Source organism: Centropristis striata, chromosome 1, assembly GCF_030273125.1.
Source record: "Centropristis striata isolate RG_2023a ecotype Rhode Island chromosome 1, C.striata_1.0, whole genome shotgun sequence".
In the NCBI taxonomy this organism is placed as follows: domain Eukaryota; kingdom Metazoa; phylum Chordata; class Actinopteri; order Perciformes; family Serranidae; genus Centropristis; species Centropristis striata.
Genome location: NC_081517.1, coordinates 5,505,958 through 5,650,136, shown reverse-complemented (window position 1 = coordinate 5,650,136; position 144,179 = coordinate 5,505,958). Strand labels below are relative to the sequence as shown.

The following is a 144,179-nucleotide window of genomic DNA, read 5'->3' as shown; positions in this document are numbered from 1 at the left end:
TACAATAGGGCGCTGGTTGTGAGACTTTAAAGACTAAATATAGTTAGTGGGGCAAGACACTGTAGAATGTATCTGTTTTTATGATAATTTAAGAAATCATTACAATTAATGTCTGTAGAGATAAGAAACAATCGAATTATTATCATTATTTTTTTTGAGTACCTTTTTTTAAAAAAAAATTAAAGCTCCATAAAGTGCACATTTAAATTAAAAAAAATATCTTAAATAAAAATATTTGATGAAATAAAATAGGCCAATCTTTTTCTGAAATAAATATATGAAAAAAGAATAACGAACATTACAAAAGAACTAAATATGACAACCCCTAGTAAGGGCAGCATTTATATGTAAAGAAAGAAGAAAAATTGAACTATATCGATATATGCGATATAGCAATAAGAGAGGCCGTTTTCTGACAAGTGGCAGAGTCTGTCATTCAGCTGGGTCTCCTCTCTGTGCAGCCGGTTTCATTACACAGTCCAGACACATGCAGCTCTGGTGATTGTGTGATTTTAAATTGGCCATAAGTGTGAATGTGTGTGTGATAGACTAGCCACCTGTCCTGGTGGTGTCCTACCTCTCACCCAGTGTGTGCTGGGAACTCTTCCAGCCTCCCGTGACCCTGAACAAGATAATCTCTTCAGAAGATGGATGGATGGATGGATGGCTCCTGTTGCCTCTACAGCCACATACAAACTGTCTGCATGATGGGACAGAGTGGGATAGGTCGAGGCTAGGGCTGGGCGATATGGACCAAAAGTCATATCCAGATATATTTAGGCAGAATATCGATATACGATATATATCCCCATATTTTTATCACAAAGTGAGAGCAAAGAAAAAATATGACATGTCACAAGTAGTTTTATTGAAACTGTTTATTTAAGTGACCATAAATACTGTATAACAGGAGTACCTTTTTTTTTTTTTAAATCAAAGATACATAAAGTGCACATTTAAATAATAAAAAAAATATGTTAAATAAAAATAGCTTATGAAATAAAATAGGCCAATCTTTTTCTGAAATAAATATATTTATATGAAAAAAGAAGAACGACCGTTACGAAATAACTAAATATGACAAACCCTAGTAAGAGCAGCATTTATATATATATAAAGACGATGCGATATGGTCTAATTCTATATCACATTTAAAAATATATCAATATATCTTTTATATCGATATATCGCCCATCCCTAGTAGATGGTAAAAACTGAAATAGGCATATAAAAATAAGAGGTGGTGGGGGGGGGAAATCGATGCAGCATAGTATTGTGATATTTTGCGTGGCAATATTATATTGATTCTTGGCCACCAAATATCGATATTTAGTGTTCCAGAGGCCTTATCAGGCTCACTTTTAAGAATATACTGGTATCATATGAAACTAGAATATATAAGGAATCTATAGGCATCATGCGCATCAGGATATCGTGTTGGGAAGTTGTTGAAATAATGCTGCACAGTTAGCCTTTTTTTTATGTTTCATTCAAAAAAATTCAGAACAGTGAAGCTTAAAGTTGAAGAAAGTTAGATAAAATGCTGCAGTTGTTGTCGTCCAACATGTTTGATATCAGTTCAGTTTGACTGAATACTTTGTTAGTCAGTCTGTGGGTTTGACTCTCATTGTGGAGAAATAAAAAGACTGAAGTGAGATGAATAGACTGAGAATTTTCTCTTATTTGACAAAACAAGTCTTGACTGAATTTAATTTTGTGGACACAAAATGCAGTTAAACAGTTAAATCTCAATATATTGTATTGCAATACTCACCATATCGCAAAATGCTTAAAATCACAATAATATTGTATCGTGACTTAAGTATCAGGATAAAATCGTACCGTGGGCCTCTGCTGATTCACACCTCTAATAAAAATATACTTTATTTGGATGAAGTTCCTCTCTTTTTCACAGAGCAATATTCTTTCTACTATTTAAATAAGTTTTTGCAAAGATGACCTATGCATGTTTTCAATGGTTTTCATCATTAATACACAGAAAAAAGATTCTTGTCTATTGTCTTTCATGCCAATCAGCTCATTTTGTATGTTTGACACAGCTTACCATGGATATTTCCTGATGATGCTTTAAGGTTATAAAAAACGTCATTGCCACTGTATGCTCACACTGTATTTTGGATGTAGTATTATTATTCTGTTCGTTAAGGTTAGTTGATAGTTAAATGGATGGTATGATTGCCCATAATGTAGATTCTTAATATCAACCTGAACTCTTTTCTGGCTCCAGGTACCAGCAGTGGAGACTTCAACCATTTCCCTGATGATCCAGAGTTTGCAGATATTATTCAAAGGGCAGAACAAGCTATCGAGAACGGCGTCTTTCCAGAGAGGATTTCCCAGGGTTCCAGTGGGAGCTACTTCGTCAAAGACCCAAAAGGGGTGAGAAGGAGATATTATTATATTCAGATCTCTTACTTCAGTAAAAGTACTAATACCACACTGTGAAATTACTCCACTACAACTAAAAGTCCTGCATTTAAAACTTACTGGAGTAAAAGTACAAAAGTATCAGCATCAAAGTGTACTTTAAGTATCAAAAGTAAAAGTACTCATTATGCAGAGTGGACCCACTCAGATTGTTATATATGTTGTAAATATATTATTAGATTATTATTTTTGATGCATTTATGTAAGAAGTGTTTTCCTGTTGTCAATGTTGGGCTCATTTTAACTACTTAATATACATTTATGTGGTTTAATTGATAAACATGCATAATCACTTTAAATTGATCATGTTTTTCATGTTAAATCTCGGCCTGAAAAGTAACTAAAGCTCTCAGCTAAATTTAGTGTAGTAAAAAGTACAATATTTACCTTAAAATGTAGAAGTATAAAGTTACAAATGTGGAAATACTCAAATAGAGTACAAGTACCTCAAAACTGTACTTAACTACAGTACTGTCTCTTGGCCAATGAAATGCATCAGAATACATGTGGGAGTGTCGCAATGCAACATGGGACTTTTCCAGAACTTTGAAATCATCACCAAAAAAAAGACACAAAATGACCAAAAAATGACACAAAAAGACACAAAAAGACACAAAATGACACAAAAAACACAAAATGACTAAATAAAGACACAAAATGACACAAAAAAACACAAAATGACTAAAAAAAGACACAAAATGACTGAAAAAGACACAAAATTACCAAAAAAGACACAAAATGACCAAAAAAGACACAAAAAGACACAAAATGACTAAAAAAAGACAAAAAATGACCAAAAAGACAAAATGACAAAAAAAAAAAAAGACATAAAATGACTAAAAAATGACCAAAAAAGACAAAATGACTAAAAAAAGACACAAAATGAGAATACATGTGGGAGTGTCACAAGGCATCATGGGACTTTTCCAGAACTGAAATCATGGCAGAAGACGACTATAGCGGAGGGAGCTCAGATATAACTGCTATAAGCTCTCAAATCCTTTTTGAATTTCATTTCTATCTGCTACAGAGGCTGAAAAATCTATTATTTAGTAGAAGTGTTGACACTTCTGTTAAATTTCCAGAAAAACTTCAGGTTTTAGGGGTTATTTTAAAATCACCCAGAGGTTTTACAGGCATTTTTTTTACAGCCGTTTTAGGCCTAAATGGGTAAAGGAAGCATTAAATATTCACGTTCCACATTCAAATCTATCTCAATAGTGTAGAAGTTCAAGCTGGTGATTAAATGTGCAAGCTTTTTGACATTTAGCTCATGTAACGTCTCTAATAGGTGGTTCTACATTGCTTGAACGGGAGGCCAGTTGTATAGATCACAGGAGCAGGAATCCACAGCAGAGACTTGCTGAATAATGCAGCTAGCGAAGCTCGCATCAATAACAGATGCATGGTTAGCATCACATTTACAGCTTTAATGTACACTACAGGGACAATATATTGATCTGGAACTTGTTAGCAGCACCTCTGTCACTTTCCATTTGTTGCTCATAACTTTACAGGTCTTTCCTTTAGGGGTCTATATGGGTGATTCTCATGAAGCCAGTCTAAGTTATGTCTGTGAAGATTATAAGGACATACTTAATTAAACTAAATATATTTCACTTTTATATGAATGAACAATATAGCCATAAAGAGATACAATTCATTGTTTTGTGTTAAAAATAATGTTTTCTATATTTTTGAACATATTTTTGATTCACAAATGAATTACCGTAATGCGTCCAGATAAAAATGTCATGTTTTCCTCACACTTATATACAATAAATGTTTAATAAACTTTATAAAAAAATAAATACACATTTGTTTAAAAATGTATAATTTAACAGAATATAATCAAATATAATGGTTTTTAACAATGTATAAAGAACAAAATCTGAATGAAAATGAATGAGAAAAAAAGGTTAAATGTTACGGTAATGATAGAATCGTTTGCATTAATATATGTGTATATTTTAATAAAATACATTTTGGTGATACCAGCTACTCTTGAGCATATTTAAGTGCTTGCCAAAGAAAAACTTTCGTTGTTTTTTTTATTTAAAAATGTGTTAAGGTAAAGAATTTTGCTCACAGTGTCTCTAAAAATGTCAGAAAATACCTTAAAATGTTTTAAATAGATTATAAATTCATATTAAACAGTGACTTTAGATTGTATGTTATAAAGGGTCAAAGGAAATATGTATTCAATGCTCTTGATTTTTGCAAAGAGCTGCACCATGTTCATGAGAATCACCCATAAGCTCGTTCTTTCAAGGTCTCTTAACATTTAAAACAGCTCGTACTAGTTATGTCCCTGTGTGCTGTCTGCTCCTGTTGTGCTGCCATGTGCTAAATATAAGTCAAAATGCATGTTTAATGTAATACTCTATTATTCTCTCTTTCTTCTACAGAAAGTCATTGGTGTTTTCAAACCAAAGTCAGAGGAGCCTTATGGTCACCTGAACCCCAAATGGACCAAATATTTTCATAAGGTACATACACGATGTCATAACGGTGTTATGTGTATGTGTGTGAAAACAATATACAGGTGCATCTCAATAAATTAGAATATGAAAAAAAAGTTTATGTCAGTAATTAAATTCAAAAAGTGGAAATAACACATTATATAGATCCATTAGACACAGAATGAAACATTTCACATCTTAATTTATATTGTGGGTTCTAGGCATTTAGAAAATGTGTTCTTTATATTCCCTAGTTTATAAAACATTTGCAAAGTCATTTTAAAATGTATATACATATATTTTTTTATGTTGATTTCCTGCTATATTTAGACTATAATCAGGAGGAAATTGCTGACTGATACATCAAAGTAAAATCTAAAAATGAATACTAATAATTGATTATTAAAATTCAGATATACACTTTGCTAACTGCTCCAAACACAGGTGCATCTCAATAAATTAGAATATGATAGAAAAGTTTATTTATGTCAGTAATTCAATTCAAAAAACACATTATATAGATCCATTACACACAGAATGAAACATTTAATGTCTTAATTTATTTAATTTCCTCTAATTATAATGAGTATGGCTTACATTTAATGAAGACCTAAAAATTCACTGTCTCAAAAGATTTGAATATTACAAAAAACAATTTTAAAAAGTATGTTTAATATGGAAATCTTGGCCTCGGAAAAGTATGTCCATCTATATGACTCAATTCTTGGTTGGGGCTGTTTGACTTGAACTACTGGAAATGAACTTTTCCATCATATTCTAATTTATTTAAATTCATATCACAGTACTCTTATCTAGGATTTTATTTTGAAAGACTTTTCTCAAAGTCTCAAAGCCTGTCCTCTCCCTCTCCAGCTGTGCTGTCCGTGTTGTTTCGGTCGAGGCTGCTTGCTGCCTAACCAGGGTTACCTCTCAGAGGCTGCTGCCTCACTGGTTGATACCAAGCTGGGACTGGGAGTGGTGCCCAAAACCAAGGTGGGGGCTCTGGCTGCATGCATGTTATTGCATTTGAACATTTTTTAAATTTGCAACATGCTGTTACAGTTTGACTGAAATCACAGTGAACTCCTGTGAATGTTTTTAAGCAGAATATTCAGCAGTGGACCGGTATTAGGGCTGGGCGATATATCAATATAAAAAATATAATAAAAAAAAAAGAACACCATTGCACTTAATATTGATTGAGATGGTTAGCAATGGAGTTAATAATGAGATATAAACTATGTTTATTGGGATTTTTTAGTTTCTGGCACTTTTGGATAATAAAACATGCCCTGTGTCAAATTGACCCACAAACATTATTGCTGTTCCTGAGAAACGAACATAACAGGAGGGTTAACTACTTATAACTACTTACAAAAAATAAATAAATGATTAAATAAATAAAAATGTTTTTTAATGTGATATGGAATTAGACCATATCGCACATATCTATATAGTTCAATTTTTTTCTTTCTCTATATATAAATGCTGCCCTTACTAGGGTTTGTCATATTTAATTCTTTTGTAATGTTCGTTATTCTTTTCTCAAAAAGATTGGCCTATTTTATTTCATATGCTATTTTTATTCAAGATATTTTTTTTATTTAAATGTGTACTTTATGGAGCTTTAATTTGAAAAAAGGCTCTCCTGTTATACAGTATTTATCTTCACTTAAATAAACAATTTCATTTAAACTACTTGTGACGTGTCATATTTAGCTTTGACTGAACATTTGCTCTCACTTTGCAATAAAAATATCAGGATATATATCATATATCGATAGTCAGTCTAAATATGTCGGGAAATGGCTTTTGGTCCATATCGCCCATCCCTAACTGGGATATAGACGTGATATTTTTTCTATCTGTCGGAGCAGTGGTTACTAGTAAAGCAGTGGTAACTGAGCGTTTGATCCTTTTATCAGGTGGTGTATCTGGCTAGTGAGACGTTCCACTACAGCGCCATCGACAGAGCCAAATCCAGGGGGAAGAAGTACGCCTTAGAGAAAGTCCCTAAGGTGGGACGACGCTTCCACAGAGTGGGCCTCCCACCAAAGGTAACACAGTGTGTTTATTCCCTGTCATGGACTAATGTTTTGTACGGGCATGGTTGGAAACTCGTCTCCTGTTCATTTTTGTGTGGTGTTCACCTATTGTTTTTACACTCTGTGTTGTTAAAAACACCTTCTAGCTGAAGGTACTCAAAACAAATACTAATATACAGTCATGGAAAAAATTATTGGACCATTGTTTTCTTCAATTTCTTGTTCATTTTAATGCCTGGTACAACTAAAGGTACATTTGTTTGGACAAATATAAGGATGACAACAAAAATAGCTCATAAGAGTTTAATTTAAAAGCTGATATCTAGACATTTTCCATGGTTTTCTTGATGATAACAAAAATCATGACCAAGAAAACATCTGTATTTTATTATATAAGCTGAGGTTGAACAAAAATATATCCAATGTCACAGCCAAAATGATTGAAAAATTCAAAAGCCAAAATCGCCATAGTAACACACTTGGGTTAAACAGTTTATTTAAATATCATGTTGTTGTTTTTTAACATCTACATCAGGGGTCTCGAATACTCAAATTCCTGGGGGCCGCTGAAGGCATTATCAAAAGGTAGAAGGGAGAATATCAAGGTGGGGGCCACAAAATATCGTCACGAGGGCCGCAATTGGCCCGCGGGTCGCGAGTTTGAGACCCATGGTCTACACGGTCTACTTCTCATGGTAATGAAATGAAAGGGTTGTGGTCTCAGCGAGCGGAGGGCTCAGAATAGCCCTGGCAGAGGACAGTAAAAGGAATCATGTCACACACTCTGTTCCCTGAAAAGACAGGTTTATTCAAGAAATAGGTCAGAGGAAGCATAAATGTCATCTCTGCCTCAATATGTGCTCTTTTTTCAGGGCCTTTCAAGCACCGATTGTGTATTTTGATCTAATTTGTTAGTGTGCTGTTCTAGCATCCAACGCCAGTTTTAGCATTTCATCAGAATCCAGTAGAACAACACAACATGCAGCTCGCTGTCTCTTATCTGAGACTTCCTTCTTGATGATCTGTAGCTTTGGAGATGGTGAAGCTAACCTACGTGTTCAGGAAGTAGTACGAGGAAGTTTCATCTTTTATATGCACTGCTGACATTTCAGCCTGTTGACATCAGAAATTCACGTTACATCATTGCACCCCACCACACCATTACCATAGAAACAAGCTGCCTGCTATTTCCACAACACTGTTTTTATGTGTACTAGTGCAGTGCCATAGGTAGCAATTTGTATAGTGGGAGATGAAGTAGATTTTTCAATTATGGCCAAATGAGGTTGTGTGTTAAAGTGGGATGTACAATGAGATGTAATACTCTTTTTTTTTTTTTTTTAAGAAAAAGAAACTAAATCATTCAACATGGTTAGACATATTTACAGACACAGATATAGGAGGGAATAAGTTTACATGCAGCACAAACAGATGGATGTGAATAACAGAATTTGCACATTACATGCATAAAACACTTTTCATAAGGTACCACACCATCCAGCACATACACATTGAACATTGATATTAGCTGGAAACTATTTGAATATTACTGGAAAATCAAACCTTGTAGCTCACTTTAAAACTCCTACAGATAGGTAGGCTAAATAGACTTCCAGATGAGATGAGTCAGGGTGGAAATCCAGAGTGAATTGTGTTACTGACCAGGTGTAGGACTATCACACAATGGGGCGGAGCTCCCCTAAAAGGGGGCGGAGCTCCCCTAAAAGGCGTCCGATCGGAAACAGTGCAATGCTGCAACATGTCCTACGTAAATAATGATATTTTGAAAAATGTATTCAAAAATTTTCTAAATCGAGGATTCACACCTTCGTGCCATGTGCAAGACACAATATGAAATCTGAGGTCAGTCTGACTAACGGACAGAGAGATATGAACTAGACAAGGGGTCTCAAACTCAAATTTCCGCTGGAGGCAATATCAAAATTACTAAAAAACGACACAAAATGACCAAAAAAAGACACAAAATGACCAAAAAAAAGACACAAAATTACTTAAAAAAGACACAAAATGACATGAAAAAGACACACAATAACCAAAAAAAGACACAAAATTCAGAGAAAAAGACACAAAAATGACCAAAAAAAGGCACAAAATGACAAAAAAGACCAAAAAAGACACAAAATAACCAAAAAAAGACACTAAATTACTAGAAAAGGCCACAAGTTTGAGACCCCTGCCCTAGACACGCATCCACACACACAGACGCTTCCTGCTTTTATAGATAGATGAGATGTGATGTGGTGTGTGTTTTGCTTCCAGGTTGGCTCCTTCCAGCTCTTCGTGGAGGGCTACCGTGAGGCGGACTACTGGCTGCGGCGCTTTGAGGCTGAGCCGCTGCCAGAGAACATCAGGAAGCAGCTGCAGTCCCAGTTTGAGCGGCTGGTGGTGTTGGATTACGTTATTAGAAACACAGGTGAGGGTGTGTCTGCGTTGACATTCAAACAGTGTTTACACGCCATCACTCGCCAGCGTTGTCGCCCTATTTGCAGATTCTCTTGTGTTGCATCTAATTTTCACTCATCATTATAGTTCATAACTTTGATAGCTTTCTGATTGTGCTCTCTAATAAATATATATATATATATATATATATATATATATATATATATATCGACTTATCGTTAAAATGGACCCGATAGTTTTTTTCTGGACTCAATATGTTGTTGTTTACATGTATGACTTTTTGTGCTTATTTGTGTTGTGTTTAAAGTAATTCTCCAAATGATTGACAGGCAATACGAATAGCTATAGTATAGAATATATAGTTTATATGTTATTTTAATAATAAAATAATACATAATGATTATTTCAGTGTAATTAATTGTTAACTGTTAACTGTTAACTTTTTAAAATCTGGCACCCAACAAATATCCCATTACAAAAAAAACTAAAACAAAGCATTTTCCAGAAAATAAAAACTAATTAAAACTAGCAAACTCAGTCTAAAAACTCATTAAAATGAACTGAATTTGAAAACAAAACATCACAACAAAATTAAAACTAAAACTGATTAAAAATCCCAAACTATTATAACCTTCATTGTTACTCAGCACTTTTCTCTGCTTCCTCCTCAGATCGAGGGAACGACAACTGGTTGATCAAGTATGAAAAACCAGGAGGAGGAGGAGGAGGAGGAGGAGGAGAAGGAGAGAAGGTGAGGTTAAATCAACACATACTAGGGTGTGTTCACACTAATTATACAACCATTTTAATCCTGTGTCTTATAATTTGATGGCTGGATTCCAAATATGTTTTCATCATGAAATACCACTCATGCTATAAACAACAGAGCTGTAGCCTACCTAATGAAATGAGTTCACATTGAAACTTCTGTTGAGGTTTTTGAATAAAGCTTTGAATGTCTGCCGTCATATTTTATGACGTCATCCCTTGAAGAAAATCCACAAGATGGCACATTGGATCAATAGTTTATTTATAGTGCAGTTAGATTGCTGCTAGACCGCAGTTTTAATACAAGTTAATGCCTCTCCCTCTCTCTGGCAGGAAAAATGTTTTTGAAAAGCTGAAAACCATTTCATTTTTCATTTTATGAATTCTTCTTTGTGAACCAAAAAAATAAACAACAAGATAAACTATAACAGCGTAGGCTAGATGCATATACATATACATACACATTCTCACATAGGCACCATTAAACAGATGTACATAAACATTTACACACATGCAGTATATGTAACCCTATACATATACACACATACAGTATATATAACCTTATACATATACACACATACAGTATATATAACCCGATACATATACACACATACAGTATATATAACCCTATACATATACACACATACAGTATATATAACCCTATACATATACACATATACAATATATATAACCCTATACATATACACATACAGTATATATAACCCTATACATATACACACATACAGTATATATAACCCTTTACATATACACACACAGTATATATATATAACCCTATACATATACACACATACAGTATATATAACCTTATACATATACACACATACAGTATATATAACCCTATACATATACACACATACAGTATATATAACCCTATACATATACACACATACAGTATATATAACCCTATACATATACACACATACAGTATATATAACCCTATACATATACACACATACAGTATATATAACCTTATACATATACACACATACTGTATATATAACCCGATACATATACACACATACAGTATATATAACCCTATACATATACACAAATACAGTATATATAACTCTATACATATACACACATACAGTATATATAACCCTATACATATACACACATACAGTATATATAACCCTATACATATACACACATACAGTATATATAACCCTATACATATACACACATACAGTATATATAACCCTATACATATACACACATACAGTATATATAACCTTATACATATACACACATACTGTATATATAACCCTATACATATACACACACATACAGTATATATAACCCTATACATATACACAAATACAGTATATATAACTCTATACATATACACACATACAGTATATATAACCCTGTACATATACACACATACAGTATATATAACCCTGTACATATACACACATACAGTATATATAACCCTATACATATACACACATACTGTATATATAACCCTATACATATACACACATACAGTATATATAACCCTATACATATACACACATACAGTATATATAACCTTATACATATACACACATACTGTATATATAACCCTATACATATACACACACATACAGTATATATAACCCTATACATATACACAAATACAGTATATATAACTCTATACATATACACACATACAGTATATATAACCATATACATATACACACATGTGCTGCCCGGCTGTGAAAAATGTTATGTGAGGTGTTTGCTCACATTTAGCTCTCAAAGTGCACAAGATTGATGCATTTAACTAAAAATGGTGCAAATTTTTTGTCCCGGGAGGACATGCTGTTAAAGAAATTATTATGGATAATACATGGATTCAAAACCTGATAATATATATAAACTTGTTTTATATATATATATATATATATATATATATATAAACCTGAGAATATATATATGTAACCTGAGGATATATATTAAAAGTCTAAGAATTTATATAGAAAGTCTGAAAAAATATTAAAACCTGAAAATATAAATTGAAACTTTTAATAGATGGTTATTTTTTATTACTTGCTAATACTCAAGAGTAATTTTTTTTTTGTATTTGGCAACTGTTGAGAGTTGCACTTTACACGACATTTTTAGATTTTTATTTGGTTGTATGATTTTTATTTATAAAGACAAAAAAAAATCATATTTTCTATATATTTTTCAGTATTTTGTAATATCGTCAAGAATATCGTTATCGCAAAAAAGACTCTGAAATATCGTGATATTCTTTTAGGGCCATATTGCCCACCCCTAATTCAAATGTCAATGTTATGCATGAACTGTCCGAACTGTTCTGTTGAAGCAGCGGTAAACACTCACACATAAATGCTCAAACACACACACACACACACACACACACACACACACACACACACACACACACACACACACACACTTGTGTATTATTTGACCGAGCCACTCATTGACATGCAGGACACACAGGGGCCCACGCTGACAGACAATAGCTGGAGTAGTGCAGGTCTGGAACAAACCCGAGCCCTGGTGACTTTGTTGGTTCCACCAACCAGAACACTGTCTGACTCCCAATCATCAATCATTATTTGCTGTGCACTGATAAATGAGCAAAAGGTTGTCATCTATAATTAATCAGGCCTTTGGACAGTGATCAATGAGCAGTCTGGCCATCGATCATTAATCTCCCAGTCAGTTGTTGGTCGTGACTCCTTTCATCCTCTTTTCCTCTGGCTGTAGGATGCAGAGTGGCCAGAGAGCAGCTCCGACTCCTGCAGCAAGATCGCAGCAATAGACAACGGCCTGGCCTTCCCCTTTAAACACCCGGACGAGTGGAGAGCCTGTACGTACCTCTGTCCTGCCTCACCTCTCTTTATTCTCCATCTGTCTTCTACTTCTGGCTCTTTCTCTCAACACCTGGTCACCACTAATAGAGGGCAAAAAAACACTTTCATCCTGGATTATTGCCTTTTTTTTCTCATTTAGTCTATGAAATGGGGGGAAAAAATCTGACAGATCCATTTCAAGATAACAAAGCAGAGTGTTATGAAATTATTTATTTAAATTACAATGATAAAAGCATTTATAGTAATAGGTTTTTTAATAATATATATATATATATATATATATATATATATATACACACACATAGAGCAAACAAAAAAAGCAGTTATCAGTCTAATTCAACATTGTTACTTTATTGTAACAGACATACCATTATTGCTTTTGGACGTTTCCAATGTGATGGGAGGAGGAGAACATCCATTGGCTCAGGGCAGCTTTGTTTCCAACATGGTCTCACAGGAATCCATGGAATAGCCACGGAATCACATAAATTTCCGTGAAACTGACACGGATTTCGCTACAATACAAGTTCATGACAGTCATATCCCGTGGCTATTCCAACATACAAAGTGATTATGTACATTCACTGAGTGAATATTTAGAAAATAAAACATATATTTCTCGCTAGAAATGCGATCAAAATCAATTTTTATGCAGAAACTAAGTCAAAATATTGATTTTTTTTTTTTCACTAAAAATGAGAGAACTGTCCGCCATGTTTTTTGTTCTGACAGCCGGAACCTTGAAAGTCACGTGACTTGGAACAAACCAATAGGAAAAAATATCCATGGAATAGCCACGGGGTATGACTGTCATTAACTTGCATTGTAGCGAAATCCGTGTCAGTTTCACGGAAATTTGAGTGATTCCGTGGCTATTCCACGGATTTTGAGTTAAGCGAATCCGTGGCTATTTCACGGATTCCTGTGAGACCAGGTTCTCTGTTTGACATATTCTGCAGGAATAGAGCCTTATAACTAAGAAGTATGTTCATGGTCACTATTGTGACCAGTAGGATTAAATGGGTTAATTGATTTTTTTTTTGCCATAATGGTCTCCTTTTCTATCCCTTTTTAAGGTTTAGAAGTAAAACAGTAAAGCCCAGCTTGACATGTGGACTCTGCAGATAGTGAAAGGAGAAGGCTGACTGTTGTTTACGTCACACATCATGTTGTAAGAACTCATGACAAAGTCTTCTGTTGTTCCACCATCAGACCCGTTCCACTGGGCATGGCTCCCCCAGGCTAAGGTGGCCTTCTCCCAGGAGACCAGAGAACTGGTGCTGTCCCGCCTCTCCGACATGAACTTTGTCCAGGACCTCTGTGAGGACCTCTATGAGATGTTCAAGGTACGAGACAGCTCACAACACTCCTCTTCTCCCCTCTTTTCTCTCTTTACATGTACAGATTACAATGAACGGTTCGTACGGGTGCTTGAAATCCTTGAAAATGCTTAAATTTTAATGTTGTATTTTCAAGGTTTGAAAAGTGCTTTGATTTTGGATAAAGTGCTTGAAAATGCTTGACATTCTTCCTGTATTTCTCTTGCAATCTGACTATAGATAATCACATGTTCAATGAAAAAAATAATAAATTCAATATTGAGATTTACAAACTGTACTTTTGGTTGTTAACCCTCTGGAGTCCATCTATTTATTGAAAATACACATGTTTTATTTACAGTAATAACTTTATTTATATATGATATGTAGATAAGCTGAGAAAGCCAGTTGAAAGTGCAATCATAGGAGCTTTCACAGTGTGACATTTATGTTTCTAGACCATTTTTAAATTGTGAATTTTCTTTCTACAATGAAAACTATTACTATTTTTTTGTGTATAAATGGTAAAAAAAAAATGGTACATTTCCATAGACACATGTGTCTTTTGTTTGTATTTTGGGTTCCTGGCAGCTTTATACTTTGTTAATTAAAATAAAATGAAAAATCTGACTGATAGCCAAGTTTGTGTGGAGAAAAAGGAGCCATGCATGTGACGTGTCTGTCGGTATGGTTGAGTGAAATTACCTTTTTTTAGCTTGAAAGTCCTCATCTAAAACATTCAACTTAAAACCTTTGTAAGGTCCTGGAAAAGCTAGAAAGTCCTTGAAAAGTGCTTGAATTTGACCACTCAAAAAGTGAATGAACCTTGAATGAAGGAAACAAAGTCACATGGGCACTTTTGAACGTACTGATGTCTGTTTTTTTCTTCTCTTAAGACGGATAAAGGCTTTGACAAAACCATGTTTGAGAGACAGATGTCTGTTATGAGAGGACAGGTGAGTTTTCTTTTTTTAAACTGCACATGTTTTTACTTTTCCTATCAGCCTCTCTGACGTTTTTTGTGTCCTCTATTTTGTTCTTTCCTTTTATATCCCACCTTGCTCTCCTTTCTCTCTCCAGTGGCCTACTTTCACTCACTTTTGTTGTTTGCTTTGCAACCTCGTCACCACCCATCTTAACCTAATTTCTCAACATCCACCCAGCTACAGCCCTGCCTCACCTTTCCTGTTTGTCTGTTTTGCTCTACTGGCTTTCCTTTACCTCTGTGACCACTGAGTGTGTCACAGCGTGATGATTGAATTAGTCAAAGACAGCAGCATGCAGTTCATTTAATTAAGGAAGTCCATCTTTTTATGCAATTCTCCTAATAGTGTTGTCGTTTTCTGTTCAGGCTACATAATGCTCTTTTATAACCATTCCCCCCACCATTAATCGAGGCAACGGAAAATTCATTTAAAGCCTTTTTTTATTAGTTTCGTCTGGCATAACACTGTTGCTTTAGATTTCATAGCTGTTTAACCCTTTGGAGTTTGGGGCTGTTTTGTTGGTTTTTGACTCTTTTTCATTCTGCCTGTATATGCAACTTAAATAATGATTACCACGCCATGCTGGTATCATCTTTTTCAGCTCAACCTCACCTGATTATTATTATTATTATTATTATTATGTCATTATGACTTACTGGATCAACATTTTGAAACACAAAAAAACACACAAAAAATACAAAAAACACACACAAAAAAATATTTAAAAAACCCACATAAAAACCCACAGACCACACACATAAAAACACAAAAAACCCACAAAAATTACAAAAAACACAAAAAACACATGAACTGAAAACATAAAAATAAAAAACAGATAAAAACACAAAAAACACACAAAATCACACAAAAAACAGTGAACACAAAAGATTGCATTAAAAATGTTGAAACACACACTGCAAAATTTGTTAAGTCTACAATACACAAGTCTTTGAATAGAGTTGTTAAACACTTTTAAATACACTTATAACACAATTATTTGAGAATGTTTATTCACTGAAAACAAAATATAAAAGCTGAAAGAAGACAACAACATTGTTGTTACTGCTCTCTGTTTGTGCATTACTATTAGAACCTTTTACAGCAAAACCAGAGTGCAGTAACCACATTTTTGGGGTCAAAGGTCAAATAAATCATCATGATTTTGAGCATAATAATGACATCATCAATTCATGTAGAAATAAGTGTCGTATCACTTACCTACCTATAAACCATTTGGCTTGCCAGTTAAAAAACATTTAAAACCTTTTAAAGCAGTTTTTCTCAGTTGTACCCTTTGCATAGTTACTGCAGTTAGACTCTGTAGGACACATTAGAAGATAGCAGTCAGTTGGGAGTAGAAAGCAGAAGTATCAACTACATAAATAAATCAATATCAGTCTAACTGTATGCTATGTTTAGAATATTTTCAGCACTTAACCGTGCTGCCAGACAGCCCTTTTTCAAAGGGGAACTGAAGCTGTTATAACCATTATGTATGTACTCTCTTCAAAGCAACCAACTGTTTTATAAGAACAGTCATTTTATTCCACAGAGCACAGGAGGAGCTGGTCTACTGCTGCCTCCATCAGTTTGTTTGTGATATTGTGGGACTTATGCTGGACTTACACCAAAAGATTTCCACAGTCCCAGACTAAAAACTGAAAGTCTTTAGTAAATCTAGGAGTTTTACTGGAGTCACGGCACTCCATCATCTCCATGGTTAAGTTTAAGGTAGTAATCTGCTCTGTTTCATATCAGTCTTTTCCTAGTCTTGGTTTGGATCATATCAAACTGTTTGATATTATCTCAAGTCTCAGTGACGTAACACAATCACCAACCAATAGATGACGGTTCCAGATCAGCCAGTAAAACCACTTCCACATCACAATAATGCTAGTAAGTTCAGTCCTGAATAAAAATATAGTGATTTCACATATTTAGATGTTTCTTAGTAAAGAGAAGAGTAAGGAGACCCAGTTAAAATGTATAAATAAATGTATACATAAATAAGTAATAAATAATCAATGATTAATGGATGATTAACTAAATGAAAGTTGATAGAGGTGATAGATATAATTATTCAATTAAACACACTTTTAATTAAATAGGACATAAATGTATATCATGAATTCATTTCTAGACTTTCCTTTATTCTTCCTTATATCTATTTTTACTGTAAAATAGTCAACTTTTCATGTCAGAAAAACAGAAACCCTTTTTCAGCTTTGGAGGGGGCATTTTGTGGCGTCTTATCCTCTTCTTCTTTTTGTAGTTTATTAATAGTTACCGCACAAGATTCACAGTCTGTCTAAAATCTCAGTGTGAGACTTGGCTGGGACTGAAAACTCTGAACACTTGTCTTTAGATGTGAGCAGGTGTGACACGATAGTTTTCCGGGAGTCTTTTCCAAATCTTTTCAAAGTCTTCTGATGTTTAGGTAGCATTAAGTGAATCAGACTATGAACAACTACATCATACAAAAAATCTGAGTCATCCCTTTAGACCAGGGATGGTCTAATGGGAAATAGGAAATCTTAAATGGGAAATCTTAAAAGTGCAGTGTAAAAATGCACAAAATTACTTCTTGCAATTAATGTTGGTCTGCTGTTCTTGCACTGAAATAAAAAGAAATCACAGTAAGTGGTTATTTTTTATTTGCTTCAAACCTTTTGTATTCCTATTTATACTGTTATACATGCATTTGAGCATGAAATATGTTAAGTTACTGCACTGTAAACATATTTAAAATTGCAGTTTCATCATATCTGGTTAAGTGCACGCTCCTATATGTGGCCCTGTGGTAGCGTCCATGAAAAATTGTGGCCCCCTCCAGCATTTAAGTTGCCCATCCCTGCTTTAGACTCACAGAGACTGTCAAATGCAACCAGTACTCAAAATGAAAATGTTTTGTGTATGCCGTGCATCATGACTTCTCTTTATCTGCAGGTGTTGAACCTGACCCAGGCGCTGAAAGACGGGAAGAGCCCCATCCAGCTGGTGCAGATGCCCCGGGTGGTGGTGGAGCGCAGCCGCTCCGGCGGCCAGGGACGCGTGGTCACGCTGGGCAACGCCTTCACACAAACCTTCCACTGCAAGCGCCCCTTTTTCTCCTCCTGGTAGTCAGAGACGTGTGAAGGGGGGGGGGCAGCCGAGGAGAGATCTGCAACAGCTCTTTTTCTGTCCTGAAGTCAGGAAGACGTGAATATCACACTGCTCATATTTCTTTGGCGAGAGGAGAAATGAAGACGAAGACACGGTGGGTAGAAAAGTAAAAGATGAAACTTGGCTTCTGCCCATCGTTCAGTTAGTGAAGAGAAGCTGCAGAGATTGGCATACCAGTGTCTCCTAGAGACCTTGGGGCTGTTTCTGGTTGCTATGGTGACTTGATTGGATAATCGGCTTTTCCACAGAGGTGGGCTTTGTTTATTGTTAGGAGGCAGAAAAGATTTTTTTTTTTTTTTTTTTTTACCCACCCAAAGTACCTACTGAAGTCTCTTGCAAGGTCTCTTAGTGGGGCTAATGGCCAAAGAAGAAGAAGAAGTACTTAGAAACCACAAACTACCAGATCTGTGGTTCACTATGTTTGGGAATCTTAAGAACTCTTCAGAAAGCTTTTCTTTTTTTTTTTTTTCTTCCCAAAATCTGGGACAGCGCAGTTCCTAGTGAGGGATAAAATCCCGAGCTAATTGCTTTGCCTTGTAGGAGTACTTATTAAATGCACTTGCACTGCTGGAAGTGTCTGACTGGTTCTGCAGAACTGGGTCGAACCGCTTTTTACCCAGTGTTAGTTTAAAAACCACATCTGTTGAACAAACACAACCAGTGTCTTCAACTCTCACTACTGCCAAAATCTGTGTGTTGAAGGATTATTTAAAAGCCTCAAGGAGAGAATATTGTTAAAACTTGAATATGAATTTGGGGAAGGAGGACTAGTAATAAACACATTGCTTGAATGTAATCTGTTTACGGTTTCTATAGAGATTCTTGCTCCTAAACATTTCAATACGAGTGAATGCTGTCAAAAATAGACTTTTTTTCGTAACAATGAATGTATTTGTTGGTTGACATGTATTTAATTGCTGGCAAGCAGCTTTCTCTTGAGCCTCGTGGCATGAGGGACGCCACCTCATCCCTTTACGATACATTATGTGAAGAGGAAATACAAAACAGAGGACAATATTTCTCACTTGCTCGATGCTGTTGTGTTTTCTTATGTATGCATCTTGAAATTTTTATTCCAACTCAATGATTGTATGAAAAAAGTTGTATATTTAACAGATGAAAATTAAAATTTGGGAATATGAATCTTTGTTTTGGTCACAGTTTCGTAGAAAAAGTATCTGTGGTGATGAGGAATGAGATAAAAATGAAGTGCTACCAATCCTGCTGAGGAAAATAACATCATACATAGAATTACACCTTTTTTTTTTTTTTTTTTTTTTTTTTTACATTAACTCTATGGAGTCTTGGGCTATTTAGTCAATTTTTGAATCCCTTTCATGTCTTTTCGTGTCCGTTGTTTCTTTTTTAGTTATTTTGTGTCTTTGTGTGTGTTTTTATTAGTATTTTTGTGGGGTTTTTTTTCTTTTTGTGTCTTTTTTAGTCATTTTTTTGTAATTTTGTGTCTTTTTTTTGTCTTTTTTTCTAATTTTTTCTCTTTTTTTTAGTCATTTTGTGTATGTTGTTGTGACTTTTTTTAGTTTTGTGTCTTTTTGGTCATTTTGTGTCTGTTTTTAGTCATTTTGTGTCTTTTTTAGTCATTTTGTGTCTTTTTTAGTCATTTTTTGGTCACTTTGTGCCTTTTTTTAGTCTTTTTTTTTTTTGTCATTTTGTGTCTTTTTTTTGTCATTTTGTGTCTTTTTTTGCAGGGTTGTATGAGGTACTTACCCACAGTCGATGTATTACTGCAGTAGATGATGGTCTGCATGTTCCCAGTTTGGAGAACAGACTGCAGGCCGGGCCTGTCACAAAAGTATTTTAACCACCTAAACAACGGCCCATACAGAAGCCCTGAAAGGCAAGGTGAAATTATTATTTTTTTCGGACATTGTTGGCCAAAACCAAAAAAAAGTTTATCTTGTACATACGAGATACTACAGGTGCATCTCAATAAATTAGAATATCATTAAAAGGTTATTTATGTCAGTAATTCAATTCAAAAAGTGGAAATAACACATTATATAGATCCATTACACACAGAATGAAACATTTCATATCTTAATGTATTTAATTTATTCTCCGTAATGTATTCTCTTTATTCCGTATGCTGATAACATGTAGTTTAAGACAAAAAAACTTGTTATATTTCTTATGCATTCAAATGTGTAATGTAAGCCTACTGTGGCAAGGGATTTGTTGTGTTAAATTGTTTCAGGATTTAGTTTACATTGAACTTAACTTACAGTGTACATGTCATGGAAAAAAAATTTGACCACCCTTTTTTTCTTCAATTTCTTGTTCATTTGAATGCCTGGTACAACTAAAGGTACATTGGTTTGGACAAATATAATGATAACAATAAAAATAGCTGATAAGAGTTTAATTTAAGAGCTGATATCTAGACATTTTCCATGGTTTTCTTGATAAAGATTTTGGTTATTATCAAGAAAACGGTGGAAAATTGCTAGATATTGGTGCTTTCCATGATTGTGTGCTACACGCTTTGTAAAGCTGCACATCCTTCCAGTTCATACTGCAGTGCAGGTTAGACTGATAATAATTTTAACACAATCTTTGATGAGCAGATGTTGTCATGTGGACAAACACGTGCATAATTTAACCGCCCTCATTAAAACATCTCTACATGCATGTGCAAATGAAACACGTGCACCGACACACGCCCACATACTTCCTCACCCAGCGCTCCATGTCTAACCATGACACCGTCAGGAGTGAAGGAGTTCAACAGTGTCACTGCACACACTCCGTTTAGACAGAGGTTACACCCACACACACACACACACACACACACACACACACACTGACTGAGGCGCAGCACTCAGCACATCTGGAGAGAAAATAGAATTGTGAAAACATGTTGCAATGTGATCAGTGTCTGCAGAAAGACACGAGGGGACCCAGCTTAGCATTGCCACCATGTGGAAAATATTTCCTGGGCTGAACTCAAACTCAATATGCAGTTTTTGGTGTCTGGTATTACTCTCATTGACTGACAGGTCTTCTAACACAATGACTAATATTAAATAACAGCCTAAAAGTTAAAGTGACAATGGGTAACTTCTCTGCTTTGTTTATTATTATTAACCCTTCGATGCACAACATGGGTCTAAAGTGACCCGATATGTATGAGTTTTTATGTTTTATAGCTTTGCAATGAATTATTTTCATCATTCAGTATTGCAGGTTTTCCTCAATTTGTTTGTTTTTTGATCATCATGCATCCTAATTTTATGTTTTCCTTTATTCATTTTTTTTACAAAATTCCTTTTTGTGTCACTACTCTTCTAATGCACAACATGGGAAGAAATTACCTATATCCATTTTTAGCTAAGTAGCTTGCTAAGCTAACTACTTAGCTAACTTCTTGGCTAAGTAGCTTGCTAAGCTAACTACTTAGCTAACTTCTTGGCTAAGCAGCTTGCTAAGCTAACTACTTAGCTAACTTCTTAACTAAGTAGCTTGCTAAGCTAACTACTTAGCTAACTTCTTGGCTAAGCAGCTAAGCTAACTACTTAGCTAACTTCTTGACTAAGTAGCTTGCTAAGCTAACTACTTAGCTAACTTCTTAACTAAGTAGCTTGCTAAGCTAACTACTTAGCTAACTTCTTGACTAAGTAGCTTGCTAAGCTAACTACTTAGCTAACTTCTTAACTAAGCTTAGCTCCAGAACGCGGCAGCGCGCCTGGTCTACAACCAGCCAAAAAGGTCACATGTCACTCCGCTGCTCATTGAGCTCCACTGGCTACCTGTTGCAGCCCAAAGCATCAAATTCAAATCTCTAATGCTGCCTATAAAGTTGTCTCCATTACTGCTCCTACCTACCTGAACGCCCTGATTCAGACATATGCTACCTCACGACCGTTGCGCTCTTCCAATGAATGGCGCCTGGCTCTGCCCCCCGTTGGTCCAAGGCAATCCGGACTCTTTGCATTTCTTGTTCCCCGCTGGTGGAACACACTACCAGTTCCTACCAGAGCAGCTACCTTTAAAAACCTCCTGAAGACCTTCAGAGAGCATCTTCTCTCCTAGCACCACATGATAATTCTACTCCTTAAAGAATTGTCACTAGCACTTATTGATGCACTAATAGCTCTTATTGCACTGTACCTTCATTGTTTGTTTTTATTCTTCCTGTAAGACGCTTTGGATAAAAGCGTCTGCTAAATGTAAATGTAAAGTAGTTAGCTATGTCATAATACAAAACCTTGTTTTCTTCATAAAGTATGAGAAGCAAAATGGAAATAATGATCTGTTGTTATCAAAAACAAGTTATTTAAAGCATACTTGGAATATTCAATCATAAAATAAGTTGATATCAAAAGACAGCACAAAAAAACACAGCCAGCATGAAATAACATGGGGAATGAATGTGGGTCATTTTTGACCCATGTTGTGCATCAAAGGGTTAAAAAGGCTGATTGAACAATTTGATGGCTATAGAAAAATGACACTATCAGATCGCTCCCCCATTAAGCCTCTTTCAGTATATACAAATATTGTCTGCTGCTAGATCGGATTGAATGATAAAAGAAAGGCTCAATTTATGGCACTAAACAGGAAGTGCCACTACCCTGGTAATTTGGCTGGAACGGCAGGCCATGAAACAACCGGAGGAATGGTGGAAGCTTTACCCAGCAACAGAAAAAAGATCCCCGTTGACACAAGGAGCCAAGAAAGACTCAAAGAGAGGATTAAAAACCAACGTTAAGTTGACATTCTTCATACTCGATCAGTAAGTAACAAAACTTTCCTACTTATTAAGACTACCAGCTATTTTACACTGCCTTTATCATAATATTTAGATTGGGGATCTAGTTCAGAATGGGTTGTGAGCGATAAGGACGCGAGGAACAGCCATAAACAAATGTTAACTGGAGCAAAAGAATCAAACATTTGGGTGATCTGGCAACTTTCAGCTGAATGGGTCTGTGATTGCTGTAGTTATGACAGCTTTTGGAAACAGTTGGAAAGCAGTTGCCCTTTTCTTTTCAACCCTCTATGATACACATTATGATGCCAGTTAGGAAAATAATATTTTGAGTGTTTTTTTTGGTCTTAAAATAGACTAAATAAACACAATTTGAAGAAATATGGTGCACAAGTGAAAAAGAAAGTTTTTAAAAGTAATTTTGACATAATTTATTCAATAAACATGTAAAAGATTCAGTAGCTTCAACAGGGTACAATACATAACATTTAAAGTTTAAAAACATTATAAAAGGAACTTTTTTAACCGGTTTCTTGCCTGAATGGTGCCTGTAGGAAACATTGTACCATTGAACCAACGACCCATTGAAATGAATGTCTTGAACAGTCTAAGAGTATAAAACTATCAAAAAATGAAGCTTTACTCACCAATCAGTAGGAATATATTTTTCCAGATGGAAAAGGGCCAGGAAATTATATTTTGTGAGCTTTTTTGTGGCGCAAAATGCCAAAGCTGTTTCATTTGGAAAAGACTGCAAAATACTATTTGTATTCGTCCTAGACCAGAAATACTGGGGCCCGATACATGTTTTGGTCATGTAATATTCTAATTAGCATATTTGCATGATAGACAAGTGATAACACATACAAATATATATTAAAGCAATTGGTTACAAGCATATTTATGCAAAAAAAAGCACAATTTCCCTTAAGTAATTGCATATTTCTCCTTTCTCATATCACTTTGCCTAGTGTTGGTGACTTCCTGCCCATCTTGGACGCCATCTTGAAAATTACACCTTTACTAGTTGTCAGATTTTGTCCAACTTTTGGTATGTTCAATAGGACATCTAATACTACAAAAAACAGCTGAGAAACCTTTTGTTAGAATTTTTTTAGGGTTAGGTGTTTTTTCTCTCTCTTCATACTAGTGCAGTGCCCATGCCACTTACTTTTCATAAGGTACCACACCATCCAGCACATACACATTGAACATTGATATTTGCTGGAGACTATTAGAATATTATTGGAAAATCGAACCTTGTAGCCACTTTAAAACTCCTAAAGATAGGTAGGCTAAATAGACTTCCAGATGAGATGAGTCAGGCGTGGAAATCCAGAACGTGAGATTACAAAATATACATTTAAAAAGTAGCATCCTTGCAAAAATCCTTTAAAAATAATTATTTAATAAATATTTTAGGAAAATATCAGTATAAGTTCAGAAAATGAATTTTATATTCAGTGGGCTATTCAATTTAATTATCCTAAAAACGTGAAAACTCAAAGACGGAGTCGTGGTTGAAGCGTAGCAGTTCTAGTTTTAAATGGTTGTATGCCCACTGTTTTTACTACATTAGTTTGAATCACAACATTTTAGTTTTGAGATACATTTGCAATAAATTTAGTCATGGATTATTAACATTTAAAATGTTTGAAATCGTTTGTTTGTTTTTTTCAAATGTTTGAATTTTGTATGTGTTTATCAGTTCCAAAGTTTAATAAACCAGACACTGATGGCACAGCGCTCTGTTTTTAAGTTGTTGGTTTTTTTCAACCAAAAATGCTTTGCCCTGGTTAGGGGCCACATCACTGAACTCAAGCGGAGCTGGTTGACTTATTCAAGAAGTAAAGATGTTATATGATATGTATAGATATATAGATATTTCTAAGTGATTTTATTTGTTGTTGCACTTTATTGTTGTTCTTGCACTACAATTTATTTTTGCACATTGCTGTTGCAGTTTTTTGAAGCCAAAAGTAATAAACCAGATGCCACTTTTACTTAAATATACATATTATAGTTTTTTTTTATATAATGTTTTACCATTTGGAACGATGTGTAAATCAACCCTAGCTCAGTCTTCTAGTTGAATATGCAACATTTTGCGATTAATAATTATTAAAGTTATTATTATTAAATGTCTCTGTCATGTGTTTTGCCCCCACTAGATGGCGCACACCATCAGTTTTATGTCATGAGTGTGTGTTTGGCTCCAGCTCGCCTCAGGCTCTGGGATCACTTGCTCACACTGATGTTCAGGCACCAGGCTGTCAAAATATGCAGCACTGATGACTCGACAATGTTTCATCTCCAGAGAGCTGAGAACAAGAGCTTCACAGAGCCAAGCAGTCTCCAAACAGCTCCAAACATCAGCGGAGTCAAGTGACTAGTGGAGAGTGTGTATGGTTTAATTTGTATATTTGGACACAAAGGAACATTTAATTAGAAATATTTTAATATGGAGATATAAAAAAAAAAATCAATTTGAACTTTCTGGCTGTTAAAAGTTAATCACAATGCAGTTACTGTTACTGGCAGCAGCGTTCCTCTTTACGCACGACTGGACCGGAGCTGTGCGCTCTGACAAGTGCGGCTCCCGCTGCGACGTGAACTCGTGTCCGAGCCCCAGCTGTCCCGGAGGGTACGTCCCGGACAGATGTAACTGCTGCCTGGTGTGTTCACCGAGGGAGGGAGACCCCTGCGGCCGCAAAAACGACCTGCCCTGCGGGGATGGACTGGAGTGCAAGCTGCTCGCTGCGGGGAAGCGGCGAGGCTCCAAGGGGGTCTGCCGGTGTAAGATGGAGCATGAAGTGTGTGGAAGCGACGGTAAAACGTACGGTAACGTGTGTAAGATGAGGGTGGCCAGCCGGAAAGCTGAGCAGAAGGGCAGAGCCGCAGTTAACCAGGCGCACAAAGGACCGTGTGCACCTTCAGGAGCAGGTAGGGAGGCTCTGGTCTGCTCATTCTGGGGACTCTTTTAAAAATCACCTAAACCCTAAAGACTGGTTTTAGGACATGTAGAAAAAAAATATGACCAACTTTTTTTTTCACCTTATTGGTCAATTTTAGTCAAATATATTAAATTAGGCCTAATTTCAAGAAAAAATAAGTAATAAAACCTGTTCAAATGAAGGTGAACAACTTTTTTTTCACCTTTTAGCCCTCTGGAGTCCATCTATTTATTGATAATACACATGTTTTATTTACACTGATAACTTTATTTATATATGATATATATAAATGTCCTTCATTTTCGTCTTTGTCAACTTTTTTCATAGATAATGAAGATGAGTAAGGCAAAGGAAATAAAGGCAAAATTTACTGTGACCTCTTTTAATCTCCCACCCAACAAATACCCCATTACAAAAAATTAAACTGATAAAAACTAAACTAAAACTAGAGCATTTAAAAAAAAAAAAAACCAAACTAAAACTTGCAAATTCACTCTAAAAACTAATTAGAACTAACTAAATTTGCAAACAAAATTCACAATGAAATTAAAACTTAAACTAATGAAAATTCCAAAACTATTATAACCTTGCAAGGGAATTCACTATTCCAATGAAGGCCCTCACAAAGATAGAAGTACAAGAATGTGTGTGTGTGTGTGTGTGTTTATTTTAATGCAGTGTGTTCTTCATGTCTACAGGTCGTCCTCTGGTCCATCCCAGCAGCCCTCGCTACAAGTACAACTTCATCGCTGACGTAGTGGAGAAAATAGCACCTGCTGTTGTCCACATTGAACTGTTCATAAGGTGTGTGTGTGTGTGTGTGTGTGTGTGTGTGTGTGTGTGTGTGTGTGTGTGTTGTTTAAAAGACACAAACCAGTCTTAGCAGAGAGCAACACAGAAGTGTGTCCCTGTACATTTAAATCTCTCATTATTTTGGGTCATACATGCACTGTAAAGAATCTTCTGTGATTTTTTACACTAACTTATTGGCAGCAATTAACAAATAACTTACTGTTGTTATTATTTACAGTAGAACTACTGTATTTTTTTAACAGTACTGTTTTTTTATACTGTAAAATAAAAACCAAACACTGTGATTTTAGTTTTATTTACAGTACTGGTTTCTTTACTGTAAAATAAAAAACAATTAAACACTATTTTTTTAGTTGTGTTTACCGTACTGATTTGTTTACAGTAAGAATAAAAAACAGTTAAACATTGTGATTTTTAATGGTACTGTATATGGCAATACAGCACAGTAAACAATGCTGTTAATTTAATAATAAATTCATCATTTACTTTTTATAGAAATAATGATATTTTATAGAAACAACTAGTAATTGCAATTACTCTATACACTAAAGAAATAATATTAATACATTTATTGTATTACAATTGATTTCCATACTGTGTTTTGTATGAAACTTTACTTTAAGTTAATTATTTAAACAGCATTTGTATAGGACTGATTCTGATCAAAATTATGATAAAAATGGAAAAATACAGTACTTTTCACAGTACTTTTCACAGTACTACACTGTCTACTGTGTTTTTTCTACAGTAATGTTTTAACTACTGTGATTTTCCACAGTAATGCTTTGACTAGTGTTATTTTGTCACAAGGACCGATTTCTATTGTAAATTATACAGCACTATACTGTAAAAATCAAACACAGTGATGAATTTTGAATAATATTGGTAATAATGGTGAATTATACAGTAAATAACTGTAGATTTCACAGCGATTATTTATGTCTCCTCTTTCTCTCTGATCTCCAGACATCCTCTGTTCAGTCGCCACATGCGTCTCTCCAGTGGTTCTGGTTTCATCGTGAGTCACTCAGGTGTGATTGTGACCAACGCTCACGTGGTAACCACAGCTGCCGCGGTAACGGGGAGGCCACAGCTGCGTGTGCAGCTCCACGACGGCGACGCGTACGAGGCCACGGTCAGAGACGTAGACAGGAAGTCAGACATCGCCACCATCAAAGTTCATCCTCAGGTGAGAGCATGCACACACTCAGCACTGGTGCATTCACATCCAGTCCAGGTATCATATTCTGAACTGGGTGGGGGGCGATCAGAGCCGGCCCAAGCCTGCATGGGGCCCTAAGCAAAATTCTAAATTTGGGGCCCTTTATTCCTGCCATTAATATTGATTGTTGATCATTCACACACCTACTATGAACTCATTGCGACAGCGGCAGTGTTGTTCACATTGTCCCATTGTCAGTGGTCCAGTTAACCCTGAATATGGCACTCATTGAAATACTTGCAAAATCCAAATCTCAACCCTAGAGAATATTGGAGGATATTGCAGACTGCCAGAATGTGTAAAAAAAAACACACGGACCCAGGGGAGGGGGGTAATATTTTGAGAAATAAATTTACGAGATTAAAGTGGCAAATCTACGAGAAAAAATTCGCAGATTTATGAAATTTAAAGTGGTGAATCTGCGAGAAAAAAGCTTTTTTCTCGTAAATCTGTGACTTTTTTCCAGGCAGATTTGCCTCTTTAAATCTCTTAAATCTGCGACTTTTTTTCTTGTAGATTTGCCACTTTAATCTAGTAAATTTGCAACTTTTTTCTCGAAATATTTTTCTTTTTTCTTTTGGATATCTGCTGAAGTTACCAAATATGGTTCTTCACCCGATAAAGGGTTAATAACATAAATAATACCAATGCAATAATAATACAAATAATACCAATGAATTAATGATGAATGATGTCCACATATTGTTTTTCATCTCAAATGTTGCACATTCAGCTACAAGAGCAACCTGGGGTGGATTTACACAATATTCCAATTGGTAAAGCATAGTATTTACTGTAAAAGAGTAATTTATTGCTTCAAAAAAACTGCAATAGCAATGTGCAAAAAATAAGTAAGTAAAAGGAAAATATATTATATTTATTTTCTCTTGGGGGCCCCCTAGTGGCCACGGGGCCCTAAGCATTCGCTTAGTTTGCTTATGCCTTGGACTGGCTCCGGGACGAAGCTGTCAGCAAATTATTTCAACTGAATGAGTTATTTTTCCACTCCATGCCTTAACCAAAATATGTTTTATTTAAACATACTGTTAGCTTAGCAAGCTGCTTAGCTAAATACTTATCCAAGTAGTTAGCTTAGCAAGCTACTTAGCGAAGAAGTTAGCTAAGTAGTTAGCTTAGCAAGCTGCTTAGCTAAATACTACAGCCAAGTAGTTTGCTATGTAATAATACAAAACCTTAATTTCTTCATAAAGTATGAGAGGCAAAATGAAAATAATGATCTGTTGTTATCAAAAACAAGATATTTAAAGAATACTTAAAATATTCAATCATAAAATAAGTTGACATCAAAAGATAGAGCACAGAAATGCACAGCAGCATTAAATAACATGGGGAATGAATGAGGGTCATTTTAGACCCATGTTGTGCATCAAAGGGTTATAAAAAGCATTATATTCCAGACATGTCTTGACCTTAATATAAAAAGCATTCTGCACTGTTGCACAAGAGCCCACATCCTGACACGTGTTTGTGCCAAGCTCTGACAGTTTTCTGCTAGACATTCATAGCGGGAATACTTTCCTAAACAGCAGCTCTGTTACTCAGAGACGCCGCGCTGATGTGTGTATTCTCACACCCATATCTCAAATACTTGGACAGTTTTGTAAGCATTCAACTCTCTATCATTTCTCTTTCTGTCTCTATCTTTCCCAAATGTGTTTTAGCCTTCATCTTTTGCATTTTTCCCTTTGTGCATCATGCCCAATATGTCTCCGTCTGTGTTTGTTTGATTCCTGTGTGTCCATATGGGAGCAGAAGAAGCTTCCCGTGCTGTCTCTGGGCCGTTCAGCTGATCTGAGACCAGGGGAGTTTGTGGTTGCTATTGGCAGCCCCTTCGCCCTGCAGAACACCGTCACCACCGGCATCGTCAGCACGGCTCAGAGAGACGGCAAGGAGCTGGGCATCAAGGACTCAGACATGGACTACATCCAGACTGACGCTATTATTAATGTGAGACCAGACACACAGAGATACACACAAACGCAAAAATAAGTGTGATTAAAATGCGTACATTTTTTTAACACGTTTTTTTGTGTAATTAATTAATCTTAATTAAATCGTTAAAATCCCGAACCCCTAGTTTTTATTTGTTTTAGTGTTAGTTTTAGTTTTTTGCCTTATTTCCTTTGCCTTATCCATCTTCATTATGTATGAAAAATATGACGATGGTCATTTCACTATAATTTTAGTTTTTAGTTAGGGCCCGAGCAGGCAACGACCTGCGAGGTCCCTATTGTATTTCGAATTATGATTTATTTATTTATTTTATTTTATTTTATTTTATTTTTATTCTTCCCAAATTATCGCATTTTTCACTGCCTGTTGTTGTTGTATATGATTTATTATTGTTTACATTATGTGTAAAAATCAATGATGTAATTGTCTCTGTCTCATATTTCTTCTGATGATGAGAAGTATGGAAATTCTGGAGGACCTCTTGTTAACTTGGTGAGTATGGATGTTTTGATTATTCAGTGGGGTTATTCAAAGGTCCACAATGTTGTATAATTCATATTATATTTTATTATAATACAAACACATCAAAATTAATCAATATTGGAAATATTTCAAGCAACAACATGGCCTTCTGACCCCAAGATTATAAAATTCTATTACATGATTAGGCTGAAAATGTATAAATCACAATATATGTGACACTATATTATCATATTTCCATATGCTGTATAAAAGAAGTGGATGTAGCCCTCTCATTAAGTTGTAGAATACTGTTTTGAAGCCTTGAGTTTGGCATTTTGGCCGTCGCCATATTGGCCTTTTTCAAGCCGGAAGTGACCATATTTGGATCAGGCGGCAACCTCCTGGTCTGAGCATGGAGGCAAACCAGGAAGTGCATTAAGCTGCATTCTACAAAAACAAAAACAAACAAAAACAAAATGGCAATTCAGTCTGAATTTCTTGCTAAAATGCACATAATAATTATTTAACCTCTAAATATTGAATGTCATGGCCTTAATATACACCAACACTTGAACAATATATGATTAGGATGATTAATTTCATTAGGAATTTTAACTTTCCTGAAATTTCTTTCAGGATGGCGAGGTGATCGGCATCAACACTCTGAAAGTGACAGCAGGGATCTCCTTCGCTATCCCCTCAGACAGAATCAGCCGCTTCCTCACAGAGTCACAGGACAAACACAGCAAAGGTCAGAGGTCAAAGCTCTTAGCTAGATCACTGAGCTAACGAGTTTGCTTGATTCTGGCCCATGACTGTCACCCATACATTATTAGATTACAATTTTCAAAATGGAAAAGAGGACAAAGTCCTGTTAGATAATAAAGCAGGTGTTGGTGTGTGTGTGTGTGTGTGTGTGTGTGTGTGTGTGTGTGTGTGTCTGTCTGTCTGTCTGTCTGTCTGTGTCTGTCTGTCTCTGTGTGTGAGATAATGAGAAAAAAGTCGAAGTCCCAAGAATAAAGTCAAAATGAGAATGAGAAGAAAAAAGTCAAAATGAGGAGAATAAAGTCGAAAATTTCAAGAAAGAAGTTGAAATTACAAGAATAAAGTAAAAATAACAAGAAAAAAGTCAAAATGAGAAAAAAAATCATGAAAAAAAGTCAAAATGAGGAAAAAAAAAGTCAAAGTCACGAGAAAATGTCGAAATGAAAATTGAGTGTGCTTTTTCCCAGATATTTTCTTGTTTATTTCTCACTAAATCTTATCCCAGTTGTTGTTTTTGTGACAGAAAAGAAAAAGCTACAAAGAAGACTTACAGAGGAGCCTCAGTCTGATGCAGGTGAGAGCGTCTGTTGTCATCACAGTTCCACGACAGGTCACAAGCTTTCTACACGATTAAGTTCATTCTTTTCTGTATTTTTCAGACGTGTCAGGAGTGAAGAGGCGTTTCTTAGGCATCAGGATGCTTACTGTCACCAAAGAGTGAGTTGCAACTTCCACACACATTATAGATTGTAACTTTTATGACAAAGCCTGAGCATTCATTCAGCTTTCTGTTAAATCGGTAAATTTCGGTATTCTTATAAGCGCAACAATTGTGTTAATATTGTGTTTGTGTGTGTCTCAGTCTAGTGGCAGAGTTGAAACATCAGAATCCAGACTTACCTGAAGTCAGCAGTGGAGTTTTGGTGCAGCAGGTCATACCTGACACTGCAGCAGAAAAGTATGTTCACACACACATGAAAAAACTGAGAGAGAGAGAGAGAGAAAGAGAGAGAGCGAGAGAGAGAACTGAAGAAAGAGAGAACAATTCATCAAAGTAGCACTCCGACTTCAGTGTTCTTTAAATGCCATAATGTAATTACATTTTAAAATGGATTTTGAAGATTGTTTTTTTATTAATATATATATATACAAAAAAAACTTTAAAGCACTTCTTCTCAGTTTTACCTTTTGCGTAGTTACTGCAGTTAGACTCTGTAGGGCAGAATAGGCAGTATGAGAATTGTTTTTGTTCGAGTAGAAATCCAAAATACAAGCATAAAATAGCTGAAAATGGTCATAATAGGTCCCCTTATTCAATTGTAGGGAACAAGTGGGGAAAAATGTTTTTTGCCAAAGGTTTTTTTTTTCAACTTTATTTTTTTTATCTGTTAAACATGTGAAGAACACATTTCAGCAGGTGAATTTTTTTTTCTCCATGTTTGTTGATGTAACACTAATTTTGGCCACAAGAGGTTGCAGTGCATCACTACTCCAAAGTAGAGCTAAAAGCATTCATGCTTTATCCTGGTGAGTTTAAATCTCTCCATGCACTTTAAACACAATCTACTATTACTGTCATGTCTTTCTTTTAGCTAGAACTGCATTTAAATCTGCGCTAATCTGCTGGTAGCATTACTATTTTTTCCCTACCTGTTTCACAACAACAAAAAATCATTAAGGAACTAAGAAATATTATTCTGGCAAAACATTTCTTCTCCTGTTGTGTCATAGACATAAAACAGTTTAAATTGGACCAGATCACCAGAATTCTTACTTTTCTTCTAAAGTGTGCATATTTAACATTATAATTCAGCCCTCGACAGTGGTGCAATGTAACTAAGCACATTCTCTCAAGTACTGTACTTATGTACAATTTTGCAATACTTGTACTTTACTTGAGTATTCCCATTTTATGTAAGCAAGTCAAATGCATTTTTATGTTAGAGGCAAATATTGAACTTTTTACTTCACTACATTTAGCTGACAGCTTTAGTTACTTTCAGGTCGAGATTTTTTTTTAAAACATGATCAATTTAAAGTGACTTTTTTAAAGAACATTATATTAAGTAGTTAAAATGAGGCCTGTATTAACTTAATTAAAACACTGCTTACATAAATGCATCAATATAAATAATTGAATAATATATTTGGAATATATAAAAAAAACAATCTGAGTGGGTCCATTCTGCATAACAAGTAATTTTACTTTTGATACTTTAAGTACATTTTGATGCTGATACTTTTGTACTTGTACTTCAGTAAGTTTTGAATGCAGGACTTTTACTTGTAGTGGAGTAATTTCACAGTGTGGTAGTAGTACTTTTACTGAAGTAAGAGATCTGAATACTTCTTCCAACACTGGATGTAACAGTAACTACATGGTTTGTGTGCAGTGAATTGACGTGCCTGTTTCCATTTCTGAATCTTTTCTCTAATCTTAACTTGAGTGTAGAGATAGTAGATCAATCTAATGTGAATACTAACCCTGGACTTCTTTACTAACATCAGCCTGTTAGGAGATGAGAATAGTTTGGTGACAAAGGTCTCTCCCCTTTAACCCGACCCAACTTTTTCCTGAGCTTATCTTTTTGGGAAATGAAAAAACATGATCAATTTAAAGTGACTTTTTTTAAAGATTTTTGGTAATGCTTTATATTAAGGTCCTTGTAATAACCATTAATTAACAAGTAATAAGGCCATGATAAGTCCTTGCAAGATGCTTATTAACATTATTGTGTGTTTATAAGCTTATATAAGTGTTAATAATGACATTACAAACACCCATGACCCACCCATTATGTCTTTGCCATGCCTTTATTAATCTTATTTTGTTTGCTTATTGATATTAAAATATACTTTATTGCTCCTCTATTATAAGTTAACTATAAGTTAACTATGCTTTTTGCAACTACCGGATCTAAAGCGAGAACGATGCCTTATTACTTATTAATTAATGGTTATTAAGGACCTTATTATAAAGCGTTACCAGATTTTTTATTAAACTTCATGACAGTATATTAAGTAGGTAATATGAGGCCTGTGTTAACTTAATGTAAACTGTGTAAACTTAACTTAAATAACACTGTTTACATAAATGCATCAATATAAATAATGTAATAATAGATTTAGAATATATAAAGCAATCTATAAATAAATGGGGCCATTTTGCATTATGAGTACTTTTACTTTTGATACTTTAAGTACACTTTAATGCTCATACTTTTGTACTTTTACTTCAGTAAGTTTTGAATGCAGGACTTTTACTTGTAGTGGAGTAATTTCATAGTGTGCTATTAGTACTTTTACTGAAGTAAGGGAACTGAATACTTTTTACACCACTGGCCCTCGAGCAAATCACTGATTAGTTTTTATTTTTCCTCTGTGTGTCAGTGGAGGGCTTAAGGAAGGAGACGTTATAGTCAAATTAAATGGACAACCTGTCCACACCCCTGAAGACATCCACGCGGTGCTGCAGCGTGACCAGCCTCTACTGCTTCAGATCCGCAGAGGCAACGATGACTTACTGTTCAACATCCACCCTCAGGTTCTAGTACACTGAAGAACATCATCTGGCCCTGGGAAATATAATTCAAGGAGTTATGAAGAAGCCATAAATGGAGTAATGAACTGAAGTGTTTTCAGGTTAAAACATTACCAAGCATGTGCAGCTGTTAGCTGTCTGATGATGTATATTTTGTTTGAAGGAATTCTGTTTGCTACATTTTTGGGCATGTTTTATCAGTCAGAGTCTGTTTAATAAGTTTATTACAATACTCAAAATCCTGCAGAGGAAAATATATTACACTGTATATACTATAAGGCTCAAACTATTCCAGAATAAAAGCTCCTGAGGTTGTACACTGGTCTGTATTTGTCTGTCCAACAGATATATATATAAATTTTATTGAGTAGATAAACCCCTTGAGAGGAATCCTCTCATTTTCGAGGGGGTTCTTAACTACATTACAAAACAAAACACTCAACAATTTACAGACATACAACAACAAAGACAACAGGCATCAACAAAAACATAGAAGAAATGAGTACAAGAATGAACACAACCTCTCAATGGCCACACGTTAGCCATTACATTATCCTAGTAAAACTGAAAGAAGTAACATAATATTATTGTAAATTGAAATTTCAGTGTTACAGGAAAAAGAAACACTGCAAGTTTATTACAATATTAAAATACTCAAAACCCTGCAGAGGACAATATATTACACTGTATATAATTAGGGCCGTGACTTTAACGCGTTAATCAAGATGAATTAATTACAAAAAAATTTACACGTTAAAAAAATTGACGCATTTTAATCACACTTATTTTTGCACCGCGGAACGTTTCTCACTGGATGAGTTTCAGGCGGACCGATTATACTGGAGCACCAACTAGCGTTCATGAGTTCAGACAACAACAAACCACAGTGAACATGAAGGAAGAAGCTGATGAGACCTTTGGTTGGCCCCGTGGATGATGGGACATTTAGTTACTAAAAACCAACGGATGGAGGCGTCGATAAGTGCATGGTTGTGTTGCTATGCAACAAGGAATTCACATATCACCGCAGCACATCCAGCCTCAAGTATCACCTCAATGCTAAACATATAGCAGCTAGCGGCTAGTGTAGTAGCTAGCGTGGATTGTGTTTTACTTCAAAAACCAAAGTATTCTAGTTTACAGAAGGTCGACCTACCTATAGGCTACCTGGATTTATGAAATGTACTATATTTCTAAATATGCTATTGCTACACTTAATGGCAAAAATTGCACTGGTCTGTTGGACTTGAACAAAAATAAACAATATTTTGTTTATTATGTACTCAATGGTATACTAAAAATCCATGTGAAAAAAATGACTTCTCACTGTTCTCAGGTCAAATATTTATATGTGATTAAAATGCGATTAATTTCGATTAATTAATTACAAAACCTCTAATTAATTAGATTATTTTTTTTAATCGAGTCCCAGCCCTATATATAATACAAGGCTCAAACTATTTCAGAATAAAAGCTCCTGAGGTTGTACACTGGTCTGTATTTGTCTGTTCTGCAGATGTTGTCCATCTGCCCAGACGGCAGCTTCCACTCCTTTTGTTTATACCTCCTCCTCCCTCCTCCCTCCCTCCCACTCTGCCTTGGAAAGACATTCTCCTAATTTAAACAAACCTAAGCTGACACCTAGATACACACACCGAACAGAGTCCTGTTACTGGAACGCTCACTTTCATCCTGGCCTGTTTTGGTAATGGAAATCCTCATGCGTAATGTTTTCTGAACCTTGAAGTTAAGGACAGAAAATCCTCTTGGGGCCGCTTTGTTGGTGTTTTTAGACCAAATGTGGCTTGAAATGACAGCTTGGCAACAGTGGCCTCAAAATAAAATACTATTATGTATAGTTGACCTGAGCGAACTCCTATTCTTGATGGCTTGACAGACAGAAGACTCTTGATTTGTCTCCTGTTCTGATGACATTACCTAAAAATGACCCCACCTGGTGTTTGTGCACGGTGCATAAACTGGACCCAGACAGACGATCCTTCATGCTTATTGGAGTAAAGACTGTGGCATGTTACCATTGGCTGTGACAGACAGAAGGAAGGTGGGAAAAAAAGGATAATGATCAGGAACAAATGGGAAAATAGGAAAACAATAAGAGATTTCAACACTGGACAAATTACTACCACATCACCCAGCAGGTCTCTTTCTTTAACATGTGTCTCTTTAACATGTGTCTGTGTCTGTGTCTGTTTGTATGTGTGTGTGTGTGTGTGTGTGTGTGTTCTTGTACTTCCTACATAGTGAGGACCAGAACACGTTTTTAACCAACAGAGTGAGGACATTTTTGCAAAGTGAGGACATTTCGGCAGGTCCTCACTTCTTTAAAAGCTTTTTTGAGATTTCAGACTTTGTTTTAAGGGTTAAAGGTTACATGATGATGATAATTAACTGAAACTGTATTGTGTGGTTACAAAACTAACTAAAGTTATAGTGAAAATGTCCTTCATTTTTGTCTGTCAACTTTTTTCATACATAATGAAGATGGATAAGGCAAAGGAAATAAAAGCAAAATTTACTGTGACCTCTTTTAATCTCCCACCCAACAAATACCCCATTACAAAAAAACAAAACTAACACTAAAATGAATAAAGTAAAACTAGCAAACTCACTCTAAAAACTCATTAAATCTAAATGAATTTGAAAACAAAAATTCTCAACAAAATTAAAACTAAAACTAATGAAAAATCCAAAACTATTATAAGCTTGCAAGGGAATTCACTGTTACAATGAGGGCCCTCACAAAGATAGAAGTACAAGAATGTGTGTGTGTATGTATGTGTGTGTGTGTGTGTGTGCTGGCTGACCCAGTTGTTTGAGAGTGTGTGTGGAGTTTTCTCACGTTGCCAAGACATATTGTAAAAGCAGAGGCTGTGGGGCAGACGGGGGACACAGCTGTTTGTCCTTATGCAGACAAAATGAAAACTGTGTCACTGAGCTCACACCAGTCAAAACATCCCACACTGCCTGTTTATGCTAAAATAAGAGATATGCATGCATGAAATACACCAATCTACAATGGAACATATACAGAATATTTCCACAAGGCCTTGTTCATGCCATGGACCAATCACCAATGCATGCATCGCCATCTAGGGGCCAAATTAAGTAAATCTGGTTTAAATTAACTCTCTGGAGTCTTGGGCTATTTTGTCCATTTTTGAATCATTTTCGTGTCTTTGTAAGTCATTTTCTGTCAATTTGTGTCTTTTTGTGTATCTTTTAGTCATTTTGTGTCTATTTTTGACTTTTTTTGGTCATTTTGTGTCTTTTTTGGTCATTTTGTGTCTTTTTTTGGTCATTTTGAGTCTTTTTTTTAGCCTTTTAGTCCAACATAAAATGTGATTTTGAATCTTTTTTTACTTTCAAAACACTATCATGCTCAATAATGAATTTTAAATGTTGCAAATGTGAACAAAGGTGTCAAATCTAACATATAAGAGGGTTCCATCCAGTTCTATCATTTTATACTAAATATATTTGAGCTTGTCTCCAGTTTTACTTGGTATATCATCATCAAACTGAAACTGGCCTCATGGAGTTTACAGCCAGAACTTTAGAGGTAAATTTACAGTAGGGCTCCACGCTGCTTTGTTTTCTAGTCTGGATGTGATGAGGAAGTCTGGATTTGGAGCTTTTGGAGACTCCAGAGGGTTAAAGGCAAATTATGATTCCCAGATGGACCACTAGATGGCGAGTTGGGTATAATAATTTGGCCCTGACGTGGCATCTGATGCTCAGATTAAAAGCCAAATGTATATGTGAAGCATGGCTGCAGAAATCCACATGTAGCTGTGGTTTCTGACTGGCTAAAGTAGAGGGCAGTGTTAAGCATCTAAAAACTGGATGTTATACAGTTGCACAACAAAATCTGTTTGTAATGAGTTGCAGCCTGCGTTTTGTATATCCTGTCCCTGTCAGTATAAACAGGCCCAACATTTTATGAACAAATAGACTGATGTGATCAACAAACCTGAGGTACAAAATATTCTGTATTAAATGGAACCAAGTGCTATTTACTGAATAGATTATCCAAACTGAAATGGAAATCAACTGTTCAAACATCATAAAAGTGATTTGTGAAGATTATCCTGCTGAACAAAACGTGGAAACAACATAAATATGTGTTTGCCACAGAGATTATTTTCTGCAATGCTCCAAAATCAAATGCATAAATCCCAGCGTATTTTCTCTATCAACTTCTTACTATCAGTGATGGAATCATACATTGACACACAATTTTCAGCCAAAGTGAGCTCAATTCACATGAGAGATATCGGTACATGTGCTTTTATATGAGCTCTATTCAGTTTTAAGTTGGATAAAGACAATTCCCCTTATTTCTGTGGATTTAGCGGGATTTCTATTAAAATCTGATGAAAGTTCTGAGATTTTTCTTCAGCAAGGAGCTCATGCTTGTCTCTTTGTCAGCAGGATTACTGATAAACTACAGGCCCAATTTTAATCAAACTTTCTGGAAAGGTTAAGCCTGGACCAAGGAGGAAGCCATAAAATTTTAGAGTGGTGTCGCAAATTATTTTTCCGAAACAATGCAGGGGCTGTTGCTTGCTGATTGTTAACACAACATTCAAATTTGGCCCCTTCTCCCAGGCTCAACACAAATGAAAGCAAACCCAAGATTCAGTCTTGTTTTGGAACAAGCTCTGTCATCTTTTTTGGCACGATGTTCATTATTTTCACAGCTTTTTGCCCAAAGGCTGATGCCCAGAAATGTCCTGAACATGGCAAAATGAAATTAAAAGAGAAAATACAGGCTTATGTTGCCAGCACTGATCAAATCACTCACAGACCATTTCTGATAAAGCTGATTAAGATATGTATATAATAAATACTGATCATAGGATGGCGTTAGTTCAGGCGGAGGGGGCTTGCTCATGCTTTCAGCCCTGTTTCATGGCTGGAAAGAGGCTGCGGTAGGTTCAGGGACCTTTGCCCTCCAGGAAAGACATCCATAGGGAATAATGGACCTTCAGCTCAGTCACATGTTCCCATGATGCTCTGTTTATTATTCAGAGAGCGAAAGAGATAAGGACTGAGAGACATTATATTATTATTATTATAATGCCCTATGTAATGTCAAGCTGTGAGTCATCGGTGACCTCAGAACCTGGTGACATTCTGAGCGCCATCAGCAGCTCTTAATGGATGTTAATCATCATCATTATCTCGCTGCTGTTTGCAAACAAACACATGCATTTAATGTGCCACAAATAAACCTGAGATGGAGCGGAGACAAATACTGAGCTAGTTATCCTTTTTCAGCTTGTTTGTTTGTTACTTTGTTAGTGTAATGTTTCCTACGGTGAAAAAACATCCTTGGGTTTCGTAAAAAGGCACCTTGAAAAATCCAACATACTATTATTAGTATTTTTTATTATAAAGAAAAACCTCTTTAGGTAGGCCCACTCATGGTATGATATACTTTTACTGTTGTACATTTCAGAGGGAAAAAAGAAGCAGAACAATGCATATCCATGGCAACGTGTCAATAAAGTTATATAAAACATTATATAGAAATAAAAAAGCATGTTTACCAGTTTGGTCTCACATCTTTGACCCTTTCACTGTATTTTCACTTAATGAAAAAAATGTCTTTTTCAGCATTTGATTGGACTAACAGACACTTCAAGGAGTCGCTGCTCATTTTTCAGGTAAGTAATGTACATTTTGTTTTTGTTTTCTGCTAGCCAAAACTAACATCTCAGTTAATGCTAACATGAATTAGCAGTGACTTCTCTCAGTCAGGTTGAGGTGTAGAGAGGCATGTAGTCAGTGTCCTCAGATCCCTCTCGGTCCAGGTATGGTCTGCTGCCCGTATCGGAAACAAGATGGCGATGAATGTTGCGCTGAACTTGATGCTTCCAACTGGCAGTCAACAAACCAATGGGTGACGTCATGGTGACTACGTCCATTATTTATAGTCAATGAAATAACCCCATATGTGAATTTTCAGGTTTTTACGTGTCCTTAAAAATATAGTTGCTAAGAAGTGGCTAAATGAGACTAGAGTGGTTGTCAGGGACATTTAACGGCGTCATGCTGGACGGACAGGAACTCTCCCACTTAGTCGCCTTACAGCCTCTAGTCCTGTTTCCTTGTGCTCTTGCACAGTGATCCAACTGCTGTTCCGCAGCACACAAGTGTGCCGTGAGAAATCATCAGGTGTGCCGTGGAAAATTATCCAATTTCACCTGATTGGTACTCTAACAAGGTTTTTCGACCAGAGCCATTTTCCAGTGTGCTAGCCCGCTAGCGTTAGCCCGCTAACCTGTATCAATCACATTGCAATTAAACAAATCAAATAAATGAATGATACACGTTTTAGTTGGTCTCTCTCAATGGCACCAAGTCGGTCTTATTCTTGCTAGCCCGCTAACGCTAGCATGCTATTGATCGCCGGCTAACGTTAGCACGCTATCTAGTGCTGCACTGTGTGAGATAGGTAAACATTTGCAAAGTCTTGAGCAGAAGTTGTCACGTTCTTTCCCTTCACTTTCCACTGATTGCCTTGACTGGATTAGGAACCCATATAGCTCAACTGCAGTTGGAAGGGACATGACTTTGCAGGAGCAGGAATTGAACTGAAACAAAAGCGTGGTCTAAAGCTGAGCTTTGCTGATCAACCTTTGACAGTTTTTGGCTGACTTCTGCCAAGGAGTTCCCTATTCTGGGAAACAAAGCAGTTATTCTCCCTTTCCCCACAACCTATCTATGCGAGCTGGGCTTTTCAAGCATGACTACTATAAAGACTAAGAAAAGAGAGTCTCCTGCAAGAATATCAACTTTGCAACTAAACAGGCCCAGGTTTCACACAGAGTAAATAAATTGAGACTAGATTTCCATTATATGTCATTATAAATACTTTTTGTGACTTTTTTGTTTGGTGGCGCGCCATTTGTGATTTTTCTCATGTAAAATATGTGCCATGGCTCAAAAAAGGTTGGGAAACACTGCTCTTGCAAACTCTTGCAGATTGCAGATTATATTAATCAACAATTTATTCAGCTGCGGTTTTGCTAGCTTGTACAATCAGCTGGTTAGCTTGTTGGAGACCGTCTCAAGCTAACAGTAGTGTTGTTGACGTCAAGCGACTGGCGTGTAGTTCGCTATCACTTTTTACTTCTGTCTGCTGCATTAACGCTTCAAACATCATAAAGGGATTTGTTAAGATTATCCTGCTGAACAAAACATGTAAGCAACATAAATGTGTGTTTGCCACAGAGCTTATTTTCTGCAATGATCCAAAATCCAATGCAAAAATCCAATAGGCAAATTCTGATTAGACCCCATGGTGATGCTATCTTCCGAGTTGGCCTACAGAAATACGCCATTTTGTTGGCTTTCTATATGCCTCTCTGCAAGACTACTTTTATTTTTAGTATTTTAAGGATAAAGTGATGCTAAAACTTTTGTGCTATTAATTGCCAAACTCTAAACTTCCATCTAACAGAGTATTTCTGCTCTGTGCTATGGTTTTTACTTCACTAAAAGATCCGTCTGCTTCTTTCACAACTGGATTTTGGATGTGTGTGTGCCTGCCAGCTCTGGTATGGTCAAGGGAGTAAGTAAGATAAGAAACATTGGAAGATAAAATGGCATAACAGTGTAGTACAGTACTGAATCTCTAGCCATCTCCAGAGATTCTTTCACAGTAAAGTTGTGAGTTGGAGGAACTTTGAAGACACAGAGTGCAGACTGGGGCATCTGGCATGGCAGCAGAGCTACAGACAGATTGGACTCAATTAAAAAAAAAATCCTGTTACACTGTGGCATTACAGTAGTACAGGCCTAACTACTTCCATCTGTCTGGAATCCAACTCTCACTGCATGACTCAGCACCCAACTGACCAAAACTACTGTAGGCAACTTAGTTCTTACCAAGAGGAGAGGAGAGAAAAGAAAATAAGAAAGTCTTTGAACCCACCACATGCACAGACGCCCACACAATCTTAGCATACAGTACAATACAGCTGAAGGCAACATCTCTCACACAATGAGGCTACACAACTGGACAATTAGTCCTGGAAAAAGCTAAGTAGATCCATGTGTTGTTGTGTTGAGCATTGTGCCTCCTGGAACCTATACTGAGCCTCCACCTCCGCAAATGTGATAAAATGGTACATTCAAGTGCAAATTTGTACATGCAAGTACAGTCTGTGTATTTTTTATGACAGCTATTACTCGGAAAATTAAATTTTTCAAAAAAGCCACATTGTTTTGGAGGATTTAATGAGGGCTGGAATTCCAGGCATTCTTGGCAAAGTGTGATGTGTTTTTATTGGGTTTTTCTCTGGAGATGCTCTGTCTGTCATTTCAAAGCTGTTATTGGACTGAAGTGAGACACCAGAGGACTCCTCTCTTGTTTATCCCTCTAGTCCATCCAAACAGCTTTCTGTCCAAAAACAGAGAAAAGGATGATTATACAAAGCATTAAGGAAAGATCAGTAAAAAGATTTTAAAAAATAATGTTTGACTTTTTTTTCACTCAGTGCATGGACACGTGCCAGCACGTGTTGCTGGGAGATATTTTTCACACTTTTCAGCCTCTCTCCCTGTCCATCCCTTTTTTTTGTCGAGCTTTTAGTTTCTTAATTCCATCTCTTGTCTATTTCTCGTTCACACAATCCTTTCTCTCTAAAAGATGTTTCCAGTGTCTCTTGTGGTCTCCCTGAAGTGCTAAGATTACAACATAAAAACCAAACCCAGCAGACTGTGTAGAGGACAGTGTGCCCCTTTTCCTCAAAGACTTCTCATTTATTATTTCTGGGTGTGAATATAAATCCCCTGTTAAAAGAGGTGTTTAATATTGCAGCACATCTAAATATTCTCTGGGCTCCCAGGCATTGCAAGAGAAGGAGTTGTAACATTAGACATCCAAGCTGAACCTCACCAATCCACTCTGGTTCATTGTGTTATAGTTATAGTTTTAATAACATAAACACTTAAAACATTCAAGAAACCATAGGCAGCACTGATGTTTTACTGTTGTGTATCTTACAGTGTAATATTGTATCTGTATATTTAAGAAGCTTAAATCAATATGTGTATGCCATGAGCTTTACAGCAACTTTCAGCTCACTGTTTTCTGGCCCACAACTTTTCTCTTCTGGGTCACTCTCATCACTCTGAAAGCAGCGTGGTTTCTGCAGTAGGCAGCTGATTTCAGCAAAAGCAGCTAGCCAGTGCCAAGTTGTTGAAAGCTAAACTTAGTAAATAGGTTAGCTGTTGAACATAGTACAGCATTAAGCAGCAAAAATACAACAACCAGATATTTCCTTAAGAAGCTGGTGAGACCAAAACAGAGCTGAAAGAAGAGTGTCTATTGGACACAAATAAATCCAAATGTTGCTACTGATGTTGCTCTGTAACTAGCGGATGTGTAAAAAGGCAACCATTTACTAACATATTCACCATATTAATGTAAAGGCCATGTTAGTGCTGTGATCAATTGACGATGGATGGAAGGATGGATGGATGGATGGATGGATGGATGGATGGATAGATAGATAGATAGATAGATAGATAGATAGATAGATAGATAGATAGATAGATAGATAGATAGATAGAGCAGCAAAGCAGTTAGCTTAGCCTAGAATCAGGACTGGGAAACATCACGCTTTTCTCTCCTCAAAATGTAGTCATGAGTAATGAAAATGATTCACTTAAATTGTTTGCCATTTGTGAAATAAGTTATTAGTACAAATAACTTATTTTAAATGAGTACATATTAGTACAATAAGTTAAATGCTATTTATAGAGACTGTATCCGAAATCGGACACATCTGCATTGCCGCACTTTCCGGTGTTTTCATTTCGAATAAGATCGTCACTACCAGTCTAGGTAGAATTTATTTTTGCATATTTAACAATCTGCGTGTGAAATGTCCTGTATGTACGTGGAGATTTACATGTCTCATTATAATATGAAAGTAAATCTGATCAGAGAAAGCAGTAAGAACGCTTGGGCGACACTCAGGCGACAATCTTAAAAGTACATCTGTATGTTTACTGTACTGTATTTTATTGTGAAGGACAGAAGTACGGTCCGGGTGTGTTGATATCATTGGTTGATAACGGTGGTATTTATTTGGCTTACCCAGAACTCAGCAGCTCATTGTTTTACAGCGAGGAGATCCAAGTGTCTGATTTGGGATACAGTTAGCACACGGCTAATTCACCGGCATTAGCGTCCTTTAGCCGACTCTGGTAAACCCGAGGCTAACGTACGCGGTTTAAACAATATACAGTTCGGAAGATAACAAGTCAGACTTTAGTTTCACACCATTGAATTAATTGGAAGCATGACATGATCATTTATATTAGTAGTTAATGTGAAATTTTGATAGAATCTTAGCCGAACGGTTTCCAATTTGGGATACAGTTACGCTAACAATGTATTTGTGACTAGACCAAGGATCACTGACTTCCAAAATAACAAACCTCAGATTATCTTTTTTACATTTCTGTTTGTTTACAGCTGAACATGTTAAACAGAAAGCTTGAGAGATGTTAGTAGGTGTATTATAAGTATACATCCAGATAGTAGTTTCCCCAGCCTCAATGCTAGGCTAGGCTAGGCAAGGTCAATAGGCCTGCTCAGCACATCTTCTCCTGTGATTAAGAAGCTAGTTAGCTTAGCTTAGAGCACACTGTAAACATGGTAAATCTATTAAAACGTAACAATAAATATTAAGTTGTATCTTGTTTGTTTCATCAGTACACAAACTAAAGTGTATTGTTACGTTTGTTCCCAGCCGAGCTAACTGTTCCTCCTGTTTCCCGTCTTTGTGCTAAGCTAAGCTAACTGATTGCTGGTGGTAGCTTTGTCTTTACCATACAACCATGATAGTGGTTTCCTCTTCTCATCTAACACTTGGCAAGGAAGCGAAGAAGCGCATTTCCCCAAATGTTGAACGATTCTTTTGAGATTAAAGTATTTACGTTGTGCTCTGAGCAAAACTGTTTAGCAAATCTCTTTTACAACAGAGATAGAAGCCAGTGCTTTGCTGTGGTTTTACACAAATTCCTCAGAATTGGATGGCCTCACATACACTGTGCCGAGGAAATGACACACACACACACACACACACACACACACACACACACACCACACACACACACAAATGCACAGTCACACAGTAAATTGAGCCCAGAAATTCTTTTGTCAGAGCTCCAGTGATAGCTAAATCCTGTGAGCCTTTCCTCTGTCTCTCAACTCCCTGTTTCTGGCAGACTGCTGACTCATACTTTTTTTCCTCCTCCTCTGTCGCTCTCTCGCTCTGTCTCTATATCTCTCTTTCTTTATAAATCCAGTCTGCTGCCTTTTCCCTCAACTCCTCTTCTTTCTTACTCAGGCATTTCTTGGGATTTTAAATAATTCAGCTGCATTTCCCCATCTCGTGACCTCTGCGTGTATGTGTGTGATATTATTGTAAGTGTATGTGTTGGTTAAGCTGCATGGCTTGTGTATGTGGGTGTGTTTAATGTGCATAAGCAGTCCAAATCAGCCCTCCTGCCTGTGCAGTTTGTTTAGTATTTGAAGAAACAGAGTAATTGCCTCCTACTGAAGCGGTATAGCTGGCTAAGTCTCTTAATGAGAGTAATGCCTGCTGTGCCCAAGCTACAGGCAAAGTATTGTGTGGGTAAAATGGGCACTCACATGGAAACCAACATCTTAGCTGGAAAAGATTCCTCCTGTTTTGAGTATTCTTTTTGTCACTTCTGCCTCAGAAATATTTGCCTGGTTAGCCTGACAATTTTTTTGGTCATGAAACTGCTGAAAGTGGCATAACAATACTGTTTCCTGACAGCTTTTTTTAACGATACAGCATCCAGAAGACTCCGCTTCACATATTAAAAACAGAACAGGAGATGACTGGAGCACACATTTGTGAAGATAAACAACACGACAGCCAAGGAAAGCGGGAACTGTAATCTTGGATAACTGCAAAGTAGAGAACCACATGTTCTTTAACGGCCTGAGTGTGGGCCAGAATTGTCATAGCTGAAAACAATAATTTCCGAGCCCAGAGGCACATTATGTCACGAGGTAAAATCAGCTCTCATGGCTGTTAAACTTCCTGTTATTGAACTTCCTTCTATTTGTTTTACATTTACGCAATCTATGACTAAATTAAAAGGTTTCAATTAAAGTGGAATAAAAGATTGTATTATGTTGAATTCTCTAAGCTGCTCCAAAAGAAGTTTAGCTTTGCAGCAGAGAGCCTTTCTACGGTGGCCCTGAGAGCTCACAGCGCTGCAACTTAAACACATGCAAATGCACAAAACACAAGCAAATTGAGAAAACATCTTCATCAATTTGACAACACAAGCGCAGCATTTAGAAAACGCCAGAGGACACTTAAAAAATGATGCACATGTCTGGACACGCTTGTGATATTATCATGTTATTAACGTGAAATATAGCATTAGCCCGCTAGCGTTAGCCCGCTAGCCCGTATCAATCACATTGCAGTTAAACAAATAAAAAAAAAGAATGATACACATTTTAGTTGGTCTCTCTCAACGGCACCGAGTTGGTCTTGGTCTTGCTAGCCCGCTAACGCTAGCACGCTATCGCTCACCGGCTAACGTTAGCACGCTATGATCAGCCGCTAACGTTATAACAAGAAATTATCATTATCTTGAAATAACGTGATAATATTACAACCGTGTCCAGACACGTGCATCACTTTTAAGTGTCCCCTGGAAACACTTCTGGTGTGTTGTGGTCTATTTGCATTGTGTTTTCTCAATTTGCTTTTCATTTGTGTATTTGCATGTGTTTTCCTAAGTTGCAGTTGCTGTCAGCTCTCAGGGCCACCGTACCTTTCACAATGACATCTGTATTTTCACTAAATCTCACTCAGTCATCCAAAATAGTTCTTCAAGTTTTTGAAGGTTTGGACAATTTGAACACTTACGCAATAAATTACTGTTTAAACAATCACTATTTTAGGGCCACTCAGTCACTCCCTTGACAATATGAGAACTGGCAGGCACACACAAATCCAGTTGTGAAAGAAGCACACAGATCTTTTAGTTAAGTAAAAGCCATAGCACAGTGACTCTCTTCCATTACAACTTTAAATAGCACCCATATTACTCTTGCTGAGTCATACAGATAGGAATGTGGCTTGACAGCACACTGTCTATTAGAATTTATATTCAACATTAAGCTCAAAATTAAAAATCAATGGGTTTCCTGTATAGAATTATAGGATGTGTGTCTTCTCCATTCATCAATTTTCTTACACTTACTCAGGGTGGGATCACAGGGGCCGAAGGCTAAACAAGGTGTTCTAGACGTCCCTCTCCACAGCAAAATGTTCCAGCTCCTCCTGGGGAACCCCAACATGTTCCCAGGCCAGACTAGATATATAATCTCTCCAGCGTGTTCTGAGTCTACCTCGGGGCCTCCTACAAGTTGGATGTGGCTGGAAAAAAACAAACAAACAAACAGGAGGCGCCCATAGAGGCATCCTAATCAGAAGACCGAACAACCCCAAATGTCCTCTTTTAAAGCAGAGCACTACCCTCTACTCCAGCTATTCTCAACCTTGGGGTCCCGACCCCAATTGGGGTCGCGAGATGATATCTGGGGGTCGGCAAATCATTTGGGAAGTCAGCTCTGTTAAAGTGTTCATGTGTTAATGTGTTTTAGTCTCTTTGGTCATTTTATGTCTTTTTTTGGTAATTTTGTGTCTTTTTTTTGGTAATTTTGTGTCTTTTTTGGTCATTTTGTGTCTTTTTTAGATCATTTTGTGGTCAATTTGTGTCTTCTTTGGTCATTTTGTTTCCTTTTTTAGTCATTTTGTATCTTTTTTGGTCATTTCGTGTCATTTTCTGGTCAATTTGATTCTTTTTTGGGTAATTTTGTGTCTTTTCTGACAAATCCCAAAGTAGCAAGTTATTACTTTCCAATGAGTCTCTGGCTTGAAGCTGACTGTTACACACTCAGGAGGTCTCTACCCAAAGCTCATTGACTCAAGGTGAGGGTAGATGGACTGGTAAATTGAGAGCTTTGACTTGAAGCTCAGATCTCTCTTTACCACAACGATCTGTTACAACGCCCACATCGTTGCTAACACCTCACTAAACCGCCTTTCCATCTCACACTCCATTCTCAGCTCACTCCTGACTCCAAGATACTTAAATCTACATGGAGAAATCATGCCTTTATCTGCAGAGAACCATGGCCTCAGACTTGGAGGTGCTGTCTCTCACCCTGACAGCTTCACACTCTGAAGGTCACCATCTGATGAGAACCGCATCACCTGTAAAGAGCTGAGATCTAATTCTGAGATCCCCAAGCTGCACACCCTCCTCTCCCCTGGCTGCATTTTGAGATCCTCTCCATTCTTTCATATTAATTATTGTATTACCAAATATATGATATGGTTCCTCCAACACTTCAGTTTATTACATTAGAGCAACAAGAAATCAAATCACAACCATAGACTGTATAAATAATGGACGTAGTGACAGTGACATCACTCATTGGTTTGTGGACTGCCCGTTTGAGGCATCCAGTTCAGTGTTACACTCGTAGCCATCTTGTTTCCGATACAAGACATTTTTAATGAACAAAACGTTCAAATAAACTGTCATTAAGTTAAAATACAGTGAAAGGGTCAAAGTTATGAGACCAAACTGGTAAACGTCCTTTTTTTATATCTATATAACTTTATACATAACTTTATTGACACGTTGCCATGGATATGCATTGTTACGCATTGTTCTGCTTCTCTCCTCGCCTTGTTAGTGACCTGTCAATCAAAGGTAGCCACGCCCCAAATCATATGATTCTTTATCTTCTATTTTCTTCTAAATCGGGCTATTATTTACACTATTAACATCAAAATGTCTTGAAGAAGATTTTATACTCGCGATCGAGACAAAAGTGTTTCTGAGGTAATAAATCAAGTGAGACGTTTTCTTATTTTGCATTAAAAAGGATGGACAGAAATACCTCTGGTAGAATGCAGTTTAAGGCACTTCCTGGTTTGCCTCCCTGATTATGAGATTATGCACTAGCTCCGAACCGGCCCTGGGACTGCCTTGGTCGAAAAGCGGTATATATCACATTGTTGGATGGCTCTACAGTCAAAAGGGAATCTCAGGTTATTAATTAAGAAAGCTCTACTCCAATTTTTTTATTTAAGCATTGTCAGATTAACAGTATGGCCCAAATACCTTCAAGCTTTTGTTATATTTGGATACTTATAAGGCTGTGTAGAGTAAATGTGACTTTCCACTTTGCTGGTGTCTTTTTCTCATAGATTTTTTCGAGGGCACAGTTTGGGTGCTCGGCTGTCACGTTTCGACTTGGTAACTCTGAGCTACACACCTATGAGGACAACACACACACACACACTTTCACACATTGTGTGGAATAAACATGGTGAACAGCTGTCGTTATTAGTAACTGGGCAACAGAATCTGTGTTGATCCATCCATTCTCTGTTCGGGGAACTTTGATAGTGATCATGGCTCACTCTAACTGGCTTCCTGCAAGACAGATGTTATTCTGAGACCAGATCTGCATAATTATTAATAATATAATATACTGAGACCTTGCTTTATCTCCAGTGTGTTTGCTCTTGGGCTTCCAATCTACAAACCGCAGTGATTTTTTACACTTTAATGAAAAGAATACTATTAAGTCCATAAAGGGAAAATATTTGTGCAGAGCCACAGTAGATGAAAGTCACATTAAGGATTGATGTTTTCATAATAAAACATTGATATACTTTAACAATGCAGAAAAGATAACAAAAGTGAAACATGAATAACAAAGACAAATGAATTTTGGTGTTATCTGTGTTGTATATACCCTTTTAACCCTCTAGAGTCCATGAAACCACCTGCACATTACTTCTTCATGACGTGAAGACATAAAAATGAAGCAACGTCGAGCCTTACCATCAGCTTCCCTCTAAAGTTCTGGCTTGAAACTCCATACCAGATTTTTTTGATGATATTCAGCCAAGTAAAACTGGAGATAATGTCAAATATATTTAGTATAAAATATAGAATAAGATATCATCCTCATTTTACCTGTTATATGTCATATTTGCAACCTGTGTTCATATTTGCAACATGTACATTTCTGTGTGTGAAACATAATTTTCAAGATCAGATTTTATGTTTTTTTTGTTTCTTTTGGGTTCAAAATTTTGATCAAGTACATCCAAGTTAAAAATGAATTATCAGGACATATAGGTGAGGCTGCGCTGAAAAAACTGATACCAACATGACATGGTAAAGATTTTTTAACGGACATAATAGCCCAAGATTTCAGAGGGTTAAACCACCATTACCGATTAAGAATAGAATAGAATAGAGTTTTTATTGTCATTGCACGGTAGTATAAAAAAATACATTAGCACAACGATATTGAGGCACAGCTCTCCTGTCAGTGCAGAAAAGATAATTATTAAATAGATAACCAACCAAGGCATGCACCCATCAACAAATAAACGAAAAAAAGGACATCACAAAAATCAATCAACAACAGAGATGAGAGTTTAGTGTGATGTATAAAAAAAAGACGTCAGATTTGACCTGATTCATGTAAGAAATCCGTCCTGTCAGACAGATATTGTACGTTATCAACAAATATTTCTCCCACCTTCATATCATCACACACTCACTCACACACACTTGTCTCGTATAGTCAGCCTCCCATACTGTTAGCACGTGACTGAGAGGGGAACAAAGCAGGAGAGAGAGAGGCAGGGAGGGAGAGAGATAGTGACAGAGAGCATAGATGAAAGTGAGTGTATGTGTGTGTCTGGACATGTGAGTGTCTGTGTGAGTTAGCGTTTCTGCGCGGAGCGTTTGCGCTGTAGCTCACAGGGCTAAGACCTATTTTTACACCCACACTCCCACGCTCCAGAAACACTCACCCATGACATTTGTTTCTTTTTCATTTTCTCCCTCACATGATCTTCCCATCCCACATGTCTTATTCTTCTCTCATCAGCATCAGCATCCCCAGTCGTCCCTGGACAGGGGCATGCTACCATCACCTCGACAAACGCCCCGCTCTCAGGTCTTTTCGGTGTGGAATTGAATTGAACAGAGCAGACAGATCAGGGTCACAGCTGCCAAAAAGGAGTGATTCCCTTCTCTCTGTCACTACAAGCATTTAGTAGTAAAGAGATGCACCCAGGGGTGTAGAGTGTTGAAGATGGATTTAAGTGTAAATTTTAGTCCAAAATAGACACATTTAAAACAAAATTCCCCTCCAAAAAACACGCCTCAGGAGGTCTGGGGCTGACTTGCGTGCAGTGGTAAGGATGGACAGATGGATGCATGTACAGAGAGTAAAATCAGCTCAGAGGGAGAGGAACAGAGGCGAAGTTAAGGTGATGAGGGAGCTCCATATTGTGTTTCCGACCGTGGGAATTGTGATGTTATGTAATGGCGCGAAAACAGCATATACACGGAGTCACAGAGCCAGGGGCAGTGGCTTTGGGGGAAGTCGGATGGACCCCTCGCCTGCTAACGGGACTTCTTAAGTGCTTCTGCCATCAGCATTCTGTTGCTTGCATAACAGCCACTCCAGCCATGGGAACCCAGAGCATACACGTGACCACTAAGAGGGTTCCTTCTGGCTGAGGGGTGATTTCTCATTCCCTCTCTTCCTCTTTTCCTCCCTCTTTTTCTCTCGTTCCTTCAGAGCAACAAAGGGGTTTTTCCTTCACAGCAAAAGAGCCATTAAGATAACACGCTCATGGACAGCACTCCCACTGAGGATAGTAGCATGACAACAAAAGGGGCAGCATACCAGGCATATTTCTGCATATACTGTAAATATGATCGTCTAAGAACCTGCTAATGATTGAATATAAATGGAGCCTCTGGGGACTGAAGGGATAAACAACATCTGGGGAGCTGCAGCTCAGCCCACCTTCATGCCCATAGACAAACGTATATAATGTGTACATACTGAGGAAATAGCTGCCCACGCATCCCGCACCCCGAGCCCACTCATGCATCGAAGATTTTTTGCATAAATTAACTGTCATAATTATATGAAAAATGTGTTAAAGGGGCAATAATTTAGATGTTTTTTTTGTTGTCTTTGTTTGATTTGTTTTTTTTAATCATCCAAGAGAAAACACATGAATGCACAAAAAATCCCTTCAAGGTCATTCCAAGCAGCTTATTAAAGATACAATGTGTAATTCCTGTCCACATGCTCCAAACCTCCTCTCGCCCTCCTCCACACACACAGAAAATGTTGAGGACTGAACAGTTGGACGCAATTAATAAACCTTGCAGTGTCCTTAAAAATGTACAGCAAACTTTCTAAACCTCCAGTCTTGCCTTATCTCATAACAGTTATTCTTTTTTTTTCTTTTTTTTACTTTTTTATTGAAAGCTATTTTACAGTCAACAACATAGCAGTGCCATTTGAAAATGAGGACTTCCATTCTTTCATTTTTCTTTTTGTTCCTCCCACAATCCCATCCCACCCAAAAAAGAACAATTCTCAATTTAAATTCAAAATTGGCTTGTGAACAGTTCAGAATACATACAACAAATATAATAATAATAATAATAATAATAATAATAATAATAATAATAATAATAATAATAGTAATAATAATAATAATAATAATAACAATAATAATAATAATAATAATAAATAAATAAATCATGTACAGCAAAAAATGTACAGCAAACTTTCTAAATCTCCAGTCTCGCCTGATCTCATACCAGTTATTATAATCGGTTATGAGATGGTGGATACCTGGCAGACAGGTAAGTTGCAGCACAATTCCATCCAGTAAAGCAGATCAGAGTCTCCATAGGTCTGGGGAGGGCTCGGACTACAGCGAGGTGAGTATGCAAACACATACGAACACACACAACAGTTCACAGAGCAAGGCTGCTGACGCTGTAGGTGCCTAGACAGGAAACAAGCGAGGGACCAAGAAACCAGTACAGAAGTATAGGTAGGTATAGGTATATGTACCGGTACACTCACTTAGCTTGTTTAAGGCGGGAAGACATCAAACACCTGCTGGAGTAGACAGAAACCAGAAGGAGCAGAGGCAAAACTCATGTTTGGGGATGGAGGGCTGAGGTGTTTACTAGAGAACAGATGAAGCAGGTGAGTCAGAGGCAGGCAGGGTCGGCAACAGGAGAGCATTCCAAAGGTAAGTGCTAGAAAATCAGGCGCGTCGAACAATCAGGTAATGAGTATGTGAGGCTGGAGTCTTTATTCTGGCTTTACTGGTGATCAGGGGCAGCTGAGTGCACAGGTGAGTAGAGCTGGTTGATGAGGTGGGAGTGGCTGGCAGGGAGAGTGGAAAAGAACTGGGTGTAAAAAGGAGCAGGAGGGTGCAGAGCTGAACTGTGACAAGTGCTCACTAAAACTGTGTCCACATTTAAAATGAATGTCCGCTAACGTCCGCCAATTCATTATTAGATGCTAGTTATTGCTGTTAGATTTGTAAATAGTTCATTTTCTTTATAATCCTTGAAATTCACAACACTAAAGTGATCCATGATCGCCTCTCAAGGTACAAATTGCATGAAAACAAGACAGGATGGGTGGGGCGAGATGGTTGTCATGGTAATTACTGTAGATATCTATGCAACACATTAGATTGACGTCTTTAACATAACATCAAAAAACTGTTACTTGTTCACATACTGTTGGTTATATGCGATTTTTTAAATTCCTTTAAACAGAAATTCTGACCATATCTTACACTTTGCAGATTTTAGTTTTTTGTGGTATTATTGTGGTATTATTGTTGTTGTTGTACCTCATTAGCATAGTAGTTCAGAATGTGTATATAAATAATTATAATAAAATAAATAATATTCTGGAAAGGAAAGCCCATCTTATTTCCATCTTCCATCCTGTACATGTCCTTCCTCCGATATTAAATTTTTCTTTCAGCCTCAGGTTCCATCCATCCTCTCATACTCCCCTCACTCTTTCCTCCAGTCCACCTGCTGTTTGTAATGTAGATTATGTGCAGCACAGAGTCTCATATTTTCACCAACCGTAGAGAAATGAACGCACTGTGGCAAATGGTTTCTTAAAGGCAGGTCCACACAAATCAGCGCTGAAGAAGATGAAGTTCAAAGAGTTATGAAGCCACCAGAGACTTGGTGTTGCTATGGAGATTAGTTATTCTCTCAGTGTGTGTGTGTGTGTGTGTGTGAGTGTGTGTGCATGTGTGTGTTTCACCTGATGTTTTTTGGGGGGGTGGACTTAATCTGTCACTGTGGTCAAGGCTTCACTGTTTCTATGTGCTCATGTTTATCCACTGGACGGTGTTTAAAGCAAATATATTATCAAAGAGAGGATATTAAGAGGTACTCTGTCTCATAAATTCTAATTAATATTTCTCATAATTGATGCCACACACGGACATATTCCCACAGGCATCACTCAGGGATTTTGTGCAAAAACACAATGTCATGTTTTTCGGGGTGAATTTGTGTGCACATACCATGACAACCCCATCTCTGATATTAACTCCTGCCTGCATGAATATTGTTCAAGCGTCACATGAGCCAGCTACCGACTGCACGTGCAGAGCGCACGGCATTGCCAGCGAGAGAGGAGGCGCCGGATAGTGCGCATGATCGAGAGTAAACACTGAGCACTTGGTAACCTGAAGTCATCATTTCTACAGCTTTTCACTGTGGACCAAAGAGCTGCAGAGTGATGGTTACTGGGGGAATTAACAAATCACCAACACTTATTGGACCAGTGGAGAGACTCATCAACCTATAATGAGTTTTAAAGTAACAAATGCCACTGAGTGACACCAGGAAAAGGCTTGTTTGGGCATTTCAGCACTGGACAGCTCTTGTCTTGAGATTTGTGGCATGTGCGCGGGGGAAGTGACCAGCCTGTGGTGGGCAGGAGCAGAGAGCATCCTCCACACGACTCCTACCGCCGAGACATGAGCATACCGGAGTTCCTACTGGAAGTGTCCATTGTGGTGATAGCTGTCGTCTCGCTGTTGACAAACCTGTCAGTGCTGCTATGTTTCACCCAGAGCAGCGAGTTGAGATCCCACGTGCCAGGCATCTTCATCCTCAACCTGTCATTCTCCAACATCCTCCTCACTGTCATCAACATGCCCGCCACTTTTCTCGCCGTGGCCAGGAGCGCGCAGCCCTTCGGGGACCTGTTCTGTCAGGCTGTGAGTTTTGCAGAGACTTTCCTCACCTCTAACGCGATGCTGAGCATGGCGGCGCTCAGCATGGACAGGTGGGTGGCGGTGGTGTTCCCCCTCAGTTACTCCAGCAAGATGCGCTACAGGGACGCGTTCCTGATCGTGGCGTACTCCTGGATGCACTCCCTGACCTTCTCCCTGACGCAGCTGCTCATGGACTGGGGAGGGTACAGCAACACATACGCCTCGTGCACGGTGCACCTGGACGAGGAGAAGAGGTCTCAGCTGGCGGCGTACGCCACCTTCACCGCTCTGTTCCACTGCAGCAGCTTCGCGCTCTGCCTCCTCGTCCTGTGCTTCGCCTACCTCAAAGTTTTGAGAGTGGCCAGGTCTCACTGTAAGAGGATAGATGTGATTACGGTGCAGACTCTGCTTCTGCTGGTTGATATTCACCCCAGGTAAAGAAACATACTGCACATCAAACTTTGAGCTCTTCAGATGTTTTTTTCTTCTAAAAGATCAAATGTTTCACCTGTTTCCTGCGGGTTTGCTTGTTTCAATGGAGGAAATGTTTCCTTTAAATAGTCTATAGAAGCTGCTTTGTAACATGAATTATATAAATTGTTAATATATTAGATTTTATGCGCCAGATATGAATTTAACTCTTTTTCTGTCTGTCTGTCTGTCTGTCTGTCAGTGTGAAGGAGAGGTGTCTAGCTGAGCAGAAGAAGAGGAGGCAGCGTGCAACTAAGAAAATCTGCGTCTTCATCGGCACCTTCATCCTCTGCTTTTCACCATATGTTATAACGAGGTAATAGCTCTCTCTCTCTCTCTCTCTCTCTCTCTCTCTCTCTCTCTCTCTATATATATATATATATATATATATATATATATATAAAACATGTTTTCTGATCAATAATAGTTTATATGAATAGTTTATATAAAATATGTATTTTTTTATTGTTTGTTTTTTGTTTCGTAATTCTCTGCTTTTTTACATCATGGCCAGGGGACTACAGATGAAAACTAGCCTTCTGGCTAACTCTGGCTTTTTTAACCATGTATAATCATGTGTTTTATGAAATTGCACTGTCCCCTTTTAAATAAACTAATAATAATAATAAAGTATCCTGAATTAAGTACCTAAATAATACCTTTATTTCTTAAAAAAAGGAATAAAAAAAGATACAGATTTTCAAAGATTTAAAAGAAATAGTATGTGCTTGTTACCAATTTATATGCCATTATTGTATATATTATTCCATTGAAAGGATCCTCTGCTTTTCACCATATGTTATAACAAGGTAATCTCTCTCTTTTTTATACTTTTATACTGAATTAAATATCTGAAAAATAAATAATAAATAAATAAAATACAAATTAAAAATATATAAATAAACATACAGATTTTTAGAGATTTAAAAAAATAGTATATGTTTGTTACCAATTTATATGCCATTATTGTATATATTATTCCATTAAAAGGAGATAATTATCATATTAAATTATTGCCCATCCCTATTCCCACATGAGTCATCTGGCTTCAGATGCTTTCACAATAATGGCCCTATAGAAAATCACACTATGTTACATTTCCGGTGTGTCTCATGTGTCAATAATAATACAATGATGGCTTTCTATCGATTGGGTCCATTTTGTACATCTGACAGTGTTACAGTGGAATAACATCTGACGCTCAGTGATATTCTCAGTATGGCCTAAAGGTTAAATGCAGAACCCTGAAAGTTTAGTGAGGTTTACATTCACTTTGTTGAATCTGTGTCTCAAGTAAATGGTTCGAAGGTTGTAAAGTTGTAAAGTATTCCCAATATTTTGTTATTTCCCACAATAGAAAATTGCAAAATCTTAGATTCAACACCTCATCCTACATAAAGGAACATTTATTTTTATTTTCAGATTTTTAAATTATTATTATTATTATTATTTATGGATATTGCTATGCATATTATCATGTGCAATTATTCATATCCATGCATCTGCTAGCTATGATGTCCACCCAGTACCGAACAGATTTTTTAGCAAAGCAGCTAAATTGTTTGGAGAGAAAAAAATAAAATAAATATATATATATATATATATATATATATATATATATATATATATATATATATATATATTTTTTTTTTTTTTTTTTTTTTTACATAATTGTATTTAAAAAATTATGTAGATATATATATATATGACAGCAAATAAAAATTGCTAAAACACAGGCTGTATAGCTCTCTCTCTCTCTCTCTCTCTCTCTCTCTCTCTCTATATATATATATATAGATAGATAGATAGATAGATAGATAGATAGATAGATAGATAGATAGATAGATAGATAGATAGATAGATAGATATCAGATATCATCAGATATCATATATTTAATGATACATAATGATAAAATAAAAAATATAGAAAAAGTCACATAATTTAGACTTAATTTCACATACTTATGGTTTATTATCTGGAGAGATGAGACACATGGGATACTTAAGTGGTGTTCTTCTTTTTTCAAAGTGCAACACAGAAAGGCCTTTCATATTCAGTACATCAGGGGCAAAACAACTGACTGTCTGTGCTTTGTCTTCTTCTTCCTCCTGCAGGCTGGTGGAGTTGTTGCCCTCTGTGCACATCCCCCGCTACTGGGGCATGACCGCCAGATGTCTGTCTTATGCCAAGACCTCCAGCGACCCGTTTGTCTACTGCCTGCTGAGGCATCAGTACAGGAAGGTCCTCGTTAGTATCATAGGCCGGTTTATGCGAAAGGACCGCTACTCGCTGTCTGTCCACAGCGTGAGCAGCACGCTGGACACCATAGACGACAGCTGCATCGCCAGAGTCACCTGAGCTTCATGTGCAAATCTTTAAACGATTCAACACTTGCAACCCTTCTGAAGAAGGGTCAAAGGTCAGGGTCTCTGAAGAGCAGCAGCCCTGCAGATGGAAGAGAGTCACTGCCTTGCTCAAGGACACTTTGACACAGCGGTGGACCACAGGGAGTGTCCACTGGGAGAATTGTGAAGGACACAAAACAGTGTTTTCTCACTGAGAGCGTACTGGCCTCTGATGTGTGCCGAAGGCCTCTTGAGCCTCTACACACTGTCGTTTCCAAAGGGCTTGTCAGTTTGCCTGCTGAGGCATCGCCAAGAACACACCGCACGACGCCCACAACACTATGTTTATTACTATCATCAGTGTAAATGTACGGTTAAAGAAACCTTGAATTTGTTCGAAAGTGTACTTCATGTTTCAGTGAAAGAGCTGGAAAAATGTTCATTCTCATGACTGTTATGACGCTAAAGTTAAAGTTTGTGTTTATGAGTGCCATTTTATTATGTAGAGTGTAAAAAATAGGTGTGAGGATGTGTGACGATGTTACAGCACAACACAGATTAAATAATAAACTGCACTGCCACAGAAACACTATGACTCAGTCACTATATACATACGAATGAAGGAAAAGCCATTAGATTCTGGTCAAACTGTGCTGCTGTGGGTAAGGTAATTATAGTGGTGTTGTGAGAGTGGTTCACATGAGCTTTGAGCAACTCAAACAAAGGGAGAGTGAGTCATTTGAAGGATGCCTGAAGAGTGAAAGTATTCAGTGTTGCACAAGAGAACAAAAAACAGAAATTAGACAAAATTAAAAAATAACAAGTTTTGGAAAATGGACTTTGTCAGCCTGTTTTCATTCACTTTTTGTTCTTATACCTAAAGAAAATAAAGCTTTATAATTTAATATATAACCCACAGAACAACGAGCCACAGGGTGCCGCTTATTATGACAGCTTTTAGTGGGCATAATTATTATGATGGAAGGAAAGGAGGAGGTCAGGTAACATATAAATAGTGATAAAGTCTATTTTGTCTCAGGAGAAGATTGAGGTGGATAGGTGGATCAAAAAAAACACAAGAGTGATTGAAGGTTACATATTTTAACTTCTGTATGCGACAATGTTACAGGTGTACGTACGAAAGGCGTTGTTTTAACCCAAACCATGATCTTTTCAATAAACTAAACTCTTTTGGTGCCTAAACCTTAGCAAGTAGTTGCGTATCACAACATTAACCCCTTGTTTACATGCTACCGTTCCACAACGTTAAATAGAAAAGTTACATGTTTACAGAGCAACCATTCATTCACTCATTCATTCATTATCCTTAACCGCTGATCCGCACCCCGACATATGGAGACACACAATCACGCTCTCATTCACACCTATGGGCAATTTAGAGATTTCAATTTAGTGAGAACCCACATGGGGAGAACATGCAAACTCCACACAGAAGAGTCGCAAGCCGGAGTCGAACCAGAGACCCTCTTGCTGTGAGGCAACTGCATCACCATGCATCCCCAATATAAACATGTAAATATGTGAAATGAACCATTTTCATTTTATATGTTGATTACTCTTAATAAGCCAAGCAGAAGAAGTTTCATCCCGAAAAAAAACTTTTTAAAGAGCAACCATATCACGCAAATGAGGTCTACCTGTGGGTGACACAAACCATGACCTGCCTACTGCAGGACACGCCCTTGAATTTGTCACAGTTTGGCTAGCTATAGGTACAAAAACTAACTGGTTAGTGTTAGGGACAAAAACGTCTTAGTTAGGTTTTGGGAAAGATCATGGTTTTCTTTTAAATAAATACTTTATACCAAAAGTTATATTAGGGGGCATGTCATGTAGTAAAATGGATGTGTTTTGTGCCAGATTGCAGATAGACCCTTATCTATCACGGTAAATAAAAGGTTTTTTTCCCCCAAAATATATCATGCAAGCCACTTATTTTCTTCATATTACTTTAATCATTTGTTGACCCCTCATATCGTTAGCCTCATAGCATATTTGCCTAAGTCATATTTGAACGTTTTCGGGAAACAAGAAAATACACAATTTTTAGTAAGCCCATTGGTATTCTTAATTGATATTGTAACAGTAAGTTCAAATAGAAGTGTGAACAAGTTTGCATAAAAAATTAAACACATCGATTTCATAACATATAAAAGTGACTTAGGCAGAATATGCCATGACAATTTTTCTCTTACATATAAATGATGTAGTTTGGTTTGTATGTAGCCGCAAAAATGCCTAAGTCACACAGATGACTAAGGCAGAAAGTGATTTTGGACTCTAACAAGTGTTCTGATAGGCTGGCAACATAGGCAATAAGGCAGAAAGATGCAGCAGTGGTAGGAGAGTAAAGTTAGGCAGATATCACAATTTGGCCAAAAAATGACTTAGGCAATTATGCTATGAGGCTAACGATATGTATCTTAGGACCATCTGGGGGGTCTTGACCCCTATGTTGGGAACCTCTGCTATATACACATTATACATTGCTATAAAAGTCTACCAATAGGTTGTCATTATGAGGATAAAACAGTGAAGGTTGACAGGGTTTTAATGGTGCAGAGATGTTTTTTCGCATTGAATTGGTGAACAGATTCAGCAGCTCTATCATGTCAAACAAACAGGCATGAACTTCCTCACTCCCACCCCCACAAGCCACGTTTCTTCCTCATGTTCCCACACACGCGCACACACACACACACACACACACACACACACACACACACACACACACACACACACACAGCTCTGTGCAGTGAAATATGATCGGTGCTCGCTCGTAACGCTCAGCAGTGAGCCATAATCCTGGCGCGCCGCTCTTTTTTCGGGTCAGGGATGCTCCGCGCAGACAAAGGAAGGAGGTTTCCGAGCAGTGGGAGGTAATTATCTTCCAGCCCAGACAACGGAAAAGTTACAGCTTCAAACACTGCCACATCACACACCACTGTTACTGCACTCCAACATGCATTTAGAAGTTTTGCTGCTGTTGTTTCTGTCCTGGACGAAAAGTTGTTGGTGCGCCCCGCAGCAGACGTGCCATCCAGGAGACGAGCTTTTAGGTAAGGTCACTTCAACTTCAAACCAATGCTTCAGAACAGATATGCATGCCTGTACGACTCAAAGCGGGATGTGGAGGGAACAGAACTTAAAGGAGTGATTTAATGAGAAATACGGACCATTTAAAACCTACTTATGTCTCTCTTAATCAATTAAAAAGCATTACACCGCACAAAACACATTAAAATGAGCATATTAACAGGCCATACGCTCTATTTTAAATGTTGTGCTAAATAACCAATTATACCAGTGATGTTTTAGCTTAAAGTATATACAATCTTGCAGCTACGTGCAGTTAAAGTCTATGATCAGCCTTCAAAGTTTGGTTATCATGCAGATGTGACCATGATGAAGACATGTTGTTGTCACTTCACACACCACAGCAGCCTCGTCATAAACAGTAATAAAGCACAGGCTCTGGCTCGTGTCTTTGCTTTTGAAGATGTCGCCTCCTAGCGTTTATTATGTGACCCACTGATATATTCATGCTTCCCTCTGGAGTCTCCAAAAGCACCAAATCATGACTTCTTGATGACATCCAGACTAGAAAACAAAGCAGCGTGGAGCCCTACTGTAAATTTACCTCTAAAGTTCTGGCTGTAAACTCCATGAGGCCAGTTTCAGTTTGATGATGATATACCAAGTAAAACTGGAGACAAGCTCAAATATATTTAGTATAAAATGATAGAACTGGATGGAACCCTCTTATATGTTAGATTTGCAACCTTTGATCACATTTGCAGCATTTCAAATTCTTTATTGAGCATGATAGTGTTTTGAAAGTAAAAAAAAAGATTCAAAATCACATTTTATGTTGGACTAAAAAAGACTCAAAATAACCAAAAAAAGACACACAAAGACACAAAATGACTAAAAAAAGACACAAAAGAAGACACAAAATGATTAAAAAAAGACACAAAATAACTAAAAAAGACACAAAATGACCAAAAAACCCCAAAAAAGGACTAAAAAAAGACACAAAATAACCAAAAAAATTACCAAAATGACCAAAAAAGACAGAAAAATGAGAAGACAAAATGACTAAAAAAAGACTCAAAATGACAAAAAAAACCCCACAAAACAAGACACAAAATTACTACAAAGACACAAATTACCCAAAAAAACCCCATCAAACAAGACACAAAATGACTAAAAAAAGACACAAAATTACCAAAAAAAAAGACACAAAAAGACGAAAAAAAAAGACCAAAATTGTTACGCTAAACACACAAGACACAAATAAAATAGAGTCCCACTAGAATAAAAACCAGAGTTGGATGACACACAATCACAAGATCACATTTATGATGGTTTTTCTTTGTTTCTTTTTGGTTCAAAATGTTGATCCAGTAAGTCAGAATAAAAAATCAATTATCATCAGGTCATATAGGTGAGGTTATGCTAAAAAAAAATACCAACATGGCATTTTAAGTGGTGTATACAGGCAGGATGAAAAGGATTCAGAAATGGAAAAAATAGCCCAGACTCCATAGAGTTAACTTTATTTGGCTTGTGTTCTTTTACAGGAAGATGCAGCAGCAACGCGTTGGGAGACAAACGTAGGTACCTCATCCATTTCATCTTGTGTGATTTATGGCTTTGCATAAGTCATAACTATGATGGGTTATAAAGATAAGGCTTTATATGCCAGGCACACAGCAAAATCAGGAGTGTTAATTAAACTCACAGAATGTTAAATTTAACACTTTTTCTGAGTTTATATAGTTCTCGCGGATTCTGAGTTAAATTACACTTTAAAAAGTGTTAATATTTAAACTCTTTAATAGAGTTAAATATTTGACACCCTTGGTGTTGTTTGATGACACCACATGAGTGCACTTTTAACTTGAAATTGTGTTATTCCTTTTCACTTTGAGTGTTAATTTTTAACATACATCGTGTTATTTTATGACACATTAAAGTGTATTTTCAACACTAAAATCGTGTTTTTCCCTTTCACTGTGAGTGTTAATTTTTAACATACATTGTGTTACTTTGACACATTAAAGTGTATTTTAAATCCTAAAATCATGTTATTTCCTTTCACTAATGTGGTAATTAAATATACATTAAATAGATACATTAAATACATTACGATACATTAAAAGTGCATTCTGTCTTTAGCCGAACATTCAAGTCACTAAATCTGAAAATCAACTCCAACTGAAGTGAATCTAACTCAGGTATCAGGTGTTAACAAATCAACACTCACCAACTCAAAATGATCAACACTGAAAAAACAACACTATAGATTTTGCTGTGCAGGTATAGAGATCACAGCTGTGGAAAGTTACATTTCAGGGCCCGTCCACTTAGACATTTGACTGTGTGTCCATGGATGAGCTTCCAGGCCATGACGTGATCTTCAGGGCTAGAAAAAGCCAAACTGTTTGAAATACCAAGTACCACTGCAAGATGCAACAGGCCTCCTCTCCAGAAAGCTGGTCTCTGAGAGGAGAAACAGCTGCAGGGAGGATTTATAGAGCTTCAAACAATCCATAATGTACTTTTCCAGGTGAAACGCCAGGTGCTACACCTGCCAGATCTACTTTTTTTATTTTATTATTAGGTCATAGTGTTGCTTTACTGTTGAAGATAGGACAGCAGTGGTGGAAGAAGTATTCAGAGCCCTTACTTAAACCCTCCGGGGTCTGTGATCGTACTGGCGTGACCAGATCATGCAACGTTTTCAAAGCTTCGTAAAAAAAAAAGAGTTCACGTGGAACGCTTACAGACTTGAAACCTTCATCCTTTTTTTGTTTGATGCTCTTCGGTCATGTAAAACCAAAGATATGATAGTTTAAATCTGATAATCAGTTAACACTATTCCTATAAATATACATGTTTTTATGGGAATTTCTTGTATATAGTTGTATTATATTTGAATTTCATCTTTATATGTTCACATTTTTTGCAAGCTATGTTTACATTTATAGGTCCAAAACAGTTCATTGAGCATATTTGTGATTTTTATTGTAATAAATAGTATAATTTTATTTCAGATTTCATGATTTTTGTGTATTTTGGGGCTCAATGTGTTCATAAAGTGGGTTAAAGTGAGAAAAAAAAAGTCAGATCATGTTGAAGTTGTGCTGAAAAATGGATACCAACATTTTGTATGTGGTATATAAATGGCAAATAGGCTCAGACCCCAGAGGATTAAATAAAAGTAGCAATACCACACTGTGAAATTACTCCACTACAAGTAAAAGTCCTGCATTCAAAACTTTACTCAGTAAAAGTATCAGCATCAAAATGTACTTTAAGTGTCGCAAGTAAAAGTACTTGTTATGCAGAATGACCCAATCAGATAGTTATTTATAGTCTAAATATATCATTACTAAATTTGTATTGATGCAATTATGTAAGCAGTGTTTTAATCTGAAATGGGTATAAAAAGTATACCACATTTGCAATGCGTGGCTTTTTCTTGTAGGTGAGTATTTTAACAGTGTGGTATTGCTTAAGTACAAAATCTGAGTACTTCTTCCACCACTGCACATATACATTCTTTAAAAAAAATGTAAGTTACCAGTTTTCTCTGCCTTCTCCATTCCACAGCCACCTGTACCGAGCTGAACCTGGGCTACTGTAATGATATGGAGTACTCCAGGTGAGTGCCAGCTGAATATTTGAACCATACGGGTGATTCTCATGAACATGGTGCAGCTCATAGCAAAAATCCAAGAGGATTGAATACATATTTTCTTTGACCCTTTATAACATATACAATCTAAAGTCACTGTTTAATATGAGTTTATAATCTATTTATAATTTGTAAAAGGTATCTTATGACATTTTTAGAGACACTGTGAGCAAAATTCATTACCGTAACACATTTTTAAATTACAAAAAACAACGAAAGGTTTTTTTTTTGTTGTTTTTTTTTCTTTGGCAATCACTTAAATATGCTCAAGGGTAGCAGGTATCACCAAAATGTATTTTATTAAAATATACACATATTTTAATGCAAACAATTCTATCATTACCGTAACATTTAACCATTTTTTCTCATCACTTTTCATTCAGATTTTGTTCTTTACACATTGTTAAAAAAAATTGTTTGATTATATTGTGTTAAATTATACTTTTTTAAACAAACGATAATTATTCTTATAAAGTTTATTAAACATTTATTGTATATAAGTGTGAGGAAACCATGGCATTTTTATCTGGACGCATTACGGTAATGAATTTGTGGATCAAAAATATGTTCAAAAATATAGAAAATATTATTTTAACACAAAACAATGAATTGTGCCTCATTGTGGCTATATTGTTCATTCATATAAAAGTGAAATATATTTAGTTAAATAAAGTATGTCCTTATAATCTTCACAGACATAGCCTAGACTGGCTTCATGAGAATCACCCAGATATTCAGTTTAACCCATAAGATCCCAGACCCAGTTATCCTCAAAGGAAAATTATGGGGGATATACCACAGACCAAGTGGACCACATAGAACATATTTATGATGTTTTAAAAAAATTCTACCACTAAATGTCAAAGATCTGTGACATAAATGATACATTGGGTGTTTATGGTATTTATGTTTATGATATTTCTTATTTTAAAATAATAAAAAAACACATTTCCTGCTTACAGAAACATAAATTTGCCTTTTTCTTTGCATCTCCACAACATTTATCAAAATTGTGACATTAATAGTGCCGTTTAACAACAAATTATTTGTCAGATTTGTTTTTAAGTAGGCTAACAAAATAAGAATAAATCAATAATAAATAAAAACAAATAACTATTTGCCTCTTTGTTTGCATCTCCATAACATATATCAAAATTGTGACTTTAATTTGTTCAGGAAATATGGTCAGAACAGGTTAAATGCAATAAAGGACACCCTATTAACGGATTAGAATTGTTAAATGGGTTTAAACTTAACCTCGTAACAAAAAATAAACTTTTTGAATTGCGCTACTTTTTCACATTTCTGTTTCCAGTCACAGAAACATTCTGTAGAAGTCGCTTCGTGTCAAAGTCACATGACCCCATGAGTTAAAGTCAAACATAAATCTGAATATGGGAGATTATAGAAGATTTAAAGTGTTTGTTACACTAGTGTCACCATAGGTTCTTATGGGTTAAGCCACTGCTGTTTAATTTCAATTTATGTGCATCATGTTGTGTTAAAATGCTGCTGTCTGTTCCAGGACGATATTCCCCAACATCCTCGGCCACCGGAGTCGTGTGGATGCAGAGTCGGGGGCAGAGTACCTCCTCCTGAGTGTCATCCACGGCCTGCTGAACGGGGAGTGCTCCCCTGAGATTCGCCTGTTAGGCTGCTCGGTGCTGGCCTCGCCCTGCAAGGACGACAAGATGATCAAACCCTGCCGCAGCACCTGTGACACGCTGAGGAGGGACTGCGCCCACGCCTTTGAAGCCATCGAGATGGCCTGGCCCTACTTCCTAGATTGTGACCGCTTCTTTGCCAGCGACCGGGAGGGTTGCTTCGACCCTCTGGCAGGGCTGAAAGGTAAAGGTCACGCTGTTATGTTGATGTTACGTTTGGATCAATGCACCCTTATAGTCACTAAGGACATATAGAGCCCTGTCAAGCTTTGTCCCGGCATCCATAAGACTTTTGAATGGCTGAACCCCCTTTTTTGAACTGTCTCCTCTCTCTTTAAACACCTGGACTCTTTTTATTTTTTTATTTTTTATTTTTTTAACTATTATTTATTGCCCCTCCACTATGGAGGTAATAATAACTTATGTATTTCACTAGGCTCAGCAAAGATTTTATTATCTGCCATATGTCTAGTGTGGGCTGATGGTGTGTGTGTGTGTGTGGGTGTGTTTGTTTATTGTATGTATTGTTGCATTGTTGCTGCTCCTCCACATGTGAAGTTCCTAACGGAAAAATAAAGTTCTTTGAATTGAATTGAATAGTCAGGGCCAGATTAACACTTTGCGGTACCCTGGGCAACAATATTCAAGGGCCCCATCATCACGACTCCAGAATCACCATAATCTGGCAAAATATAGAATAAATTACAGTAATTAGGGGTGCACCGATTGCAATTTTCTGGCCGATCACTGATCACGATTTTTAAAAAGCCTGACCTGCTGATTCCGATTTTTGCCGATACCGATTTTTTTATAACTCACAGCATACACCTTCAATGTTTGAATCTTATTTTATTGAAAAACAATAACACAGCAGTATTTTTCTTTAGCAAATAAAGGAAATCACAATGTCTGAGGTAGTTAATAACATATTGAACTTAAAATAAATAGCAACAATTTACCGGACAAACTAACAAAAGAACTGCAACCATAAATAAAGTGTCCTGAGTTTTTGGTTTCATTATAGTACAACAAGAACAAATGCCCAAATGCAGCAGATTTGTGGCTATTCAAATGTTAACATAAATAGCAGATAGAGCTTTGCGGAGGTGGATAAGATCGGTTTGACGTAAAAGAATCGTCTGATTGCCAAAGTGTCCTCAATTTTCACCAATAAATAAGTAAGCAACCACTTTCAAAGCATCCAATATTAATTTAACAACACCTATTTCCAGCAGCACAAATGTATTGAATTGATAGAGGCACCACAGAGGAAGACAAGACACAACAAGTAGCATTTTGGTCCTCAGCTCATTTTAAACAGAAATCACCTCAATGTCCGATGGACAGTTTAACATATAAGCGATATGGTTAATCTGGCCTATAATCTTGCCTATAGTGCGCTGTGAAACAAACAAAGCTTTGTTCTCTTGTTTCCTAAATGCTGGCCTCCCTCCTCCAGCCAGACAGGAGGTAGAAATGTCCAGCCTCTCTCCTGAAGAGCCCAGCACCATCATCCAGTTCACCTACACCACCAACTCCCAGATGTACAGCTTGCTGAAGAGAACGGCAGCCAAGTGCTCCCACATCTCTCATGTCTACAGTATTGGACGCAGCACGGAGGGCAGGGATCTGCTGGTGATTGAGTTCAGCAGCAACCCAGGACAGCACGAGCTCTGTGAGTAAGGATTTACAGCGTAACATGCATGTGTGATTATATTTGCATTACATGTGTAGCCTTGTGATTACATTGTTCTTATTGTTACTCTCCAGGGGCAGGATTTACAAAAGTGTTCTTAAGATAAATCTTAAGAAAACTCTTAAGGGAAAAAAAGATCTTCCTAAGAATGTTCTTAAATGCTATTCACCATTTTTTTCTTAAGAATTGTCGTATATCTCAGGAACTTATTAGTTTTCTCACTAAGGAAGTTATTAGATTTTAAGTTAAGATCACTAGATCATTAATTAAGTAGTATCAAAAACAACAACTGCCTCTGTGATGAACTACAAGTACATTGCAGTGTTATCTAAACATTTCAATTATATGTCAACTGCCAAAATAAGCTTTATGTGATACATAACATACATGATACATGTGATACTACTCTGATCAACTTCAATGAACAATATTTGTTGACACATTGTCTAGGGCTAAACTAAATATTAAAGAAATCAAATATAAATTTGTTTAAGTAAATCCATATCAAGACTTTTATTTTCACTGCAGCTGTTTTCAGAGTGCTGAAAGCTTCTCTTAAAGTTGCGAAGAAATATAATTTGTTTTCAAGAATCTCATTTGTTCTCAAGTTCTATCTTAGGAAAAAACTTAAGACTAAGTTAAGAAAAAAACGTAAGAAAATATAAGAATCTCTTCATGAATACCAAATCTTCTTAAATTTTGTCTTAAGAGCAATGTTAAGAAAAAGTGGCACTTAAAAAGCATTTTTTTTCCTTAAGAATGCTTTGTGAATCCGGCCCCTGTTCTTCTTGTTAAGTAACTAATTTCCTTTGTAAAAAAGTTCAGTTATTTCTTCTTCACCCCCTGCTTAGAAGTACTAATGCTCATTTAAAAAAAACACGCATTAACTCATTTTGGGAGCAGTTTTAATATTGTTCAGATCATTGTTTTGGTTTTATCGAATTCAACTTTACTTTATTGTTTCATCTTCCATTATCATCAACCTTGTTTTAAAGCTGCAGCAGGCAGATAAAAAGCTAAAATAAATGCTATATCCTACCTGCCCAACACCAAAGACTATACCATGTAACTGGATAATTGGTGTTTGTAAAGGAGCATTTAGCAAATATTTCCCTTACAAGCTGATGGAGAACAAAACAAAGTTGAAAGAAGAGTGAATATTGTACCTGAATTCATCAGACGGACACAAACACAATTCCAAACTAGGACTGCAAGCAGTACTGAACGGGCCCTCGCAGTACACGCGTGTCGGGGAATGCTGCCGTCGGGGTTTGTGCATTACAGGGGCCAGTCTATACCACCCCTATGAATTTCATTGCCTTAAGGCACAGTGGCACTTATTAAATTAAACTGCCGAAAGAGCGCCACCTAGGGGGCGATCTATAAAATCTTCAAGGGTTATCCTCAGGAGGGCATTGACAATAAGTATATATATTCTTTTAATAACTTTTTGTCATGAGGGTCCATAGATGCTGTGTGCAAAGTTTGGTGCAAAACGGTGAAATTGCCTCGGAGGAGTTCGACAAAGTAGGTTTGCGACATTTCGCGAATTTGCGGGGAAAAAAAACGGTAGGCGAAAATGGGCGTGGCTTATATCACGAGATTCAGCACAACTCAGTGAATATAAGGATATAAGGTTTTTGAATGTGTGATGAAGTATGTGGGAGTTATTAGCCAAAACGCACTTTCCTTTATTATAGCGCCACCTAGTGGTGGAACTTCAGGATGACAATAGATTATAACATTTTTCACCATGTGTGACTTATATTTAAAGTTTCATAAGTTTTGGGGTATGTTCAGGCAGTGAAAAATGTGATCATTTGGGCCCGAGAATAATAAATAATCATTCGAAATACAATAGGGACCTCCCAGGTCGTTGCCTGCTCGGGCCCTAATGAATGCTAATGTTGCTAGAAGTTTGTTGGATGTGCAAATAGGCAACTGTTAGCTAGCACCATAGCCTGGAAAAAAGAAGTGGATGTAGCCACTATGATGTAAGCCACTGGTTTGTGTATATATGAATAAGTAGCACATTATGTTTTATTTATGTTTTAGACAACGTCCACATTTTTAAAAAATCTGGGTGGTACAATAATATGTCATATTAAAGCTTGTTCTGCTGCCCCAAAGTGGCCAAATCATTCCACGCAGCTTTAACCATGTCTGCTTCTGTCTGTAAATGTAGTGGAGCCAGAGATCAAACTGGTTGCCAACATGCATGGCAACGAGGTGCTGGGCCGCCAGCTGCTCATATACCTGGCCCAGTATCTGTGTTCAGAGTACATTCTGGGGAACCAACGCATTCAGACCATCATCAACACCACCCGCATCCACATGCTGGCCTCCATGAATCCAGACGGCTATGAGCTGGCCGCCTCAGAGGTAGAGGATAACAATGACCCGGAGCTCAGCAACCAGGAAGTAAATATTGTTAACGGGAAAAAAGACAAACCGCCATTATCCGCTCTTCATCTCAGTGTCTGTTCATTCTGTTTGGCTTGACTTGTAGAGGAGGAGGATTGAGATACTCTGTGGAGGGAGTTTGATCAGAATGTTAACCCTTTGGAGTCTTGGGTTGTATTTTAAAAAAATACTTTTCATTCTGCATGTACACTGTAAAAAAAAGAAACAATAGCTACTCAATAAAATTGAGGCGGCAGATTGCACGCAATATTATTAATTAAAACTAACTACATTACAAGTTGAGTTAATAACAACTTAACAGGAATGTTGGATTCATTCAAAATTCTCTTTATTTAGAATTACATACACATAAAGATTATATTTAATGTGATTAAAATAAGTAGATTCTATCTCAAACATTTTTATGTTAAAGTTACTTAAACAACTGACTCAAAATCAAGGACGCATTTATATTTAATACATTTTATCAAATATATTAAGTAAAATGAAATGACTACAGAATAAATAATAGCTACTCAATAAAATTGAGGCACCAGATTGCACGCAATATTATTAATTAAAACTAACTACATTACAAGTTGAGTTAATAACAACTTCACAGGAAGTGCCTGTCAATTAAAAACGGACTAATTCTATTGTGTTAGATTTATTCAAAATTCTCTTTATTTAGAATTACATACACATAAAGATTATATTTAATGTGATCAGAATACATATATTCTATCTCAAACATTTTTATATTAAAGTTACTTAAACAACTGCCTCAAAATCATGTATTATATTTAATACATTTTATCAAATATATTAAGTAAAATGAAATGACTACAGAATAATTTATTACAGTGTATATACCACTTGTTAAAATGTTTACCATGCCATGTTGGTATCATTTTTTTTTCAGCACAACCTCACCTCAATTACCTGATAATTATTTTCTCACTTTGACTTACTGAATCAACATTTTGAACCCCAAAAAACCCATAAAATCACATATTGAAAATTATTTTCATTTTTCTTAACTCAGGTTGCAAATATAACATACAAGAGTTAAATGAGGATCAAGTTCTATATTTTTATACTGACTATATTTGACCTTATCTACGGTTTTACTTTTTTTTTTTTTTTTTTACAAAAACTTGCCTCATGGACTTTCAAGCCACTACATTAGAGGGAATTTGACGCCAGGGCTCGACGTTGCTTCGTTTTTACGTCATGACGTTATTAAGAAGTAATGCCCTGGTTCTTTCGATGACTCCAGAGGGTTAAAATTGAAAGCCTTTTTGTAGAGGCTTTCAATTTTAAAATATCAACAAATAGAACTAAATTGCACAATTGGATATGAGAGATTGGAGTACTCAATCCTTCCACCTTCACTCTATTTTCTACTAATTACCAGAGAATTCAACACTAATCAATTCTTCACCAGTTTGTTTGGCACTTGTAGAAGTCCCTCAGCTCTTTTTATTCTACTGTTTGATATTGTGCAGTAGAATTGTCAAAAAAAAAAAGAAAGAAAAGAGAGCAGCTTTCTGTGGACTTCTACTTTGGCATCTCTTGGTTCTTTATCAGAATAACAATACTGACAGTCTTTTGGTCAACATGTTATGTGCATTAACTCACCTGCGTCTTATTCACTCTGCTTTTAACAAGCTCTGCATGCATGTGTGCTGTAAACCACTGGTTCTCAACCTGGGGTTCTGGCCCCTACTAGGGGTCGCCAAACCTTCATAGCCATTAAGCATTCTTGACTTTAAAGGGGTGTAAGAACACTTTTATTTATTTATTTTTTTAGATGTATTCAGTTTGTCTATATCACAGCGTTTTATTAATTCATGTTAAGAAAACTAAATTATTATTTTTTATTTAAGTTTAGATTATTATTTATAAATTTATAAAAAAAAAAATATATGCACTTATTATAATCAATGGTGGAAAAAAGTATTCAGATCTCAAAAGTACTAATACCACACTGTGAAGAGACTCCACCACTACTAAGTAAAAGTCCTGCATTCAAAAGTAAAAGTACAAAAGTATCAGCATCAAAATGTACTTAAAGTATCAAAAGTAAAAGTACTCGTTATGCAGAATGGACCCACTTAGATTATTATAGATGTTGTAAATACATTATTAAATTATTATTTTTGATGCATTTATGTAAGGAGTGTTTTACTGTTGTCAATGTGGGTCTCATTTTAACTACTTAATATACATTTATGTGGTTTAATTTGTAAACATGCATAATCACTTTAAATTGATCATGTTTTTCATGTTAAATCTCGGCCTGAAAAGTAACTAAAGCTTTCGGCTAAATGTAGTGGAGTAAAAAGGACAATAAAGTAACAAATAAATAATAAAATATTAAAAGTAAAAGTAGTTGTTATGCAGAATGGACCCACTCAGATTGTTTTATACATTTCAAATACACTATGAGCTTATTTGTAATGATGCATTTTTGTAAGCAGCATTTTAAAAGTTCACTTCAACTACTTCATATGCTGTTATGTGGTTAAATTAATAAAAATACATAATCATTTTGTATTGATCACATCTTTTTAGTGTTAAGTCTTGACCAGAGAAGTAACTTAAGCTCTCAGCTAAATGTAGTGGAGTAAAAAGTACAATATTTGCCTCAATATGTAGTAAAGTAGAAGTATAAAGTTACATAAAACAGAAATACTCAAGTACTCAACTCAACTCAACTCAACTCAACTTTATTTGTAAAGCACTTTAAAACAACAACAGCCGCAACAAAGTGCTGTACATAAACAAACAGAACAAGAGACAATAAAATAAATAAAACAGGAAATAAACACTAAAATAAATAGATTTATTGCTTTTTAAAAGACAATTTAAAAAACAATAAATAAAAGCAAACCATAAAACACTAAAAACAAGAGCAGAGTCTCATGCGTGGTTAAAAGCCAAGGAATAAAAATAGGTTTTAAGATGACTTTTAAAAATGGACAGTGATGAGGCTTGTCTGATGTGCAAAGGCAGCTCATTCCATAGATTGGGGGCTGCAACAGAAAAAGCTCTGTCCCCTCTGAGCTTCCGTTTTGACCTCGGTACCTCCAGGAGCAGCAGATCAGCTGACCTGAGGCACCGAGCAGGAGCGTAGGGGTGGAGGAGCTCAGAGAGGTACAGTGGGGCGAGACCATTTAAAGATTTAAAAACAAATAAAAGAATCTTAAAATGGACTCTAAAATGCACAGGCAGCCAGTGGAGGGAGGCCAGGATGGGAGTTATGTGCTCCCTCTTACGAACTCCAGTTAGGAGGCGAGCAGCCGCGTTTTGCACTAACTGGAGCCGTGCGAGGGAGGACTGGCTGACTCCAAGGTAAAGTGAGTTGCAGTAATCCAGCCGAGATGTAACGAAGGCGTGGATTACCGTTTCAAAGTGCTCGTGCTTAAGGAAAGGCTTCACCTTAGCCAGCTGCCTGATGTGGAAAAAGCTTGACCTCACAGCAACGCTAATCTGACGATCTAATTTAAAATCACTGTCCATCTTAAAACCTAAATTTGACACAGTTGGTCTTATAAAATCTGCCAGAGGGCCCAAGTCAAAAGGAGGGGTCACACAAGAGCCACTAGGGCCAAACACTATCACTTCTGTTTTCTTCTCATTAAAATTCAAAAAGTTCAAGGCCATCCAGGCCTTGATGTCTTTGAGACATGACAGGAGCGGTGTGAGGGAGAAAGCATCTTTTTTCTTAAGTGGCACATATATCTGACTGTCGTCAGCGTAGCAATGGAAAGGGATGCCGTGCTTTCTCAAGATGGAGCCCAAAGGCAGTAAATACAAAGAAAAAAGCAGGGGCCCTAAAATCGACCCCTGTGGAACCCCATACAGCAGTGGAGCGGGGCTGGACTCCGAGGTACCAAGGTTTACAGTTAAACTTCTGTCGGTCAGATATGACTTGAACCACTCTAGCGCAGTACCACCGATGCCCACTAGGTGGCGTAACCGAGCCACTAGGATGCTGTGGTCCACGGTGTCAAACGCTGCAGTCAGGTCCAACAGAACAAGAATTACATGGTCACCGGAGTCATTAGCCAGGAGGATGTCGTTAAAAACTCTGAGTAGAGCTGACTCTGTGCTATGCATAGTTTTAAAACCAGATTGAAACACCTCCAGGACACCATGTACATCGAGAAAAGACTGTAGCTGACCATATACGACCTTCTCCAAGACCTTAGAGATAAAGGGCAGCTTGGAGATAGGCCTAAAATTGGCCAGCACGCTGCGATCTAGGCCAGGCTTCTTAAGTAGGGGCTGCACCACTGCATGTTTAAAACCTTGAGGAACAAGACCAGTAGACAGACTACTGTTAATTACATTTAATACAGACTGCCCTATACTGGGGAAAACCTCTTTGAAGAAACGAGGGGAGACAGCATCACAGGGAGAACCTGATGGCTTAATATGGCCAACCAGGTCCTCTAAAAAAGACAGAGACACTGGCTCAAAACCATCAAAAGCTGCAGAACAAGGAGCAGTGACTGAGGGGTCAGATGCAGGAGCAGAGATGAGGGCCCTAGCAGTAGCAACCTTGTCAATAAAAAAGTGCAGGAAGTTATTACACATTTCAGGAGATGTCTCCAAGCTGACAGGCTGTGGAGCATTAAGAACAGAGTCAATGGTTTTGAATAACACACGTGGGTTGTGGTGGTTGGTCTCAATGATGTTTGCCAGGTATTGTCTTTTAGTCTCTTTAACGGTGCTCTGGTAGCGGCGCCAACAGTCTTTAAGGATATGGAAGGAAACCAGCAGCTTGTCCTTCTTCCACTTCCGTTCAGCTCTGCGGCACTCCCGCCTAGCTTCACGGGTTCTGTCGTTAAACCAGGGCTCAGATTTAGCTTTAGGCTGCACAGTTTTTAATGGAGCCACAGAGTCCAGTATGGTCCTGCAGGAGGAGTGAAACCAGGAGCTGAGCTCCTCAGTGTCAGCAGAGACAGGAGGCACACAGAGCTGGTCAAAAGCCACAGAGAAATTACCAGCAGTGCAAGAGTTAAAAATCCGACGTTTCTGAACAAGAGCGCCGGATTTAAATTCAGCACAGGAAAAAGCGACTTCAAACAGTACAGGCAAATGGTCAGAAAACACATCGTCACAGATCTCCAAGTTAGACACAGATAAACCATGAGAAAGGACGAGGTCTAAAGTGTGTCCATGCTCATGTGTGGGACCAGACACACACTGCACCAAATTAAAAGAGTCAATAAGGCTCAGGAAATCCTTCACCAGCGGCTTTTCAGGACAGCACACGTGAATATTAAAATCCCCAAGGAAAAGGGCACAGTCATATTTCGGCATAATCTCAGCCAGGAAACCAGAAAAGTCATTCACAAAGTCCTTGTTGTATTTGGGGGGCCGGTAGATGACGGCGCACAGCACCGGATCGGAACGACCCACCTCAAATAAAGACACCTCAAAGCTGGAAAATGACGTTGAGATGGTGCGCTGTTTACATTTAAAGGTATTTTTGTAAACAGTCGCCGTTCCTCCTCCACGACCTGATGTCCGCGGGGAGTTAAAGAATGAACAGCCAGCAGGTAAAAGTTCAAGAAGAGCGCTGCACTCACCGGTACCGATCCAGGTCTCCGTTACACAGAGGAAATCCAGGCCACGGGAGCTAAAGAAATCCCTCAGGATGAAAGTTTTGTTCGCCAGAGATCTGGCGTTCACCAAGCCGATCCTGGTGGGAGCCGGCGGGGCTTGTGGCCCGGTGGATCGGGGAGCCCGAGGCAGCGTCCTCAGGAGCCGGTGGTTTATCCCGCGCTGAGAGAGCCGGAGGGGGCAGAGGCGGTGGGGCCGGGGCCCCTCAGATGAGCCGATGACAGGTACCAGGCAGGCGTCAACGGGATCCAAGAAGCGCCGGGGCACAGCAAAACGAGAGAATAATCCAAGTCCTGTCCGGGAAATGGACGAAGAGTGCGTCAGCTGGAGCCTCAGCTTCACCAGCCGACCTCCGCGTCTGCCGCGGCGACGCTTACGCCGTACAGGTAAGGCCGAAGCCCGGAACAGGTGAGGCGGAATCCCCGCCAGGAGCGGGGGCAAAGTATTTTGTCCATCGCGAACAAACACACCAGGATCTTTGACATTTTGCCGGAGAGACAAAATGGCATAGCGATCATACACCAGCAGAGACTCAATCTGTTTAGTGCCGATGGTCAGAAACAACAAAAACACCAAACATTGCAGGAGCAGCAGACGGGCAGCCACACACACTGGCGCCATCTTACTTGATAAGCACAAAGTAAAGTACAAGTATTTCAAAACTTACTTAAGTACAGTACTTGAGTTAATGTACTGAGTTACATTCCACCACTGATTATAATAGGAAATATCCATAAAGTATTTCACTTAGTCATGGGTCGTCAGTTTATTAATGTTAGAAAAGGTGTCCCTCAAGGAAAATGTTGGGAACCACTGCAACAGATGGATCATGTGTATGCTTAAATGTCATTGGACAGGAGGCTGTTGAAATTAGGGGGATGTATGTAATGCGCAATCTTAAATGCACTTTTGGCCTGATGTCTTTGTGAAAGGCATAAAACTACACACAGCTTCACTTCAAGTGAATATGATTTGATATGCATGAGTTTTATTGTGACGGGCTGTTTGATGGCACTGGTCTTAATGACTTACCATGAATACATGGTGGAAACATTAACTCTGTGGAGTCTTATAGGGCTAGTTTCTCCATTTTTGAATCCTTTTCATGTCTTTTTGTGTCTTTGTAAGTCATTTTATGTCTATTTTGGTCATTTGTGTCTTTTTTGGTCATTGGTGTCTTTTATGTGTCTTTTTGTGTCTTTTTGGCCATTTTGTGTCTGTTGTTGTGACTTTTTCAGTTATTTGTGTCTTTTTTTGTCATTTTGTGTCTTCTGTGGGGTTTTTTTGTTATTCTGTCTTCTCATTTTGTGTCTTTTTTGGTCATTTGTGTCTGTTGTGTGTTTTTTAGTTTTGTGTGTTTTTTGTGTGTTTTTTGGTCATTTGTGTCTTATTTGTGGCTTTTTGTGTCTTTTTTGGTCATTTTTTGTCTGTTGTTGTGTCTTTTTCAGTTATTTGTGTCTTTTTTTGGTCATTTTGTGTATTTTTTGTCATTTTGTGTCTTCTGTAGGTTTTTTTTGGTTATTCTGTCTTCTAATTTTGTGTCTTTTTTTGGTCATTTTGTGTCTTTTTGGTTATTTGTGCCTTTTGTGTCTTTTTGTGTCTTTTTTGGTCATTTTTTTTTTTTTTACGTCTGGTTGTGATGAAGAAGCTTTGGCACTTTTGGAGACTCCAGAGGGTTAATGAAAGTGTGCAGAATATTGTACCTTTTGATGATACATTTGTATGCGATCATCTATTAATATGATCACATTCAAATGTAGGCCAAGCTACTTTGAATGTATTCAAATTCGGTACATTGCATGTGTCATTTTTCAATTACGCTTATCAGAGAGTCAATTGAAAACCCAAACTGTTCCTATAGTTGTTCTGTATATGACAACATATACATATTATGTTAATGATGATATTACGCAACAGCTTGCGCAATCCAAAAAATATCTCCATTTGATCATGTGCATGGATAGATCATGGATTAAATGCATTTCCTCTGATATTTATAATGTTTTTTTCTCATGACGGATATATGGTCTTGTCTTCATGTTAACAGCAGAATTAACAGTGATAGTCTAACAGGTTCCTTCCTGTATTTCTCACTAATTTTCATATAATTTGTTCCACATTTTCTTCATATAATCACTACTCCTACTAATGACTACATAACATCATAATTAATGTCACACTGTCTGACACTTTGTAATACTCCGAGCTGTTTGAACTGAAATGTTTCAGGGTCACTTGTTGAACGGTTGGACCAACGGACGGACCAACGCCCAGAATCTTGACCTCAACCGCAATTTTCCCGACCTCACCTCCATGTTCTACAGGAACCGCCGCAGCCGCCACTACCGCATTGACCACGTCCCAATCCCCGATGCCTACTGGTTTGGCAAGGTAAGGGGTCGTTTTTAAATGATTTAAACCAGGGAAGGGCAACTTAAATGCTGCAGGGGCCACAATTTTTCATGGACACTACCACAGGGCCACATATAGGATCGTGCACTTAACCAGATGTGATGAAACTGCAATTTTAAATGTTTACAGTGCAGCAACTTAACATATTTCATGATCAAATGCATGTATAACAGTATAAATACAAAAGGTTTGAAAGAATAAAAAATAACCACTTTTTTCAGTGCAAGAACAGCAGACCAACATTAATTGCAAGAAGTAATTTTGTGCATTTTTACACTGCACTTTTAAGATTTCATGCTCAAATGCATGTAGTTGTACTGAGGGCCACTTCAAGTGAGGCTGCGGGCCGTATGCGGCCCCCGGGCCTCCAATTGCCCATCCCTGATTTAAACAGATCCATTATTATATGGAGTTAAATTACTGCCAAAACTCACAAAACATGTTTCATTCATGTCCAACGATTTACAAACAAACTCAAAAAGAAAAAAAAACAAAAAAAAAGTGTGGTTTTCAAATACAAAACATCATTCACAAACGAATGCATTAAATGCATAAAAACACTAAATCTGAAGGAAATGATCTTGCTGCAGGAACAGATAATTTCAGATTATTAAATCAAGAAATAAGCATGTTGTACGCTTAAAATAAGAAATTAACTCTTAAAACAAGATAAATTAAAGCTGCAAGCAGCGATGAACTGGCCCGAGCAGAGTGACCTGATAATTATTTGTGTCTTACCAAGATAAAAAGTGTTAAATAATTTATCTTGTTGTAAGAGTTAATTTCTTATTTTAAGAGTTCAACATGCTTATTTCTAGATTTAACAATCTTGATTAATCTTAATTTGTGAATCGTTGGGCGTGACTAAAATATGTTTTGTGTGTTTGTGGAGTTTTGGCAGTAATTTAACTCCATATATGGAATTAAATTACTGCCAAAACTCCACAAACACACAAAACATGTTTCACTCATGCCCAACGATTCACAAACAAACTCAGTGTGGTTTTCAAATACATAACATCATTCACAAACGAATGCATTAAATGCATGAAAAACACTAAATCTGAAGGAAATGATCTTGCTGCATGGACAGATAATTTCATGTTTTTTATCTTGTTGTAAGAGTTAATTTCTTATTTTAAGAGTTCAACGTGCTTATTTCTAGATTAAACAATCTTAATTAATCTTAATTTGTGAATCGTTGGGCGTGACTAAAATATGTTTTGTGTGTTTGTGGAGTTTTGGCAGTAATTTAACTCCATAGTATAAGTAGATATAGTTTTTCAGCCTGGGACAATAAACAATGTAATCCTCCCTTTGGGCTGCAGGTGGCGCCAGAGACCTATGCAGTGATGAAGTGGATCAGGTCTCTGCCCTTCGTTCAGTCTGCCAGCCTCCACGGGGGGGATCTGGTGGTCTCCTACCCCTTCGACTTCTCCAGACACCCACACGAAGAGAGGATGTTCTCTCCCACTCCAGATGAACAGGTAGAAAGGCTCGATGGGTGAGTTCATCCGTTACTGTTTGGTTTCACAGCTGGATTGTCATATTCCCTCTCTCACCACACACAACACTCAGGTGATGAAGCAGCTGGCTCGTACCTACGCAGACGCCCATGAAACCATGTCAAACAACGACACAGAGCGGTGTGGGGCCAACTTTTACCGGACAAGGGGCATCATCAATGGGGCGCTGTGGTACAGCTTTGCTGGTGGTGAGATATATATTACAATTTTTAAACTACAAAGACAACCATGTCAGCACAGCAAAATGGGGAGTGTTAATTCAACTCACAGAGTGTTAAATTTAACACTTTTTCTGAGTTTATATAGTTCTCACGGATTCTGAGTTAAAATTACACTTTAAAAAGTGTTAATATTTTAACTCTTTAATAGTGTTAAATATTTGACACCCTTGGTGTTTTATGACACCACATAAGTGCACTTTTAACTCGAAATTGTGTTATTCCTTTTCACTTTGAGTGTGGATTTTTAACATACATCGTGTTATTTTATGACACATTAAAGTGTATTTTTAACCCTAAAATCACGTTATTTCCTTTCACTAATGTGATAATTAACAGTCATTGTTTTGTTTTACGATACATTAAAAGTGCATTCTGTCTTTAGCCGAACATACAAGTCACTAAATCTGAAAATCAACTCCAACTGAAGTGAATCTAACTCAGGTGTTAACATGTAACAACGCTGGCAGAGCTTTTTGATCACTACAATGTTAAAACAACTCCAAAATCAACACTCACCAACTCAAAATGATCAACAGTGCAGATTTTGCTGTGAGTTTTTCTCCCCCTTCTACTTGCTTGCGACGGACTCATTATGCACATATTTACCTTTACAGGTATGTCAGACTTCAACTACTTGCACACTAACTGTCTGGAGATCACTGTGGAGCTCGGCTGTGACAAATTCCCTGCAGAGGTCGAGCTTTACCCAGAGTGGAAGAGGAATAAGGAAGCTCTGCTCAGTTTTATGGAGTCTGTAAGTGTCTGTTAGACAGGCTTAATGGAATGTGCATATTTTTTACCAGTGCATACATTTTATTTATTTCAATGAAATGATGAATAATGGACAGTGTAAGTGAACTGATAGCCACTTGTCAAGTTAAATTTGCAGCTAGAATACTTGAAGCAAGCAGCTTATAAAGATCAGAAAGGTTTAAAATTATATTAATTATAAGTATGTGCATATACACATAAGGATTATACTGCCCTAGTCTAACTGTAGTAACTACGCAAAGGGTAAAACTGAGAAAAACTGCTTTTTTAAGGTTTTTTAACTGGCCAGCCAAATGGGTTATAGGTAAGTAAGTGAAACGACACTTATTTCTACATGTATTGTATGATGTCATTTTTATGCTAAAATATCATGATGATTTATTTGACCTTTGACCCCAAAAATGTTACTGCACTCTAGTTTTGCTGTAAAATATTCTAATAGTAATGCACAAACAGAGTGCAGTTACTATAATGTTGTTTTAGTTGTTTAACAATTCTATTAAAAATATTTGTGTATTTTAGACTTAATATTATAAAATAATGTTGTATCTTAGTCTTAATATAATGTTATCTACCCTATTTTAATTAATCACTATCTAGATAAAAATTTACCTGTCATATAAACTTATAATTTATATTAGTCTTGTCTTCACTATTCAACATAATGAAGAAACACAAGGCTACACTGTATCACAGTATTATTTCTCTGAAATAAAGCAAAATTGAAACCTAAAACTTTGTCACAAGATAAAACAGATATAAAGGAGTTCATTTTTATTTATAACTCATGCTTCATAAGTGCATCTAGGGAACATAAGCACTTTACCTGCAACACCAAATAATATTTCTTTCCATTGTGCTCCCTGTCCCTGAACAGGTCCATCGAGGGATAAAGGGAGTCGTTACAGATGGTCATGGAAATGGGATAAAAGGTGCAACTATCTCTGTCAGGGGGATTAGGAAAGATGTCACCACAGGTAAACACAGTCTGACATGGTTACATATTTTCTAGTTGGTATAAATCGTTTTTCATCACTGTTTATCCCATAAGAACCTATGGTGACACGTGTGTAACAAACACTATAAATGTTCTATAATCTCCCATATTCAGCTTTATGCTTCACCTTAACTAATTAAGTCCCTTAGCAAGACTGTTTGACTGTGACAGAAGTGACTTCTCCAAAATATGTGTGTGACTAGAAACAGAAATGTGAAAAAGTAGCTAATTTCAAAAAGCTTAAAAGTTTAAACCCATTTAACAGTTCTAATCCGTTAATAGGGTGTCCTGTATTGCATTTAACCTGTTTTGACCACATTTCCTGAACAAATTAATATAAAACAAGTAACAAAAATATTGCTTTGACGTATACGTCACATCAGGCTTTTAACCTAAAAATCGTCCATTCAATTATTTTCACTATTTAAATTATTTTAAATTAATATATGCTCTTCCGTTCAATTTAAAGTACATTTGACCAAATATAAACAAAAAATGTTGATATGTTGTGGAGATGCAAAGAAAAAGGCAAATTTGTGTTTCTGTAAGCAGAAAAGGTGTCCAGTTTGTTTGCTTTACTAGCAGCATTAGCAAATGTTAGCACGCTAACACACGGAAAATGAAAATGTTGAGAAATAAACATGGTAAACATTATATCTACACACATTAGCATGTTAGCATTGTTATTGAGAGCATGTATTATATTTTATAATTGTTATTATTGCTGCAGGGATGACATATTTCATTTATCCTTTATTTCTCGAGGAATAATTGAGGGCAACCCCTCATTTACAATGACGTTGAGAGTACAGAGAAGAACGAACAGCACAGAAAAAACACTTGAAAAACATTAAAAACAGTTGCAGTGAAAGGCAGAGTTTTTGGTTATCATAGTTTTAAACTGGCTTTTAGTTATAATTGTGTTGAGTTTGAGATGTTCGAGGTATATGCAATAGAAAAACTGAAAGCACTTTTCCCAAATTCAGTATTTGTCCGGGGGAACAATGAGCATTAAGCATTAATCACTAGAGCGTGTTGGATAATTACTATGTGACCAGTTTAATAAAGTGCTGAGGTATGGTGACATGTCGCCTATCAAGACTTTATAAATAAAAAGGAACCAGTGCATGTATTACACCAAGCAAATGAGATACTTCCATTGGATTACTTTAGAAAGAAAGCTCAGTTACAAACAAAGCTAATGCTACTTCTACTTTAGCAGGATAATGTTCACAAACGCACCACTTTTATGATTTTTGAAGCATAAATGCATCGCCAGAAGTAAAAAGCTGATGTTAGGCTATAAATAACCACCATGGTTGTATGACATTAACGTCACCACTACCGAGCTAACGATGATGTTTAATGTCCCAGACAACCTCTGTGGTCTCATTTAGCCACTTGTTAGCGACCGCTAACCACTAGCATGGCTGTAGACTTGCTTACAGTACACTCTTTCCATTTATTGCTCACACAGTTACTTTTTACTGTTCCCTTCTTTCACTACCTCTCAGGGCTGGTTCTAGGCAGCTTATATGAGGGGGCAGTCAGAAATGAGAAGGGGGCTTCATGTGTACACACACACACACACACACACACACATCATGCTCTGAAATATAAAAATAAAATAAATGAATAAAATAAAATAAAACATCCTTCATCCAGATTTCAAGCAACAACATAACATTTATCTTAACTGGATGGCCTAATCCTCAAACTAATTCTAACCTAAAGTAGTACTTTATAGACACACTATAGCCAATATTTACAAAACTGAAAGCCAGTCTTATGAATAATGATAAAAAAAATCTTCTCAAACTAATTTATACAACACAACAGATATACAGCAGAACATTTTGTTTGTTTGTTTGTTTTTTGTTTTTTGTTGGCAACTTAACAGCTCAAAAAACTAATTTCTCTCACTCCTCTTTTTTCTCTAAAGATTAAAGTGGCAAATCTATGAGAAACAATGCACAGATCATGAGATTTAAAGTGGTGAATCTGCAATAAAAAAGTTGCTTTTTTCCCACTTTTTTCTTGTAAATCTGTGACTTTTTCCACGCAGATTTGCCACTTTAAATCTCTTTTTTATCTTTTTTTCTTGTATATTTGCCACTTTAATCTAGTAAATTTGCAACTTTTTTATTTTGGATATCCGCTGAAGTTACCAAATACGGTTCTTCGCCTGATTAAGGGGGCTCTGCCCTCTCTTGCCCCTACGTAGAGCCGGCCCTGCTACCTCTCTACTTCTGTTTATTTGTCTCCCTCTCTGACATGTTGACGTATGACCCTGCTCTCTTCTCTTCCCTCCAGCTGAAGATGGAGACTACTGGCGGCTGCTGAACCCCGGTACTCACATCCTGACAGCCACAGCCAAAGGCTACTCCAGGGTCAGTAAGAGGGTCTATCTGCCTCACAGCATGAACAAGGCTGGACGCGTCGACTTTGTCCTGGCGAAGGTTGGATCTTTGTCTTCATTACCTACCTTATACAACCAATATTCAAATATCTTTTTATAAACTTACTGTCTACACATGCATGGTTTGGTTTTAGTAGAGATGTATTCTGCCCTACAAAGTCTAACTGCAGTAACTACATTTTTGGTCGAATTTGAGTTATAACTAAAAATGAACTCCTTGATGTCTGTTTTATCTTGTGACAATTTTGCTTTATTTCAGAGAAATAATGATTGAAATAACTACAAAATCCAACTCAAAACCAAAGCAGAATGCAGTAACTTCACTTTGACTGTGATACAGTGAAGCCTTGAATTTCTTTATTGTGTTTAATAGTGAAGACAAGAATCATAGAAATCATAAGTTTATTTGAAAGGGAAATTTTAATCTAGATAGTGATGAAGTAAAAAAGTGAGATCAAATTATACTAAGACTAAAATATAACATTACTTTATAATATTAAGTCTAAAATAAGCAAATCTTTGAAAAAAGAGTTGTTAAATACGTCTAAATACACTTATAACAAAATCAATTTGAGAATGTTTATTCACTGAAAATAAAATATAGAAGCTGAAAGAAGACAACAACATAGTTACTGCACTCTGTTTATTAGATTCTTTTACAGCAAAACCAGAGTGTAGTAACTACATTTTTGGGGTCAAAGGTCAAATAAATCATGATTTTTTTTAGCATAAAAAGGACATAATCAATACATGTAGAAATAAGTGTCATATCACTTACCTTCCTATAACCCATTTGGCTGGTCACATAACCCTCTGAAAACTTTACAAATCTGTTAAAAATCTTCACCATGTCATGTTGGCATCAGTTTTTATAGAGCAGCCTCACCTATATGTCCTGATAACTAATTTTTAACTTTGACGTACTTGATCAAAATTTTGAACCCAAAAGAAACAAATGAAAACATAACATCTGATCTTGAAAATTATGTTTCACACACTGAAATGTACATGTTGCAAATATGAACACAGTTTGCAAATATAACATATAACAGGTATAATGAGGATAATATCTTATTCTATATTTTTATACTTAATATATTTGACATTATCTCTGGTTTTACTTGGCCGAATATCATCAAAAAAAAATCTGGTATGGAGTTTCAAGCCAGAACTTTAGAGGGAAGCTGATGGCAAGACTCAACGTTGCTTCATTTTTGTGTCTTCACGTCATGAAGAAGTAATGTGCAGGTGCTTTCATGGACTCCAGAGGGTTAAAAAAAAACTTGAAAGCAGTTTTTCTCAGTTTAACCCTTTGCATAGTTACTGCAGTTAGACTTTGTAGGGCAGATTTAGTAGCTTACTAGCTCATTTCCATCTATAGTCCCTGAGCAGGAAGACACAAACACTAATACAGCTAATGCAAATATATGTTTAAGATACAATCCATCCATTATGCCTGCTCTCCATCCTTACCATTTCCCCCGTCCTGCATCCAGGTTCCCATAGAGCCTGATATCGACGACCACCTCTTCCCCACAGTAGACACATGGGACCGATTCGACCCATACAACCAGTTTGAGCGCTACAGCGATGTAAGAGAGAGAGGCATAGAACGGGAGGAAAAACCATGGTGGTGGACCTACTTCTCCCAGTCTGGCATCTCACCTCCAAACTGGCTGCTGCGGAGTGTCTAGACGCATTAGAGGGCAATAAAGATCCCAGCATATCACTGCAAGACTGGTGATGGATGGTCCCACAATCCGGTCCCACTGGTGCTCTCACAGAGGCGTCTGTGTAGCAGGAGCTGTGATACTAAAATCAGCAGTGCCTAAATAGGTTTCAGTGCTTCCTGGAAGGATGTGAATTTTTTTTTTTTCTTCCACCAGGCAACCAATTTGATTCTGGCCTGTAAGCGGAGTTTGGGCCAATATTGCTTTGCAGCTGCATTTGACTTGTTTTAAGTAAAAAGGAAAATATCACTGGGAAATAAAGGATTTATGGATGCCTCAATTGTCCAACTTTTAAAGATGTTCACAGTGAAAAATAATTGTATGCACTTATTTGAATATTGTGATTGCAAATTACAATTTCACATGTGATGGCAGCTGCATAAAACGTCTTTGCACATTTTTAAGAATTGAGTTGGGTACAAATTTTATGCAGATTTGACAGTGTTTTATCATTACATTCCACAGGTTATTTCATTGTATGTTTTAGAAAAGTCTTTTAACATTATACACGGCATAAGTGCAACAGTCAAAATTTGCTGGACCTGTAACAGCACTGCATATTGCGCACCACATTTTAAGCTTGGAGTAGCAGCAATACTGTGCCAATTGTGAACAACAGAAATATCTTGCTTTGTTTGTTTTTTCACAAGCATAAAAAATAAATATGAAATATTTGTGGCATAACTTCTTCCACTTTTTATTTTTGAAATGAATACTTTTTAGGGTTTTAACAGGCTCTACTTGTTTTTACACCTCTTTACTCTACACCAAGGGTCTCAAACTCAAATTACCTCGGGGCAGCAGGAAGCAGTATCAAAATGACCAAAAAAAGACACAAAATTATTTTAAAAAGACACAAAATTATTTTAAAAAGACACAAAATGACCAAAAAAGACACAAAATTATTTAAAAAAGACACAAAATGACAAAAAATACACAGAATTACCAAAAAAGACACTAAATTATTTAAAAAAGACACAAAATGACAGAAAAAACTTAATTACTTAAAAAAGACACAAAATTACCAAAAAAGACAAAAAAATATTTTAAAAAACACACAAAATTATCAAAAGACACAGAATTACCAAAAGAGACACAAAATGACCCAAAAAGACACAAAATGACCCAAAAAGACACAAAATTACCAAAAAGAGAAAAAATTACCAAAAAGGCACAAAATTACAGAAAAAAATAAATTACTTAAAAAAATAAACAAAATGACCAAAAAAGACACAGAATTACCAAGAAAGGCACAAAATTATTTTTTAAAAAAGACACAAAATTATTTAAAAAGATACAAAGTTATTAAAAAAGACACAATTATTAAAAAAAGACACAAAATTACAAAAAAAGTAATTAAAGGGACCTTCCACACAACACGGTAAAGTGCCATTCATATTAAACTCACATTAAACTTTAATATCAAGGTGGGGGCCACAAAATATTGTCACGAGGGCCGCAATTGGCCCACAGGTTCGAGGCCCATGCTCTACACTGTAAATAATCGCTGTGAAATCTAAAGTTATTTACTGTATTATTCACAGTTCATCACTGTGTTTGATTTTTACAGTATAGTGCTGTATAATTTACAATAGAAATTGGTCCTTGTGACAAAATTACAGTAGTCAAAGCATAACTGTGTAAAAAAACACAGTAGACAGTATGAAAAGTAAAGTAGACTACTGTATTTTTCCATTTTTATCATAATTTTTTTTATCAGAATCAGTCCTATACAAATGCTGTTGGAAATCAATTGTAAAACAGTAAATGTATTCATATTATTTTATTTAGTGTATAGAGTAATTACTTGCAATTACTAGTTATTTCTATGAAATAACTGAAATTATTATCAAATTAACAGCATTGTTTACTGCGCCATATTACCATATACAGTACCATTAAAATCACAATGTTTAATTGTTTTTTATTTTACAGTATAAAAAACAGTACTGTGAATAAAAATACAGTAGTTCTACTGTAAATAATAGTTACAGTAAGTTACAGTTACTTGTTAATTGCTGCCAATAAGTTACTGTAAAAATCACAGTCAATTATTAACAGTGTAGCTATAACAAGAAGCAGTTGTAGCCTTTGACCACTAGAGGACGCAATGCAACACATAATGACAACTTCTTACAAGTCAATGATGAGTCGTCTAATTAGTAATATATGGTAAGGGCCGTTTGTACTCTTCATTCATGATAAATTAATATATTTCTTCACAAACGCATATTTACACAGGCCAATGGGGAGAACTAGTTTAATTTGTTCATTTGTAGAATTTAAAACAAGTGAAACATTAAAGTAGTTCTTAAAAGTCACTTAAAATCTGTTGGGGCTAAACTGCTGCTGCTACTCTGAAAGAAATAAAATCGTTAAATAACTTTAAATGATTAATTTAGTTGTTAACAGCCAAATGAATGTGTTTTTTCCAGTCAAGTTTGATTACCTTGTTTTTCCAATTGGCTTGAAACACGTAATTTATTAAGTGTAACCTGAGTGTTACTAATTAATATCATTATTTTAAATTGGTAAACAATATTTTTTTTTCCAGTGTAGCCACACTTTCTTCCTACATTTTTGAGACTATTTTGCGGAAGAACACTTTAAAAACATTGCAAATAGGGCTGCTGCGGCCGAAGTGCGTGCGGTATCCTTCCGCGCTCTCAAATTAGCACAGGTGTGTTTGATTTGTCGTGATTGCCACCGTATTATTTGACGCTAATAACAGTTGTGTTTTGCTAACAGGCTCTGTAGCTAAAACAGTTTGAATTGAATTAATGTTATTAACTTGTCGACACATTTCACTCGAGCTCTCTAGAGGAAGAACATTAGGATGAATAAGTTAGTGAATTCAGTTATTGTTAAGTAAACAGTCTGCTAGGTTTTAGCTAACAGATACAACTGAGCCAAGCTTTTACTTCAACCCTCAGGTAGGCTACTTTCATATACTTTATAGTCAGTTTGACAGTCCGCCAAACTTCTTTACCTATTTTATTAAGGGCAATTTTATCCTCTCCCCTTTTAGTAAATGTATTCACTTGTCACACAATGTGTAGATATGCTAAGGCTATCTAGCTAGCATGAAAACCAGCAGGACTATGTGTAGCTATATGAAAGGCATGGATGGATTTCCCCTTTTCACGTCTTCAGTGTAATAAAAGCAGAGTTATTATAAAACTGCCAGTGTTGTAAGAAGTATTCAGATCCCTTACTTAAGTAAAAGTACTAATACCACACTGTGAAATTACTCCACTACAAGTAAAAGTCCTGCATTCAAAACTTACTCAAGTAAAAGTACAAAAGTATCAGCATGAAAATGTAGTTAAAGTATCAAAAGTAAAAGTACTCGTTATGCAGAATTGACCCACTCAGATTGTTTTATATATTCTAAATATATTATTACATTATTTGTAATGTGCCTTTTATGTAACCAGTGTTTTAATTTAATAAAGACAGGACTCATTGTATCTACTTAAAATACTGTTATGAGGTTTAATTAAAAATATGTCTAATCACTTTAAATTGATCTTATATTTTATGTTATATCTCAACCTGTAAAGTAACTAAAGCTGTCAACTAAATGTAGTAGAGTAAAAAGTACAATATTTACCTCAAAATGTAGTGGAGTATAAGTATAAAGTTACATAAAATAAAAATACTCAAGTAAAGTACAAATACCTCAAAATTGTACTTAAGTACAGTACTTGAGTAAATGTACTTAGTTACATTCCACCACTGAAAACTGCAGTAGCATTTCGTCACCCTGTTAAAATAATCGCCTAACTCATTTTTTCCAAGTTTTGCAGGAAACGCAAAAAACTTCACCAAAAGTGTAACATATGACATTTATTGATGATTTCACTCAAAAAGGATGTAACAAAGGATGGCTATTGGCATAGTAATAACACTGTGTGTAAATTATGTAACTTAAGAGAAATAGATGACTTAGGCAATTTTTTGAACATGCCTTTGTGACTTAAGCAAGATATGGTAACACTTTATTTTGAAGGTGTCTACATAAGAGTCACACAAGCCTGTCAGAAACATGACATGACAAGTATCATGAGCATTAATGTTACTTCAAAGTGTCATTAATGTTCATGACACATTCCATGTCATGTTTATGACACACTCATGTCACTCTTATGTAGACACCTTCAAAATAAAGTGTTACCATACCTTGCTTCAGTCACAAAGGCATGTTCAAAAAATTGCCTAAGTCACATTTTATTTTGACTTTGGCATAATAAATCCGCTTACGTCACACACTTGACATAGGCCATTATCTTAAAGGGGTAAAGTCACATGATCTGATCAACTGAGGATGTAGGCGATTTTACCATTAACAGTGTGACAAAGTGTGAATACATCCAGTATTTGGCAGTTGTGTTATATCTTGGCCTGGTGAACAGCCTTTAGCTGCTAGTTAGTCAACTTATTTCTCACAGCAGACAATTTTTGCCTTGTCATAGTACAGTAGTAAATGCTCAGGTGTAACTAGTAGTGTTAATGAGTGCTCATTTCCATTTAGCTGTACCAGCAAGACAGGTCAGTGAGTCAGCATGCAGAATACCTTGGCCGTGTAACTGGTAGAGCGAAATAGAATGCAGCCATCATACAGGTACATCTAAAAAAATAGAATATCATGAAAAAGTTCAATAGTTTTTGTCAATCATTTCAGAAAGTGAAACTCGTATATTATATTCATTACACAATGAGTGAAATATTTCAAGCCAGTTTCTCTTGTAATTTTGATGATTCTGGCTTAGAGATAATGAAAACCCAAAACTCAGTGTCTCAGAAAATTAGAATATCGTGAAGAAGTTGAATATGATGGTCCTGGGTCAGTGGTGGTTTGGGGCCATGTCCTCTGCTGCTGTTGGTCCACTGTGTTTTCTGAAGTCCACAGTCAACATAGCAGCCATCTAGCAGGACATTTTAGAGTCTTCATGCTTCCACAAGCTCTTTGGAGATGCTGCTTTCATCTTCCAGCAGGACTTGGCACCTGCCCACACTGGCAAAGGTACCAAAAGCTGCTTCAATGACCATGGTGTTACTGGGCTGGACTGGCCAGCAAACTGGGCTGACCTGAACCCCATAGGAGTCTATGGGCTGTTGTCAAGAGGAAGGTGAGAGACACCAGATGAGCTGAAGGCTGCTATAAAAGCAACATGGTGCTGTAGGCTGATCTCCTCCATGCCACCAAGTATTAATGCAGTAATTCATGCAAAAGGAGCCAAACCAAATATTGATGTATAAAAATGAAGATACTTTTCAGAAGCATATTTAAAATATCCTTTTTTTATCTGATGTAATATTCTAATTTTCTGAGACACTGAGATTTGGGTTTTCATTATCTCTAAGCCAGAATCATCAAAATTACAAGAAATACAGGCCTGAAATATTTCACTATGTGTTATGAATCTGTATAATATGAGTTTGACTTGAGTCAGAAATACTTGACAAAAATATTGAACTTTTCCACAATATTCTATTTTTTTTTTAATTCATTAATTACAAAGCTTTTTAAGGTGGTTTTCCTGCATTTGGCACAAACTGCTGTGTTTGAGTCCAGGGTGGCTTTTTTATGTATCAAATAAAAACCATGATATTTACTTTCCAATACAAAAAAAGGCATAGCAGTCAAAACAGGCAGCAATAATGTGTACAGAATCCAAACTATTTATATTTTCAGATCCTGTAATAAACCGACCTAGACCAACAAATCAGCACTGAGCACTACTTAAGACTAATGGGATGCACATAAGGCAAAAGAACACTTAAAATATATACAAAGCAAATGATTAAGCATACAACTAAGAGACCATACATGGTCATGTCATGGCAGCCATGGAATTAATCCATGGTTGCACTAGTCTGCAGTGTCTGCTTATTTAGGTCTATCCAACATAATCCATCTGCACCACCTGCATCCTACAGCTTACCCAATTGTCACAGCTGGAGCAGAGGATGCACAGCAGTCTATCGATAATATCTGCTGGGGGGCCGGGTTGCGTGCAACCTCTCCTAACCCTGCAGTCCATCTGCTATCTGTTTGGAAGCACACTGACCTGTGCCTGAACTATTATATGGAAGTGTATTAAGCCAGAGCACGATTCATATCCATAATCCATCGCATAATTAGCTGCACTATATGGTCTTATAGTATTGTCTATATTATGCAATCCATGCAGTTAACAAGGAAGCTAAAGTAGTTATTGACCCCGTTGACTGGTCATATACGCTCACAGCGGGTTTTATGATGATGAGCTTAATGCAAGTCTGCAGTAGGCGGAGAAACATCCTCATTATGAGACCATGTACCATTGAACGAAAATAAATCTAACACACATAATGTGGGCAGCACCAATAACTGTTGGACATTTCATTAGTGCTAATAAACGTCTCATGTTGGATGTGAAAATGTTCCTCATACATCCCACAAAGTTTTATGTAAACCATAAATGTTATAAACTGAGAGATTAACTATTTGATGCTTCAACCCTTGTAGTGTCTATTTTAAAGCCTACATTAAGTTTTGGTCTGTAGCAGTAGCATGACTGTTTTTATGTGTTACCATAATCATAATGTGAAAGCCAAACTGTGGAAATCTTTGCCTTTTGAACCTCAAATCTTTGAAAAGCAATGCTGGAAGTAATTAGAGTCATAAAGAGGAGAATGGCAAAACCTTATCTTCTGATGTATAACTCGATAAATACTCACATTTTCTGAACTTTTAACCTGTTTTATAGGGAGTTGAAGCCTGGATACATGCAGAACATGCAGTTATGGATATCTGTGCTACTACCCGTCGTCTTATAATCTCCAAGGTATCCCATACACACAACACAGTGATCAGCACACACATTTAATAAATGAAAAACTTTGCTGCAACTCCTGTTATCCCTTTTATATCTGGAACACATTGGGTAATAATAGCCTCAAGTTCCTGTCGTCACATCATCTCCAATGTGACACACTGAATCCTTCCATCCATCGTCTGTACTTCATCAATTGTATAGTGTAGTGTATGTAGTATATGGCATAGTTTTTTAAATCTGGATCACGTGATTAATAAAAATTGCAGCAGTTATTCAGGGTAGCTTGGCTAATTAACCCTTTTGGAGTCTTGGGCTGTATTTAAAAAAAACAAAAACTTTTCATTCTACATGTTTATATCACTTGTAAAAATGTTTACCATGCCATGTTGGTTTCGTTTTTTTCCCAGCACAACCCCACCTCAATTAGCTGATCATTATTTTCTCACTTTGACTTACTGGATCAACATTTTGAACCCAAAAAACCCATAAAATCTGATTTTGAAGATTATTTTCATTTTTCTTAACCCCGGTTGCAAATATAACATATAAGAGTTAAATGAGGATCAAGTTCTATATTTTTATTCTGACTATATTTGACCTTATCTACGGTTTTACTTGGCCTATCATCATCAAACAAAAACTGGTATGGACTTTCAAGCCAGTACATTAGAGGGAATTTGACGCCAGGGCTCGACGTTGCTTCGTTTTTTACGTCATGACGTTATTAAGAAGTAATGCCCTGGTGCTTTCGGTGACTCCCGAGGGTTAAAATGGTGGGTTTGTGCAGGATGTCCCATGTTGCACGATTTTAGATTCTAGTGACGATTCTCTCTGAACAGTCAGTGATCATCAGTGTTTTAACTCAACCTTCTTGTACAAGGTACTATCAAAAGTGGTGAAAACTGGGATTTAAAATCAAGTTTTCAGGGCCTTTAATTGCTAGCTGTAGCGATGTCTTATTTGTATTAGGTCAAATTATGTCATTCCTTGTAGTTCCACGCTGCAAGCTGGCTGTTATATTGTAACTTAGTATACAACAAATCAACACACATGGTCTCTGTATGTCTTTATATATATTCAGAACCTGCTGTTAAAATGATAGTAGCAACTATTTAAACTTTTCAATGTTTTTTTCTTCTTGGAAATAAGTTATCCCTTAACATCCTCAATGTACTTAAACTTTGTCTCAGTAATCAGTGATAGAAAGGTTGAGCTAATAGATTTCTTAAAAATTTGACATTTAAAAAAATATGCAAATATATATGTATTTATAGCAGTTGGCAGTTGGTTACTATTCTTAAATCACAATTGTAACACAGAAGCAAAAGGAAGATCCTTTCCTGCTCCTCTTGTATGTAGCATTTTCCCTACAACATTTATTGTGTGGGAGGTTGCTCTTGGCCTTACCCAAGCAGAATCGGTATGAATATGGTGATTGTTCTCTCAAGTATCTCTCTAATGGTAAATGGTAAATGGACCTGCACTTATATAGTGCAGTTTCTAGTCGCTTTGCGACCACTCAAAGTGCTTTACACTACAGACTGCGCTCATTCACCCATTCAAACACACATTCATACTGGTGGCAGAGGTTACCCTAAACGGTGCCACCTGCCACCATTGGGAATTCATTCTCACCGATGAACGCAGCATCAGGAGCAATTTGGGGTTCAGTATCTTGCTCAAGGATACTTCAACATGTAGGCTGCCATGGTCAGGGATCGAACCACCAACCCTCCAGTCGGTGGGTAACCACTCTACCAACTGAGCCACAGCTTCTACACATGACTGATCTCAATAAAACTCAACTTCACAAATAAATAAGATTTAAAGGGGACGTGATATTAAGAAGTCACCCTTTTCCATGCTCCCCCCTCACCCACCTCGGGTCATCAACACACCTTCCACATGTGACATTGATCAGATGAATGGTTGTCGAGAATCTTAACACACACACACACACACACACACAGACAGACAGACAGACAGACAGACAGACAGACAGACAGACAGACAGACAGACAGACAGACAGACAGACAGACAGACAGACAGACAGACAGACAGACAGACAGACAGACAGACAGACAGACAGACAGACAGACAGACAGACAGACAGACAGACAGACAGACAGACAGACAGACAGACAGACAGACAGACAGACAGACAGACAGACAGACAGACAGACAGACTGACTGACTGACTGACTGACTGACTCCTGGATTTGTAGATATACAGTACTTTGCAAAAGTTTTAGGCAAGTTTTTTTTTTTAGGCAATGCTGTAAATAAGAATGTTTTTAAAAGTAGAAATGTTAATATTTTATTTTCATCAATTAACAAAATGTGAGTTTATGAGTGAACAGAAGAAAAATCTAAAACAAAATAATATTTGGTGTGACCATACTTGAAAGCCTTGAAACCAGCATAAATTCTTCTAGGCGTTTTTTTAAAAACACTTTTGCACAATACTGTATGTTAAACACACTTTGCTATATTCTCTCTTACAACTTCAGCAACATCTTTATTTCCCAGGCATTCCATTGCCTTATCAATGTGATCTGTAGTCTGAACGACATGAACAGTTATGATGCATTTGAAGGTTTTCTTTTCAAAAAGGCCATTTTTGAATCATAGCTATAATTATCTTCTTTCCAAGGCAGCGTGTTCCCAGATGTCTCCTCCTTATGTTCCTGGAGTGAGTTTCCATCTGGCAGTCTTCTACTGAGGTTTCTGCCTCTCTCTCTCTCTCTCTCTCTCTCTCTCGCTCTCTCTCTCTTTCTCTCTCGCTCTCTCTCTCTCTCTCTGGCTTCCCCAATGCACTGTGTAGTCACTTTCAATCTCACTGCATCAGTTTCTCTAACATAACCCATTTTAACACTCTGCGCATATAATGCAAATGCCAAACCACTTTGCTCTCCATCCTTCTCTTTTCCTCTCCCTCCTTTCTCTCTCTTTTCCTCTCTGTGTCTGTCTGTCTTTCATTCCTGTAGCTATCTAGCTGCTATGCCCCAGGAGTAGAGGCCTGCTCAATGTGGCAGAGATGATTTGTTTGCTTTGCAATTATTTTCCGTCAGTGGAGACAAATGGATTCATACTGCATAGGAAAACCAACACAGACAGGGCCGGAGCGATGAATGCAGTAGAACAGACTAATATGTACTGCCCAAAGATAAAGATAGAGATGGGGAACATGGAGCATCTCGGGTAAAGAATAGATAGCTTTCTATAAAAGCTCAAAGGACAAAGAGCATCACTGTACCATATGGCTGCACTGCATACTGAAATCTGTGGTGATGTGTTTAATTGTAGCTTTCAAGTCAGCTAGTCAGTGCTTTGAAATGATTGAAATTAATGCTATTTGGTGTTCAGTTGATGTAATTCATCTTTTTCTTACTCATCCAACAATGGCGTGTTGCTACTGCCTGTCCATAAGGTCTGTGTGTGCACTGGCATTATTTTTTTTGTCTTTCCTAAAAAACTATTTACATACTTCTTGTACACAAGAGCAAAAACGTTTAAACAAACAAGTCCTGGATGCTGATGTACACACTATTTTGGAAACTGGTAATTATAGCAATTATGACCTGATTGTAGCATTAGGTGACTCAACGCTCTTGGTAAGGGTTAGGGAAAGTTTATAGTCTAGTTTAAATATTCAAAATGTCCATGTGTATGTGTTTACTTTTCTTGTTTGACCCAAAACCACAAACTTTCCCTAACCAAAGGACTGTACAGAATAGAGCATAGTTCTTGTGCTGCAGAAGTTGCTTCTGAAACCTCAACACGGTAGTGAGGTTAAAAGTGTGTATAACTGGATAGAATTACGCAAATGCAGTGGTTTGAAATGTTTGAAAGGCAACACAGCTGTATAATACAAAATGTAAAACTCAAGTGTTTAAAGGCTATGAACAAAATACATTGAAGAATAACAAGTAGCCTTTCATACAAACAATAACCTATAAGAGAATATATCACATCTTGAAAGAGTGAACAATATTTTATATTTGGCTCACAGACAAAAGGTTGTTTGTTAAATGCCCAATATCTATCCTGACCAATTTAATTTTAAACATCAAGTGGTCCTCTTTATCATACTTATAAACAATAGAGAAAACACTACTTGCAATTTCAAACACAGTTTGACAGAACATCTACTTAGAGGACAGACTGGAGATGAAGGGTCTCCCCTTTTGCCCCCAATGTGTGATGGACGCGACTGGGCTGCAGACTTTTTCTGTCTCTGTTGAACTTTCAAACTATCCACAGTAAAAGAGATTAACCTTTTCCTCCGAGCTCGCGTCTCCTTGATTTTTCCTTCTCCTGCCTCCTGTCTTCCCTTCCTCTTTATGACCCTGTCTCCATTTTTCCAGTGTCTCTGTTGACTATCCCTTGTCCTGTCCCCCCCCCTCCTCCCCTTGTCTCCCCTTTCCCCTCCCTTTCCTCCCTTTCTACGAAGGGCAGGTTCAGGGGTCACCAATTACTCTGAGAGGGCTGAGAAAGTTGTATGGGCTCTGCCCTCGGGGCTGCCATGTTGCATTATCATCAGGGAGATTGCAGGTACGCAGCAGCCACTGGCTGCCGGCACAACAACCACAACCTCAGCCCCAGCGCCGGACCGCCGCATGGACTCAGCTTGGTTGAAACCCTCCTCATGCCTGAGCGGCTGGCTGGCTCCGAGTCAGCCCCCCTCTCTTACTGACCTGCTGGGCAGAACTAATATGTATGTCTAGACTTCCTGGGAACTCCTCTACCTGAGAATACACAGCTGCACAGTATGTGTGCTGATTGTTCAGCTGCTTGTTTACTGATTACTTTATATTCTACTGTATTTTGGCAGGAATATTTTTTGCGATGCCTTCAAGACATTTCATACTTCTAAGTGCAATCCACTTTCAATCCAGTTTGTGCAAAGGATGTGTACAACAATTACTCTATTAAATGTTGCAACAAAAAATCTAGTTGGTTAAATATATTAACAATTAATATTATGGTAACACTTTCAGGTACATGTATTCAACATTAATTAATTGCTTATTAGCATGCAAATTAGTAACATATTGGCTCATTATTGGTCATTATTAAGTACGTATTAATGCCTTATTCTGCATGGCCTTATTATACAACCAGTAAACCATTAACTAAGAGTTTTCCCTCAATAACCTCAGAATTATTGCTATAGTAGTAAGTAAGGAAGTTGTATATGAGTTACGATCTTATAACTACGTTTTTATATAAATTAGTTACATAGATCTTATAACTACGTTTTTATATAAATTAGTTGTAAGTAAGGAAGTTTTTGTATATGAGTTTTGATTTTAATATGCTTTACTTTGTATGGACTTTATAAGGTGGTAGTACCAATAGAATAATTATTCTCCCTTAATAACAGTAAATGAAAATGTTCTGTTCCTACATAACTACCACCTAATAAAGTCCATATTATAAAGCATATTAAGATCGTAACTCATATACAACAACTTCCTTACTTACTACTAATAAGAAATAATTCTGAGGTTATTGAGGGAAAACTCTTAGTTAATGTCTTACTAGTTGTATAATAAGGCCATGCAGAATAAGGCATTAATAACTACTTAATGACTAATTTAGAGCCAATATGTTGATTATTTGCATGCTAATAAGCAACTAATTCATGTTGAATATGTGTACCTTAATATAAAGTGTTACCATTATTGTTTTGTTAATATACACATTCAGATTACATATTGACATATGTTGTTTCAGCTGATGGGGTGGTGTGTTGCGGACCTAATCTGAACTCGTTTAGCTGCTAGTTCTAGCGTTCTCTGCCTCTTACCATCTCCTCTTTCTGAAATAGCGGTTGGGTTCTACAGTCAGTCTGGTTTTCTTCTGAACCTAGTGTTAGCTTACTATCAAGATAGCCAGCTAGCACAAATGCTTCAGACTAAATCTAAAGTGACCTTGCATGCTATAATTGAATGCTGCAGCATAATTCCAGCTAACTCAATGAATCATACGTGTACATGAAGATAATTACAAGCAATGCCAAATAATGATTCTCTGAGACCACAGTCCTTTACATCAAATATTACATCACACGTTAAGTACATTCCTCACTGGGCGACTTCAATGGACATTTAGGATTTCAATTGGCTCTTACAATATACACAATATTGTAAATGTATCAAATTGTGTTTTCCAAGTGTTTTCTTGGTTTTAGACTAGTTTTAGACTACTTGATTAGTCTGTGTTTAAACTTTTGTTTGAATGTTCAGGAACATCCCAGTGCATTCTATCAGATAGACGATCTGCAAACTTTATTTCTATCTCTATTTTATTTGTAAGAAAGCAACAATCATATGAGAACCATTGTTTTCTTTGAAATACTTTTCAAAAACGATATGAAACAGAGCCAGGAGACAATTGGCATAGCATAGTATAGCATACAAACTGGAAGCAGACATCTTAATTATGTTTTACACAGATTAACATTATGCTCTGAGTATGGTATATTCCAACAACTCTCCTGTGTTCAGAGTGTGATAGATGAAGTAAAGACAACAAGGTCATGCACATAACGACAAGACTACACAGTAGCTAATTAATATGCACATGCTACCAACTGGACAGGGTTGTGAATTACTTAAAGTTACCATAGTTTTTTCTCAGTTTTCTAATTTGTCAAAATGTAGGACATCTTCAGATTTTTCCATCATTGTCAAAAAAAATCCATCAGAGACAGAAAATATTAGGTTACCACGACCAATACTTTAGACGTGCTGGTAGGCTAGCTGTGTCTGTCTTTATGCTAAGCTAACAGTCTCCAGGCTGTAGCATCATATACAAGATTGGTATTGATCTTCTCATAAAACTATCGACAAGAAAGCAAAACCCCAAGCACTCTGCTTGGCACTGTCCTAGTGGACTGGTTGTTGAATCACTATTTATTGACAATGTGCCGCACCTTAAAGAGATCTGATGGATGGTGAAGATGTTCAGTTTAGCTCTTTTTTTTCTTTCTGCTCTGCCTTCAGGCTGTCCACGCTCAACAGCCTGGCAGCCTTTTCACCACTTTGTTTACCCTGCACCTCTTGGCCACCTGGGTGCTGCCTCTGCAAAAAAAACACAAAAAAAAGCATTTGGATTGTAGGACTCTGGATTCAGACATTTCAAAAAGTGAAGACGTGGTTCTCTTATCTTTTCCAACTGATTTTCGGGCTCAAAGAGAGGCCCAGCCCAGCGCTGTTTAGGCCAGGGCCAACAGAAGCTGTGCAGCCAGTTGGAGTTTAAATGGCTCCTGAATAGAGAATCCCAGAGTCTGATTCAGTGTGCTCAGCCAAACCCTCTGTAATTGCAAAAACAGCACTTGGTCCACTAATAATGGGTGCGTGTCATCTCCAATCCCCAGTCCGCCTGTCTGTCCATGCCACAGAGGCAGCAATTACAGACTCGGGCCTGCCACTGGACGTGCACACAGTAAACGGCGGAGGAACAGAAGGCTGTGTGTATGTGTGTGTGGGGGCGGTAGGTTAAGGGGTGCATGAATAACTGAATGAGGTGTATGTATGCTTCTGTGTGTGTGTGTGTGTGTGTGTGTTTCTATTTAGCTTACCCCAACAGAACTGTGAACATGCATATTTCCAAAGTTGAAATTGTTTAGACTTTTATCTGCAGCTGCAGCTTTTTACGCATTTATTTATTTTTTATTTCTCAAGGAATCATTGAAGGCAACCCCTCATTTACAATGATGTTGAGAGTACAGAGAAAACACAATGAAGAACAAACAGCTAGGGTTGTCACGATACTAAAAATTTCAACTCGATACCGATACTCAGGAAAATATTCCATACTCGATACCATTTTCGATACCACAAGGATAAAAACAAAGACCCCAAAATTTAACAGTAATATTTTTATTAACAAGAAAAATGCAACATGTAAAAATTAACAACCACAGGTTGAATATTTATAATAAAAAACAAAACAAAAACAAACTGCAACTGTGATAACAAGCTTCAGATACTCGATACTTTTGAAAATGAGTATCGTATCTGGATACAACGTTTTAGTATCGATACTTTTTTGAGTATCGATACTTTTGACAACCCTACAAACAGCATAAACAAAACACATTAAAAACATTAAAAACGGTTGCAGTGAAAGACAGAGTTATTGGTTATTACAGTTTTAAGTTTTTCTAAAACTAACAGTATTGCATCAATGCTTTTCACTTGCTTTTCCCATGTTTTTCTTCAGTTCATTGTCTTGGTTGCTGGATTCTAAGATGACATTCAAAATAAGATAGCAAGACAAAACAGTTTCTAACAGTGAAAAAGGCAGATTTTCTAGTGTGAACTGAACCTTAGAGGGCTTAGAGATATTAATGTGTCCAGTTTCTCCTTAAAACCTCCTTTTTTCCTTCTTTTTACTGTCTAACTGAGTGTGATAACTAAGACCTTGTGTGAGCAGCACACAGTTGGACATCTCTCTGAGTCACTTCCTTTACTAAACACTCTCATGACTACCAGCCATGACTCCTACAATGGCCATCACGAGGATTTACTAAAACATCAACTGATCTTTCCTGTTACGCTGCTATTGTTTTATTTGATTTTCTCTGCAGAAGCATGACGAACTGGTGTCATGGCAGACAATGGAACAGAGTCCGGGTCTGACCCCAAAACTAATTTGCCAGCTTAAGCTCTTTTAACAAGTGGCAGTTTCACCAGTAGTCAGTTTGTTTACCCCTCGTTCTGCTTTCCCTTTATTTGTTGTGATTTTCTTTTTTTGTGTGTGCAAAGAGCCGGAAAGTGGGAGAAGAGAATTGGGGGAAAGAAGTTTTAGGCATTTTTCCTTTTTGTGCTTTTATATATCTTTCTCATATCCTCTCAGGCTTACTATTGGGAAATTTGAGATTTTATTAGTGGGTTTTCAGGCAAATACATTGAAAACATTACATTTATGAGAGAGAAAAACTAGATGCATGACTCTCACTACACCAGTATTGTGTAATCAGGTCGTAAATTAATAACATCGTTCATGACTTGTTAAAAGAGGATATCTGCTTTTGATTTGGTTTGAGTGTTGTTGCCATAGAATTGTACCACAACAACCAGTGTCTGGTTGCTGCAGGGGTCAGAGGTCAGACAAGAGTAGCCGTGAGCAGCGACAATGTGTGTGAAATTGGAGACAGCTCTGCACCATTTGTGTGTGATTACGTCGATTTCCTAGGGCAACTTCTGTCGGCACCTTCTCACGGACAGATATCATCCACAACGTGGGAATCTGTGATGGGATAATGATTTTAAATATATATGACATGAATGTGTTATTTTTCACTGTTGCAGACAATATTGCATAAGACTCAGTTGCAGAGATTACTGAGGCTGTAAAGGTATACAAAAAATGTTCAGTTTGATATGTGGTTACAAGGTCTTTATTCAGTAAGTTGTCTGTACACTGGGAAAAACAAAATTTTAGATTTACTTGCTTTAAAAAATATATATAACAGTAAACTGTCTCATGAGCTATTCATGCTGTTTAAATAGAATAACTCATATGTCTGGATATTGTCAGAAACTTTTGTTTTGGTCCAATTTGAATACATAACAATGTGCACAGAAATAAATGCACTGAGCATATTGTGCCTAAAGTCACTCTCTTAGTCACACTTAGTTGCATACGGCACTCTTGTGATGTTTGTCATTGTTTTAATGATGCTTAAACACTGTGGGGAGAAGGACTTGGACCTACCACTGGTAATGGGCACACCTAGTGGCGCAATTGTGAATTAGTTTGCATTTTTGATGCTTTATCTATAACGCACTTTACATTTTAGACAAAAGTGCTATAGAGTCAAGTGTAAGATAAAAACAATAACAGTGAAAATATGGGGGGGGGAAACAAGGTAGGGAAACTAAAAACACTAGCAGAAGGCTGTGGGTTTTTGGGGCTTTTTGAACTGGAATCAGGATAGTTAGATAGCTACCAGTCAGCAACTGATGGCTGCCAAAGATTTCTGGCTGGAGTTCTTACATTAGTGAGTAACATCACACAGGCTATGTCAAGATGTAAACACAACCCTAGCATTATTGCCTTTATCATGTTTTATCCAACAATTTAATTTCTACACATCCAGCAGAAATGTGACCAAAATTTACTGCGTGAGCGTTACGTCATCGAGAGTAATACGCAGCAATTATAGTCAATGTATCAACCTCCACCGGCTCCGTAGTGCTCCGTTTGAGACGCGCCCCGGACACATCTCGACGCCGGGTTCAATTTTTGACGCTCGAGAAGCACGCGTTTAGCTGGACAGAATGTTGATCGTTCTGACAGGAAGTCAGACAGAAATTGCAGAGCGAATCCGGTCGTTTTTCAAAATAAAACACCATGAGCAGACTCCGGGTCGTATTTCACGTCACTAGATCAACATTACAGCTAAATGCTTTTGTTAACTAAAACACAGAAACAAAGCTTTCATTCACCTAGCTTATAACTGTAATTTAGGCAGTAAATAGAAGTACACAGGCTATAGCATAAAAGGTATGAAACAACAATAAATACAAGTTAAATCACACAAAAAACACAAAAGACATTTAACTACAAAGCCTACTTACCCATGGTAGAAGAGCAAATATCGACGAAAACAATCAAATCAGCAAGTAAACACTGTCGGACAAAAGGTAAACACTGTGGTGCAAGCAAGACGTGCCGTTTTTTAAGCACTCCCGGTGGATTTTCGTTGAGATGGAACAACATGGGGCGTTCCCGTTGGCACACCTGGTAGAGCGCATACCACAGAGGCCCATTCCTTGTATGGCCCGGGTTCAAATGCGGCTAGGAGCCATTTCCCTCTGTCTCCCCTTTTCACTCTCAATATCTCTCCTGTCAGTAAAGCTACAAAATGCCCAAAAAATAAGAGATGGAACAACATTATCATTGTATTGGAGCCACGTTTCAAGGCAACTGACACATTTTACTTAAATATTAGTCTCTCTTTCACTCTGTTTTGGTTTTTAATCAACTCCAGAAAAAAATACCTAGTTTTTTTTAGTTCACTACATATATTCCCAGAGTTTTTTGCTGAAAACTGCATCTTATTGATGCTGCAAATTGGCTTAAGCAGAATCATGGAGCTGTATAACTAAAACAGCTAGCTAAAAGTGGCTAAAATGCTTTGTAGAGCTGAGCAGCAATATTGTCATACAAGTTTGTCCCTTTGAGTGACTACAAGAAGTCATCAAATGCATTGTTTGAATAGAAAAACAAGCACAAATACAGAAATATAAAGCTGCAACCATTTGCACGCATTCATCCACTTGTTCATGCATTCACACAAAACCTCACAAACACTTGACCTCGATGGCAAATTTAAGTGGCTGGGGTGCAAACTGTGGCTTCTAATGGGTGGGATTTTTTTGTAGACTGACCAACCGACAGCGAGCTATAAAGAGAGGTTGTTGCAACTAAAAAAAGTGCTTTGTAGAGTTTTTGAATGCTAGAACTAGTTGAGTCAATGTCAGCTTGGAAATCACATTAATTTGAATCTGAAAGTTACCAAAAATACCAGCCACTACCATGTTCTGCAAGGTAAAAGTAGCTGTTTTTGTCAATGGAGTCTGGTGCCTTTAAACAATTTAATTGTACCTGTCAGAACAGAGTTGATGGTCTACTGCTGCCTTAATCTGTTAGTTTGTGTGAATGTTTGGATTTGAATACACAACAAACACACTGCAACACTAAAGAATATTATAAACACAAAGGAAAAAAAGTAATGGACCTGTCCTTTAACTGCGCTTGGAATGCTGGGTTAACAAAACACAGATGCACAACATGTGAACACAAATGTACGCTGGCATAAATGCAGAAAAACATGTTCAGCACACTCTATTTGTTTTCCAAATGTGATCTAGCTGTTTCTCTCGCAGTAAAATGCCCTTAAGCCACATGGCCAATAAAACAAATATAAAAGCGGAGGATGCAGACTTATAGAAAGCTGTATTTTTAGTCATTATGATTCGGGGGAGAAATGAGCAAAGTTGATGAAGAAAAGAAACAATGTGAAACAACAATGTGATTGTGTGTTGTAAAAATTATTTGGTTGTTTACTCAGCTAATGGGATTGTTTTATTTTAGAAACCTTGCAGACATCTGAAATGTCCCCCTGGATGGTCACTCAGAAGATTCACCTTAGGGATATTCTTGAATGTCTGATTCACTGTCTGACTGATGTTAAACTAGGGTGACGAAGTCAAATGTTGGAGTTGAAATGTCTTTTAAAATAAATGTCAGGACGTGCAGTAAACATTTTCCTACTTTAATCAGTTTGAGGCATAATAGACTTTACAGTGTACATCTTTTGTTCCTGTCCTTACAGGGAGTGTTCTGAAATGGCCTTTGCATCATTCAGGTAAAAACTCTTTTTATTCATTTTTATCTCTCCCATCTATTCCTCAACCTCTTTTCCTTTTTAGTTTTTGTGGAAAGTAGCGAAGTAAAATGCATTCAATTAGGTGGTTGTTACCCCGAGGCCTCTGATGTTCCTTCGCTCCCTGCTGCAGCTTAAGTCCATCTCCCCCTCTATTCCTTATGCAAGGAGAAGTAGACCATGCATTATTGTTTATTATTATTACACATCATTGAACAGTAGATTCAAGTCGGCTCAGTGGGGGAAGAAGGAAAAAAATCCCTGAAACTGAGACCAATGTTAAGTTATTTTGTTAGTTAAATGTTTTTGAATCATGATAAGGAGTCTCCAGTCCACCACTTGTATCTTTGAAATGTGTGTGTATGTGGGGTGGTCACATAAATGCTGTCCTGACATGCATAATCAAATGTCTAGAAAGCCAGGAGCCGAACCCTGAGACCTTCTGTTTAGAGGTGACAGAGCCACACTAAGCCACTGTACTGCCACACGAATAAGTAGAGCAGAAATACCCAAGAGTATGCACTTCTTAATTGACACAAGTGGCTTTATAGCTTCCATTTTATAGAGAAAAACTGAAAACATCCTCAACCAGACAGTAAGGATTACTTTGCGTTGCTTGTTTATTTGAATAACAATATGGAAGGACTGTATATTTGTCCAGGAGATTTTGGTCCAAATTTGTCAACTTCCTGTGCATTCATTTCTGTCTGTTTAGCATCTTTCAGTCTGTCCTTACATCACATGCATGGCTCCTTTTTTTCTCTAAACACAAACTTGGCTATCAGTCAGATTTGTCATTTTATTTTAATTAACAAAGTATGAAGCTGCCAGGAACCGAAAATACAAACAAAAGACACAGGTGTCTATGGAAATGTACCATTTTTTAGATTTTTTTTTAGGTCTAGAAACATAAATGTCACACTGTGAAAGCTCTTATGATTGAACTTTCAACTGGCTTTCTCAGCTTGTCTACATATCATTTATGAATAAAGTTATTACTGTAAATAAAACATGTATTTTCGATAAATAGATGGACTCCAGAGGGTTAAGGAGAAATAAGACATATTATAGTGCCCTTTCTTCGCCCTTAGTTTGGAAAGTAGTTCTGTTTCTATACTGGAAAAACTGTATAACAACGGGTCTTTAATTAGGTTAAATCGGCCGAAGGCAACCTGAGACACATGTGGCTCTTCAGACCGTCTGCAGTGGCTCGCTGTGGCTGTGACAAAATAATTTTACAAGATTAATTACTGTTTTCTTTACATTTTTATTTTTATTCATCATTGGCATCACCCATTGGAATTTGGATTCAACTGTTGCTGTCAAATGTGCAGCTATATTAACCTCTAAATTTTGTCAACTTCAAGTCGAGTTGTGAGTTTTTCTAGCTAGGCGAGCTTATGATTCCAAATCTCCTGAGATATTTCTTACGAAATCATGTTAATAAATGCTCATTATGGCCCATTAGTAATGCTGGTAGGCTAATTTAGACGTTAGAGTATGTTGTTTTATCTTCATTGTGAGGCTCAAAATAAGGCTAACGGCTCCATTCCGACATTTTTTCTAAAGGTTGCACACCCCTGGGTTAAATGGAAGTAAATCACAAGGTTGACTTAATTTTCAATTGCAGATAATTTTGTCAACCACAGTTGTTTATATGTGTAAGTGTATGTAAATTGGGCATTAAGCAGAAGAATTCTGGTTATGGCAGCTTCCAAGGGTCCCTTTGGAGCAACTTTTGAGACAAAAGATGAAATTTTCTTAACCCTCTGGAGTCCACGAAAGCGCCGGAGAGCCCTGCTGTCAGCTTCCCTCTAAAGTTTTGGCTTTCCCAGAAGTTTCCATGTCTCATTTAGCGCGTCAACTCTTTCTCAGCAAAGGTTTAAACCACCTCGACCAACTGTAACATGATTTTAATGAAGCTTTTGCAGAGATTTTTTTCTAATTTTGCAGTGTGCATTCAGCATGTAACACATTTTAATGCAATATTTAGTTTTTAATGTTTTTGTGTGTTTTTATGTGTATTTTTGTAAATTTTTGTTTTTCGTCATTTTATGTGTTTTTTTTGTCATTTTTGTGTGTTTTTTTTAAATTTTTTGTGTGATTTCTGTGTGTTTTTGTGTTTTTATGTGTTTTTTGTATTGTTTGTGTTTTTTGTGCGTTTTTTATGTGTTTTTGTGTACTTTTGTGTTTTTTGTTTGTGTTTTTTGTATTTCTTTTGTGTTTTGTGTGTTTTTGTGTGTTTTTTTTTGTAATTTTGTTGTGTTTTTTTTTCCAGTGTTTTTTTGTTCAAAATGTTGATCCAGTAAGTCAATATGAAAAAATAATAATCAGGTCATATCAGTGAGGTTGTGCTGGAAACAATACCAACATGGCATGGTGAACACTTGTTAAGTGGTTTATACAGGCTGAATGAAAAGGAGTCAAAAAACGACAAAAAAGCCCCAAACTCCAAGGGTTAAAAAACAAAACAAAAAACAAAACAAGCTCCTGTCACATCGCTTTTAAACCAATAACGTCTGATCTGCAGTCAAATATTCCATTGTTTTATAAACCCCAGCTCGCCCTCACTTCAACCTGTATTTTATTGAATGACGTGTAAACTGGCGGAAGAGCCTGGCAGCCCCGTGATAACTCACTAAACAGACACTGAGATCAGTGGCCTTGCACTCTCTGAAGCCAATCTTTGTTGGCCGTGTTTCCTCAAGGAGAAACAAAAAAACAAAACACACACAGAACACTTAAAAAGTCAGCAAGTAAGAGAGAGAATGAGGAAAAGCCCTGAAGGCAAATGGCAGGGAACATCAGTGCCGTTAGACGGAGCTACTTTAGCTGTCATGCAAGAGTACGTGAACGCACCAGTGAACGCACACAGTCAGCATCACTGAGCACACACAGATAGCCATGGTGATGATGATAATGATGATGCAGAGCTACTTCTTACATTCTGACTAGATGATTGAACATTTAGTTCAGTCATCGAGTGGTTCTTATCCTTTTCCTATGAAACTATCATTAATACTAGAAGCAAAATGCAGAATAAATGAAAAGAAATGTAAAAAAAATGGAACATGCATTTCTTAACTCTATGGAGTCTTGGGCTATTTTGTCCATTTTTTAATCCTTTTCGTGTCTTTTGAAAGTCATTTTGTGTCTTTTTTGGTCATTTTGTGTCTTTTTTTTTCAGTCATTTTGTCTTTTTCTGGTCATTTTGTGTCTTTTTCTGGTCATTTTGTATCTTTTTTAGTCATTTTGTCTCTTCTGTGGATTTTTTGGTCATTTTGTCTTCTCATTTTGTGTCTTTTTTCTTCATTTTGTGTCTTTTTTTGGTCATTTTGTGTCTTTTTTAGTCTTTTAGTCCAACATAAAATGTGATTTTGAATCTATTTTTTACTTTCAAAACACTATCATGCTCAATAAAGAATTTGAAATGTTGCAAATGTGAACATAGGTTGCAAATATAACATATAAGAGGGTTACATCCAGTTCTATCATTTTATACTAAATCTATTTGAGCTTGTCTCCAGTTTGACTTGGTATATCATCATCAAACTGAAACTGGCCTCATGGAGTTTACAGCCAGAACTTTAGAGGTAAATTTACAGTAGGGCTCCACGCTGCTTTGTTTTCTAGTCTGGATGTGATGAAGAAGTCTGGATTTGCTGCTTTTGGTGACTCCAGAGGGTAAAACCCATAAAACTGATCAAATGTTTTATTTATTAAATGTATTCTTTTTTGTTTAACTCACCTTTAAACCCCTTTACATTTTTCTGCATTAGCTGTTAATTGTTGGAAAAGCAACTGAGTTCAAAGCCACGCAATCTGCTGTGTAGTTAGAAGTCAACCGACAAGTCAAACCAAGTGGCGTAAACTCTCCAGAGATATTTGGTTTGTCAGAGCTGATTAGAGCCAGGGAGGCGTAAGCAGACACTCTGGGATAACACGTGGTGGCGTTGAGTTGAGCCGTTGGCCTCAGCCTGTTTACTGGGCGATGTGTTAGGACAGGGAGAATGAAGCGGAGAACTCATACGGATGGAGATGATGATGGTTGATTTCTCTCACACAAGTCGCTCTCTCTTCTCTCGTCGTATTTAATGACACTTTCTATTTGATTTCTCAGCCAAATCATATTATCTGGTAATTGTGTTTGCTTGTGCAGCCATGCATGAATCTCTTAATTTAAATCTGTGTGTACACAACAATTTGTCATAATGGCTGTAGGTTAGAGACACATGTTTGCATGTTTACATTCAGCAAGAGAGACTTTTGAGTTTTTCTGTATGTCTGTGAACGAGCGTGTTGCAGAAAAAACACGATGGAGCTTTTTGTCACAGCTCATCACACCGCAAGATCACCCAACACGATGTGACAGTGCACAGTGCAGCTCAGCAAGTGGCGCTGGGATTTTAATTGATGTTAAAACCACAAAGTACTCAGAGCGGTGATGGGTACCGTGTATGGAGAGAGAGAGAGAGAGAGAGAGAGAAACAGAGAGAGAGCAAGAGAGAGAGAATCTGAACAACAGGATCATTCTCATCAAAGGCAACCCCAACATTTTATTTCTAAATTTTGCGAAAATAAAAAAAATACCATGTTGACAAGCTGTTCTGTGTATAGAGCACAATGTGTGTGTTTAATGGGAAAAGGTGATCCTCTTGGGATCGCTACACTGCACTGCTCTGAAGGTTTTAATGCCTTTTCATGACATTTGGTCACATTTGTCATCACACTGCAAGCACCAGTCTGGTTTGCCAGACTGTTTTAGTAGATAAAGAAATATGCTACGGATAAAACATTTATCACACTAAGAATGGCAAACTGTATTGACTATTAACTGTTTACATCTCAAATAAGCAAACTGTGACATTATATGATTGATTTATAATTGTTTTTGGTATATATTGGTTTAGTCATTTTCTAGGTAATATCTAATATCTTAACTCTTTAATTAGGTTTTTACTGAACTGTAGCAAAAAAAAAACAAAAAAACCTGACCATTGTTAGTATAAACTGGTAAAGGGTTATGCTTCATTTGTATTGAAAATGAAAGAAGCATGTTTATGTGCTAAAACAACAACTTAGCTCTATACTGAAGCTGCACAGCAACGTTATGCTTTACACTTTACCCCTTTTCAGTCTTGTTCCCTTCATCCTTCAAACTAGTTAAACCCAAATCCTCTGCATATGACCCTCCTTAATCTTGTATTAGACCAAAGTGATCCTCTGTTAGCTCAGTGCATTGAGCTTATTACGTGATGATGAATCTCTCACACTGAGTTAAGTCATTTGGATAGGAAATACAGAGGTGCACTGGGGGAAATTAGCATAGCTTTAGCTTAGCCTACCATAGCTTAGCCTGATGGGGCTATTGAAAAAAAGCACCTTTTGGCTGACAACAAAGCTAATATTAGCTTAGCATTAGCGTTAGCAAACAGGGGGCTTAATCAGGCTGCTGGGCTGTCAGAACGTATAACCACATGCTTCCAAGGGTCCCTTTGGAGTTATAATCCTGGGTCTCGGCAGGCGATGACCTCATGGGCTGGACTGGTGCCTGTGGGAGGATTGGGGAAACTGTGTGTGTAGTAGGCCACTCACTGAGATTTTTATGTGTGCGTGTGTGTTCTTTATGGCTGATTGTTTTATTGAGGCGTACAACACGGAGAGTCTACTGACACCAGTGAGTTGAACTTTGCGAACATGCACAAGGGTAGAATTCCAGCTGTTTTGTTTGGGCGTTTTTGTGGTGTATCTCATGGAGATGCAGTGTGTGTCGGCCCCAGGACATGAGAGCAATGATATTTCAATTGTGTCCGTGCCACATTGCATTAACAGTGTGCCTTGTTTTTCCTCATGGCTACGAGATAATTGAAAAGGTTAACCTGTCAGTTTTATCTCATGTTATTTGTCTCTCCTCAGAGTGAAATAGTGGTTAAGGACATCTGTGACTGTCAAGATGTTGGCACGCTCACTCAAGTCTACTATGACCGAAAGGCCATGTTGTACACAGAAATGATGACAGTGCTGCTACAAATCTAAATGTTACCGGGAGCAACATGAGAGGAAATACAAATGTACCAATTAAATGTATTTGCAATGCTCTTGTACTGCATCATCTTCCGACTTACGGTGCATGCCTTTTCCCTTGACCGTCAGTGTTGGTTCATAAATAGATAATTTAAGAAGGCCTATAGCCCGGGCAGACCACCACTTTATGAAAGCCTGGATCCAAGCGAGGGGGCTTTGGGGTTAAAATAACTTCACATCTTCACACAGAAAGCTTTGGAAATTGGAAGTCAGTTGACTGAGTTAAATGCACACACACACACATGCTCACACGAACACACACACACACACACACACACACACATATATATGTTGGGCCCAGGGACTTTGGAGGCAGATTGCTTTGCTGTCAGTGTAGAGTACTGTCAATAGCTCCAGCCAGCCATGGGCATCATCAGCCAGGAAGACCAGGACTCACTGGCTCCACTGAGCTCCATAGCAGAGGCAACCTGTCCCCGTCATGCACAAGTCCTAAGGGTTCAGGAGTTTGGACCGTAGATATAGAATAAGAGTAGAACAGACAATGAACTGACTGACGTGCTCATTTGACAAATTCAACTCAACTCAACTTTATTTGTAAAGCTCTTTAAAACAACCACAGCCGCAACAAAGTGCTGTACACAAACAGAACAGGAGACAATAAAATAAATAAATAAAACGTGAATAAATACTAAAATAAATAGTTTCATTGCTTTTTAAAAAACAATTTAAAAAACAATAAATAAAAGCAAACCATAAAAAAACTAAAAACAAGAGCAGAGTCTCATGCGTGGTTAAAAGCCAAGGAATAAAAATAGGTTTTAAGATGAGTTTAAGGTTTTAAGATCAAAGTTCTTTTCAATGGCAACAGGACAAAAATGGCAGCCGCTCCGTCATTTCTGCTATGTTGATTTGAATGGTAATGTCCATTCTATTCACTCAGTTTTTCTATTCTAAAGAGTGTTTATGAAACTTTGCTGATGGCGTCTGAACTGATATCTAGAGAGGGTGAAGCCAGGAGTGATGATGACAGACAGGACATGGGCAGAGCAAGAGATGGTTTAATGTAAAGGGTTGATGGGTTTATACCATCATAGCCATTTTTAGTTTGATCTCTGAATGGCCTCCATAAAAGTTAAATGTGGTACATTTGCTGATGATTCAACAAATATTTTAACAGCAACTGACATCAGCCAGCATGGAGAGGATCCCACCAGGCAACTGGAGTGAAAAGCAAAGTTTTGCATTTAAGTCAAAATTAGGGCTGGAAAGAAATCATGTTGCAATATGTAAACATGTTTTGTTTTTTTCCTTCGGGAACTAGATTTGTATATAGAGTAGCAGTTTTTGCACAGAAGACCAACAGTTTCTGCTGTTGTGTGAACTCATTTACATCTTCTTTTTAAAGTTAAATGCAAAAATCCACACAGAACACCTGATTTGTTCTATGCTAAACAAATTAGTCCAACATGAGAATTACTGAGCGTGCATGTGCATCCATCAACCACAATGTAACTAAATCAGGCTTAACTGACTTATTATCAGATGAAATAAGAAAAACTTTGCTATATTTTATTGTCTTTCAAGCTATAACATTAGAGTACCATAAACTCATCTGGTATCTTATTTGATATCTTGGTGTGTGTGTGTGTGTGTGTTTGAGAGTGTGTGTGTGTGTGTGTGTGTGTGTGTGTTTGAGAGTGTGTGTGTGTGTGTGCACTCTTGCTCAGTGGATGTGTGTGTCCATCCTCTCTCCATGAGAACCAGCCCTCTGGCCTTCCAGCTGAGTTCACAGATCCAAAGTCGAGTTAATCTGGTTTTACCTTTAGCCCCAAAAACAACACAGGAGTAATCCAGGAATGGCTGTAATCAACCATGAAACCACTGATGGCTGCATGCTAGCTAGGGTCAGGGAGCACAACAGGAAGAGACCTCAAGAGAACACTGGGACATTGAACTAATAGTCAAAAATGATGTGGTTATGGTTTGAATAAATATGCTCTGTTCTGATACAGACTATGGAAAACCACCAAAGCTTTATAGCCTGTTCTATCTCATCTTAAGGCCAGTTTGATCTTTTTCTTTATTTGTATGCTCTCTTCCTCTCTAAAGCTATTTACTTTTCAGAAAACTATCAAGTATATACATGATTTGAACCCCTTGTAATGGATATTTTAACTACCAATGGCCCTCCTACTATATTCCCTATGGCAAATTATGAGTGTTGTAGTGTTTCTCTGCAACAGGTCAAGGAATCTGTCTGGTTGATATTGTCTGAAGTGAGCCGTTTGGACTGCTGTCAGTGAATCTCTGTCTCATCACACTTGGAACAATTATATAAGAAGGCTCAGGACGCAGGGAGACAGAAAGAGATGAGGGCAGGAAAGAGAGAGAAAGAGGGGAGAGGGTACAAACAGATGAATAAATGAGTTAAGTGGGGAGAAGGGAATTTGTGCTTTCATCCTCCTCCCGCCCCCTCACCCCCCTCCGTCCTGTTGGACAGTCAAGTGTATGCTATAAGTGCTCTCCCCCTTCTCCTTTCGCTTCACTGCCTCCACGCTCATCTCCCAATAGAAATTGCTCCGTGGCATTAAATATGTAAAATTAGCATTTTAAGTAGAACACATTTCTGTGTCGCGCCCCGCTCTCCCCCTCTGCATGCTGCCCAGCCCTGAGCGCATAAGCCACACAAACTCATGCATGCATATGATATGCATTTGGTCATCTCCATGGTAACACAGGCGGGGGGAGGGGCTCGAAGATAGAAGGATGAAAAGGTGTAGTCATTGAAAGTAGATCAGATTGTATTTATTTTTTATTTAGTGAGTTTATTCAGGGAGTAAGTCATACCAGCACTCTGTTAATGTGAAGAGCAGAGGACCAGGCACACACACACACACACACACACACACACACACACACACACACACACACACACACACACACACACACACACACACACACACACACACACACACTTTTCCACTCTCTGCTGCCTGCACACAGAACAACCTCAGAAGTCCAGGTAGTCTATGTAAATGTTTTATCATTGTCTTGGTATGCAAAGTTCCTGGAGAGGGAAATATTTTGAAACATAAGTAATTTTCCTGCTTTTTCAACCAGTTTTTGTCTACTAAGATGCACACATTGTTGTGAGTGGAAACATAAAGGGACACACAGGCACACTCCATTAACGCTCCATTAACTTTTGCCCTCACAATTCTGAGTCAAAGGGGCTATAAAGTGAACTGGCTAACAGCGTCTGTGGAGACAACTGACCTTTGATACCCTGACACCCCAAGTCCACCTCCATTCCACAACACCTAGTCCAGCATGCACATGAACACTATCCTCCTACTATATGTGCATTTAATGCCCACGGGTCACATCACTCATTCATCTATTATAGTGTAAATGTCAAACAGAATGTCCATCAAAACCATAGTCCAAAGTGCCATTTTGAAATTCTATGGTTTGTCAAAATACAAAACAGTTTAAAACACAAATAGATGCATTTTCCTGGGGCCAAAGATATAAATGATGCATACACACAAAAGTGACTTACAATGATGGTAGGCATGCACAGTGAGCTGAGACTGACAGAGAGTAACGAAACAGTAAAGAGAAGAACCCCAGAGAGGGAATCGTTGTGTTTAAATTCAGGCTATAAGATAGTTTAGTCAAGGGGTCTCAAACTCAAATTACCTGGGGGCCGCTGGAGGCAGTATCAGAATGACCAAAAAAAAGACACAAAATTAAAAAAAGACACAAAATGACAGAAAAAAACTAAATGACCAAAAAGAGACACAAAATTACTAAAAAAAGACACAAAATTACCAAAAAAGACACAGAATTACCAAAAAAGACAGAAAATGATTAAAAAAGACACAAAATGACAGAAAAAAACTAAATGACCAAAAAAAGACACAAAATGACCAAAAAATACGCAGAATTACCAAAAAAGACACAAAATTACCAAAAAAGACACAAAATTACTAAAAAAGACACAACATTATTTAAAAAAGACACAAAATTACCCAAAAAAGTAATTAAAGGGATCTTCCACACACAACACAGTAAAGTGCCATTCATATAAATCTCACATTAAACTTTCATATCAAGGTGGGGGCCCCAAAATATAATCACGAGTGCCGCAATTGGCCCGTGGGCCGCGAGTTTGAGACCCATGGTTTAGTCAGTTAACTGTATGGAAAATACAATAACATTTAGCTTGATGACTCAAGGCTAGATTACCTCCCTGCCCGATCAGAAAGTAATCTGATTTCAGGCAGTATAAAACCAAACCTTCCAGCTGGAATAGACACAGTAGAGAGTAGAGCAGGTACACTGGTGTAAAGTGTACTCATACAGTATGACAACTGATGAGTTAATGAGGTCATTTTAATATTAAACCACAAGTATGATTTTACTACACTGTAGTTCAAAAAAGCATCACACTGTCGCCCCAAATACAATAATAAATGAACTAAATAAACTCTACCGATGTGGAATCAATCAATAGGCTATTGTGGTGAACATCATTAAGTATTCTGAGGTGGCTGTACATAAATAACCGCTTTGTACTGATAGATCATGTTGCTGGTACAAAGGCAAGGAGAGACTGAGTTTGACTTTGGGGCCAAGATGATGATGATGATGATGATGATGAGGATAATTTGCATTCATGCCCAAACAGGGTTCAGTTTTAGGTGTTATATTCATTTATGGCAAGTTGTTGTGTCTTAATCGTATTATGTTCACATAGAGTGATCTACTGTTTGAATGGCTAAATACAATATTCATATAGGAGCTGTTTCAAATGGTGATTGGACTTTTCACAGCAGACATTTTGACGAGGGATGCACGATATTATGGGGTGCACATCACCTCTCTGTTGCACCTTGTTTGTAGCTCCTAGAATTGTGCAGTGTAGTCTGAGCCCACCTATTTATTTATGTTCTGATTAGGGACTGAAGCTGCTTATATTTTTTGTACTTTTTGTGATTTTTGTTTGCACAGTGCAGATTGAGTCGTCACATATTGGGCTCCTGTTTTAAGTTAAATTTGAATTTAAGCAGTAGATTGTAAGGTACATGTCGTTTTATCCGATTTGGGTTTAATTGCTGCACAGCTGCGCTTTTCACATGTTCCCAGTGAACACAGGTTATGTTTAGTTATTATGTCAATTGGGAAATTGGCCAAATTTGCCCTGATTGTGGGTATTAGTTGTGCAGGGAAAAAATATCCGTATCAGTAATCGGCTAAATGAGTTGTAAAAAATTAGCATATTGGATATCGACAAAAAAGTCCAATATCGTGCATCCCCAATTTTGACACTTAATGGTAAGAAAGCACAGTTGTTGCTGATGACATTAACAATGTGGCAATGAGCAAGCATGAACAAAAGCACAATTGTGAAAGTGAAGCAGCTGAATCGAATTAGACTTTTCAATTTAAACCTGTGCTTTTCCTACTATAACAAATTGATCGTCTATTAGTCACATTTATTTTTATTTTTTTTAATATCATGCTGACCAACAGCTGGACTTGTCACCAACACTTACAGCCCAGAGTAAAACATGTTGTGCAAAATCTTAAAAAAGGTCTGAGCGACTTGTTCAAATGCTCCAGTAAAACTTGGTAATTATGATGTTTTTTTTTTATTAAAAGAAACTCAGTCATGTGTCACATATGGAACATTTGTTTGAATGTAATATTTATGTGGATGATACACTCATCACATCGTTACATATGTGGCTTCGCTAATGTCTGAGAAGGCACTTTTACAGGATGTAAAGCATCACATATTCATCAAAATCTGGAATACATTTTTAATTAGGCCTTGAGCCAATGAACAGCATTTACAACCCAAGATGTAGTGAATTTTATAGAGGTTTAATTTTCATAGACATGCTTTGGGTTTGGAGCAAAAAAATCCCTCAAGTTATTTCTTCTCATTTACAAGTTGTCCAAAACATTTTAGGGGGCTTTTTCAACAGGTTCTTATATTTAAATGACAGTATTATTGATATGTCAAACCCATGTAACCAGGCAAGTTCACTTCTTGGTTCAGAAAAAAAGTTGTGGCCATGTTAAATGCATCAGTACAAAATTTTGGAAATACACACATTTTCTTGGCTTGGAGTCATAACTTTAAGTGAAACATTGATATTTTTCAACTTTTTATTGACCAAACAACTAATCGATTAATCGTTTAAATAGTCGACAGATTAATGGATAATGAAAATAATCTTCAGTTGCAGCCCTATATAATATACAGTAATATGTTTTTTTATGGAAACACTCATCATTTGCATGAACACAAATAGTTGCATGTAGAGAAAAATAAAGGTCAGTTTAAACTGTTTGTGCAACCACCGTAGGCTTTTGCCATTGTTGTGTTGGGTTCTCTTGTTTATATGTGTAAACACATGTGACATTGCGCAGAACTTGTGCCATGCGGTGCCATCTAAAAAAATTTAATTTGAACACTTAACAGTTAATACTCCATATACACTACAGGCCAAAAGTTATGAAGCAACTTACATTTTCTGTTCACAATGGCTTTCTTAAAAACCAGTATGGATTCTTTGGATTTTTGGATGTGTTTACTACATGATCATACTTTACTTTCAGTGAATTGAATCATTTCCCTCAATGTACCTTTAGCTATACATTGATGTTAGCAGACCATTGCTGAATAAATGTTAACAAAAGAAAATAAGTTTTAGGGTTGAGAAGATTTGGAAGAGTCACAAATTCAGTGCAAAAGTAAAAAACTAATCACAGTTTGTATTTTTCACTTTAGCTCTTTGGCTTTTGAGAGTTTAGATACAAAAATCCCAATAAATCTCAACTGTGTTCATATCTCTGACAAACTACCACAGAAGGATACACAAAGTCTAAGCAATAAAAACCTAAAGACCTGATAATTAGAGTAAAAATGTGTTCTAATGAGTGACTCCTTATAAAATAATCATGTTTATTTTGTTGCAAAGTATAGCAATGATGTTTTTTTGTACAACTTTGATCTTGCTTCCAAACTTTTGGCCCGTAGTGTACAATAATGCAATAATTTCATATGCACTCGTGCAATCATTTCATTTGTCATGATAAGTTTCTCTACTGCATCAGAATTGTTCCATACATTTTATTTTTGTGTTCCAGGTCCTTTTTTTTTTTTTTAACATCGTTTAGAGTTATTGTGGCATGTATTGCATTCGATTATTTTGAAAGTTGTTTCACATATTCTATCCCCCCTTTTTGTGTGTAAATGTGGTGGGACAAAACGTGCCGCTGCAGCCTGCCTCGGAGGCAAAGCCCCCCATCAACCTGTCATTGGAGTAAACAGAGGAGGCAACTTCCTGCTGCTTAGTGTGTAAAGACCTGAAAGGAGAAAGCCGTAGAAGAGTGAGCGGTTCATGCTTCTTATGTGTGTCCTACACACAGCAGTGTACACAGACACACATGTACACTTGCACCATATGTTTCTATTTTAACCTGTGTGTGTATGTGTGTGATGGCCTCCAGCTTGACTGTCCGTCTCTCCGGGTCTGCATGGGAACCAGCCGCTGTAGACAAGATCATTAGAGCCTCATTCATTAGAGTCATCATTTACCTTCACATCTGCCCTCTGTCCAGCTCGCTGCCACTCCCAACACATACAGCAGCCACCCTGATCCAGCTCATGGTGATTCTCATTAAGCCAGTCTAAGTTCTGTCTGTGAAGATTATAAAGACATACTTCATTACACTAAATATATTTCACTTTTATATGAAAGAACAATAGAGCCATAATGAGGCACAGTTCATTGTTTTGTGTTAAAATTATATTTTATATATTTTTAAACATATTTTGATTCACAAATTAATTACTGTAATGCAACCAGATAAAAATGTCATGGTTTCCCCACACTAATATACAATAAATATTTAATAAAATTTAGAAAAATAAATAATTTGTTTAAAAATGTATAATTTAACAGAATATAATCAAACATAATGGTTTTTAATAATGTATAAAGAACAAAATCTGAATGAAAATTGATGATAAAAAATGGTTAAATGTTACGGTAATGATAGAATTGTTTGCATTAAAATATGTGCATATTTTAATAAAATACATTTTGGTGATACCTGCTACCCTTGAGCATATTTAAGTGCTTGCCAAACAAAAACAACAACAACAAAAAACCTTTTGTTGTTTTTTGTAATTTAAAAATGTGTTACGGTAATGAATTTTGCTCACAGTGTCTCTAAAAATGTCAGAAAATACCTTAAATTTTTAAAAATAGATTATAAATTCATATGAAACTGACTTTAGATTGTATATGTTATAAAGGGTCAAAGAAAATATGTTTTCAATGCTCTTGGGTTATTGTTATGATCTGTACCATGTTCATGAGAATCACCCTCATACTTGATGACCTTTGATTCTGTGTGTTTCATGCTGCTTTGTGTTGTATTCCTCTCTTTTCTGTGTGATCTCTAACTCTGTTCCCATTTCTTTTTAAATCCTCCAATATTTAAAAGAAACAAACTACCATTCTAGTGCCAAAAAAACCCTCAAAATAAACTTTGGCAGGCCTTTCCTTCCTAAGCGCCCACATAATCAATCATAACCGGGGCGTACAAATTCATCAGCTTGGATCCATTTTGCCGTAGTTAGAGATCAAAAGGTTGCGAGTTGACTATAGGAAGTCCAGGTACTAACCCAGACTAATTTATCTAACATGGGAGAGATTTAGCCCCCTGAGGAGACGGGGACATGGTTTTTCTCCATCACGTCGAATATCCTCGATGGGGCTCGAGGGCACTTAGTGTTGCCGCAGCATATCCTGTACGCCGTTTAACATTCCATTGATCAGATTAATTGCAGTTGATTGTGTCCTGTGTGAGGAAGCCTGTGAAAGTACACATTTAACTGAAATAATTTATAAGATACAGGGTACGGGACCTTTTGTTTGGGCTTTTGGTTGTAATGTACAGTTGAGGAGCATTAGGTGAGTGGATATGATATGATTGCTGTTCCGTATATTTGTCAGATTGGAAATATTTAATTGGGAGATTGCTGACAGATTATTGTTTAATACCTTCAATCTGGTTTCTTCAGGAAACTTCAGGGCTTGTTGCCACCTATTCAATCGTTGTGAGAACTTTGCCTTTTATCCGAGCCAACTTTTGTCCAAAAAAATAACAGTTTGACCGCCTTTCTTTCTATATTTTTCCCGCTAGTTTGCCAAACTTTTCTGGTCTTTTATTGAGTTTGTCAGTTTGTGGGTCCCTCAACTTTCTTTCTCTCACTCTCACTCTCGCACACTCACACACACACACACACACACACACACACGGTCTCTGCGTTTCTCTGCAATTATGAATAATTGTGACTGTTGAAATTTGTGAGTCTGGAATCCCCTGGTTCTCCTCACTGCTCGAGGGGCCAGTCACCTCTTGGTTTCAAGTGTGTGTATGTTCACACACACACACACACACACACACACACACGCACGCACTTCACACATTCAATGAAAGGGCAACATTCAGGAAGTGGCAGCGCTTTGAAGACAGCAATTCATGTTTCCAAGCGTGGAGCACTTATTGGAGGTCAGACTGAGGGTCTATTAGGCCTCTCATATTCATTACAGAGGGCGAGAGGCGAGAGATCCAGGGAACAACAATACCCCCTAGTTACCATGACCCCTGGACCCAGGATGTTTTTCTGTTGGTTTTTGGTTGTTAACTCCTAAGGCCTTGAAACAGGATTCAGTAAATTCAGGCCACAGTTTTGGGTTATGTTGGGTAAATTCCTCTTACTCTCACGACGAAGCCGAGGGGATCGGGAGGAGCGATTACTCAAAATATTCATCACTGCGGTGTGTTTTTAGATCGTGATCCCTGTATGAAACCAATAATAGAGGAAGGTTTGGTATTTTAGAAACAAAAGAGAGCCAGGGGCAACGGCCCAGAACATTTGAAAGACGGTGGTGAAAATCATGGTGATGATTATTATCCAGACATAGAGGGGAAGGCAATTTCAATTCACTGCCCGAGGATTAATGCCAGTGAGTATTTCCTCAGTGTGCTCTGTACGGTTGTGAATGTCTTCCAGGCTGCTCCAATGTACCATTACTATGCAGTAAAGTAAGAGCCTTCTCGTCTCTTTTACATGCTGGCAATTGTGCCAAAACATGCAACGCTCAATCTCGCATAGTCACAGAAACTTACAGCAGATCAAACACACACACACCTCCCGAGCCCCTTCAGGGATGATATCCTACACCACAGGCCACAGCACACATCCTCACTGATGCAGTATCGCCTCCGAGCCCTTGACATGCACACTACCTGGAGTGTGTGTGTGTGTGTTAAGCAGACACGTCAGTTTAGACTAAGGTGATCGGCCCGCTCCGACCCAACTGCGGCCCCGCGGGGGTATCCCAGTGTCCCGCTGTCCCGGTGTGGGCCGGCAGAGTGTTGGATGGGGTGTCCCGTAGCGCCTGCCTGGCTCCTGGGCAGCAGACAGCTAAATCAGTCACAGATTGGATTATGAACGGCCAGTTATGAATACATCTTTCTTAGATTGCACACACAGGAAAACATAAGCAGACGTGAGCGTGCCGAGGCTATTTATTATGACTCCTATTACAGCGTAGACATAACACGCACACCAGCACCCACATTTAGATCCACTCAATGCTCTCACTTTTTTAAGGTGCTTTACCTGTATTTCTTTTTTCTTTCTTTCTCTAGACTATTCTTAGCTTCTCTTTCCCTCTCCCTCACTATCCATCTTTCTCCCTCCTTCTCTTTTTTTTCTATCTATCTTTCCCCTCTCTCTCTTTTCCTCCTTTCTTCTCAACCCTCAGGTCATAGACTCAGTTTCAAAGTGTTGATCCTCATCTGAAATCTATTGCAATCAGCGCAGCGCTGGACATGAAATACAGGCCCGTGTGATCCGATACGTGTGTGTGAGCACGCTGTTTGTGTTCAGATGGCTTTCTGTTACAGTTTCAGTCCAAAATAATCAATGAGACACCTGGTGCAGCGGTTGTGAAACATGTAAGACAATGCATTTTTCACTTTGGTACATTCTCTTGTTGCATTTATTGAAGTCTCTACACTGCACTTAAAGGCGATCTTGCTACAACAATAAGAACCTTTTTTTTATTAGATGTGGAGCCAACATAATAACAAACAGCCAACATTGTTGTACTTTGCGATTTTTTGTTCTGAAGCAGTATGAAAAAGAAAAAAAAGTAGTTGTACACTGAAATCTAATAATTTGATTCCATCCAAATAACCACATGCTTGTCCTTGGAGAGAGCAGTGAAAACACTATATTACATTATAACATGAAGAACAAGACTGTTTAATTAGACTGCATTAGCTTTACCTACATGTGTACTTACAGCTGAATGTACAGTATATCCACGCTTAGACAACCCTTTGTAATTATTTTGCAGTATGAGAGCTCAAAATGTAATTATTATGCATTTTTCCTCAAAATATTATCATCTGAAATGCATTTTTGTAGTTTATAGTGGACTTTACCTTAACCTTATGAAAGACAAACTACATTTCCTCTTCTGAAATATCCTCATACTAGATGTAGCGTTATGGAAGACTTGTGTGTGTGGTTGTGGGAAAGGCAGTTTGTTTAAAAGATGGCTTAACTTCACAACCAACTTCTTTACAATTCATCCAAAGTATAAAGCAGAAACAATAAAATACACTTCAGGCCAAAAGTTTGGAAGCAAGATCAAATTTATACAAAAAAGATCATAGTTTCATTGGCATACCTTGAGCAAAATAAACGTGATTATTATATAAAGAGTCACTTATCAGAACACATTTAAACTATATTTTTGGGGTTTTGGGGGTTTTTCTTGCTTTGCTTTCTTCAAAGTAACCTCCTCTGGCTTTAACAACAGCATGGCATATACGAGGCATTTTTTTAATATTTAAAGGCAAACTCTCAAAAGCCAAAGAGTGAAAGTGAATAATGCAAACTGTTTAATTTAATTTCTTTTTTTTAAACTTTTGCACTGAAGTTGTGACTCATGCAAATCTTCTTAACCCTAAAACTAAGCCCTTCTTCTCTTTTGTTTACATTTATTCAGTAACGGTCTGGTAACATCAATCTATACGTAAAGGTAAATTGAGGAAAATTGTTCAATCCAATGAAACTAGTCTGATCATGCAGTAAATACATCCAAAAATCCAAATAATTCATACTGTTTTTTTTTTTAAAGTCAGAAAATTCAAGATTTTTGGCCTGTATTGTCCTTGCTTTCAAACTTTTGGCCCGTAGTGTAAATGAACACAACCCCCAAAAATAAAATAAAAATAATATGCTGGGACTTTTTTTGAATGTCACTCACAACCATGGTGAACCGGAGAGGTTTTAAAGCTGAAATAACGGAGACATTGTTGGGTGGATTATTTCTCAGCGGGGCAATTTTGACTGTCATCAGCTTCCGTAAGTAGTTGTTCACTCATTATTGAGATTATAGCAAAATATATATATATGTATTGTGTGTGTGTGAATGTGGCTTTCACAGATATGTATGGCTTTATTTGTGTGTGTGTGCTCCTTGTCAGTGGGGCTCTGATCCCCCATGCAGGGTTTTGAGTATCCGTCCCGATCACCAGGAGCTGATAAGATGAGTGTAGTTGTTGTCTTTCATCGCCCCGGATGAAACATTCCTTTCTAATAGTTTGGATCAGCCTCACGGCCTGTTAACACAGGATAGATGAAGACACTTGGAGCAGTGTTACCTCTGTGTTCACTGACTGAAAAAAACCCCAAATAAAAGCAATTTTTCTTTTAATGTGGAGCCGGAAAATGCACTTTTACAGACAAAAAAAGAAACTGAAAAGGGATTGTTTGCAAAAAAATCTTGAAAAATATCTCTGGAATTATAGAAAATATATTTATTTTCTTTTAATGCCAGGGTTAAATTTTTAAAAAATATTATTTATTATTTTTGTTAGTGTTATTACTGTCACTTTAACTTATACCTTGTTTACTGTATTGTTTTTGTCTATATATATGTGAAAACTCAATCAAAATTTAAGTTATAAAAAAAACAAAAAACTATTACCTTTCGCTATTTTTTTTGCCTAACATGCTTTTTATTGCACTTTATTAATCTCCGATTCCTCCCCACCCAACCACACCACAAAGTCAACCCAAGACAGGACCGTTGAATATAATAACAGCTTTTCTGAAAGATTAGCTATCTTTTGTTACTACGAGCACATGCGGGAATTTTTTGTCGTCCTTGTCCGTGGCCCCTCGGCCCGTGTGCCGGCCAAGTTCGGAAAAGGCCAAAGCAGTTCTCTGCATTGTTAACAACATTTAATCAAAGCTCAATCAAAGTAGCTACCTTTCTTCCCGTGCCTGGCCGGAGGTAAAGTATGTCTGTCGGAGGGAGTCGTGTCTCTGTCTGCTGACAGACAACCAAAGAGAGGGTCCTGTATGTCCTTATCTTCATCTAACCCTCCTGTCAAATCAACCTGCACATGAAAGAGGGACAAGAAACACCCCCTAAACTAAACTGTGCAGCCTTTCATAGGAACTCACTAAGAATAATAGACAACCCTCTTTTAAATTTGAGGTTTCACCGCTGGTTAGTTATTTCAGAAGCTTCTTTAATTCCCTCGTAGAAACGCTGATGATTTAATTTTCCCAGCTTTTTATTTCAAGCTAATTCACTTTAGCACAAACAATAAATGCACCGGTTCCAGCGCAGATAGTGTTACCCATATGGGAACGGTCAGACTCACAGCTCGTGTTCCCAGCCCATATGCTGACCACTCCAAGTATCAATCACTGCATCTAAATGACTTAAAAGAACCGTATTGATTACCAATACAGCATCATAAATCAACACACAGACACTCTTCCTTTCTCACTGTTATTCTGTCTGTTTTACACACACACACATACTGTCACACACACACACGAACCTTCTGAAATCATGACAATAAATCTGGTGAAGGGGTTTAACAGGACAGAGATGCAGATGAAGTCACTCTGTAATCTGATAGAAGAATAGAGACAAAGAGAATCAAAGTCAGAATTAAAAAAAGTTTGATGAGATTAAAGCTGAAATAAAGACGCCGATAATGTGTTTATAATTAAAACACACTATATTTGACACAACAGTTTAGCATCTAATGTATGTTTTCATTTTTTTCTCTGAGTACAAAGTGATGGGTTCATCTCATCCATGCATTCCTGCTCTGTAATGGGACACATGTTCCTCTGCTGCTTGGCCAGAGGGCATACATGGAAACTCTGCAGCAATAAGAGCATTTCTACTCAAAATGTGTTTTATTCACTTATTTATTTATCCCCACAACACCCCTTGCAATATTGATGAAATCAAGAAGATGCCGAAGCATTTTTAAAAGCTTTTTAGCCATCCAAAGAGAAGGAAACACCCCTTCGATGGCTCCAGGTGAAACCCACACAGTATTTAAGATGGAGCGCTGTTCATTTTTTCTTCTCTTTTTTTTTTCTCTCTCGTGGCGTGGGTACTATTTCTGTTGGTTTATTTCTTTGCGTGAAGGTTTACTTCTTCACCGTCTGGTTTGCTGTGTAAGTACAGGCAGCACACTTCTGTAACAACAAACACAACAAGCTCCGTGCAATAAAAGTATCCCATCTAATATTTATCAATCTAACTCTACCTAGTCTCTGTGAATTGAGTTGTGTTCAGCCACTCAATTTAGTGTGAAGATGGAGAGAGGAGAGAGTGCTGCACACAGTTATTTTTAGGTGGTCAAACTCGCTCACTGCAAAACAGAAACACTACCAAAGATTTTGTTTGACTGTTTGATGTATGAAGCAAGAGATTTATTTACACACCAAACTGAAAGGGAAAGGTTGATTTTTTTTATCTTCACTACAGGCCAAACGTTTGGAAGCAACTTCAATTTTCTGTTCACAATGGCTTTCTAAAAAAACAGTATGGATTCTTTGGATTTTTGGATGTGTTTACATGATCATACTTTACTTTCATTCAATTGAACCATTTTCCTTAATTTACCTTTACCAGACCATTCGTGAATAAATGTTAACAAAAGAAAATAAGTTTTAGGGTTGAGAAGATTTGGAAGAGTCATAACTTCAGTGCAAAAGTAAAAAAAAAAAAAAATCACGGTTTGCATTTTTCACTTTAGCTCTTTGGCTTTTTAGAGTTTGGATACAAAACGTATAAATCTGTACAAGAGTACAGATTTATACGTTAAGGAAAGAAGGATACACAAAGTCTAAACAATAAAAACCCCAAAACCTGATAGAGTAAAAATGGGTTCCAATAAGTGACTCTTTTTCGTTGCAAGGTATATGTATATATGTGTATATACATGTATATAGACATATATTGTATATGTGTATATATATGTATATATATGTGTATATATATGTATATATATATATATATATATATATGTCTATGTGTGTGTGTATATATATATTCTGTTAAATAAAATTTCAGTTTTCCAACGTTACCTGGAGGAAATAGTACATTTGAGCCTATTGAGCCCTATTTGTTTGTTTAGCCTCAGATTAAGACACATTTGATACTGTATGTAGGAATAATTCAACAGCTACCGAGTGAGAAAATGACTCAAAATGATACAAGATGGTATATATTCTTTAATCAAACCGTCTTTGACAGAGTCTTTGCTCTGTAAATTTGCAGATGGTTGCCAGGTTTCCATTCAAATTTATCACAGATTTTAACCATACTTGGAGCAAAACAGCAAAGCAAATGCCAATGCATGCTTCTTTCCTTTAATTAACAATATGCAATTATTATGAGTCGGTTCATCAAGACAAGCAGTAGGTGGTTCCAATTCTCCAGTCAGAAAACATTATACCATTGAAGAAGAAGAAGGGGGGGACAAGATGGCGTACTTAACAAGAGCCTGATTTGGAAAACTCAATGTTAATTATTCTTTCTTGTTTGTTACACATCGTATTCTGCTTTTATTGATACACAAACGTTTCCATGTCAGCCAAGTTTAAAACTTTTTTTGCAATATGTCAAGATTTTTCTTTGCAGTTTCCACCCATTTTTTGGGGTGCAAAAAAAATTTGCAAAAACTGGTGGATGTAAACATGCTAACTGACAAGCAGAGAGCAAATCAACAAACTCACAGAAAGCCTTTTCCTTTAACTTAACCTACATCCTTACAATGTTGAGTTAAAAAAACAAACTCTCAGTGCAATTAATTATAATTTTACATCTTTTCTGTTTTCCTGCCAATCTCCTCTCCTCCCATATTCATCTTTCTCTTTCCTCAGTCTAAATTGCACCTTTTGTCTGACAAGTCTATCCTGTTGGCATTAGTCTGTTTAATAGTTCTTCACTCACTCTTCACCCTGTCAGCGGGGATGAGAGGATTGGTGTGCACTTTTCTTTGGGCAAGCAGGGCAAGTCTCATTAAATTTGCATTAAGTTAAAAGACACATACACGTAAATGGTCTCACACACAGAAACCCATAGCAGCACGCATATACTTTTACAGGGCTCACAATACACCATTTTCAACACATGACTTAAATAGCTCTTTTAAGGAGATTACATCATTTTAAATAATTGGAGGGGGTTTGTAATTGAGGGTGAAGTGTGGAGGTGTTGTGTGTGGAAGGTCCCTTTATTGTGCAAACTGTCTTTTTTTAGTAATTTTGTGTATTTTTTTCAGTAATTTTGTGTCTTTTTTTTTGTTCATTTTGTGTCTTTTTTTTGTTCATTTTGTGTCTTTTTTTGTTCATTTTGTGTCTTTTTTTTGTTCATTTTGTGTCTTTTTTTGTTCATTTTGTGTCTTTTTTTTGGTCATTTTGATACTGCCTCCAGCGGCCACCAGGTATTTTGAGTTTGAGACCCTTGCTTTATAATGAGTTTCCTATTACCAAACACAAAGACAGGTGGGGGCTAATCAATGACTAGCAGGGCTTGCTACGCTGGTTTGATTAATTTATCAGGAATAATTGTAATTAATGGTTGGCAATGCATGCAGAGCCTTCATGTCTATCAGACAACAAACTGTATCCAAAAACAATAATTGAAGTAAATTATATTAGACAGACTTCTCTTGTAGATGAGTGTTACATTATTTGGAAACCTGGTTTCTTTAGAACATGGGTCTCAAACTCGCGGCCCGCGGGCCAAATGTGGCCCTCGTGACGATATTTTGTGGCCCCCACCTTGATATGAAAGTTTAATGTGAGTTTTATACGAATGGCACTTTACCTGGTTGTGTGTGGAAGGTCCCTTTAAATACTTTTTAAAAATTATTGTGTGTCTTTTTTGTTAATTCTGTGTATTTTTTGGTCATTTTGTGTCTTTTTAAAGTAATTTAGTGTTTTTTCAGTCATTTTGTTGATTTTTTTGGTCATTTTGTGTCTTTGTTTGAGTAATTTTGTTTCTTTTTTTTGGTCATTTTGTGTCTTTTTAAAGTAATTTAGTTTTTTTCTGTGATTTTGTCTTTTTTTTTGTAATTTTGTGTCATTTTTTGGTAATTTTGATACTGCCTCCAGTGGTCCCCAGATAATTTGAGTTTGAGACCCCTGCTTTAGACTAACTCAGTATGCTTGGTAAATAGCTTTTATAGTCCAGTAACTCTGCCTTGAAGAACGGTTGGGTTATGTGTTGATAACATTTTGTTAAACAGGTGCTGCATTTCTTCTGTGCAGCCAACACAAAACACAAACACGGCCCTTATTTACAGTCTTTATACTGCATACAGTCGTAATCACTGTGTCTGCTGCCCCTGCAGGTTATAGCACTTTTATTCACACAGGGCCGTCTCACTTCCCATAACACACACCAGAAGTCACAGAAGTACAAACACTTCCAAGTCCACCTATCTTAAAGGCTGGCCTGTAACATTAGTGATGGCAAATATGCAAGCTTACCATTTGTATTAGGCAGCAAAAAAGTAGTAGCATTAAATCGTATATCCTACGGTTTCACTGTTGCGCATGAACACATGAACACATCGCAATGTCGATCCTAAAACTACAGGAACATCTCAATAAATTACAATATGATGGAGAAGTCCATTTTCAGTAGTTCAGGTCAAATGGCACCAACCAAGTATTGAGTCATAAAGATGGACACTTTTCCATATTAAACATATTTTTTAAAATTGATCTTTCGTAATATTTAAAGTTTTTTGGGACACTGAATTTTAGGTCTTCATTAAATGTAAGCCATAATCATTATAATTAGAAGAAATTAAATAAATGAAGACATGAAATGTTTCATTCTGTGTGTAGTGGATCAATATAATGTGTTATTTCCACGTTTTGAATTGAATTACTGACATAAATAAAACATTTTTTAATGATATTCTAATTTATGAGATGCACCTGTATATATGTTATAGTAATAATATATAATACACATGGTGGTCTTGTGTCTGCATTAAAGATAATCTCACAAATATAACTTAAAATCCATTAAAAAAACTAAAAGAAAACACAGTAAACTTAATTTAAAATAAATTATAATTATTTTCTCATGGCTTATGAGACTGAAGAGTATTTCCCAGTTGGAGACTGATGAGTGTATTAAACTTTATTGTCTCTCATATTAACAGTCTGTTTTTCCTCTCTCCCTTTCTCTTGGTTTTCCTCCATCTGGTCTCTTTTACATCTGCTGTCACCCCCCCTCTCTTTTTCTCTTCCCTCTCTCTGGTCATACAGTCCAGTTCACTGCTCTCTCGTGTGGAAACGTGAGAGTCAGTCACTCTTCTGGCTCTCTCGGTGCCCAACGAGTCTGCATGCTCCAGTAGTTGTCAGTTTCACTGTTGGGTACAATATGTATTGCTCATGATAGTTTTGATAATACATTTGGTCTCCATTAATTAAGGGAAGGGTCTGAGGTTGAATATTATCAAGCATGTTTTTTAATAGCTTCAACATTATTTTCCCTTATTGCGTCCCGATTGCTATAGTCAATATTCTGCCAGACTTACGAAAACTTTATTACGAATACGAAAACTTTATTATCCACTGAGTGGAAATTCCTCTTTGGTTTCACCGTAGACATGTCTCAAAACAACAGAACAAATAGTGACACAATAAAGAAAAAAAACATTTCAAGGATAGAAAAAATATAAAATAGCCTACAGCAATAACTGTACTTCACACATCACCCATTCAAGCCTTGCTGTACTTTATAAATTACTTCTCCGGGGATAAATCGGGAAGTGTGTCTGTAATTTTCAAACACGATTTCCCCTTTTGTGTTTTTTACTTTTTCATATTTAGCTGTGTATGTCAAGAATAGGTGAATATTACACCCTGGCAATATGAACCTGGATTTATAATAAATGTGTGTTCTTTGTTAAAGTATGGAGTAATAAATGATTAATCTGGCTTTTCTAAAGGAAACGTCATGAATAGTTCAGAGACTTTAGGCTGTATATAATACAGAAGTCAGCGGGGGCGTGGGAGAGGAGAAGTGTGAGAAAGGGCCTCAGAGACCTGGTCCAGTGTTGTGAAAACAGACACATATCAGACTGGATGGTAAGAGATGTTGCTGCCAAAGAGAGAACCAAAGAAACAGAAACCACGGCTGCAAGAACTGTAGTTTTTTGTTAGAACACATAGACCACATATGTGGTGTTTCCTGGATTTGTATGTATAGCAAAGCCACTATTGTCATAGACGGCAACATAGATTCAATTGTGTGCCCGTTCTTTTGTTGGCTGTATTTTCATTAGACTGAAGTTGGTAATAATGTGCTAGTCACATGCTCCTCACATGCTCCCATTTGCTCAAGTTGGTAAACCGTTCCCTCGACTTCAGTGTGTTCTTGAGTTTTAAGTCTTAATGACGCAACAACAGTGTCCACTCTTGAGGGCAGCGAGATAGAGGTGGTTGATATGTATAAATACTTAGGAGTCTTAATTGATGACTCACTCACCTTCAAGCCACATATAGAAAATCTTGTGAAGAGGCTGAGGCTAAAATTGGGTTTTTATTTTCGAGTTGTGTTTTCCTTTAATGTAAAAAAGCGTCTTGTCACAGCAACATTTTTATCTGTGTTGGATTACGGAGATCTTTTATACAAGAATGCTGCTGCTCAATGATTGATACTGTTTATCAGGCTTCTTTGAGGTTCATTACTAACTGTAAGATGTCCATTCACCATTGTGAATTATACTCTGTGGTAGGATGGCCTGCTCTGGCCACTCCAAGGGCTAGTCATTGGTATACTTTAATCTATAAGGCAATATTGGGACTGCTGCCTTCATACATTTGCACCTTAATTACTGTGAGAAATGCTGGATCTTATTCTCTTCGTTCACAAGATCAATTGTTGCTTTCTGCTGCTACAGAGTTGGGTAACAGGGCATTTGTTTACTCTGCACCTTATGCTGGAATATGCTACAGAAAGACTGGAAAATAACTGACTTAGTTTCTTTGAGCACTTTTAAATCCAAACTGAGAGTTATTGAGGCCAATTCCACAATATGCACTTGTTAACGTGTTTAAGGTCTGTGTCTAGTGTAAATATGTAACAGGGCTCCTTTGAAAAATAGGTTGTTAATCTCAATGGGATATTCCCTGGTTAAATAAAGGTTAAAAAAACAAACAAAAAAAACAAGGAGGCCACAAAGGTGTTGTTTTTTATTGCTCAGAGCGTTTAAACAACACATTGAGAGCTGTTAACCACTAAATTATTGCTTTACCTGACTTGCTATCAGAGCTCATAAATAACTTTACTAACTAATCTTGGTCTCTCTTTGTGCACAGCAATAAACAGTTACAAACTAATATATTACAAATTACATGTGAATTAATACTTTCATCAACCCAATATTTTCTTTCGTCCCACATGTTTCTGCGTAATATCAGCAGTGTTTCCCCTACCATTATATTAGGTCCTTTTATTAAACAAACTAAATAGCCATATGTTATTTATTTTATTGACACAACGGCGTGTCATTTCTGTCTCTACATGGTTGGTGTGTACAATTCTCCTCTGCTCTCTGTATTGCGCGTGGCGGAGTTCCGCACGATGCGCGCGTACACGTGCAGTTTCCCATTATTTACCTAGACTGTGGTGGCCCGCTATAGTCTAATTTGCCGCGCTAACGTCATATTTCAAGCTACTTAAAGCATATTTACACTTTTCATGAAAAAAAGTTGTATTGCGTTGTGTTGCCGCTGCTCAGCAGAGTGTCGACCCCCTCTCTGTCCTCCTCCAAATTCACACACTTACACACTGAATTTGCCGAGCTGGTTTACCGAGGTCCAAACACACTGTTGCATACGCCGTTTGGTAGCCGCGAGCTAACATTAGCTTGCAATTAATGTTGCTTTAATCACAAAAAGCTTAATTTTCACTGACATTAAAAGTTGTTCCTGGGGGTCGTTATCATCAATTTTACCAGTCAGGAGACAGGAACTCATTTTTATGATTATTGCAACATCACATGAATGCAGCATTTGACACAGCAGTGCTAAATGCTAAGATTAGCATGATATAGTGCTCGTAATGATAATGGTGATATTCTGATGTTTAGTATAGGTATAATGTTTAGCATTAGCGCTAATTAGGGCTAAACATGAAGTACACTGAGGCTGATGGGAATGCCATTAGTATTTGGTCATTAACCAAAGAACTGGGCTAATTGAACTCAACATGTGAATAACTAAAGTTATTACAATTCATTCTGTTCACAACCATGACTGAACTGAACATGAACATCTGCTCCAAATTCTATGACGATCCATCCAGTAGTTAAGATATTTCACTTAAAACATTCACAACGTGAACCACGACATAAAGTCAGCAGATCACAAAGTCATTAGCATTCATCCTCTGGGGACCATAAATGTGTGAAGATGATTTCATAACAATCCATGTTATGCTACTAGCAATGGTAAAATCAGTTTAAATTCAGGTTTTTTTTTGGCTTAACACACCATTCAAGTTCAGGGCATTATGTGAGGAGTTTAAGCACAATTACTATTAAATTCAGACCGCATAATCCTAAAAATGTTGTAGAATATGGTGAACTCATATTGGCTGTGTATGTAAAGCATGCACACATGCCTTTAAACACACATGAAGGCACACAGATTACAGAGTGGGATAGTATGAAGACCTGCAGTTCATTCTGTGCTCCAATTTGAGCGTCTGATCTGAGCCGAGCAGACAGGCGAGAGCAGCGTGCCCTAGAGTCATGTAAAATGCAAAGGAATATACTACTCTATTAAAACCTTCTGATGGCAGAGAGGCTGCACACAAACACACACACACACACACACACACACACACACACACACACACACACACACACACACACACACACACACACAAACACACACACACAGCTGTGCACACATTCTCATGTTTATACACACATGAGTGGAATGCACTTACACTTATTGTTCAATCTGCAGCATCATAGCATCCAGACACCAGCACTCAGTAATTCTTGCTTATGAATGGAACACATTCACATTAACTGCCTCTGGATTTAAATGCAGCAGCATTACAGCTCTGTATTTTTATAACAGTCTGTTAATCAGGTCTGCAAAAAAGTGTGTGATTATTTTTTATCTTTCCAATTACGATAAATGGAAATCTGTTTTCTTTTACCGTCCGAGAATCGACCCAGATTCCGAGCTGCGGTTTGTTAACCATCTTCATGGCACCTCCTCGTCCCAACTTGTCATCCGGTATCTCTTCCACAACACTTCTGAGTGCACTCCTAAGTGTACTTAACTCTAGCAAGTCCACATGTTCTCGTTTCATTATTAAACCCTCCCAACAGACTATCAACTTTTTATTCCGCCTGCCACCAGAAGTTGCCTCTTTCAAATATTCTCCAGCACTCATCTTAGCCCTCCTAACCCCAAACACCGCTTTAAAACACTTAAATTTGAAACCGCCCCTCAAACGCAAGACAAAGTATTTACTTCAACACAGGAATATTTTTCCGTCTGACAACAAGCAGGCTTTATGCCTCTTAAGTAGCGATAGTGCCGGGAGTCGTTGAGCTCTGAAAAGAGACATCTCAGATGACGTGTTTCTTTGTCATCGCCAGAAGAGCCGGGAGACGCTTTTATGAGACATGCACATTATTATTGATAGACAATCTCAGTGCTGCAGGGCAAAAGTAGTTAATGCTGTCTTAGGTCTCATGTTCATCTCTTTTCTGTCCGCTTAATTGCTGTGCAACACAGTGATGAACGTTGCTTTCAGTTACCTTTGTGAGTCAAGGGTTAACCAGGGTTACCTGCATGCTTTCTAGTGTTTCACAGTGCAACAATGCGCACTTCTATCTGATTATGGGCTCCGTATAAGCATGTTTACACATCAGAAATATTTCCTCAGACGGAGAACTCACACACACACCTTTGATCGTATACAAACACACAGACACAAAACATCTTGAGGCTGATCCCAGGTAACGATGTAAAAGAGAATTGGTGAATCTGAGAGTCCTCCCGAGGCCTCGGTGTGACTATTTTTAGAGTCGGCGCTCATCTCGGCTCATCTCCTCTGACTCTCTCTTACTGCTTACAGTTGTCTCTCTCTCTCTCTCATGCTTCCCTAAAACGCTTGCTCACCCCGAGCCACTTGTTTATCAGTCTAATGTTTGTTCTTGTCAGGGACAATATGTTCTCTCTCTGCAGCAGTCTACTCAGTTATTCTTCATCTGGCCCCTGGGCTGTTCTTAGTCAGCCCGTGTCCCCAGACACCTCTCCACTGACCAATGGAGGGCTTTAACTGTTTATGGCTCTTAGGTGAAGGCTTCGTACAAGCAAATTAGGTAATGGGGATGTATAGAGCACTTGAGGGGAAACCAAGTGTCAAAGCATTTTATAAATGCTGACTCTAGCAAGAGTTTTGTGACATCACACAGGGATTATGAGGGACTTTTTTTTAAATTCAGATGCTTTTGTTTATGAAAAGGATAGTTTGGTCCTACGATGCTGCTTCTGCTAACATTTTGTTTTTGAAAACCACAACAAAAAAACAAAAATCATCCTAAAGGAATTTTGCTGACAGCACCTGAAAATAATCTGAGTAGCGGCATCACAAATGTGTGCTTGGAAGCTTCCGGACCAAAAGGAATTTTCCTTTTTCATTTCCGTCCACTTGGGATGCGATTTCACACCATTAGCCCCCCCTCGCTCCCAAACTCACACCACCCCATGCACCATAAATATTTCAACCTCTCAATCTATATTCATTATAAAACACATGCCCAATGCAGTATGTGGTTGTGAGGACACAGGGCTTTTATTTATTCATCTTATTTATTTATATTTCTTTCCTGAGGGCGAGACGTTGGTTTCTATCCATCTGTGCTGATTGCTGGCTATTACAGAGCACTTAGAGCTTCCCCTGAACTGGCCAGAGGGGAGCACAATCCTCGAGAGATCCGCTCACTTCAGGGCTAAGAGGTGCGTTTGTTGCGTGTGTTTTTGTGGGGAAGTAACAGAGAGTTATCACGAGAGGGATAGCAAACACAGAATTTCTGGAATGAATGACAAAAAAACTTAAAAAATTGAGCTGTGTTGTAGTTTATCATGCCATGAATCTTATGGTTAGAATCCCAACTTTTTATTGTGTCTAGATACACCAGTGACGTGCGGTCAGGGGAGGCAGGAGAGGCCGTGCCTCACCTGTCTGCATGGAAAGAAAAAATGTAAAATGAAAAAAAAAAAATGTATCCAGTGATTTGCAGTATTAAGTTAATTTTTTTTACTCCAACTCCATCAGTTTTAGATTATTCGTTATTCAAAATCGCTGAATTTTCACATTTATTGTTCAAATAGTGAGAAGAGACGTGTTGTGAGCCAGATGAGCCTCACCATTCATCGATCAATTACTCGCTAACTGTGCTGCCATGCTGCAGTGAAACCGTACTGCTGTCTCTCTGTATGTCGCTAATAAAATGTTCAAACGCTTTGCTATATGAACTACATTTCCATAGTTTTATATAATCTATACCTGTATATACTGCATTTTTTATATAATTCATTCCTATATATATTGCACTATGGTTCACTTAATTACTGCTTAAGCACTTCTGGTTAGATGCTATCTGCATTTCGTTGCTTTGTACTTTTGACATGTGCAATGACAATCAAGTTGAATCTAATCTAAAAGTTTAGCTGATGCATATAATGTACAGTGTTTCTTGTGCTGAGCAATAATAAACGGCTGTGAAAAGGCACTAAGTGAGTCAGCAGTTCTCCTGCCTCATGGTAGGGGGCGCTCATGATCCCAGTGATTCTTCTTGCGATTCCTCGGCTGCAGAGTGACAACACGCTACAATCTACAGTTAGCAAGTCAAGTGCAGCCATCCGTTTATTTTTATTTTTTAACCTTCTACAAACAAGTTATTGATGCTTTTGTTCAGAAGGAGCGGCAAATGGTCTTAATTATAAGTAAAAGTAAGACCATACTGTCTGCAACAGTTTGTATGTGTAAAGAAAACTGATATGAGATTTTAAACATAACCCGTTAACTGCTGCCAGTCAAATGGTGAATAAGCTACTCTGTAGGGTTCATATGTTGTAAATGTGATTGTGATGAAGTCTGTGACTCACCAGCCATCAACCTCACTGAGATACACATACATGCAGGTGTCATACACAGTCCTGTTTGTACGACAAGAGTACTCACTTGCACCAGCTCTGCTTAAGAATACTGCACACATGCAGATTTAACCCTTTTGTGATGGGTTGTCAATCAGCTTTTAGATTAAACCTAATGTCTTTCTCAAGACCCACTTCTCTTACATAAAATAGCAAAATCCAATGCCTTGGCAAGTGTTCAGACCAAAAATAACACTGTTTTAATAAATTAACGGCACAAGGGTCAGCAGTTGTGTGGGCGTATTTCTTTAGGTACAGGTGAGAAGATGATATGAACCAAGTTTGAGTAGTCTTACATAGCCAAACCTATCGCCACAGAGCTGTGTCTGTGCTGTGTAATGGTCTTTTTGAACCCATAATCATTCAGTTTTTGGGAAAGGTGCTTAGCATAAGATGCAAAACAGATAGCGGGGATAATGGAAGGGGAGGAGAGTGCCAGGCGAAAAACTCATAGGTGTATACAGACTAAGTTTGAGTAATGGATCTGTGAATTTGAATGCTTTTTCAGTGCCATAAAAGTCCATTATTTTGAACAGTGACTATCCCTGTATTTGCTGTACTGACAACCTACTAGAACTGGGACTAGCCGTCTGGCCAGCAACACCAGTGGCCAGAACATCAGAGTGATCCTCCAGCCTTCACGGTTGGAAGCCCACTGCACCACAACAATGCTGCTGGCTGAATGTCTTGGCTTGCTCTACTGGAAGAGATGTCCATCGAGCTGAGAACACAGTGAAGCTCAGCCATTGGCTGTGAACTAACTTATTCTTCTTCTGACTTTTTAGATTTCATTTCATCCCCTACATGTTCAGTGATTGTTCATTGGTTAAGTACATACAGTAGTGTTCAAAATAATAGCAGTCCAATGTGACTAACCAGATTAATCCAGGTTTTTAGTATATTTTTAGTTTTTATATATTGCTACATGGCAAACAAAGTACCAGTAGGTGCAGTAGATTCTCAGAAAACCAACAAGACCCAGCATTTGTGATATGCACGCTCTTAAGGCAAAATTGATGACCTCACCGATTGAATGCCACACTGCTATTTTTTTTAACACACCCCTTTCAACTAATTGCCCAATTGCACAGCCTTAAGAGCTGCATATCACCAATGCTGGGTCTTGTTGGTTTTCTGAGAATCTACTGCAACTACTGGTACCTTGTTTGCCATGTAGCAAAAAAAAATATACTAAAAACCTGGATTAATCTGGTTAGTCACATTGGACTGCTATTATTTTGAACACTACTGTACTTACTCCCAGTAGTGCAGTACATACAATGACTAGTAGTCAGTGTTGGAGCTGAATTGTGTCAGTTTAATAGTTATTTGGTGGATACTACTTATAATACCTAAAGCTATCAAGTCAACACCCTATTATATACCATTATATCTCTGTTGGAAATGGTCAAGTTTTATTTGTACTATTCTTTTATTACATTATTAAGGGGAAATTCCCTTGAATAAACAGTACCACTGTTTGGAATATAACCATTCGAGCAGCACCCCTGGCTTTTTAGTGTGATTATTTTCAAAGTGATCAGATATAGGACATGTCTCAGAGTGGATTGTTATATCCTGGTGTATTTCAGTCCAGACCTCATACCACTTGTCCTTAAATTTTTTTCCCCAAGCTCTCACCCATTGAGACCCTCATAGTCGACAGCACTATATTACATTTTGTAGGACTTATTTGGCTGATGTGCAACAGTATTGGAAGAAAAACTTGCAGAACACGAGGCGTTCGGGGACTGGGTTTCACTGCAGACATTTTTCAGCAGCATCCAGTGAAGCTGTAAAAGGCATCAGGCCAGTGTCTGTCTGGTCTCCTGGGTGTGTCTGTGTGTCATGTCACTATGGAGGCATGCAGGTCGGCATCGCTACATGCACAGTACATGCTCTGCTCTGCTTAGATCTGGCTGACCGCATCCTGTGCTACAAGACATGCAAGGTGTGCGTGGGAAGGCTGAGTAAGCCTTCGTAGTTGAAGGTGTGTGTGACCATCCCTGTGTGTCTGTTTGTGCATGTGTGTGTGTGTTTAATGTCACAGAAACTATCTGTCCGGTTGTGTGTGTACATGTTTACAGGACAGGAAACACACAAGAGCTGTAGCTGGCATAGGTTACAAATATGTTTATTAGTGCTGGGAACACAAATGTAATTCCAATTAGAGCTTTAATTTTATCACCAGTATAGCAAACTTGCATGACAATGGAAGTGTGCATGTTTTCACCTTATCGATCAACAACATTTAATGCTGATAAAGGAATGCTTCACCCATAAAATCACCATTTGAATACCAATGACTCACCCTGTGTTACCTTAAATTCTTCAGGAAAACTTTGTTTTTCTCACATGCCTCCACAGAACACAGAACAGAGAACCCCAAAAATGTTTATGGGCCACTTTCAACAATGGAAAACTATCAAACCTAGGGCTGGGCGACATATCAATATAAAAAATATATTGATATACTTTTAAATGTGATATGGAATTAGACCATAACACATATATCAATATAGTTAAATGTTAAAGTTAATGTCTTTCTTTATAAATAAATGCTGCCCTTATTAGGGTTTATCATATTTAGTTCTTTTGTAATGTTCGTTATTCTTTTCTCTTATAAAAATAATTTATTTCAGAAAAAGATTGACCTATTAAGCTTCATAGGCTACTTTTATTTTAGATATTTTTTTATTTAAATGTGCACCTTATGAAGCTTTGATTAAAAAAAACGGTACTCCTGTTGTTACACAGTATTTATGTTCACTTAAATAAACGGTTTCAATAAAACTATTTGTAACATGTCATATTTGGCTCTGATTTGCTCTCACTTTGCGATAAAAATATCGGGATATATATAATGTATCGATATTCAGCCTGAATATATCGGGATAGGATTTTTAGTCCATATCGCCCAGCCCTAATCAAAACATCAGTTCACAAATTTGTGCAGTGTAATCCAAGTCTCATTGTCCAGTCGTATGCTCAGAACTTCTCAAACAACTTTCTGCTAAAATCTTCACTGTGGAGGCATGAACGAAAAACAAAGTTTTCTTCAATAACTCAAGGCAACACTTATTACTTGATATATAAATGGGTGAAGCATTCCTGTAAATCACACAGTGAAGTTTCTCTGTGAATGTCACTTTTAAAAGGACGTGATGTTGCTAAGCTACTGTTAAGTATCTTGTGACACCAGAACCTTTAATTCAATCCCAGCAACAAAATAGATTGTGTTGTCATGGTAACATGACACAGTAAGATTGAGATTAAAGTATTTGAATGCAATAGAAGGGAAATATAGATTATGCTGTTTGGTTTGCAGAGGACACAGAGGAGGGGTTGTAAAAAGTTAGCACACTCTCACAACTGTATCTGTTGTTAATGGACCAATATTGACTGTCAGCATGAAACCACACTGAGTATTCCATGTCTGCAAATAGAGCTCATTCTCTGGTGTTATGGATAAGTGTCGACCCCCCTCTCCCTCGCTCAAATGCCCCCCAGACCTAGAGCATCTCTCCCCAGCCTCCTGTCCTTCACCTCCTTCCTTCTCCTCTTTCCTCTGCCTTTATCCCTCCATCTTACCTATTGATTGGCCAATAATGTGTTTTCAGTGGTAGATTAATGGCACATTACCCTGACAAGAGTGTCTGAGGGGACAGGACGTGAGGGAGGGCGTGTGAGACGATGCTCTTTAATTGATACTCTGTGTGTGTATGTGTGTGTAAAAGAGAGATAATGAAGTTTTCATTATTTTACATTTATTACATATATTTGTAGTCTCTTTATTTTTGCCTAAAGGAAAAGCAAAATACTTTATTCTAAATAATAATGAATGTATTCACCTAATTGTAGCCCAAAATGCAAGATTATGAAGAAAGATATCCAATACAGGTTGCGTATATACAGTCATGGAAAAAATTATTAGACCACCCTTAGTTTTTTTCTATCTTATATCTGCTTTTCAATTTATTATAACATAACATACCATATTTCCTCAATTTAAAGCCGGGCCCCTATTAATGACCGGCCTCATTTAGTAACCGGGTGTAAAAACATTTTTTAGTAAATAGAAGCCGGCCTCTTTTATAAGCCGGGTGTCTTACCAGTGTTATGTCAAAGTCTGTTCCCCCGTCGATATGTGTCCCCCTTACCTTAACCTGCACCAACCTGACCCCTGACCCCAACCAGTCCTCCTTTAAGTTGTTAACATGAGCCCAAGTTTACCTGAACCCCAAACAGTTCTCTCTACAAGGCCTAACCTGAAACTGAAATCCTAACTCCAACCGTGGAGGTGATTCTATGGAGAACACCATTCAGGAAACATCATTTGATGGTAACAGATTTCTGTATTTTGAAGTTTGGCCACACGAGTTAGTACTGTAGGTAAATATGGTTGTTTCTCCTGCTGTCCTAGTCATTCTCTGTAAAGTCGAGCCGTTTACACACGTTCTTCTGGGCTTTTTAGTAGTTTAGACATTTTAAATCCTGCTTAAAATGAACATTCAACTGTTTGCTTACATCCGAGTACTTCCAATATGGCCGACATCCGGTAACTGGCTACAATGCGCTGTGTAAAACACTCTAAAAAGTGCCGGTCAGAGCTGCTCTGATTTTCTTTTTTTAATAAAAGCCTCCTTCAAATAATAGCCTGCCCCTATTATTAGCCGGGTCCCAAACTGATTTTTTATTAATAGAAGCCCCGGCTACTATTTGAGGAAATACGGTAGTCACCAATGGAAATAGATATTCTATCTGTTGTGATTGTAAATTTAAAGTAAGACGAGTTGTTCAAGAAGGCACAACACATACTTTGGCCCCGTTCATATTGCATGACATAAATCTATAAATTCATTCATTTGAATTTATTTGTTTTTACTCTCTCACTTAGTCTGCTCTGCAATTAATTTTTGGCTCCAGTCCAATGTGGTCTCATTGTCTCTCATCCCCGCACTCTCTCATCTCTTATCTCTGTCTCTGTATCACTTTCCTTTATCTGATTTCATCCCCTCTGCAATCTTTCAATTTCCTCCAGCAATTTGCATCATGGAGAGAAAGAGAGAGGGGTGGGGGGGTGGGTTGACTAAATTAGCAGATCAATAAGCCATCAAACAGTCTTTAAGTGTGACACATACACAGACCTCTCGTCTCAGGTTCCCCCCTCTAACTAATAGCCTTGTTGTTTACTTTACAATGTGCTGTGTCATGTAGTTTTGGTCTCAGGTTGCCCTCCAGTGCATCGGGACACCCCGGGGGATCCTTGGACAGGCCTGATGCTGGTGACACACATGTTGTTTCAAAATGAGTCCTGTTTTATCAGAATAACCAACATTGTTGAGGCATAGCTGTGGTTCATAGGAATCCTTACCAGAGTTTTTCTTTTCTTTTTTTTACTGTCTGTCGGATATATTATTGGCCTTTTTAGCCTAAGCAAAATACTTTATTCTAAATAATAATGAATGTATTCACTTAGTTGTAGCCCAAAATGCAAGATTATGAAGAAGGATATCCGATATAGGTTGCTTATATACAGTCATGGAAAAAATGATTAGACCACCCTTGTTTTCTATATATATATAATGATAACAAAAATAGCTCATACAAGTTTAATTTAAAAGCTGATATCTAGACATTTCCCATGGTTTTCTTGATAATGATTTTGGTTATTCTCTTAAATTAAACTCTTATGAGCTTTTATTTTTATTTATAGACTACATTAACATATTTCTCCTTTGCAGTCATAAAAATTATTATTTTTCCCTTTCCAGTTATTAAAAAATGTAGAGTTCTGTTACTGGTAGTCTCCAACATTGCCACTAGAATAACATTCTAGTGTGACTTTGGCCTACATTATCAAATATACGACTATACCAATATGAATACTGAGAGGACAATACATAGGGCAAACAAATAAAAAAGCAATTATCGGGCTAACTCAGCATTGTTACTTTATTGTACGGGATATGACTGTCATTAACTTGCATTGTAGCGAAATCCGTGTCAGTTTCACAGAAATTTGAGTGATTCTGTGGCTATTCCACAGATTTTGAGTTAAGCGAATCCGTGGCTATTTCACGGATTCCTGTGA

At 37.2% G+C, this 144,179-nt stretch overlaps 4 protein-coding genes and 1 long non-coding RNA gene across 7 annotated transcripts in view; all 5 read left to right on the top strand.

Annotated features, from left to right (window-relative positions):
- The window catches only part of pi4k2b (phosphatidylinositol 4-kinase type 2 beta), a 29,223-nt gene extending 9,614 nt beyond the window's left edge, over positions 1-19,609 (top strand). Inside the window, exons 2-11 of the mRNA XM_059358175.1 lie at positions 2,249-2,400; positions 4,857-4,937; positions 5,784-5,903; positions 6,836-6,967; positions 9,236-9,389; positions 10,051-10,130; positions 12,893-12,995; positions 14,212-14,345; positions 15,215-15,274; positions 18,251-19,609. Of these exons, the coding sequence (XP_059214158.1) occupies positions 2,249-2,400; positions 4,857-4,937; positions 5,784-5,903; positions 6,836-6,967; positions 9,236-9,389; positions 10,051-10,130; positions 12,893-12,995; positions 14,212-14,345; positions 15,215-15,274; positions 18,251-18,424 (1,190 nt within the window). The 3' untranslated portion in view covers positions 18,425-19,609. The remainder of the gene's footprint in view (positions 1-2,248; positions 2,401-4,856; positions 4,938-5,783; positions 5,904-6,835; positions 6,968-9,235; positions 9,390-10,050; positions 10,131-12,892; positions 12,996-14,211; positions 14,346-15,214; positions 15,275-18,250) is intronic.
- Positions 19,610-25,677: 6,068 nt separating this feature from the next.
- htra3a (HtrA serine peptidase 3a) lies at positions 25,678-35,226 on the top strand. The gene is made up of 10 exons (XM_059358289.1): positions 25,678-26,135; positions 26,845-26,950; positions 27,926-28,148; positions 29,955-30,149; positions 30,615-30,647; positions 31,254-31,368; positions 31,906-31,956; positions 32,042-32,099; positions 32,245-32,340; positions 34,773-35,226. Exons 1-10 carry the CDS (start codon positions 25,712-25,714, stop codon positions 34,939-34,941), a joined length of 1,470 nt encoding a protein of 489 aa, XP_059214272.1. The 5' UTR covers positions 25,678-25,711; the 3' UTR covers positions 34,942-35,226.
- A 20,452-nt stretch (positions 35,227-55,678) lies between these two features.
- Positions 55,679-59,666, top strand: gpr78a (G protein-coupled receptor 78a). The gene is made up of 3 exons (XM_059358521.1): positions 55,679-56,578; positions 56,818-56,931; positions 58,731-59,666. Exons 1-3 carry the CDS (start codon positions 55,905-55,907, stop codon positions 58,972-58,974), a joined length of 1,032 nt encoding a protein of 343 aa, XP_059214504.1. The 5' UTR covers positions 55,679-55,904; the 3' UTR covers positions 58,975-59,666.
- A 2,155-nt stretch (positions 59,667-61,821) lies between these two features.
- cpz (carboxypeptidase Z) lies at positions 61,822-87,831 on the top strand. Of its 2 annotated transcripts, none has more exons than XM_059358060.1 (13): positions 61,822-62,041; positions 63,566-63,598; positions 65,601-65,652; positions 67,211-67,533; positions 68,809-69,024; positions 71,231-71,427; positions 79,315-79,476; positions 80,826-80,984; positions 81,076-81,211; positions 81,859-81,998; positions 82,893-82,992; positions 85,326-85,471; positions 86,928-87,831. In XM_059358060.1, exons 1-13 carry the CDS (start codon positions 61,945-61,947, stop codon positions 87,123-87,125), a joined length of 1,959 nt encoding a protein of 652 aa, XP_059214043.1. In that variant the 5' UTR covers positions 61,822-61,944; the 3' UTR covers positions 87,126-87,831. The 2 variants fall into 2 exon arrangements, with proteins under 2 accessions (XP_059214043.1, XP_059213967.1); XM_059357984.1 differs by having other exon boundaries at positions 71,231-71,466.
- A 1,987-nt stretch (positions 87,832-89,818) lies between these two features.
- On the top strand, positions 89,819-138,920 carry LOC131992977 (uncharacterized). 2 transcript variants are annotated; one of them, XR_009396277.1, is made up of 4 exons: positions 89,819-90,094; positions 93,917-93,994; positions 106,342-106,374; positions 138,660-138,920. It is a non-coding gene; the product is annotated as an uncharacterized LOC131992977 (long non-coding RNA). The 2 variants fall into 2 exon arrangements; XR_009396260.1 differs by lacking the exon at positions 138,660-138,920 and adding an exon at positions 136,761-136,823.
- The last annotated feature ends 5,259 nt before the right edge of the window (positions 138,921-144,179 follow it).

What these genes read in the sequence shown, in the direction of transcription:
- cpz (XM_059357984.1), top strand. Translation starts at nt 61,945, where the DNA reads ATGCATTTAGAAGTTTTGCTGCTGTTGTTTCTGTCCTGGACGAAAAGT. An exon ending in CAACGCGTTGGGAGACAAAC is followed by an intron (nt 63,599 to 65,600) that starts GTAGGTACCTCA and finishes TCCATTCCACAG; the next exon opens with CCACCTGTACCGAGCTGAAC. An exon ending in CTCCCACTCCAGATGAACAG is followed by an intron (nt 80,985 to 81,075) that starts GTAGAAAGGCTC and finishes CACAACACTCAG; the next exon opens with GTGATGAAGCAGCTGGCTCG.
- htra3a (XM_059358289.1), top strand. Translation starts at nt 25,712, where the DNA reads ATGCAGTTACTGTTACTGGCAGCAGCGTTCCTCTTTACGCACGACTGG. An exon ending in CACATTGAACTGTTCATAAG is followed by an intron (nt 26,951 to 27,925) that starts GTGTGTGTGTGT and finishes TCTGATCTCCAG; the next exon opens with ACATCCTCTGTTCAGTCGCC. An exon ending in GAGGACCTCTTGTTAACTTG is followed by an intron (nt 30,648 to 31,253) that starts GTGAGTATGGAT and finishes AATTTCTTTCAG; the next exon opens with GATGGCGAGGTGATCGGCAT.
- gpr78a (XM_059358521.1), top strand. Translation starts at nt 55,905, where the DNA reads ATGAGCATACCGGAGTTCCTACTGGAAGTGTCCATTGTGGTGATAGCT. An exon ending in CTGGTTGATATTCACCCCAG is followed by an intron (nt 56,579 to 56,817) that starts GTAAAGAAACAT and finishes TCTGTCTGTCAG; the next exon opens with TGTGAAGGAGAGGTGTCTAG. An exon ending in TCACCATATGTTATAACGAG is followed by an intron (nt 56,932 to 58,730) that starts GTAATAGCTCTC and finishes TTCCTCCTGCAG; the next exon opens with GCTGGTGGAGTTGTTGCCCT.